At 39.3% G+C, this 125,835-nt stretch overlaps 5 protein-coding genes across 6 annotated transcripts; 2 read left to right on the top strand and 3 right to left on the bottom strand.

The window, feature by feature from the left end:
• Nucleotides 1–26,809: 26,809 nt before the first annotated feature.
• On the bottom strand, nt 26,810–62,230 carry gjd1b (gap junction protein delta 1b). Its single transcript, XM_084717059.1, has 2 exons — nt 61,133–62,230; nt 26,810–30,075 (listed from the first exon to the last, which is right to left on the bottom strand). The coding sequence occupies exons 1-2, from the start codon at nt 61,201–61,203 to the stop codon at nt 29,226–29,228; spliced, it is 921 nt and encodes a 306-aa protein (XP_084573185.1). The 5' UTR covers nt 61,204–62,230; the 3' UTR covers nt 26,810–29,225.
• A 6,918-nt stretch (nt 62,231–69,148) lies between these two features.
• nop53 (NOP53 ribosome biogenesis factor) lies at nt 69,149–78,454 on the bottom strand. Of its 2 annotated transcripts, none has more exons than XM_084717062.1 (12): nt 78,206–78,454; nt 76,855–76,931; nt 76,531–76,636; nt 74,952–75,154; nt 73,475–73,530; nt 72,854–72,949; nt 72,545–72,646; nt 72,283–72,450; nt 71,764–71,939; nt 70,580–70,646; nt 69,525–69,601; nt 69,149–69,392 (listed from the first exon to the last, which is right to left on the bottom strand). In XM_084717062.1, the coding sequence occupies exons 1-12, from the start codon at nt 78,409–78,411 to the stop codon at nt 69,332–69,334; spliced, it is 1,395 nt and encodes a 464-aa protein (XP_084573188.1). In that variant the 5' UTR covers nt 78,412–78,454; the 3' UTR covers nt 69,149–69,331. The 2 variants fall into 2 exon arrangements, with proteins under 2 accessions (XP_084573188.1, XP_084573187.1); XM_084717061.1 differs by having other exon boundaries at nt 76,531–76,633; nt 78,206–78,439.
• Nucleotides 78,455–78,958: 504 nt separating this feature from the next.
• LOC146328190 (histone H3.3A) lies at nt 78,959–82,460 on the top strand. The gene is made up of 4 exons (XM_084717060.1): nt 78,959–79,116; nt 80,187–80,330; nt 81,298–81,451; nt 81,537–82,460. Exons 2-4 carry the CDS (start codon nt 80,203–80,205, stop codon nt 81,663–81,665), a joined length of 411 nt encoding a protein of 136 aa, XP_084573186.1. The 5' UTR covers nt 78,959–79,116; nt 80,187–80,202; the 3' UTR covers nt 81,666–82,460.
• Nucleotides 82,461–83,446: 986 nt separating this feature from the next.
• Nucleotides 83,447–86,717, top strand: LOC146328191 (histone H3.3A). Its single transcript, XM_084717063.1, has 4 exons — nt 83,447–83,603; nt 84,854–84,997; nt 85,239–85,392; nt 85,560–86,717. The coding sequence occupies exons 2-4, from the start codon at nt 84,870–84,872 to the stop codon at nt 85,686–85,688; spliced, it is 411 nt and encodes a 136-aa protein (XP_084573189.1). The 5' UTR covers nt 83,447–83,603; nt 84,854–84,869; the 3' UTR covers nt 85,689–86,717.
• A 21,652-nt stretch (nt 86,718–108,369) lies between these two features.
• LOC146328192 (homeobox protein otx5-like) lies at nt 108,370–113,954 on the bottom strand. The gene is made up of 3 exons (XM_084717064.1): nt 113,438–113,954; nt 112,111–112,262; nt 108,370–110,951 (listed from the first exon to the last, which is right to left on the bottom strand). The coding sequence occupies exons 1-3, from the start codon at nt 113,535–113,537 to the stop codon at nt 110,313–110,315; spliced, it is 891 nt and encodes a 296-aa protein (XP_084573190.1). The 5' UTR covers nt 113,538–113,954; the 3' UTR covers nt 108,370–110,312.
• Between the last annotated feature and the right edge of the window lie 11,881 nt (nt 113,955–125,835).

The raw sequence follows: 125,835 nt of genomic DNA on the forward strand, positions 1-125,835 counted from the left end.
AAATGACAGTAATACTGATTATTGGTCATTTTTTTCTCTGTAAGAGGAGCTCTACAGCAACAAATATTAATAGATTAACAGTTAATTATTTATTTTTCCTAATTTTTTTTACACTGTAGCCTCCTTAAATCTGGGGTAATTGTTAATGGTTTGACATCAATTCTAATCAATGTCTTGCTGCATTCAACCTTACTATGTCAGCTTGTACAGTTGTAATTCCCAGTCAGAGATATCGAGAATCTCCCACTTGGGGAAAGGAATTACAGAAGTTGTCTGACTCACCGGATATATACTGAGTACAAGCCTGGCATTGGCCACCTACTTCAGACACCATCTGCGATCGAATCTACATGTTACAGTTTTCAAAGTCTCTGTCGCTACAGTACAACAACAACAGCCTCAGAGCGAGCAACAGACATGCTGAAGATAGCAATTTACCACCTGGCTCGCTAACAACAAATGTAAACAAGCTGTTTTCTTTTGCAGGGATCTAGCTATTTTAATGCCCTGGCTTGCCTCCTTTTTTCTCTACAGCAGAATGATAATCTGCAGCAAGGGTGACCTGGTGTCCCATTTTTTGTGGGACTGCACAGCATTTTTATTCCTTGTCCCATGTCCCATCTAGATATTGAGAAAATGTCCCCCATGTTGATTGGTTCTAGTTTTCAAAAGTTTAACACCTCAGGACGGACACTTTTCTAAAACCTGGCTTTTACCACAATGTGCAGCACTTTTAACTCATACCTAAATGTATGCACTTTGCATTTGCACTTTGCAAGTTAGACAGACTATCAGAATTTTAGGCCACTTCTCTGCACTGGAAACATGTTTGCACATTGTTTCACACAAACATATTCTTTGTCCTTCATTTGTCCTCCATCTCCACGGCACTGTGGATGTCTGGCTATGCAACACTACTACAGAAGTGCCAAATAACCTGTGGCAACATGAAATAAATAAAATCCCATATCCATCCCAATCCCCCAACAGTCATACAATTGCACAGTTTGTTTGAATCAGAATTTATTTTTTTTAGCCACTTGGGAGCAATGAAACAAGCTGTAAACACAACACTGACCAGATTATTGTCTTATACATCCAGCAGACACAGAGCAACATTAGCATTCATTTTAAGTTGTTTTTTTGGCCACCTGATCAATGTAATAATCACTCTCCTTTTAGCTCTCTTTTGGTTTCCACCAACTCCTGAAGGATCTGGCTCATTAGCTACAAAATATTCCCCTGTGTTCACCAGCTACTTGCTAACTTTGTCCATCTGCTGTTCAGTGCTGAACAGTATAGCGTGTCGAGGTGAATGAGAGTGGTGATCATGAACCAAACACTAAATTTGCGGAGTATAAAACCTAAACAATGTCTGGAAACATGATCAAATGCTGCATTTGGCTGAGGGGAACTGCAGCGTTGGGTGATAAATCTCTGTGGGTTTGTCAACAAGTGAGCTCTTTCACTTTACATGATGTAACTTTATCTATTTTTAATATAAAGGTATTGATTAGAGAAGCTGCATGAAATCTGATAAACTGCCTCAAGTGATGTCACTTGAGTTAGCATCAGTTGGTGCTGAAGTCGAAAATGAAAAAATCTGTTAGAGCTCTTAAATCATTTGATGTGTGCATTTTGAAGTGCACCTATTATTTAAAATGGCTGAACATGTACCAAAAGCATCACGAGACGTGTCAAACTGGCTTGACGCACCTACTATGACCGTGATTCGATTTTGGAAGATCTAATGACGACAAGACATAATTTATCTGTGGCCACAGTACCTGTTTGGAGAGAGCTAAATGGGTGTGAGAAGTAGGGGCTGTCCTACTCACAGCAGAGGGTATGAGCATGCAAATATGGACAGATATGTCAACATGATATAAAGACTTTGATTGTGAATCATGATGTTGCTGTACAGTTCATTATTTTAACAGAGTCAACAGTGACAAAGACAGATCTGTGTTATATATGATCATCTCTTATGAAACGTCTGTCACTGCACTGCATTATTATAAACTATGAGGAACTGCCCAGATGCAGCCTCTTCCTGTGGACCTCCTCAGTGTATGTTGGTGTTCAAGTTTGCTGTCTGCTGTAGTGTAAAACCTTCTCAGAATGTTGTATATTGTTGTTAAGAATGAAGTTATCCTGGCCCCCTAAATACAAAAAAAAGAATGTTGTACCACATTAAGTCATTAAATAGACTGACCTGAAAAAAGGTAAGCATTGTTCCCCTAAAGTTATACTATTTTATTAAAGAAATAAAATAGTACTATTAATAACAAGCAAATAAACATGTAAACATCTTTTCCCAGAATACTGCTGGTTCTGTATAAAAAAGGACAGAAGAAAGAATTAAGCTTACCAGACCTCTGTACCCTGCTCCTCATCTCTGGTGGATTCTAGCAGCTCCAGGCTACATTAACTGCTAATATAACATACCCAAATCTCCAACCAAACTGTTGGTGCATTATGGGTATTGTAGGAGGCAGACTTTGACAAGGATGAAGAATGCATAAAATGAAAAAAAAATCTCTATTTCTTTTGCATTGATTTTGATATTTACTCTAAACTTTTCATTGCGAATGCAATGCTAAGTTAAATGCTAAATTGGTGGAGGACTCTTTTAACAAGTCACTAAAAATATTAAACATGATGAAAAAAGGCTAGCCATGTATCTCGATGGTCTGTGAATGACAAATTATCTCCCAAAGTCCAGTTCACTATAAAGTGATTTTATATCTTCTGAACTTGGAAGTGATTTGAGACACACCATTGACTATATATGGAAACACAGCTGTTAGTTCCACCCTGGGGGTAGAGCAACCAACTGTTGAGGCTTAAAATAAGTAGTCTTATACTCATTTTCAATCATTCAAAGCAAAGCTAAGACGGCCTAACTCCACTGACCAGTACAACATGCTGCATCTTTGTGAACGGGTGAATCACAGCCAGATGAGGTCTCGTTTGATCCTTTACTGTAAAGGCTGTGAAATCAGTGAAAAGACCACTGCTTTGAGAAAATCCAGTAAGCTTCAACACTGTAGGTCATTTATAATTTATATCAGGTAATCAATAACCCTATTTGAGTGCATTGTGAAGCAAAGGGAAGCAGCTGTGTGTCTGTTTGTTGATGCAGAGAGACAAACGTGAGGAGGGAGGGAAAGTATTAGCCAAGAGGAGAACAATTTGTTATTTTTACTCTTCAAGAAGTGTTATATGTCATTTTATGATTCACTGATTCTTAATGTGACTGCTGGCTGAACTCCACATAAAACATAATACATCACATTAATGTTTTTAGATCATACAGTGTATCTCAAACATTGTGACATAAAAACAACTACCGCACCACAACATTTGTCCTAATGATGGTTGAATGATTTGATTTGAAAACAAAGTCAATCTTCATCTATGACACACATGTTCTGTCTTCTATTCCATTTCCCAGCGTGGTTATCTATCTGTCTGTCTTTGCCCTTCATTCGCAGTTTTATCATCGTATCATCGTCCTCTCCTCCTCTTCCTATTCTCATTTATTCCCTCTGACATGCCCATAATGTCTCTTCAATTTCCTCTGTCACCCTTCACCCGACCGTGCACCCATCCATCCCCACAGCTCAACCTTACTCATCTGCCTCACCCTCCTCTTCATCCCTCTCACTGCTTCTCATATCACTGGAGTGCAGGTTCATCAGAAATTCAGTTTTATTTTGAGTAATAGTGCAAAAATTGTCCTTGCAAACTCAAAATCACTTCTCTTTCTCTCTTTTTCCCCTAACCACGGCTCTCTTCATCCCACCCCTCGCATGTTCCATCCATGCGTGCCATCAGAGCCTATTTTATCATGTCGAAGCACCGAGGTTGAAGGCTAATTAATGAGGCTCATACTTAATACGTGCTCAGCCACAATCATACGAGTCTGACAACAGAATAGAGAGAGGAAAAGAGGAAGCACATATTGCAGCCGTCAGCCTTTCTACTCATCTTTCTCATCTTCCTCTACTGTACTTCATGACCCTCTCTGTCACCTCCATCTGTCCTTCTTCTTCTTCTCTCAGTCTTTAGAGGTTGGATTATTTGTGTTCTCTGGACTCTTTTCAGCTGAACAACCTTTTTATGATCATTTTAGAGCTAAGAAAAGTTTTTATTAGAAAATACAACATCTTTATTATTGTATGTTATTTGAAAATATGTTTTCTAAGGTAAAATACATTTCTTTTTTTTTTTTTTTTGAGCTTTAAATATCATTTACCCAACTCTCACCTGGGTTTTTTCCAACTTAAAGAACTGTTTTCCCAATCGAGCCTTGATTGATGTCCCTCTGAATATGGATCCTAACAGAGGAACAGCATTTCAATTGACCCTTGAGCCCCACTCTCCTTACTCACTGCTGCGCCGCCTGTCAAACTTTCCATTCTTGCCTTGCACATATGCAATTTACAGTGATAATAGGTGAAGATTTGTCATCGAAATTGTTAGTAACTGTTGACACACAAGGTCTTTGACAAGGTCTTTCTACAGAGGAGTAAAATGTGCCCATTTATGGACTAATTCAATGCAAAATTCTACATAGATTCCACTTCATTTATGTCGGACTGGCCAAAATAAATCCCAGTGTCAGTTATGGCTGTAGCCAGTGCAAACAAGCACATTTGTCTTGTCCCAAGTTAATAAATGAATACATTTCTGGTCAAACGTATTTGAAACTATAATATGGGCTTGTGGTCATTATCCCTAATGCTTTATCTGCCATCTTTGGCCCTCCACCTGATACTGGGCTCACTGTTGCCACATGCTGAGCCCCAGCTTTCACAAATGGAAGTGAATGGAAATGGAAGCATGTTTCTCCCCCTACACAAGTTCTGTGTTATATTAAACTCAGGAAATTTCCCTCATGGGCTCAATATTAAAATCCCAAGAACCCCAGAACCGTTTTTTGGAATATATTGACCTTATAAACATCTACATACATGGAGAAGGACTGAACAGCCTCGTCCGTCTCTAAACTCCACGTAATTCCTTTATTTCATTTTATTTTATTTTTGACTGGAGCTGGATGAGGGTTAGGATGTGAAGGTTTGTTATTGTTCAGGAAATGTCCTGTTTCACATCATACTGTGTTTGCTGTATTTACTTTTGAAAGATTAAAAAAGCAAAGACATTTAAATATAATTGATTTGGCCTTGTGATGGTCAGTGAAGGTCACTTTTTTATTTTATGATCGCATCATCTCCTTTCGTCACCACTCCCTCCTTATCATCCATCTCCTCTCTCCTGTCTCATCTCGTCCTCCCTCCCTCCTGCAGGGCAGAGCACACTGCGATGGGTTTGTTCGGACAGACACAATGACTTATTCTTTATCCAGTGTGTACTCCTCGTTTTGTGCTGAAGAAAAAACAGACATTTCTACAGAGCATACTGAACAACTTGAATCCTGTTGTGCGTGACTGGCTTTTATTCTTCTCTTCTCCTCTCTGATAAAAAACATGAAATGGTAAATTAAGTAACAGTAACACCATTGAGGCTGTCTTTATTTTGTTTTCTATGACTGTTATTTCCATTCATCATCCTTTGTCCTCTTCAAGGCTGAAATTTGCCACTGAAATGCAGAGTAAAAAGTACAACAACTAGACTTTTTTTTTTTTTTTACTGTATTTACTGCAATTTACTGAAAGAACACTCAACCTTTTTTCATTCATACAGTGAATACATTCAGCTCAAAAACAGTCTCCTGTGTTTGTATAGTGTGGAGTAGTGAGTAGTAGAGACTAAGCAGGAGAAACTAAGAGTAAAAGAGAAATGGTTTATTGGCACGTGCATGATATATGAAACATGAACAGTCTTTGGCGGTTAGACCCCATTGAGGTGAAACAATATATATATATATATATATATATATATATATATATATATATATATATATATACATAAATGGGGGTGATGAAGCTGTAGTGAAGAGAACCCCCGGGTCTAGACACTGGTGGTGGTGGTGAAGAGGTGCAAAGCAGAGACTGGTGAGGTGAAGTGGCTCTAGACTCCTGCTGCCTGGACCTGAAGGCTGGAGGAGAGGACGTCAGGGAGGATCGAGGTGAACATCTTGTGGCTACCTGGGTCCAATGACTGGAGGAGAGAGGGGTGGAGGAGGGTCACGCGAGTGACTGAATGACAACTGATGGAGCAAAGACAGAGGCGATTTAAAGTTTTGGCAGCAGCAAATTGACTGGCTATCTGATTGGATAGTAAAGACGAAGGTGAACGCCCACAAACAGCTGATTAGAGGGAATAGGAGGAGAGAGCTGGAGTAAAGGAAAGTTATGAATGAAGGCAGTGTAATAGAAGGTCTTCCTGATTGAACTTACGCTGAGCTTCATTAGTTACTTAACAGTGTTTACATGTCACTCCTCTTTTAGCTGACATTTATACATTTAATCAATGCAGGCAAACTTTTAGCAAATGCTGAATCAGTTGTCCCTGCTGCCCCTGGTGCCAGGTCTCACAAATGCAGATTCAGCTTCGGGCCCAGCAGCCTGAACGTGGGAAAATATGTGAAAAGACTGTGAACTTATGTAGTACTGAAGTGTGGAGTTCGACTGTTAAACAGTTTCTGTCTAACTGAGACAGTGAAAAAAGCCCCCAGTATTTCTGAACAGAGAAAACTTTCTCACAATTGGGAAATCTAATTATATGTACTTGTTGATTTTTTTTGTTTTTCAGATTGGTTTGGTGGTTAATAACATGTTTCTGTGGTGTGACAAACTCAAACTAATTTATTATTGCTTTACATGCCAGACTTTCATTTTCCCCTTAACACAACATGCATACAGTCTAAACAGGATAAAACAAAACATAAGCCAGGAGTTCGGTCTGCCCACTCTCACCACAGATGATTTACTCTCTCTCATCTGTATATCTTCTGGTGTCAAACAAGAGCACATTCAGTATACAGTGACTTCAAAATGAACCCAGCCGAATCCTGCGGACATCACTGGTCTTAATAATGCATGGAGAGGGGAAATTCAATGTCGAAATGTAATTTAAATGTATGAATGATGAACAACATGATGAAACAATATTATAATCATGTGGCAATAGTAGCACGCAGACAGATAGATGACGGCACATGTTTGTGTATGCACCCATGCATAGTGTATAAACAAACACCTCTAGCCCTTTAACCTCACTTACACACACACACACACACACACACACACACACACACACACACACACACACACACACACACACACACACACACACACACACACTCACATACACACACACACCATCTGCAGATTGAGCAGTCACAGGCTGAAGGTGTATTCTTGTGACTGACAGTAGACTGTGGTGCTGCATCGTCCTTGCTGATGGCCTGTAGAGTCCCGCTGATTCAGAGGAAGCTGGAAGGCCAACATATGCTGGGGCAGACTGCACTGTGAAAGACAATCATTTATTCTTTTTCCTTCTGATATTATTTGTTACACATTAAAGGGGAAATCTGTTATATATTGTATGTATTGATGTGTAATTTATCATAAAAATGACCATCATATGTCACCAGAGATTAAAGAAACATGTTAAGTTGAAATACCCACTTCTCTGACATCAACACTGCAGCCATGGTGTACTTCGAAATTTCTATTCTGGGCCAGAATAACTGTTTTTGTTTGCCTATTTCATGTTAATTAAAGTTCAAATTAAGTGTAAGAGTGTTCACCGAATGAGTTAGTGTGTGTTTATGAGTCATAATAAATCAATAATAATTGTGGAGGCCATAGATGTTCATATAAGGTTAAACTGAAAAATATGTTAATAGTATCTGGCAGGCAGTGAAACATGCAGCCACACTCCGACTACTGAGCGTGTATTTTCAGAGCAACGGGCCTTTGTTTTCAGGATAAGAGGTTGCGATTTACATTGACAACTTACAAATCAAAGAACAAATGGTCAACTAGCCAACTTACGATGCAGGACTCGTCCTCACTTGTTATTGTCAATTTATGATGTTGCTCACACCCTGCACTCCTGCAGAGCTCCTGCAGCCTGCAGACCTTCTCTGAGTCTGGGGAAGAAGGGAAACTGGTGAAAAACAACCATACATCAACTCACTATTTGGACTTCTGCACTCATTTTTGCACACACCATTGTTACATTTTGCTCCTTTAAACATATTTATACTGCATAGACTGGTCTGAAATAATGCAATATTTTTTGTATATGTTTGTCATTTTATTTATTTGTCTTCTTATTTGACAAACATTTGGACATGAATATGTATAAATGTATGTATGTGTGGACTGCATACTGACAGATTGAGTGTTGCCTGAGTAATCTACATGGACTCGTTTCACCTTCATCTCAGAGTTCAGGTCAACCCCTCATGACATTCAGTTTTTTCCTGTTGAAGAGGCAGCTGACTCATCTGTCCATCTGTCGGCCTATCCAGTCTTACTTCCATCACCCTGGAGGGGAAGAATTATTGATGGAGCTTTGGCTTATAGCTACATATAAAGTCAGATGACTAACTGCTGATGCAGACAGACTAACTGTGAAATTACAGAGAGAGAAAGTGACAGCTAGTGTCCTTATGGTTTGAAACATTTTCAGGAGAAAATATTTTGGGAAATATTTTAGAACAAAAATATCTGGATGGATAATGCACATCAGACATCACTGCTCTGAATGTGATGCATTTTGAATCTGTGCACTGATGATAAAAATATGCCCTCAGGGGCAGCTTGAGCACGTAATTGCAATGGCCTCACAACGTTTGACCTTTAATGTAATATTTCCATGTTATGCTACACTCTACTCCTGTTCTTCTACGTTATGGAGGGATATATTGTACTTTTATTCAGACATACTTCTAGTTAGTTGCCCCACACTTGTCCCATGTGAAACCAAAACATTAGTAAAAGCCTAACGTGACTTTTGTCGTGCAACTTTTGTAAGTCAATATGGACATTTATCAATATTGTGACAATATTGTAGAGATTACTGTCGGTGCTTTTCACAAAATATTAGCACACTGAGATTTTGATCTGTTGACAATGATTTCTTTTTTTTAAATAATCATCAATAATGTGGATATAATGACTAAGTAGGTAAAGGCAAATAACAGAACAGCTAGAACAGTCTGATAAATTCAGTACATCTCTTTACTTTAATGCAGCCTTAAAAAGGAGGAAATGAAAGTTATTCCAGATCTTGATATAAATGATATTCATGACTTTCAGCAAGTGACTTTTGTTTTGCGAGTCACTTCATGTGGTGAAAAGGCTCTGTGGCATCAGATACAGCCGCTTCATTATCTGACACAGAGGGGCGGTGGCAAATTGTTGTCAAAGAGTTGGGGTATAAATGCATTTTCAGATCAGAAAATGTTACATGTTGTGACAGAAAAAAGCAAAAATTCCAGTAAAACCCCATTTTGTCTGTACTCCATTATCTCTACTCTACTAACCTTCATATAAAGTTCTTAAAACTAGCTCCACCTTGACCAACTACAACAGTAAAATGTTGCATACACCGATGCATGAATGTTAACTATATAATTCAGTAATATAGAGCTTTATCTGTGAGTCACAGGGGACATTTCTCTACAGAACAAGTACTTTTGAAACTTTTAGCTGATACTACGTCTTTACTTCAGTACTTTATTAAATATGATTCTAAATTCTCATAATGGTGTACTTTTACATTGTTATATTTGGTATATTTACTTAAGTAAAGGTTCTGTATATGTCTTCCACTGCCGCTCCTTTTTCTCTCCACTTGTTTCCTGTCAGCTCTCCTCTTAGGAAGACAACAAATGCCACATAAATAAAACCATAGCCTGATTGGTCTGATGGGAAACTGCAGCTAAAAGGTCTGGTGGTGAGGGATTACCCTTCAGGTATTTGTATCTTTGTTCTTTCTCTGGGTTGCAATATAATAAACTGGACTGTGTGAGGAACATCATGGGAGCAACTTTCCTGGCACGGTCCGTAGAACCAGCTTCCAAAATTTTTTTTGCTGGTGCCCCATTGCTCAGCTTACCCTAAACAAAGTGGCAGGGGCTGGAGATTCTGTTAAAGTGACGGATTGGAGCTTTAAAGCCTCTGTAATGATCTCTAGTGGTGAGGATTATATAAGGAGAGTGTGTCATGTAGATGGATGGTGGATCTCTCTGGTTTGTGTATGCGTGGGGGGGACAGGGATGGGTGCATGCACGTGTAGTTTTGTGCAGATATATGTATGTGTGTATGTGTGTGTGTGCTTGTATATGTGTGCTTGTCAGTGTAAGTCACCGTGCCGCTGTCTGTCTCTGAATGCACTTAGTAGACACAGTCCAGTGGTCCTGCAAAGAGCTCCTGTCTAATGTCCACTGTCCCTCTGTTCCTGTGCATTATGTAAGGAAACACTGGGGCCTTATTTATAAAACATGCTCTTTGACTTCATCCTGGATTTCATCGTGCAATCATTTCAACAACAGTGATGACAAAAAATAAGATATCACTTGCAGACATGCAGTCCCGTACCTCGTGCAAGGCTGGACTTTGTTTTTTAGCTTTTGTTAGGAGGCTAAATTTGGAAAAGATAAGTCCTAAATATAGCTAAACAAGAATACAGTGTGAGCTCTTTGTAAGTACTCCCCTGGTAACAGTGAAGAAAGAAAAGAGATCAAACAGCACCGCAAAAGTCTATTAAAAAGCCCTCTCTTAATTTGGCAGTCATAGCTGAAATTTAAATTAGCTCCCTGCTTTAAATTGCTGTCACATTAAGAGTTTTTTAAATAATTAAGTCATAACCTTGGGACAGATTTAGATTGTAAGCATGAATTAGAACATCATATCAATGGCCCATTGTGTATAAATGACTACAGGGGAGAGATGGTACAATTTAAAGCCTAAATTGCAGTGACATCACAGCCAAAACAATGCACTGACTCCTTCGGAGATAGTTAAAAATTTATTGAATTACTTTTTATGATGGAGCGGGTGAAGATATTGGATTTTTATATCAGTTGAACGATGGTAATTATACCTGAAATCTCAAATATCCATTGTTTGGAAGCAGTAGGGTATAAGTTCTCCAAATAAGATCAGAAAAAAAGCTCATAAATCACAGGAATTTATTCATATTCATGACTTAACCATTATGTGGTGTAAGTGCCTGCATGCTAGAGAGCCAGGCTGCTTTAAAGGGCATGTCAGGTTGAATATGCCATATTTATGCAATGCATTCCAACCTGCCATTTGAAGTGTTATAACACCATGAAGGTCACATAAGAGGATTTAATAAGATAGGCAAGCAAAATGCCTTCTTTCATATTATACAGTGCAAATGTTATAATACAGTTTTAAATCTTTCTGTAAATTAAAAATTCAAAAGAATAAGCATGGAGGGAAATATGAGACAATGCAATCACGAGGCTTCCATGTGACAACAGAAGGTGCTGTATCTCTGGTGGCTTATGCGCTGTTTAAAAAGTGCTTTGGGTCCTTGGCACGTTGTTCTGTTTACATTTCAGTTCCTGGTCCATGATGAATGAACAGGTTATGTATTGCTGATCTTTACAACCGCATGTGGAAGTGGCTTTTTTTTCTCCGTTTCACCACAAATTATTACATTTTGCCACTGCCAACACAAACTTCCTTTAGTTTGTTCTTTGACCTCTAACAAATGCTTTGCTATCACATCCCCTCTTCATAATAAAATGCTGGTAACTGCCTTGCATTTTTTTCTGTGCATGACGTGATCCAACATTATTATGTATACATGAGATAAAATACCACAGTGCAGTGCGTACACCTTTGTTAACCTTTCAGATGATGTGGCGTGAGTCTGTGTCTCACAGATATACTCACTATCTTCATTTCTAAATCACTGATTCAAACAATGAATGTGAGGAAAGCGTAGAGGTAAGTGTAGTTATGCTTACTATTACAGGGCTGCAGCATGTATAATATAAATATAGAGGAAAATTCTCCTTACACACAATGGATTGCCACTTTAAATAACAGACTAATGCTATAGACACTGTTCATAGACTCTGGAAGAGCAATAAAATCCTTTTTAAATCAATGAAGCCACGTTTGAATTCTTATTTTGTGTCACTAAGTATCTATGAAATAGTAGGAATAGGTGAATAAAAGCCATTGAGGGATGATAATATGCCTTTAGACAGTCAGTGTAATGATTCATATCACTCAAACTTATTGGACATATAGCTCACACATATAGACCTTTTTCACAGCTGACATTTTGACTCGTCATAGCGAGAAAAGCAGGTGGAACTACTGAGATTAATGATGGCTCTGTTCCATTAAGTGTCCCAGGAAGCATCTCCAGTCAGCCAGCATGTACAACGACTAAGCCCAGATGTAAACCTGTCACACCATGCCATGTGTCTTAATCTATCAATGTAAGTAACATTTCTTTTGACCTTATGGAGTGTGTAAGATTCAACTGAAGGTTAATGATAATGATTGATTAATCTGATCAGTGTTAGTGTGATTGATTTAATCTCTTAAAAATTATATTTCAGTACATGTCCAGCTAATTATTATTTGACATTTATTGTAGTTTAATGTGAAACAATTTAAAGGCTAGATTTATGGTTTCATTATTTATTTTGCAAATATTATAACTGTTTTTCTCTCTTTGTTTAGAACCATGGCAAACATCATGACAAACATCAAATCCATCAGCATTCCTCATCATTCCTGACCAACAATAAATGACAGTTAAATGCAACAGTTGTTTCCTGGTGGTTTGGGGCTCCAGTTAGAACTTAAAATCCCCAAAATCAAGTGTTTCCAGTGATACTTATTAACGTCCCGTTTCATTCAGATCTGAGTCAGTGCTGCTATTGGACATGTTGGCTCACTGTACGGCCCCTCTACCCTATGTTGAATGGGATCCTCACCTGTGTTTACCCTGCTATTTCATATCAATATGGCTGCTGTGAAAAAGGTCTATTCTGGGGGCCTCTGCTAATTTGTTCTGACGGGTAACCGCTGACATTGAAAGGTAGTGCTAAATGATAATAATCAGGCCACATAAGCTGTTCCACATGCTGGTTTTGTTTTAAAAGAACAATTTAATGATTGAAATAAGAGGATGATGGTTCTTAGTGTGAGCGAACCACATCACCAAGTCATTTGATTCAGTCATTTAATTCAGGGTTCGCTGTTGCAACATTCTCCCATACACGAGTAACAACAATATATAACAAATAAATGCAGACATTACTAATAATTAAAAATACAAAAACACTTATCTCTTAATAGTCACACAAGCACTGACAATTAAACAGTCATAGTTTTAAATCTTTGTGTAATTTAATTGCAGACATACATTTTTCTTATTTTTATGACATTTCAGAGTCTGAAATAAGAAATTATAAACAAATAATAACACTCTAAAGCATGGTTAAATTCTGACTTATGAATATGATGGTTTCCCAATGATATCATGAAGTTAACGAATCTTTTCAACAATACATATGTGTAATAAAAACCAGTAACAGCATTCTTACATTAAATTTGAACCTGTGTCTTAGTTTTGCATAAATTTCTCCAAGTTTGTACGAAGCTTCATGGAATAATAGCATCTATAAAATAGGTGTACTAATGTTTCGGTATCATTATTCCAAAAACTGCATCTGGCATCTATCTCTGTGTATTTGGATAAAAGAAAATTGGAAGAATATATAAATTAATTCATTCATTTTCTGTCAATTTCATTTTCATTCATTCTGAACATGTTCTCTTATATTCTTGTTTTGACATTTAAGACTTTGTAATAATATTCCCTTGAGATATAATTTAAATTCTTCTCTGCAGCAATGTGGGTTTTCAAAACACTGAGACATTTTCAGATTAAAACATGGTGAAAGGATTTCAGTGTGTGTATCAGTACCTTTTCAACATTTTCAACACATTTAACAAAATCATGACAATACTGATTGTTTTGGCCCTTCATGATATAAAATTTCCATACCGTTTCATCTCTAATAATAACAAAATGCTGTAATGATCATTTGCCATCTTTACAAAAAGGACTTTAGTACTACTAAACTCTTCTTGTCTAAAACGTTACAATACTGCATGTACTGCACAGCAGTGTTGACTGTATGACGTATGAGGAACATATCAGTTTTAGCCTTAGTGTGTGATGTACACTTTACTTAAAGCTCTTATGTGATGTACATCTCACGTAATGGCTATATGATAGATTGTGTGTGTGAGTATGAGGTGACTGTGGCTCAGTGGAGCTTCATGAGCTCGCCAGACGTCGCCTGGATGTCATGTCATGCCACTGAGGGCCTGCCAACTGACCTGTTTGTGTGTTCATGTGTGTGCGTAGAGGCAAAGTGGTTCCAGGACGCCCCTTGATGCTTCATAATGTCTGCATGTGTGCACGTGCTTATAATGTATGTGCGTTTATGCTGGCGGTCAAGGAGGGCGCCTGGGAGGACTGGTGTTTGATTGGCGCGTGCTGCCGAGATCTGCTCCTTCCTGTTAACGTACGCATCACTTCCTCTCACCCTGCCCAGAGCTACTGCCTCCCCGTCTCACAATCACTCTGACACGATTCCCTCCCTTCCCCTTATTTTTTCTTCGTCTTTGTCCTCGACTTCTCGTGACTTTCTGTCCTTCTTACTTTGTCTTTTTGTTGCCTTTGTTTAAGTGCCTCCTGTGTCTCTTTCACTCTGTATCCTTTTTCCACTTATCCTTGTTTTTTCCATTGTAGTCCCACGATCATAGTGCTCCTTTCCCCCCAGTCTTTGTCCATTTGTCTCTTTCTGCTCTCCCTCTTAACTCTCAGAAGGCCGCTTTTGTTTTAACAACTTGAAAGCCAGTTCATTGTCCTCAGTGAAGCATTTCTTCGCCTATTTTCTCCTCTTCACACCCTCGCAACTCCTTTACATATCTGCTCTGTATTCAATCCTAAAGCAACCCCCTTCCTCCTCCTCCCCATCTTCCTCACCCCTCTTCGTCTCCTCCTCCTCCTCCTCAGCAGCTCTCCCTGAAGACAGAGCAGATGCAGCCAGGCAGAACAGCCAGCATGTTCCCATGTTCTCTTTACTCCAGCTCTGTGGCTGCAGCAGCCCTCTTAAACCTCTCCGTTCCTCTCTCCATCACCCACTTTTTTTCCCCCGTTACTTCATTTTCCACAGCACATATTATGTTTTTTTATGCTTTAGTTTTTTTCTGTCTTCTAATTTCCTCATTTTGCAGTCCCCTTCTCTCTCATTCTCCTTCCCTCCTTCCTAGCACTGTGCTCCTCCTTTACTTTCCTTGCCTCCAGGTTTTATCTGCATCCCTCCTCTATCCCCTTTTCCCTGCTGAACAATGCTCGAGGCCATTCTTGTTTCTTTCTACCTCAAGCTCTCTTCTTTACTATCATCCCCCCTGTGTTTTTACCACTAACAGTGCAGCTTCTCCCCGTCTTTGCTTCCTTTCTGCTCACCATCAAACTATCTCTCCTCGTCTTTGCTCTGCTCAGTATTTATTCACTCCTTGATTCTCATCATCTCCTCCTCTCCTTCTTGTGCTGTTTTTATCACTGTCACATATGGGTTCATGTTTATGCTAATGATTTTCTTGGCTCCTCACTTTGCCCACAGCCCTGTCACTTCATGTACAACAGCATTTTGAGGGGCAGTGGCTGAGTTAAAAAAAAATGAAAGGATGCTCATTTAAATAAAAGACACAGAGACAAAAACATTTATCAGAGTTAAGTGTGCTGGAAGTGACTGCTAGATGTTTCAGCTGTTTTCTGGCTGTGGATTTGAAACCAGCTCCTTTCAGTTGCCTGTCAGTTCTTTGTCTGTCTGCCTCTGTTCCCTCTCTTTAAGGTCACTGTCACTGTAAACAATGTGCAACACTGAGTGTGAAGCTTCATTTGTCTTATCTAACCACAGTCAACAATTAGCCAAGAACAGTGTTAAACAGCTGGGTGAGCTCAATGGAAATGTCATCTAATATCATTAATGTCAGTTTTTACACAATATGGGCATGAAAGGTTTTAAAGAAATTATAGGAGCATCGAAAATGTAGCCAAATATTAACACACTATAAAGGTTCAAGATAATGGAATAACCCCATCATAAAGGCACAGCAAAACTCTCCTGGTGTGTTGCTTGAAGCAAAGGTTTCAATTGCACTTCAGCAAGATATATGTCAGCTGCCTGATACTGTTTGATGAACTGTACCATAGTTAACCATTGTTGGCTTTGTCAAAGATGTTACATTGAAGCACGCGGCGCAGCGCGAACCTGTAAGTCAGTTACACGCTGTGAAGTTCACAGGAGGTACAGTATAACTTGCCATTGAGTTCTCAGCCCAAAATCATCCCAGTCCAATCAGTTTTGCCACAGTTACAATAGAAAAACAAATTCTTCACTTGGAAAGTAAAAAAAAAAAATACAAAATGGAGGTATTTTGTTTTATATTTATTTGTTTAAGACTGTAAAATCAGTATCATCTGTTAGACCAGAGACAAGGGAAGCATGAAAGTAACAATGTATTACTTTTCACTTGCTATTATACAGATAGATTTCTTTCTTCATTATACATTTTATTACTATTGTTTTATATAATAAAATATTTTTATTATATATATTTATAGGAAAAGCCCAGGGTTAGGGTGAGGAGGACCAACAGCAGTCTCACCAGTTCACATCTAGAGCATGTCAAACTTTTTATGTGAGGAACAGTCTGTAAGAGGTGATTATACACCAGTGTGACACAGAGAACTTTTTTATTTTATAGTAATATGGTCGGAGGTCTAACTGAAGCATTACTGAGCATTAAGCTATATGCCATGAATTTAAGTACTTACTTGTTTTGTGGTCTGTTTATCCAACCATTTCTTTCAGGTCTGATTCATTTCAGTTCAATTTAAAATTTATTTGTGTAGCATCATATCATACAAAAGCAGTGCTTTGCGTAAAACAAAATAAAACAGCAAAATGTGCAAATAAACAAGGACATCCATGCACAACTACACATACAAATATTTATACAGGGGGCCGCTGTTTAGGTCAGTTGGTAGAGCGTCCACTCCATGTATGGAGGCTGTCGGTCCTCTGCAGCGGCCGCTGGTTTGACTCCTGCCTGTGGCCCTTTGCTGCACGTCATCCCCTCTCTCTTCAGCCCCCTTTCCTGTCTACTCTCCAGCTAATAAAGGCAAGAAAAGCCCAAAAACATAACTTAAGAAAAAAAACTTATACAAACATACATACAAGCAGGTTAAACTGTATAAGTGTTCATTTACGAAAATGCTTTACTGAAAAGGAAAGTCTTTGGTTTCAAAACAAAAGCCAATGTTGCAGCATGTCTGACATAAGCAGGTAAACAGTTGCATTCTCTGGGTGCATTAATACTGAAAGTAATCTCACTGGACTTTGAGAGAGGCCGATGCACATCAAGGAGATTTCAACCTTAAGACGTATGTTGTTCGCAATGAAATATGGTTTTCTCACTATATGTACCTCTGTACTAAAAAACATATTTTCATCCCTGCTCTCCCCCACTAAACTCAAACTGAAAATACTAGACTGTAGCCCATTGCATGCATGTTTTATTATAGTCTACTGTATGCCCAATACGCAGTCATTCAGGCCCATCAGTCTAAGAAAACCTTTGATAGAGTCATAATATGCCTGTCAGTGCATATAAGTGTGTGTGTGTGTCAACTTGTTCATTCCTACATAATTTTTGACAGTGTGTTATGGAAGCAATCTGCCTGCTGCTTTGGATAAGTGGCCAACAGCCTGTACAAATGATGTCTGTGGTTGTCAGTGCATTTTTAGCAAACAAATGAATTTAAACGTGATTGAATACTGAAATTTGGCAGAGCATGACTGTATAAAATTGGATGCACCAAAATGGTTAATGAAATAGTTTGACAAGACAGTTTCCAATTGGTTGAACTTGTTTCATTAAGTTCAATTGATTTGTGATAATGATATCTGGAGCACATTGTTATCCCTCCATATCCCCTCTCATTGTTCTGTCCGTTGAGATGCTGCTTTTAGCTCAGACTTGGGTGGTGTGTGTGTTGATTACCTCGTCCATTAATTAATTTGAGTCAAAAATTATGTTAAAACTGCCTGTGTGGTGAGCCCTACAGATACAAAATACTGACCACATAATCAAACAGAGGTATAGCTGCACGCAGTGTGCTCTGTGCTAATTAACTGATTAGTGGAACTAATTAAGAAACAGTCAGTATGATCTTAGTTTCAGGCAACCACACAAACCAATTCTAATTACTGAATAACCTACTTAAAGTCCCCCACACTCAAAAATGTGCTTTGCTGTGCTGAATTTTATCACTTGGTTCTTTGAGCTCAAGTTTGACACAAAATTAACCAACTGCTAATTTGCATACACACAGGTTTGCTGATTTTCCAATGAGGGAGAAGGAGTAGATGCGCTTTAAGAATCTTTTTACTTGATAACTGGAAAGAACATTTTAAGACAGAAATTATTATTCCAAGCAAAATATTTTTAAACATCTGGAGGTGACAAAACATCTTGCCTCAGTGTCTACTTATTGGCTTTTTCCAGAGCGTTGAGCTGCAGCTCGTGGTCTTCATCAGTGGGTGGAGTTTTCTCAGTTGATGTTCATAAGGTACATGCTCAGGAGCTCTCCTGAGAGATTCAGGACGTCCTCTGTTACTGGTGCAGTGACGTAATTTAATGAACATTGTCGCTGACTGTCAAGGTTGATGATGACGATGATGATGATCTGATGCTGATGATGATGTTGTTGAATAAGACTGCGGTAATGCTGGTCTCCATGACAGTGTTAATACATATACTGCACTAGGAGTCTTATTGATGTTGTTGTTGATGGATGTTGCCTGCCTGTTGTCTGTCCTATGTACATGCTGACACTTAGTTTCCCTTCTGGGGGATTCATAAAGTATTTCTTGTTGTATCATCTGTCAATATCACAACACAGAACTCAGTCACTGTAGAAATGAATACTATTATTGAAGACATAGATTTAATTATTATCAAGCCAAGGGCACAGAACTCATTACAACTTGGGGGAAAGCAGAGCAGAGCTGGTGTCTCTATTTTGATTGCAGCTTGTGTTTATTACATTAACTGTTACTGTGAGCCAAGAGAAGTAGAAAACAGGCCAGTTTTAGCCCCACTTCCTTTGTTACTTTATGTTGTTTATATGCAGTGGTGGACTCCAGCTGTTCGAAGAGTTGTTTGTGTGCATGAGTGTGCCAAAAGTCGTAATACATTTCTGATGAAACAGTTCCATTTATAGTTTATGTTAAAACTGTTTAATTATGCAACCTAAAGTATAAAAACACACATGGTACTAGAAACTATCTAACCACTGAGAGGTATGTAAGCCATGTAGGGCAGCCTATATAACACTGCAGCACATTTTTTCCACTGGAAGGCACCGTTGATTTCTAATGGAAGGCAGCCTAGAGCCCAATTTACCACGTTTTCTTCACTGGAAGGGCACCCTAGAGGGCTCCGTATTATTTTTCATCTATCACAGCGGTATTCTAGAGAGCACTTGGATCCACCAATGTTTAAAAGGTTCATTATTAAAAGGTAGATCAGCTCAATTTATGTGAATTACTAAAGTTATAATACCCTTTGCTCCCAGTGGTCTTTCAAGTTGGCAGACTGTTAACCATTCTAAAAGCCGATGTTTTATAGTAGGGCCATATTATTTCACAGTAAAAACTTCAGTTACACCATCGCCAAGACTTGGTTTGATCCAGTGGCCCAATCAGCCCACGTGTTATTTGCTCAATAACATCATTAACTAACCTGTGATGGAGCCACAGATGCAGAGTACACATATTGACTTGCCCTGCACTACAGCGCTCATTTTTACCAGACAAAAGTGACGTATGCATAAACAAAGCCTTCAAAAACTCTAGTGTTTATTTGTGTATTTCAATAACATAATGTATTTGATACTAATTTATTCCCTGTATCTGTCTATCCATGTATCATCATAATTCTAGTAATATATAGGCTAGTTATAGTAATTCTAAAGATTAACATGAATCATAAATTTGGTCCAGGGGAGCACTTCAGCTAAAGGGCAGTTAGCCCACTTTTACTCTGCATGTGACTGTTGTGCAGCTCTGGTGGCGCTTGTTGCATTTTGTTACATCATACATACACTGTACTGTACTGTAGTGTAGGAAAACACTGGACCAATCACCTGCCGGCTTTATGAACGAACTTGTTAACCCTCAGACACTTGTGGAGTTCACAGAGAAACAATACACTCATGCAACAGTACAGCTACCTTAATTTCTCAGATCTGACTACAATCCTCCACAGGTTAAAGTTCACCTGCTGCTTTTAGCATTCAAGCTGCACCGTTCTCACCTCTGAGCTGACAGAAACTCTCCAGAAAGTAAATCAAAGAGTCTTTGTGCAGATTAGGTGCAGACCCCCTGGACCATGAACTGAGGTCCTGCTTCTATTATCATGAGGCCGTGCTGATAAATGGGAGGGCTGCATGCAGAGGCACACCGCTGCCTGCTGTATTGATCTACAAGATGAAGGTGGTTTTCAGTAATGACCATGGCGTTTCAGCTGATAGTGGGAGTAATGGATAAGATGATGAAGAAGAGAGAATCATTGCTGTAGTAGATGTGGAAGAGGAGGATGATGAGTAATGATGGCCACGATGAAGGCTGCTGCAGTAATGATAATGCTATGGCGTGGATGGCTTTGATAATGGTGATGGCGTGACGAAGATGATGATCTTTGCATGTGTGGGATTGCATGCCATGAGAAGTGAAGGTGGTGCCAATGTTAAAGGATAAGAAGACAATGATGATGAGGATGATGATGGTGAATATGAATCGTGTGTGTGTGTGTGTGTGTGTGTGTGTGTGTGTGTGTGTGTGTGTGTGTGTGTGTGTGTGTGTTTCAGGAAGTGACGCTGAGCAGCCAGCCATCTGTCGGCAGATTAATCCTGGCTGTGCTTAGAGATATTACCGGCTGGCTTATCGCCGTGGCAACAAGCCTTCAATCCCAGTCCAGCGCAGCCACCATGTGACCTTGCTGAGGAAGGTGGGTGGGGGTTGGACACACACATGTACACGGATGCATGCACACACACGCACACACCACCAGAACACAGGTTTGGTAATATAATGCATTATTTTGTTAGTGCTGAGCATTTAATGAGAGCAGGGGTTTAAGAGAAAATATGACTGTGCTCACACACAAACACACACACACAGTACATGCTTCCTCCCCTTTCATCAGTGCAATGGTCTAAAGGTTTTAATCCTGCTGAAAGGTTTCAGTGTCACCTATTGAGTTCAGAAATGTCATTACGCCAACCAGCTGGGCTGCACGCAGCTCTCTACAAATATTGTTTTCAGGCAGCTATATATAGACCTGTACCAATATGAAATGTAGCCACCTTTGTTCGGCTCCCTTCACACCACAGAATGCTTTTTTATTTCCTAAATCCCATCACTCCACATGCTCAAATATCCCACCCACTCACGTTTTCTATACACTCTGTACAGGAGACAACACACATATGAACACACACACTCTCAGGTCATAAATCAGCAGGCACGAGGCTCATTCAGGCTTGATGTAACATTCAAGGTTTTATTCAGTCTTTACATACAGTACACCAGTCAGAAATATACAGTGAACCTTCAATGAAGGTTCGTTAGGTACACAATGAAATCTGCAGTCAGATTTTTTTAAGATGAAGACTACAAAGCGTGAAGTGTGTGTTTGTTTCCTGTTTTCAGTCCATGCTTTTACATCCATACAGATGTCACAGTAGAAGCTATGCTCAAGAATGACACATTTCTAGGGTTGAGATTTTTAACTATTTTCCCTTTCTGATCCCTTAAATATCAATTACCACTATAGGATGCCAAATATTGGCTAAACTTGACATTGCTCCCCCGCTCCCCTAAAAAAAAAAAATCACCATTCAGGTTTGACCCCTCTCGCTGGGACATCTAACTTCTCACACAGTTCACAGACACACATCATGACATAAGGGTCATCTGGTGACTGACCATGAGGGGCTGGTCCTGGAGTACAAGTGGAAAGTTCAGAAGTGGACCTGCTCTTCCTCTGTCCCCCTTTTAGCTATCTCAAGTCTCACATCACTGCTACCAGTAGGTGGTTGCAGAGCTGAGATAGAGACAGAGATGCACGTGGGGGCTATTTGGTCACATCCGGATGGTGGTTTAAATTCCACTTTGCCTGTATCGGCTGCCACTCAGAGTAATTACATGAAGTAATCATGATTGATATCATGACGGATTAGTTAGAGGTTGAGAGGTCCTCTTTGAACCCTGAAATGTTCATAATCCAGCCCACAGGACAGCGGCACCAGTATCAGCCACGGCTGGGGGTGGAGGAGGGGAGGAGGGAGCATTTCATTTTTCAGAATGAAATGAAAATTGAAGCTGAACATCTGGATAATGGGAGATTTACAACTTAAATTTTTCTCATTCAATTAACGCAGTAAAAAGCTTTTCATTTGAAACAAGATGTCTAATTTTACATTTAAATCCAAAAAACGATGGCCTAATTGACTACATATGAATGTGATTAATCTTGGCCCATGAGTGCACATTGTACTCTTTCAAAGTAATGCACAAAGTCAAGTTCTAAATCTTTCTTTTTTTAATTTTATGGCTTTTAAATTTGAAATAAGTAAGAAGCCCTTGAATGTATAGGAAGGGCGCTTCCAAAACTTGCTTGAGGGCCACCACGCAGCCCTTAGGACTGGCTACATAATGTGATTACTGAGTTAATCTAAGGTCCTTTCGGCAGCAGTATAAAGAGTAATGTAGTAGTTCAGTGAGCTCAGTGTTGATGAATGAAACAGCTCAATTACATGCTGCATTCCTGAGGAGTCAAATTGTTTGCTACTGTTCTGCAGTACAAAGTGGAGAGTTTCATGAACATGATGTCATCACCTGCTGTGGGCTTTTGTGCCCATTTGTTATTAACAGTCACGAGTAACAGCTTGATTTTTAAGGAGACCTGCATTGCTACATGACCTATGGTACTGTATGTGGGGCAGTAGTGTGCTGAAGACAAGGGAATGTATCTGAATTCATGTTTTTGGTAAAAAAAAAAAAAAAAAAGTACAACCTCAATAGCACCAGCACGTAAATAAAAACAATAAATCCTTCCTAAGTCTTGCCCCCCTTTTTGCTCTGTGCTCCAATGACAGTTAAGCATAGTATAGTAGCATAGTATATCGATCAACTTTCTACTTTTTCTGTAAAAGCAGCATAAAGGGTCATATATATTGGTGCTTTTCTATTGTCACTGTTGCCCGCGCCTGCGCAAACCGTACGGCGCTGATCAGCATTTTCATTACAACTTTTAAAGTGCCAAGCTATGACAAGTCTGAGATGGATCTTCTCTAGAGCGGAGCCAAAGTGAGACAAGCGTTGGGAGACTTAACTCATGTGCAAGAGAACAAAGAGAAAGACATATTTAAAAGTCTGTGTGTTCAGCTCTCAGCACTTTTTGTAGCTTCTAACTGAAAAACTGGAAGCAAGGCTGGGTTAGGGTTAGGGAACCTAGGCTGAGCAGAATTGCTCTGCCTAGGTTCTATTGTAGATCTATAATATGGCCCTTGCACGTAACATGTGCAAACAGGAAAGGAGAAAGTTGTCTGAGGTACCAAGCTCGCTCAGCTGTCATTGGAGCACTGACATGAAAGGAGTGGGACTCAGGAAGGGTCTGTTTTCTTGGTTCGGGCTTTACAGTACAAAGTAAGATGGTAAATGGAAAGTATGCTGACATGTTGTAATACCATTTCTATAAAAGCATCTTTGTGTTAGAAAATACTGGCATAAAAGATCAGCATTGTTTTCTTTCCTGAGTCTGCTGTCGGTGTACTGTGCCCCAATAAGTTTCACTGAGGATTTAATTATATTTAACACAAAAGAGGCTGTAAATTGCAGGTTAATTACACATTGTGCTGGGGACTGAACCCTGGAATGTTGTGGCATCTTTAACCTGTATGTTTATATTCCTGTGTACCCTGTGTTTTACAGTAGATCATTTGACTGTTTGGCTTATAAATCATCTTCTGTGACAGATTATAAAGGTATATTCATGTGCAAATTTCTTAAAGTAAAAGATCTGCTCTACTGTATGTAGTCTTTTCATAATCTTTTGGGAGGTGACACTGAGTAATAGGAAGTTTTAGCATTACTGAGTTGGTATTGTCTGCCTGGCTCTGTATCGTCTGAAGAACTGGGTAATTAATATACACACTTGGCATCAAGACGTAATAGCTTTGCTCCATAGTTTGGACTAAAAAAAAGTCTTTCTTTAAAGATCTTGTTGAAGAAAACATAGAAACATGCTTATTCTAGCCATTACACATGCAGTTAAAAAATCTTTGAAAATGAATTAAATTTTGCATATCACTTTGGCAAGGGAGGAAATATATTTTTTTCTGCTAGTCTTATATTTCAACATTCTACCCTTGATTTTACACATTGAAAAAAAAAAAGTTTTTGTTCCTTTACATAGAAAAAACATCTTTCTTTTTTGATATGTCACTGCACAAAAAGAGCAACAGACAACAAAATGAATCCACAAGTCAAAAAGATAAGCAAATGAGAAAAAACAAAGTTGCATAATTCATTTCACATTGACAAAATAGAAAAGTAGACTGTGGAGAGTAGTGGACTGTTGGAAGAACTGTGGGCCTGTTTTTACTTTGGAAAGTAGTGCATCCACTGACTGTATAACTTAAGGAGTCGTGAGGCTATAATGATAGCTGGATAAATGTAAACCGAAGAAAACCAGGACACATTTATGGCCCTCTGTGTCCTCGCACTGTGTGTTTCTGACCTGAATGAAACCAGACATACCAACAGAATCCAAGAGGAAGAACTCAAACTGCTGTTTACAAAGTCAAATTTGCTTGTTTCCGGCAATGAATGTATGTTCAGCATGTTTGCATCTACACTCATAGAGATAATGGTGCTAACTAGAACCATAAAGAGTTTTTTGGCTCATCCCCATAAGGAAAACCCTTTTGGGTTACTGGTAGAACCATTTATAAAGGTTCCACTTTTTCAGATAATTCTACCTGAAACTCAACATAAAGAGTTATACATAGAACCATCTGTGAAAGGTTTTACAAAGCTCCTATGAGAGGTTATACAGAGAACCCTTCTATGGTGTAGTGGTTCCACCCAGAACCCTTCTTTCATCCAAAAAGGGTTCTTCATGAGCAAATGGTTCTGGATAGAACCTCAGCCTTTCAAGAAGAACCCTTGTTGAACCCTTATTGCACCTTTCTCTAAAAACAGGCCATGACCTGTGCTGTGTGAGATTAGATCAGTGCTGTACTGCGCAGTGACTGTCCAGCAGGAGCTGCGTATAGTACAGGACATTGGCTTGGCCTGTAAGCTCAAGGTCAGCATTTAAGCCTTCGCTAGAAGCACAAGGTCTCAGTAACTGAGGGAAGCCATGACTCAACCTCTATTATTAGGCATTCTGGCATGCCCTGTCAGTGTATTTGTCCTTCCTAGTGCATACAGTAGACTGCACCGATCCCATTGAGCCCCATACAGATCCTCAGAGGAGTCTAAATCTGGGGATAATCACCTGTAAGAGTCACAGAGATTATGGCAGTGGGAGTGAATGGAGAAACAGACAGTTGGGAAGGATTTCTTCTTCTACATCAGCTGTTGCTGTTGCTCCAAGACTTAGCTGTGGCTGACTGTATTTACGGTGCTTACACAGTATGACTTATTGTTGTGTCATGTCAAGGTAATTCCGAAACAGCTACAGAGGTATTTGAGGACACATTTTTCTTCTTAAAATAAAGAATGTAAATATCTAATATGCGCTTTATCTTGCGAATTGTTAAATTCTGCTCTTAAAGGTGCAGCAAGCCATTCTGGACGAAGACAGTTGATTGCTGAGTCTTATTTTAAATGTTCCAAAATTACTAATGCTTTGAATTGGTGGCTCTAAAATGGTTGATCATTGAGTCTCATTCCCAGGCTGTCAAATAGTGACGTTTTTGCAATGAGACTTAACAATCAACTATCTTACATATATGTGATTCGCCAAAGTCTCCTGTCACTGGCTAGATTTTCTAAAGCCTGAAAACAGAGCAGGGAAAACCAGAGCCAGAGAAACAGAGAATCGGGTGCATGTTATTTAGCTTAATACTTCTGAAGCTGAAGTTTTCCCTCAGCATGATGACCTACGAATTTTACAAGGCCATTGTGGGAAATGTAGCAAATCACTGAACAAAGTACAAGCAGATAACACAAGTAAAAGGGAAGATGACACAAAAAAGTTAAAGTGCAGGGTTTTTTATGTGTATTTTCTTAATTCAATGCTGCAATCCATCGGCAGAGGCTGAATAGGAAACAAAAAATATACAGTATCTGCAATTTGGTGTAACATGTCTGACATCTGGCTAACATGCTCATCCATAAATACTAGTGCATGGATGGCCCCTGTAAGAATCAAACCATAAGCTAATGCAGACAGACAAGGCCATTGAGTTTGCAGTGGGAGACAAGATTTCAGTTGACACACCTAAATTCCATGGCTAAAGCCCAGACCACTGATCTGCTACAGTATGTTGACACTGGGTTTAAAGATGCAATATGTGAAAACTGGCAACCTGTCGAATTCATGCTCCAAACAACGTGGGGGAAGCATCTCACCAGAGTTACCACACACTGCTGCTAACTGTTCGCTCAGTTAGCCATGCAGCTGGACTAGGTGCTCAGAGCACGAGGGGAGGATTGGTGTTTAGCACAGGAGCTTTTTACCACTTTTAACTGCTGCTAACTGCAGATACCATTAGTCTTTGGGTTCTGGACTGTGAGTTGGACAAAAGAAGAAATTTGATGATGTCACTTTGGGCTTTGGGATTTTTTTTTCACATTTTCTGATATTATATTTAGTAAAAAATTAAATTGGTGGATTAATAAATAATGAAAATAATAATTAGTTGTAGCCCTACACTCAAGCCTCCTCCACACAGAGGGTGACAGGATGACATCATGCTGTGTTTCCGTGTGTGTGTTTTTGTCAGTTTTCTTTTAAAAGACACCACATGCAGTCCACTGAACTGTTCTTATGTCTGGTTTCACAGGCTTGCAGTGCAATAGCTTCTTGTTTTAAATGATGCACTTGTGTATGTGTGAATGTGTCCAAAGACACAGCCTTCATCCCAACACGAGTTCCTTCAGTCTGCCACTCTCCCACTCGTCTGCATTAATCAAGGTGCAACACTCTCTGTCATCTTTATCTTTTTCTTTCCTGTCATTCTTTTTCTCTTACAAGGCATGCATGTTGAAATCCAGTCAGGAAAGAAATGCAAAATGAAAACCACTGAGATTCAAAAACACGACTGTCCCTAGAGAGTTACTACTCGTCGGCTACATAGCTTGATCATTCAAGAAACATTGCGTCATGTAAACATGCCTTTTCAAAATGGCTCACAGGCCTCAAGTGCCTGAAGCTGTGCAGCTGATTCTGAAGAAAACCAAGGCTCTCTGTAGAAAAACATGTGAAGATGTTACGTTTAACAGCCGCGTTTTTCTACAGTTTCAATGCAATTAAGCAACAATTGCACAGAAGGTTTTCTGAACAGGTGCACAGCTTCAATGCATTTCAAAACAAAGCTCACAAGCTTGTCCCTTCCCACCCCCATACATGTCATTAACCAGTTCTATCTGTGAGAAATCTTTAAACTAAACAAAAATGAAAAAAAAAAAAAAAAAGACAGACAGTTTATACATTTGAAAAAAACAGCAACATGATTTCCCAACCAACCCACCCACAAAGATAAATAAATCTATTTGGATATACTCTAAATGGATAAATAATATTACCATGATATACTCTATATAACTTTTCAACAAGAATTAATTATCTCAAGGATGGCACCATCGCTTTCTGAAAAAAAAAAAGAAAATTATAACTCATCATGATATATTTTATAAAATTTGTTTAAAGTTGTAATAAAGTGATCTGTTCCCCTCTTTTACGAGCTCCTGCTCCCTTCCTCTCCTCTCCTTCTGTCTCTCCTTCTTCTCTCAGCACGCTGGAATGCTGGAAGGAGGGACGTTTTATTTGTGCTTGAGGAGAGACTGACGTTTACACGCTGTTTGTCCATTTGTTCATTAGTTCCTCTCCAAAGTTTACTCAGAAGGAGAGCAGGGAGGGTCGTTACCGTCATCCGAAGCCCTCTGGGGTCTATATAGCTGCCAACTGTGGAGCAGAGAGAGAGTGTGAAATAGTGGGAGAGGAAAGAGAAAAAGTGTTTATGGTACGCGCTGTGTTTGTGTTAAAATTATCTTTTGCCAAGAGACAAAACATAAACATCGTCAGTCTTTTTCTCTTGGTTTTGGCGGGTGGTGACGTTCCAACAGAGGCGAAGCTGATACTGCTCAGAGGCAGCTCTTTTCTCTCTTGGCTTTGGTCTTCCTCGAAAGAAAAACGCTCCCTCTCTTCTCTTCTTCTCTCCCTCCTGGGCTGTTCTTCCAGAGCGTGATGTCTCCCACCTACTCTCTCTCAAACTCCTTCGTTCTCTAGAGTCCATCATGGCTTTGACAGTTCTTCCGTTCCTTTTTTAATGATGTTGCTGTTCATCCTCTGTGTTCCCATCCCCTATCCTGTCCTTCTGGTTTCATTGAGGCTGACACAGTCCAGAAGAAAAGCACCATGGGATGCATCAAACACCGTTGTCATCTCCCAATATCCCAAAAGAATACAAAACAGCCTCTCATCGGTTCTCCTCTCTCTTCCCCTCATCTGCTCATCTCCAGTCCTCCCCTCTCCAGCCCCATGAGGCTTTAATTCCTCACTTTAAAAGAAATGAGGAGCAGAGGAGAAGGTAATTAGTTAAAAAAAAAAAAAAGACAAAAGTATAAAATGGCAGTTGAAACGTCCCCTCATGAGACCAAAAATTTGTGCATCAAGTTCATTTGCAGAGCAGAACTTTCTGTCCTCTTTTACCCTCTCTATGGTTTTAAATTGTCTTCTTCCATGACTCTTTCTTGAGCCAGCGGTTTGGTCTTTTTACATTCTGTTTCATTCCATCATCACAGAGGAGGGCTCGTCTGGCCTGACCTCCGCGCCGTCTTCATTAAATTAAAATCATAATTAATTCATTTTCTCTCTTGCACATTCACATTCCCACTCCCCCGCTTTGTCTTATCTTCATCATCAGACGTAGGCCGATTCGCTGGACTGTGTGCGTCCGAGGTTGGGCGGCTGCGACAGATGCGCCATGTCCTTCTTCCTGATCTCGCAGATAGACTTTCTGCGGGCCTGGACACCCCTGATGGCAGCCTTGATCTTGCGCCAGCCTAGGTGGTTGAGCTCGGCCAGGTTGAGCACCACGCAGATGCCGCTCACAGCAAACATGAACACCAGGAAAACTGTTTTTTCTGTGGGGCGGGACACGTAGCACTCCACCTCTTTCAGACACGGGTAGCGGTCACACTCGAAAATCCCAGGCACACTAAAGCCGTAAAGGAAGTACTGGCCCGCCAAGAAGCCAATCTCCAGTGCATTTCTGAACACCACCTGAATGATGTAAAAGCGGGAGATCCCTTCTTGCCGGCGCACCTTGGAGCTCTTCCCATGGGTGAGGCCCCGTGGGGCATTAGGGATCTCCTTCACCTCCAGGCAGTCAGGTTCTTCCTTCCCTCCTCCGCCATCACCGCCATGTTGAACTAGAATACCATTAATGTTGCGGAGTTTTCGCGCCCCATCCCTTCCCCCGTAGTCCCTCTCCATTATGGGATAGAGAAAGGAGTAGCGCCGGTCTTTCTGCTTAGCCGACTGGTGGACGGAGTAGGTGATGAAGCAGAGGCTGGGTGTGCACACCAGTATGATCTGAAAGACCCAGTAGCGGATGTGGGAGATGGGGAATGCTTTGTCGTAGCAGGCCTGGTTGCAGCCCGGCTGCAGAGTGTTACAGATGAACATGGTCTGCTCGTCCTCATACACCGTCTCCCCAACGATTGCCACGATCAGGATACGGAAGATCACCACTACTGTTAGCAGGATCCTGGAGGAAAAGAGAAAGAGAGAGATAAATGGGGTTAATAGTCAGAGACATGCAGTGATTTATTGTGTCATGAGAGATGAAATGTCCTGAGATATCCTTCCCAGCCATGTGTAAGAGTATGAGAGGACAGTGCTAGAAAGCAGGAAAGACAAGACAAGACAAGACAAGACACAGATAACAGGGATAAGAGAGCTAGTAAAGGATGCCTGTAAATGCACAAAAGAAATTTACTCTCTAGACTTTTGTATAGTCAGCTTTTAAAAAAGATAAAATGGACAATAAAATAATACGCATTGTTAAAAATGTCAGTGTGCAAAAATACTCTCTGTACTATTAGTTTTAAAAGCAAAAGTCTTGAGGGCCGATCACACAATCATTTCAAACTAGGCCTGTGTATTGGTGATACAGGGGGGTTACAATTCAATACATTACGGAATATTGAGATACTGTTAGCAAGGTGATAGACTGCTATTGATTGAAATAACCCAGTACCAGCTGTATCGAAACTTCTCCAGTCAAACGATACCCACAATCAATCCTTCTTGTATTCAAAGCTAGAAAAAAATGACTATTTATATATATTGGTATCAGTATCGACTTTAAGAGTACTGGTATTGGTATTCATACTGATTTACACATTTTTGAGACAATACCTGGTCTTAAACACTAGTATCCACCAACACAAAATTAGCCACTGCCATGAATCTGTGCATGTATCACAATATCATGATAGGGCTTATATAGTGTTGGGGGAGCCGTGGATCTGGCATTTAACAGAACTCAACAATTTAGTGCTATACAATTCTCAGTCTTTTCACATGTTTTCAGCAACAATTTCCTAACAACATCTTTGTTGTTGTACAGAAGCATTCCAGTTCTGCTCTGTGATCTTCTCACCAGTGTGTGTGTGTGTTTCTGTTGCTGATATATGTAAATTTACTTAATAGACATGCCATGGAGGTAAAGATATAGCTACACATGAAAAAGAAATGATAAAACTCCATATATTCATTTGCATGCTTACGTAACTATGACTAACATGCAGCAGCTAGCGTGCTCATACCATAAAGGTGCCTGCTGGGCGGTAAGGTTCGATCAAAAATATAGTGATTTTCAAAAATATATGTAAAAGAGTGGTGCTAATACCACATATGGTGTTCATAAACCAACCTAAATAACTGCAGGGGACATTCTGTCACTGCGACAGCCCTGACATGAGCAGGTGTCAAGAATAAGTGTTTCAGCAACATTAGAAATATATCATAGTGAGAAACAAATTCCATCCACCAACTATTTTAGGAGTATGCATTACACCTTTCAAACAACTGACTAAAATACTGTATGGAGGAGTAGAAAAGAAGTAAAAGGAAATTGGACATCTCCACTTGTCTTAAGTCCTGTACATAAAAAGGCAAGACAATTAGGAGGGAAATACAGGAGACATCTGATAAAGGATACAAAGCACAAAGGAAGAAAGTCAGAATCAAGGTTGAGAGGCAGGATTTGAAATTGAAATCACAGCAGGGAGCTTCAGGAAGGACCTTGAACTCTAATCAGACATGAGAAATAAGAGAGAGCAGGCACTGCATGAGGCAGAGCAAAGTGAAGAATGCTGTTCAAGTGATGGAGAGGGACATTGTGCTGCTGTTAAGTCACTGTTCCCCCTGATAAAAAGCAGAGAAGAAGAATGCTCCAAGTCTCATTTATCAGCCAGAGTAAACACTACAGAAGAAGAACAGTTATGAGAGGAGCCTCGATATGTCGTCAGTGCTCATAACTCACAGCCTGTTATCTGTGATTCAAGACACAGTGTGTGTGTGTGTGTGTGTGTGTGTGTGTGTGCCTTTTGTGAGTGTTTTGTGAGGGTGTTTACAGGTAAAAAAGATGTGAGATGACACATCTCATCTAATTTTGGTGTCTTCTGCATCATTAGGGCCAGTCACCATAGAAACCCCAGATTAGACTCACTTAAATTTGTACTGTGAAGAATTTCTACACACATCCAAACACACACACAAACACACACACACACACACACACACACACACACACACACACACACACACACACACACACACACACACATACATGCAATCATACATAGCAACCTCTCTGCTGTTCACTCTCTTATAAAAAAAAAATACAGGTACTCTTTCTGTTTTCACTGCCATAGCAACAGGTGAGACTGAGCTAAACCTTAGATTAGGTGCTTTTTCTGTGTCGAGTATGGTGAGACAGAGATTATTGTTGCTTAAATTGGGTTTAAGCAATGAACTGCTGCGGACAGGGTCAGCAACAACAGGTATTTTAACTACTTATAAAAGGTCCATCTAAAATGACTGATTTTGCCTATGGAGTTTGGTTGGTGAGGAGAGATTTGGCTTATGTAACAGAAGTTTCTTGTTGGAAAAGGTTGTCTAGCAGCAAGGTAAAGCAGTGAAAATACTCTAAATATAGCATACACTAAAATGTGTTTTGCTGCTGACCCTGTCCACAGCAGTACATTGCTGGTACTCTTCTCTGTTTCTCCAAACTGGAGGCATGCCGACCACCATCTACTCTCGGTAATACACTAACTATGGATAAGTACCTCATACAACCCCGAAACAAATAATCTGAACTATCTCTTTAATGTGTATCTATGTATGCATATGCATAGATATGCTGACTTTGCATATCTGTACACTTAGTGTGACTGTGTGCTTCATACTGCTCGACACACACGCCCCTGTTCTGTTTCCTATCTTGCTGACATCTTTCTCTTTGTTCTTTTCTTACTTTATTCATCCCTCATTTATTTTTCAGATGTGAGACCAAGCAAGCACTTTAGATAGCAGGCTTTTTGCTTTCTGCAGTCTGTGAGAGCCTGTTGGCTGTCTCATGCTGTAATCAGTAACTAAACAAAGTCTGGAACCAGACTGCAGACTGCAGACAGGCCTGGATATTGCTGTTAATCTGTTGATTGATTGCTGCCTTGCGTTTCAGTCCCACACATATGAAGGAATTCAAACCAAGTCCTGCTTTAAGATCAACTCATACTAATCACCACCATTTATATTAACGATAATCCTATAAATAACGACATGATAAATCGCTGTCATTACTTCATATGAACCCAGGGTACACACCATTACAGTAGCCCATCAAAATCTGACCTCATTACATTTATCATGGATTTATGGGTTATTTTGCGCATACAAGTCAATAGATAGTGACATATAAAAATGGCTTTGGAGGCAGTGCTGGCGGGCAGTGCGATGCTGCTGAGAAAATGTCAATGTGCATAACACAGAGCGTTTACATTTGAATAGATAAAGCTTCACAACAAGCATAATGTAAGAGCCATTCAGACTTTAACAGTAAATCATAACTGTCCCACCAGTTTTACATGTTGCTGTCTGAAAAGGACCCTGAGTCACTTTTAAGTTTAAGTCACTGAGGCATTTCGCCCACTCAGTACCTTCTAACATTTTCGCCACAGCTCAAGTGTAAATAACGGCAATAACACTGCCAGCAAAGGCATGCATCTTTTGTGTGTATGAAGTACAAACAAATCACACAAGACAAGAAGGTGACACTTTAATTGCTGCCTCATTTTAAAGCGGTGGATTGACCCTAAAGTGAGATTACATACATAACTTTTTAAAAATTTTATCATCTAATGTGCCAGATGACAGATATATTACAAGAGCATTGCAGCTGTTGCCATAATGACCTGGCCTTGATTTAACAGATTTAAAGGGATAGTCCAGCTTACTTTAAGTGGTGTTGTGAAGTCCTGGTGTAGTAAAGTAAGCATTGTACTGTTGTGGACTGGGTCAGCAGCAGAATTAATTTTATCCACCAAAAAATATACACCTAAAAAAAATCCTATATCAGTGTCAGCATATGTTATATTTAGAATATGTTGAGTGCTTTTCCTTGCCAACAGACAGCCTTCTCAAAAGAGAAATTGCCGTTGTTGTAGCAAAAATGTTGCTTTCTCTAACTCATTTTTCCTTGCAGAAAACAGGAGTTGCTGGTTTACCGCTGTCTCAGTCTGTAAGATTGTTTGTCTTACTGTTACCAATCTAAAACTATAAACCAAACAGTTTTCCTGAAAGACTTAACAACAGTTATATGGGGACACTTTTTTATCTGACAGCAGCCTGAGTAGACAGCTTTCCATTTAAAATCCCACCTTAACCTCTTTTCTTCCCTCTTTTCACCTGCAACTCTGCCTCGAGACAAGTCTGGATTTATCTGATGAAATCGATAAGAAGCAGTAGCTGTCACTTGAATTTACCTCAGGTCAATCCATTGCTTTTCACAGAAAGAGTGTTATTTGTGTAGATGTATCAAATCAAACTCAGAAGGTCTGTTTGTCTGGACACCATTGTGACCGGACAGTGGATCCAGGGGGAGGCCCGTGCCACCACACCTTAGATGTTGCCAGATAATCATTAGATGGCATTTGGCTGTGGGAAGGGTAATCTACCAATCGCATAGTGGCTTTACTAGTCTTGTGTGGCACAGATGTGGAGTCGGAGGGCAGAGTTAATCCTTCGGTCTGACGGCGTGCAGTTCACATGTACCTCTCATCAAAAACATCAGGTCATCGGCGGTGACCTCCAGAATGAAAAATAAAAGACTTAATGCCAATCCGCCCACCTGTGATCAGCTGGCATGTGCAGGGGGGAGGGAAGGAAGAAGAGAGTAAAAAATACATGCAAAAAAAAATAAAAAAATGAAAATGCTTTTGCCCTTGTAGTGACTCCATTAAGGAGCTTAGTGAGCAGAGAATTCACAATACCAGAGCGGGAGGGTATTGCACTAAATGTACGCACATGCACACAAACACACACATATTCTGTATGGACACATACGTGCACGCTCGCAAACACATCTATGCAACAAAACGGCATCCAGACAGTGACCACAGACCGTTTTAAACCAACTGAGTACTGAAAGAAGACATCAAATTGCTGTTGAAGATGAATTAGTTCCAGACAGGGATAAAAAGATTATAAAGTCACCAAAAAAACAAGTGTGGCTCGGACATCTTCTCCTTAAATTAAAAGAGAAACCTGCCAGTGCTGGAACAGAGTGCGAGAGATAGAGGGGGGTAGTAAGGAAAACCAGCGATGGAGGAAAATCTCATCATAGAGAATGAATTATATAATAGCTTCCACACGCAAACCCACTGCTGTAATCTGTGGCTGGGCCAAGGGAGGATTCTTTTTTTTTTTTTTTTTGGTTAATGCCATCGAATAGCTTTAGATTATTATACGCCACACAGCAACCCCCCACCTGTTTTTTCTCTCCTTCTCCCTAGAGCTTCTTTTTTTTTTTTCTTTCTTTCATTTGCACTCCCATTGCTCCTGCTCTGGTCCGATCTCTTCCTGTGCCCCCTCCTCCCCTCTCTCTGTCAGGAATAATCTCCAGATTGTGTCTGTAGTTTTCTATGAAGAGCCTCCTTTCTCTGAGAAGAGTGAATTCTGGTGGTTTCCCACTAAAACGGAAAACACCACGCTTAAGTCCATCTAATGCACTCTCAACCTGTCTCATGCATGCACACTCTTGTTACATCAATTTATCTTTTTAAAAAAAGGAAAGAAATTAAACATTAATATCTATTTGCACCTGGGTGGAAAGGCAACTATTTGGCCATGCACACCCAGCCCCTCAGTTTAGCTATAAAGAGGGAAAACGTTTTAATAATAAAAGGCTGTAGTCGATGAATGTGCTAAGCAGTAAGAATATAGGACCTCCAGAAAATAACTGGCCACTGTTGGTTCAGTGATCCATTTGCATGGGTTAAGACTGACAGAATGTGACTACTAACTGATAAACCTTGATTTGTTATGGTATCATGAATGCTCAGGTTCAGGCAAGGTCACAAAATAATAATTAGACATCTCAATGAAACAAAGCTTTGCTTAACTCAACAAAAAATTCACATAAGCTTGTCAAACCTGTGGGGATCTTCAGTTTTCTATGTGGGACATGGCCACGACATTTTGGTGAAGTACTTATATGTGCTGTCTGATGTATAAAGTAAAAATCATTGGTTCAGCCCTGCATTGATGCACATACTGTATCCTGACACACTCACGGCCTCTGTTCTCGGCAGACAGTGTTTGTTGTTCCCATTGACTCATATGTTGTATCTGTTACCACACAGACGGTGGTGATTATGCAAAAACATTATGCCAACACAACTCCAAAACGCCTCTTCTCCTCCTGCAATTGTGTGTCCCCGACCCACTGTCTTTCTCTCTTTCTCTTCCTGATTGTCTGGTGGTGGATATCTTTGCACTGAGGGGCATTTGTCATAATCAAAGCTCTCATTATGGTCGTTGCATAGTTAATTGTCAGAAATTAAACGTGTACAGTAATGTGAAAAATAATCATAACTTCTGCTTCTGACAGGGGAATTCTAGTTACACCTGCCCCCTCTATATGCACGCTCATACATGCACATGCACTCATACGAGACATTGTTGCTGCCCCAGTGCTCTGCATTATTCAGCTGCCACAGAAATTGAAATGCCATTCACAGTGCAGCTCCTTTGGTATTACTGAAGATTTCCCTTTATGTTTAATGTCAGTCTTTTTTTAATGAAACCTTCAACGCGGTTGCAAAAAAAAAGCTTGAGCTGTGTGTGTGTGTGTGTGTGTGTGTGTGTGTGTGTGTGTGTGTGTGTCTGTGTGTGTGTGTGTGTGTAGCTCAGTATGTAGAGCTGGAGTTCAGTTCGAGGGGTTAAGGAGGAAAAGCATAATGAAAAATGTAAAAATGTACACAGTTGTGTTGTTGTCAAGGCACTTTGGAGTATCGTGTCCAATGAAAAGTAGTCTTAGAAATAAAGCTGCTAACTTCCTTGTCTTGTTCCCACAGGAGAACCCTTTTTGATTCCTGTTAGAACCTTTTATGAAGGTTCCTCTTGGAACCATTTCAGAGAGTTCTGCCTAGAACCCAACATAAAGGGTTATACCTAAAACCATCTGTGAAAGGTTCCACCTAGAGCCCCCTATGAGAGGCTCTACAGAGAACCCTTGTATGGTATAATGATTCCACCCAGAACCCTCTGTTAGGTTCTATCCAGAGCCTTTCCACCTTCTAAGGGTGCCAACAAGAACCCATTCATGGGGCTCTACCGAAAACCTTTTTAGATTTCAAGGGTTTTATCTAGAACATACACAGGGCATTCTACCAAGAACCTATTTATATTCCAAGGCATTGATCTAAACCCCACCACTGAGGTTCTACTGAGAACCCTCTTATATTCTTCAGAAGCAAATGGTTCTGGGTAGAATCTCAGGAAGAACCATTTTGGAATCCTTATTTCTAAGACTGTATTTTGCTCTCATTGAGATGTGTATAGAGACAGGACCAAAGGTTGGGATGTAGATAGAGTAACAAAGCACCATATTCAAGAATTGTGAACAAAGGCGATAACACAAGAAGAAAATAAATCAGTAAAAGGCAAAACTGAGGGAGCATGATAAGGAAGAGGAGCCAGAGAACAAGAAATAATTGGCCAGGGGTCGATAAGGAGCGCAAGGTTTTGGAGAGATTGGAAGATGCAGCGGCAGAGATAAAAAGAAGAAGAGCGGCTGTGGGTCCTTTACCCAGAAACCCGACACAACCCTCCTTTTCCTTCGCTCTCATCTCTCCTCCCTCCTTCTCTCCCTTCAATCTCCCCTGCACTCAACTTCCCTCTGCTAGTTACCACGGCAACAGGCGAGGGGCAGAAAACGAAGGGAGATGATGAGAGAGAGAAAAGTGTGCCGACTAGAAGCTAAGTCAACTAAAGAGCAGCGTGTTTGTGCTGAGGAAGGGAGCAGATTTGTTGCAGCAGTTAGAGAGTGTGGCTTAGGTGCCTCAAAGAGCTTCATGCTCGTTTATGCAAAAGCCTGAAGAGGAGTTCACTGAAACAACAAATTATGGCAGCGAGGCAAACCAAATTATGCTACTGTGTATAGAAGTTGTTTAGACGATAATACAGTAAGGGAAAACCAGAACATGTTGGCACCCTTTTAGAGCCAAAAAAAAAAAAGACTCAGCCTGTACTGTTGTTCAAAAGCTGCCAAGAAGAAAAGATGCTGAAAATAGGTTCCTCTCAAAATAGGACACAGAAACCATTTAAAAACATGGATACATAGTCTCAAAATAGTCTTTTTGAAATGTTGGATTTCATTTTTTTGTGATGGAGTTGTGAAGGATAATAAGAGCAGTAATATGAGCAGGTGTTAGCTCTCTCTCTGCAGGCTCAGGAGTCTGTCAGCTGATCTGCACTGAGATGTAAACAAGTCCAGTGTTGTGGCTGACCTGCTAATCCTTTTCAGAGCCTCACCTTTAACCTCCATCAATACCTGTTCCCTCGCTGTTTGGTTCTGCCTTTTCTCTGCTCTGCTCCCTTCCCCCTTTTCTGTGCTCCCATACCTGCTGCTGCAGCTCTGTGTCTGCTATTAATGTGTCGCTCTTCATTTTACCCTCCAGTTCCCGACTCTAAAATGGTGCCGTGCCATTGTTCCGGCAGACCATTGTTCCAAAACCCTGTTAAAACCCCATTATTCCAAGTCCCCTTGGCCCGAAAGCCCATTTTCCCATCAGTCCATATCCTGAAAAAAATTATGTCCGCTATTGCGAAGGACTATTGCTCCATAAACACAGCCTCCCTGCAGCTGCTAACCCTAACCCATCTTAAAGCTCAGGTGATGGGGTGTGTACTAACTGAGGTAAAATCGCTTGAAATGTTGTTTGGTTTACAGCCAGAAAGGTAGCCTATTAAGGGCAAATCCCCCATCGATTCGGCACCATGGAGAGGGCCTGCAGTCGCAGAACTAACAACTGCAGACTATTTATTTTCAGAGCAGTGGATGTTTGTTTTTTGAGATAATGGGCTGTTGAACAAATGGGATTTCAGTACAATGAGACATTAATCAGACTATTAGGGTTTTGTAATAATGGGCCATCAGAACAATTCACCATATTCACAAGACAACAGTTTCCCTCTGAGGGTGGGAAGCTCAAATGTACTGCTGTGTTCCAGTTGTATGGACAGAGAATCAGAGGAATCTGGATTTCAAGCTAAAACAACATATTTTAGAGCCCATTAGCTGCCGTTACACAACCACTAACATTAGTATTCAGCCACTTTCCAGTCAACATAACTGTTTGATAGTGTTATATGATATGATGGGGAAGATGTAAATTCATTCTGAAATACCCAAACACATCTTGATCACTGTTGTTTAAGCCTGGAGATAAAACACACTGCATGTAATTTGGTTTGTAATGTGACATTAATTGTCTTCCTAACTCTTGTCCAAGGATGTAAACTAAGCAGCTAAATCAGGGTTAGTGGTATATTAGGTTAGAACAAAATAACGGTGTAATTTTACAGTTTTTCTTACTATGCTTCACAATCACACTTTTGTGTTGGATGTAATCTGTATCAACGCTACACAGAAATGTGTGTTCCAGTGAGCCTTCATTAGCCTACATTGTAAGCTTGATTACATCCAGTGTGCTTTACATCCAGGTTTAAATAAATGTGTCAAAGATGTTGATATGGTGCCTGAATGGTACCCAATTTGTCAGATTGTCTGCATTTATATGACTTGTAACCTGGAACACAGCAGTATGACATTTAAGTGCCCCCAGTGTGACGTCAGAGGAAAATGGCATATGTCAGTCAAACCCTGAAATATTCACCAATCAGCATCTTATCTTGTCTCTCCTGTTTCCCAGCCTCTAATCTGTATGTTGTTCACTCAGCCCGATAACCAGACTGTACTGCCATTTCACTTTAAGTCAGAAGAACCAGGCCAGCATCTCGCCATGGTCACAGACCAAATGCAATTTCATGAAGTGAGCAATTCACCTCTTTTCAGAGGTCAGCACATCTAACCAAGCAAGCGCAGCACAATGGGACTGTGATGGCAGTGTGAGCAGTACATGCTGTGTAAAAAGTTGCTGCACATGCTAATGTTAGCTAATGTTAAGTAATTAAGCAGGATGGCTGCAGTCACACTGACTTTTAAGTTCAGATGAAACGGCACCTCAAGAGTATCTAGAGGTGCGAGAATGATGTATTTCTGAGGGAAAGAGGGTAGATAGACATAATGATGGGAGGGATTTTGATTTGAACATTAAAAAGTAGGCGTGTGCTTTCAGAGGTTCAGGTGGATCATTTTACACATTCAGTTTCAGTGTAGTTTTTCTTAAACCTAATTAAATTGTAACTTGGTTTTATCAAAGTCAGTGCAATAACAAAAAGACAAATTTGTTGTTAAAGAATGAGGGTTTCTTATATTATACTCAAACAGTCTAGGCATTTAATCCAAAAGTGTGTGTCAATTTTGCACAAATTGCAATGTAAATAAACTCAATTATTTTTGTGTCCTCACTGTGTTCTGAATAAGAGAAAAAAAAAGCCTTAAGGAATCATATGAAGGGAAAATCACCTAAATATGATGCTACCACAAATGCCTTTTTAATGCAGGCATTTTGTGAGAAAAAATATCTGAACCTCACACAAACTACAACAGAAAATCCGCTCTTTATTACTCATAAAAGTCTCCTTGATAACATATAAAGAGATCCAAGTGACGGTTCAAAGACGTTTCTTAAACATACACTTGCACCACTCACTTTTGCTTCCTAAAAGTAATAATATGGCACATTCACTACTCTGCATCCAATTCCATGTCACATGTAAAACATGGTTTCTGGTTAACTGTGGACAGCACCGAGCCCTTTGTGTGGACATCAGGCAATAAGACATGCATTACTCTTTTTTTTAACATGGGTGTAAGTGGGAATTTGTGGCGTCATGATTTCAGTTCTTTTCAGTACTTTATCTCATTCAGATTTCTTAGTTCTTTTGATATGTTATAAATTATATATTCACAACACTAGAACGGCTGAAAGAGTTTCTGTTGCAATTTATGTGGGTTCATGTTGTATAATACATGTACTAGAATACCTGTCAAATATACCCCAAACTAACAAAGAGTGACTTGGTGGTGTGAAGTAACAAAAATGTTTTGCCATCAGTGTCAGCAGTGATTTAGGAAAGTCCCTCTTCTATGTTTATCCAACCTTTATCCTGACTCTCCTCTTCTCTTTTCTTTTTGCTTCTTAATGTTTTAACTTTCGGTCTTTCTTGTGTGTCTTAAGGGTGCCAGGTGGTCACCCACATACAACAGATCAGCAGCTCCAACGAATCTAATCCTGTCACACATCAAATGTGGACGCAAACTCTCTCTCATTCTGTGAGTTCCTCTGCCAGGGTTTATCAATAGCCCGTAGTTCACACCAGGTCACCTGGCACCAGGCTGTATCCAGCCTCACAGAAGAGACACACACACCCACACACAAACACACGCACATAAATGCACACACACACACACATACACACAGAAGGGATGTTCCGGTGCCTCAGGCCAGTGACAGAAGGAGTGAGGGGGCTGCACTCTCCCCTGTTGTCAGACCTTTATCCTGCATGGCCACCCAGCTTCCAACATGTACACACACTGACACACACATGTGCACAGGCGCCGACGCAATGTAGCAAGTGGAGAAAATGCATCCCCATTATTCAATTAAGGGGAGCAAAGTTATAGTTTTGCCTGGTGTCATTTACGATGCTGGTGGGTGTGACATTTTGCCATCACCATTAACACACAACTAATGTGTTTATGATTAAATTGCTAACTAGAGCACAAAATCATTTACAAGATCGCAAAGTTCTTCATTGATAGCCTCTCAAGTGTGCTCTCAAAGTGCAACAGATTGATACATATTACATTAAAATATACAAAATCAAAGAGTTGGTTCTTTTAAGTGTGGATATTAGGCTAATACTTTGCATTAGCCCTGTTGATTTTTATTATTAGGGATGTAGAGGGGAGGAAACACACTGTAGGTTTTGATTTGATGCAAGAGATTAGTTGTGTAGACAAGTTTTCTCCCCATTTTAAAACATCACCAGACACCCACGCACACACAAACACATGGACACTCACCATGACTCGCAAATGCTAAGTCGAAAATATACAGCTTGTATCACATACCCAGACACAAAAAAAATTCTCCAAGGCCACCTCTCCATGCACATGTGCACACATAAACATTTAATCATACACACACACACACACACACACACACACACTCTTCCAGCTGTTGCAGGGCGTCACAAAGCCGATTGTGTCTGACATTGTCGGGTGTTAATGCCATCCTCTCAGGATAAGATGAAGATGAACCTTTATCATACCGACCAGTAATAATGGTTTTAGCACCGTTGTGGCTTTGATCTGCAGACAGGCGGCTACAGAGTCTGTCAGGTTCAGTTTGGCTCAGTTCAGGTAAATCACTCACACTGAAGCTTATTTGGATGAATATTCAACCAACATTATATGCAAAGCACCTTCAAAGAAATAATCCTTGTACTAATGTACATGATAAGATATGCAGAAATGTACTGTAAGTACATTTACTCCTGATGTACTTTCTTTTACTTTGCTTTTTTACTTTGTACTTTACTTATTTCCATTTTATGCTACTCAATACTGAACTCCACAACTCTACAGGAAAATTCATACATTTATTTACAGCTTTGGTTACTGTATACTTATAATATTCTTTTTTTTCCCCTTAAGAACATATGATAAGCTGAGATAAATTGCAGTGTCTGGTTGGGGCCATGTGTCATGTTTCATATGTCTTGAGCTGTCTGCAGTTCCACCCTTTAATCAGCTCATGACATGATAGATTTATCTTGTGACCCTTTGGAGGGGCCCTTTGACCTGACCCCTGTGCTGGGAAACACGGAACTTAACTTACACCATTAATAAAAGCCACGTTTCCACCACATACACTTTAGCCAGGGACTAGAAACCTTTGGAGAAACTCAATACATTTCCACTGCAAGGACCATGGTCGAAATTAATCTGCAGGTACATTTTACCTCCCAAAAAGCCCCTACTCAGGGAACAGTACGTTCCAGAAGTACGGGAACTTTGGAGAGGGGCTTGCAATACTGAACATTTCTAATTTGTCATGTAGTCCCAGCATTTTGTATCAGCCACCATTTAAAAAAATCTGCAGCCACAAACCAGTTTGTTCTTTGTTAATTTTGCTTCATCAAAATCCTGCAAGAATGAAGGAATTTTACTTGTAATTGAGTATTTTTACATTGTAAGTCAGTATTTTTATTTATTTATTTTTTTTTTGTGAAGTTAGAATATATTTGTTCCTGTGTTTTGAACAATGCAACTGTGTGAGGTTATACTGTGTTGTAATAAGTTAACAAAATGTTCAGTCTCCTTGCTGGTTCTTCAGACACATTCAAAATCATTATCGCTTTTGCTGTTAGCTGTGGCTCGCTTCATGCCCTAAAAAAATTATGTATATGTATATTGTTAACATTATAACGTATTTCATATTTAAATATCACATCTATCATCAATACTGGTGTATCGCGACATCCTTGATGGAACATGAAAAAAGTAGATTTTCATATTCCAGTAAACATGATTCTAACAGTATCCAGGTTTCTGGTGGTCTGCATACAGTTATCTTGATTTCTTACCATCCCAACCACTCTGTTCTGTACCAACACAGAACATTCAGAGACCAGAATGTGTTTACATGCCACAGTATCCTGGTTTCTATCTGAGTACGAAGGGTAGTAGGTTTCTGAAACCAGGATAAGCTGTTTATATGCGCAAAACATAACCAGGATACTCCAAAACCCCGCTGATAACCAGGATACTAGTGTGAATGTAATGGTTTCTCAATAATAAGGTAGCTGGTGACAGGACTTTTTATTATGGCATAGTCTCTGTGTGTAATCCTGAGATCTGTAAGCTGCTGAAATGGAAATCTAATAATAGCATTTTCTAATACTGTTCACTTATCTACCCATCTCTCTGTCCCCTTCCCTCCCTCCCCTTCTCTTTCATGCACACACACACATGCACACACACACACACACACACACACACACACACACACACACACACACACACACACACACACAAAGGTATTTAAGTGGTGTGTTGATGAATGTGAACTGACTAGGTCTGGCTCTGGAGATAAATTGGTGAAGATCAGAGCCCTACTGAGGCGGACAATAATTCAAATTTAACACAGTATCTCACACAGGCATGCACTCACACGAACGCACACACATGCAAACGCTCAGTTATGTAGTTTTACTCATCAGTTAAATTAAATTTGTTTAATGACTATAAAAGGATATTTTTTGTTTGCAGTTTCTAAATACTAATAATGAACAGATTGATCATGAGAGACAGTGTATCCCACTCTCCTACCGGTGCACTGCTATGTAAGTGCACTGTACGCAAGACTCTCCATGACGATAATAACTGTGCCAGTTACCTTGGCAACAGATTAGAGGATCCAGTAAGACATAAATAGGAGCACTAGCTTTAAAAATAGACTTTCTAAAAAATCTTCTCTGTGAGTGATCATTCAGAACAGATCAATGGCACGAATGAAAAGAAGTGACAGGAGTGAGTGGTCACCATGGCAACAGACCAACCAGTGTGGAGCATTGGTTTTTGGGTAGGCTGTATGAGGTTGTGATGGAGGGGTGAGGCATGAGCAGGAGAAAGAGCAGCGGGAGAGAGGAAGAGAGTGAATGCGTGGGCGGGAAAGGAGGGAGGAGGAGGTCAATGGAGGGAAATACAGAGAGCAAGTGAGAGAGCGAGAGAGAGAGAGAGAGAGAGAGAAAGAAATGATGGGCGTAATCCGGATTAAAATGGTGGGTTTTTGGACAATCCCGAGTTAGGGCCGCCGCGTCCATGCCAACTCCCCACCCACCGCGACTCTCCCGTGCCAAGCTCCAACCCAAATCAGCAGCTCTGGCACATGCAGGGAGCCTCCATGACACACAAGCAGACAGCACATGGCTGTGCAGGGAACAACCCAAGCGAACTCAGTCGACACAAAACACTCCTCATTTTATTCGGTGTTTCTGGTCTACCACAGTGGTTCCAACAGAAATAACTAACAAATACGACTGAATAAAAACGACACGGTTTACATTTGGCCTTATCTTAAATCCAGAGTGAGCAGTGGTGGAGTGTAAGTACATTTACTCTAATTACTGTACTGTACAATGGTACAAAGGTACCTGAGTATGTCAATGTTATGCTGCTTTATACTTACAGATAATGTACTATTTAGCTACACCATTACATTTATGTGGCATTATTTCCTAGTTATTTTGCAGATTCAGATGACTGAAAACACAACTTACCTAATTCCTTAATAAAATATGAACAAATTAATAGACCTCAATAAATAATTTCTTTTTTATTTCTTAGTTCTGTCTGTTTATTCATATATTACTGCATATTTCATGTAATGGATAATGCACATTGTGCAGGTCATTATTGCAAATTAAACCCCAACAGGGTGATGATCCCACTTATTACATGGTTTCTTACCAAAATAATAATAATAATTTGACACAAAATATTAAATTCAAAACAATTTTATGGATTTAAATTTTTTTTTTTTGCTTCTCCAGAGTCTGTGATCAAAACAGAGCCATGCATTAATGTAGTGTTAAAGCACTTTGTCAAACTGGTTTTTATAAGTGCTATACAAATAAACTAAACTAAACTAAACTAAACTAAACTAAAAATATCGTTATAATAACATAATATGGTAATTCATGATGCATTATTATGGATTAAACCACCCAGCAGTATATAAAGTAGTTGTGCTTTAGGCTTGGTACATAATGCTAGTGTCATATATGATTGCAGATGATTGGATCTTCAGTGGTGGTCTTCTGAGGTGTAATTCATGTGGATTAAAAGTGTTTTTTTTTACTGATCTGATTACATGTATGATGAGATGAGATTTAGAAGTACAATGAGATTGCAAGCAGTGTCCAAGCCCATGAATCAAAGAATATACATCAGCCGCCACTCCTGATCCTGATCAGTTGTTTTAAAATCCGATGCACCATTCAGCTCGTATGGGAATAACTGTACAGGAAATCTAACTGAATGTTCAATCAAATTATTTTATCTAACTGAATATTTTTTGCACACTCTGCTTGCTTATTATTTTTCTTTTTATACCTAAGAAGTGATAAATTTGAGTTAATCTGATATTGCAAACATACTGTATTTTTGTGAGCACTTTAAAGCAAGCCTGTAACTCTTGCTGAACGGTGGCCACTGTGGTTACAAGTAACAAGTATAAAATAATTTTAACTGCTAAAACAATGTTTAACAGTTGCACTACTAGATAAGAGGCTTTAAGTCAGCAAACTGACATCAACTGACTCAGTGATGTCAGTTTGCTAACATTAGCTAACATTAGCCACCACGCTGTTTATATTTGTATTAGTAAAATTGTAGCAGCAAAAACCATGAGTAAGAGTAGGTTTTATTGCATATGAATTTTACTTTTCATTTGTTTGAGGAAGAATGTTTTATTTCTTCTTTCAAAAGTTAGGGTCTCATTTGTTGGCTTCAAAGTTGAGATTGATAGTTTATGAACTCGGAAACAGCAGCTAGCAACAGTCTCACCACAAGGTCCACCCAGTAACTGTACTAACATCTACAACTTTGAATCTCAATATCTTTCCACCTGAAAGCTTGGGAATGGTTAGCTTAGCTTAGCACAAAGGCCGGTAGGGGGAATAGTTAGCCTGGTTTTGTTTATAGGTAACAGAATTCCTCTAAAGTTCAAGAGTGCTGCAGGAATGAGTCCTAAAACCAGTTAGCATGTTATCACTTCAGGTTTCCTCATCTCCAAGTCAAGGTTTTTTTTTTATGTGTTTTTGGTTTGGATGGTCTGTGGTAGGGATGGGCACGATTGATCGATGATCGATAATTGATCATTAAGAATTTTGTCGATCACGTAATTTTTTTTCGATTTTTCGACAGTGTTAAACAGAGTTCATGTAGTGTGCGTCGAGAAAGCAATGTAATGAATTTCACTATGTGGCGGTAGTAAAATATCCCACCAGCGGGGGGCGATATAGCTTAAGGACAGCAGAGAAAACCGCCTGCGAGCTGACTTCTGCCCTGCCGCCGTATCTGAAGGTAGTAAACATGAAGCGTGCACGGCGAACAAAAACAAGTAGGTTAAGTAAGCTATAGCCCAGGACAGTTACCACCGTAGCCTTCATGTAAACCTATAGGCCTATAATGTGTTATTGTTATGTGGGATCTCCCTCTCTCAGTCGTGCCTTTTGGCAAAAAAAAAAAAAAAAAAAAAAAGTCAGCTGCGAGTCTACTTTGTTCTTTGATTAAACGACTTTTAGTTAATAATATGATGTTTTATTTTTGTGTTTAAAACAGGCGAAATGTAGCCTATTTATTTTGTTTTAGAGAATATCCTACTGGCTCTTATTTTGTTAAGATCCCGAGTCCCGACGCCTCCGCGTAGGTCTATTTCTATTGTTTAACAGTTGCACATTTAAATTGTAAATCGCGCAAGACGTGGATTAAAGTTCTCCTTAAATTATTATTATTTATTATGATTTTTATTCTGCCTAAAAGAGGCAGAATTGTATTTTGTTTGAGAAAATAGTATTGTGCTGGCTTTTATTTTGTGAAGAGTTTCAGCCCGATGCCTCGCGGTGTTTTGTTTAACAGTTGCACATTTAAACTGTAGCCTAAATTGTGCAAGAGGATTGTTGGATTAAAGGTTCTTCTTGAAATAAATACTTAATTGAGAAAAATTAGACTGCCTGTGGTATTTTTAATCATTTTTTCTATCAGACATTTCTTAATGATTAAATCGATAATTGATCGTTAATTCTCATGATTATCGATCAAAAAGTTTGTCGAAAATGCCCATCCCTAGTCTGTGGTTAACACAAGCTTAAGAGACTTTCATGTTTTGCTCTACAACATAAAATAACTCAGTAAATACCCTGCTGGTGAATTTTGAAGGTTTTACATATCTTGAAAAAGGCGATAGCTATTAAGTGGCTAAATTAGACTACACAGGTTATCAGGGGCATTGGACATCATCATGCTGAATACAAGTCACTTAGTGGTGGTGACCTGAAGTTATAAAACTACTACTAATACAATGTTAGTTAGCAATCATATATATAAAAAAATTCTAAAAGTGCCGTTCACTTGTGAAGATTATTTTGCTGAACAAATGTGTCAGTATCATAAATTTGCCACAGAGCATATTTTCTGCAATAATCCAAAATCCAGTGGGAAAATCCCATTGTTTTTTGTTAAGGGCACCAAAGCCATGCTAACTACTGGGTTGGCCTAAAAAAATATTCACCCCTGCAGCACTCCATAAATATGTTATATGTTGTTTCTTTGTTCTGTGATGGCAGGAAAAAAAAAGTATCATACATTTGCATCTAGATGAATATCTTTTTATCATGATTATGTTTAATGACATTCAGGCCCTCTTCAAGATCAAACATCACAGTAAAAACAAAGGCACTGGTATACTATGTAGGCCTCACTCTGCTTTCAGCAAATCACTTCTTCCATACACAGCCAGTGACAGGAGCCACATCCACTCAGATTATTACACAATGACAGGAACAACCAACACTTAAAGTCATAATCTATATTTAATCTATGAAGTGACAGTGTTTTCAGACAGTGAATCCAACAGTACTCCCTTCTGGACAGTAATACCTCCAAATCACCTCCTCTTGTGAGAAGGGATACCTTCTCACTCTTAGAGAGGAAATTAGGTGATTGAATTCAACAAAATGTGTTTATTCAATAAAATAAGTTTTTTTATTCTGCTCCCAAATTGTAGTTTAAAAATAATAAGTTAACATTTTATGAGAGGTTATGTGTCCAACTATTATACAGACAAGTGCTGTAACTTGGGAAGGGCCACGCTAGCTGTTTCTCCCTGTTGCTTTATGCAAGGTGCTAAATTAAGCAGCTTTTTCCTGGCTTCATCTTCCTATTTAACAGACAGATATAAAGTCTGTGCAAAATGGAGGAAGGGGACAGTATTTTTATGTGAGGCTACATCAGTGGTATTCACCATCTATCCGATAGGAGATGAATGCAGCATCAAAATTTAAAACTGGTGTCTGTTAAGAGGCGCTGCTAAGCTGCTGTCATTCTACAGGTTGTGAAGGCTAAATTTATCTGTTTCACCTCACAGCGCTGTCTACCAAGTAGCCTTTTCATAATTGGCTAGATGAGCGGTGTGAATGTAGCATATTGCCGAGAGTCAAACACGCTCCCTGCAGCTTCATTTGACTGCTTAATTGAAGAATCTGCGAATGGGATCATGTGTGTGTGTGCGTGGTGAGGTGTGAATACATTGTCACACTCTATCTGGATGCTCATATGCAAAGACGTCGACTGTGACAGTTCTTTCAGCATGTGTGTGCATGTGTGAGGAAGCTATGTGCATGTTCCCGCCCCACAGTAATGAGTATATTAACCACGATGCAAGTTCGCTTACGCACGTGTTTATATATTTGGATGACCATCTGGTTATGAGTGTGTGTGGGGGGCAGTGAATCAGATGCCTCTATACAGTTTGCTGGCCCAGGCAGAGATGGTGTGTGTGTTTTAGCAAGGTGTTCATGATATTTTATTCATGTTGAGTCAATCACAGAAGATGATACCGCCTCAGAGGAACAGTTGTTACAAACACACACTCATACATGCTCAAAGAGATGAATGTGCTGTGGTCTAAGTGACTCTTACACTCTCAGCTTGTTCATTAGAGCCCAGTAAAGTGTGAAGATGCAGCCAGTGATGGGAGTTAGAGCGGGTGGGGATGAGGAGGATAAATCAATGGCAGAAGAGCGTCCTTTTGATCTTCAAAAAGCCAGATTGAGTGAGATAAAGTGCAGAGGCAGAGAGGAAAAAAAAAAACGAGAGAGATGCGTGGAGGAGCAGTTTTATCTGAACATCAGCTGAAGAAGCATAATGATCAATCAAACAAAATGAGAATGTCAACTTTATGAGCGCTACATAGACATACTCTTAATCATGTGTATGAAAAAAAGGATATTTCATAAATAAGAAAATGATCTCACAGTTGTGAGCTCACACAAATAGACCCAGCTGAGAAAACTTCAGAAGCCACAACACTGCTTTGTACAAAAGAGCAAAGTTGGCTGTTTTAATTTTATCCCTTGTATTTTATATAGTTTTGTCTATCTGACTGCAAAGAGAGTCAGATCTTTAAAACTGACATTCCTGACTTTGTGATCTGTTAACATTAGCTGCACGTAGTCAGTCGTTTAAGATCTTCTGTCATAGCAAGAAGGTCAGTTAACTCGTCCTACTCAGCCAGTGAAAACAGTTGGATAATATCTTCTGCAGCTCCGTATAAGCCAAATATTGCTCTCTGCATACTAACCAAACTCCATGGGCGAAATCAGTCACATGGCAGGTGATGGTCTGCCACTGCCTCAGTCATATTGGTAAAACCAAATCTAAAATATCTTTTGCTGCTGACCCTGTCCATAACAGTTCAGTGCTTAGCTTCCTACGCTGGTACTCCTGCTTCTTCTCCAAACTGGAGGCATGCTGATTACCATCTACTGTAGGTAAATACACTGACTATGGATAAGTACCTCATACAACCCCACTTCAAATAATCCAAACTATCCCCTTAAGGAAGTGCAATACTAACTCACAGGAGTACCACTTTTATTATTGCAATTAAATTATATATTGTGGTATAACTATTATGATTAATCTGTGTGTACCCATTATGTCACCTGTTCAAAATTTACCTCAAAGTAATTTTGGCTCTAACTCACTGTAGTTTTAGGAAGAGTAGAGCTGGATATTTTACTGTCTCTGTCATGTTGGTGTTGATTAAAAAAAAATTGTTCAAAGAGAAACTGTATTACCCACAGCACAGAGTGACAACACTAGCCCATTAAAAATTCATGGTTGTAATACTTGTTATTAAATTACCTGCCATATAAGGCTGTATAAGGACTCACAACAGTCTAATAACATTTCATTAACATATTCATATATGCACTGGTGTAACGTAACATGCAACAAGTAACATATTTACTCTGACTAGTTTGCCCACCTTGCTTACAGCTCATGTCAACAAGCTATGGAAATGTGGTATGTAAAATGCCAGAGATAAATAATTCATCACATCATCGTGTGGTAATGCAGATGAGAACAGGCACAGCTTTTCATTTAAGCCTGTCCAAGTATTGATTTTCTGACAGTATACTGTGGATCTTTATGGGTGATTCTCAATCGCTGGATGTCACCAGGAGGGAAGAGTTTCCAAACTGGATCTTGCTTTCAACTCCACTTCTACATCACAGAAATGTAACTTTTACCAAAAAAGTACAGCCAAGAGAGCGGTGACAGAGATGGATTATTAATCCATGATTGTCATCATCAATCCATCTAAAAAAGATTCGAGTGTAGTGTAAAAGAAAACCCCCTAAAAATCATTCCTGCCTGGAAAGTTGACAGCAGTTATCAGTTTAAAAATCTATGGACCAAAAACCACTAAGAGTATCACAAGAGTTAAATGATAATGAAAATAATTATTAGTTTGCAGCCCTAAGGAAAACGCGATTTCAGGTGATTATACACTAATGAAAACATACATGAATATTATATCCCATTTCTGGCATATTTTGCCAATAGATCCCCATAAATCTTACACACTTGGCCTTTAGTGTTCCAGTCTTGTAAGCCCACAGCTGACATTGAGCAAGAGGCGGGGTACACCCTGGGCAGGTCGGCAGTTCATCACAGGGCTATAGTGATTCTTTAAAATTAAAATTTTTCAGATGAACATATGACAAAATGAGTGACTCAGGTGGCTATTTTTGCTCTCCTGTGTTTATGTGCGTGAGGTGATGTACGGGTTAAACTAACCTCGGGTATCATTCTAACACTGACCTGCTCTGTCCTCCAGCGAGGTACTAACACTAAACCTATAAGCCTTACTGAGTCACCCTGACAGAGACTGTTTCTCCCCGAGGCCCTGCAAGGTGAAATCTGTCTCAACTCTGACCCCTTCGCCTGCTCTAAGCTCTCTGTCTTTATCCATTCATCGCTCCCTCTCTCCTCTATCTGATCCACGCTGTTGTATTCTGGTCTCGCCTGAGTTTCTTCATCCACCAGTGTTTCCCTCAGTGTGTACCATGATACACCTTATTATGCACAATAAAGATGTTAAACTGATGTAAGCTTGGCATTAACACACAAAGCTTAAGGATGAAGATGGAGGTTTATCATCTAATACTCACACACACTCACTTGCAATAGAAGCTTAATCGATTAATCCATCAGCATAAAGACGGCATGTCAACCCTGACCTTAGCTTATGTGACCTCATGTGGACTGTGAGGATCAGGAGAGAGAATAAGCAGATGAGAACTAGAGAGAGGATGGGGGAAGTGGATATGAGGTACAAGCAGGAAGAAATGAGAACACAAGCTGCATAATTATGTGCAGTTGCTCTGCTCTTTTTCTCCCAGCTACAACTCTGCATCTCCAACAGTCCCTATGGAGGCTGGTTGTAGCACTCCAGTCATGAAAGGCTGCGAGCAGCTACAGAGCAGCTCTCTCCTGCTCTTGGGGCACATTTCCACAATATTTGTATCATTCATAGAAAACTGTAACGGATCTATTCAATTATCACTGAAATACATGCTAATGCACTCTTGAGGACTATCTTCAATAGTTGTGTTTTGCATCATGATTATTTCTAGAAATGTACCAATCCACTTGTTTTTTAGTGCTGCGACAAAGCACTTACCGGTCAGTCTTTGAGTTTTATTTCTGCAGCATCCTTGCTACACTGCATGTAAAACTTCTAAATAAAATACTTTTTGAAGTAAAGCACTACATTTAGCTGTTCCTGCCCAGCAAACTGGTGGTATAAGAATAATAAATAAGATTTTATAGAAGAGATTTTAGGCCAAAATGAAGAGAGCTCCTGAAAACTGCACACAGAAAAAATGTGAGTTTTCACCCTTTGAGGTTGCTGTAGCTGGTCAGTGTGGAGTGTTGAAGTCAGAGAAATGGATTGAGATGGCAATGTGAAGTAGTACTAGCAGTAGTAGTAAAATTACATGAGGCTGAAACTTAACGAAAGTCTGGAAAGCTTGTGTAGTTTGCATAATGTAATTTGTGTAATGTCATGCATTGTGGGGTGCTGTAGGATTCGGGCTTGTGACATTCAAATGTGCAGCTTATTTGCATAATTTCCCATGTAGGTGACTTTTTTGTTGTTTTTCGAAAGAACTATGCAGTGTCACAGTTACTTTATAAATGACGCGACCAAGAAGATATTGTTTTTCAACACCATTTGCTCACTCTCAACATTTAGTTCTTTGTGGTTCTAAGTTGTTTTTGAATACTGTGGCTCCACAAAAAAATGTTGACACCTACATCAAACTATATTTTGTTAGAATTGTAACACACTGCACATATTCAATCATTTATTCATGTACTCATTCACTCTGCTGCTACCTGCTGACCTGCAATCAAGTCAACAGAGCAAGTAAGTGGCACAAACAGTTGCATGTAAGTAAGTATTGTTTGGAAACATGCTGAGGCAAGCCCATCTATAGGTATCTTTTAGGTTTAACTCTAAAGCTGTGACATCCCATGATGCATTGCAGAAAATTTAAGTGGGCCATTTTATGTTTTAAAATGGAAATGTTATTGTTTGTAATGTGTTTGTTTAGAACAGGGTGGCTTATGCTTGTAATTGTCATCTTTGTGCTGGTCTACTGTTATGAGCTGGGTAGCACATTTCTTCACTCCAGCTGTATCATTACCCAGGAATTTGGAATGCAGTTCCTGTATATTAAATGCAAAATCAGCGTAGACGTGATAATCAGTGCCCTGCTGGGTGTAGTATATACAAATAGAAAACATGACGAATATGTGGCCTTATGGAATTTAATTTGGAATGAAGATCTGTGCCGCAAATCTAATGTTTAATGAATGTGTTACATCAATATTGGCCCCTGATATGTTACTGGATCAGATTATACCCATCTTGATTTATTTCGCCAGAAGCTGTTCATAAATTCAGGTTTTATCAGCAGGTGGATGCTGTATATTTGTTCAAAAAGTCTGAGATGCAGCAGGAATCACATTGATCTTCCTTCCACCAGGGATTCATAATCTCTCTATGGAACATGTGAGGTCATTTTAATAACCAGTTCCTTATGGCAGCACAAATGAAGGCACTTCCACTACAGCCAAGAGCATCCCCGGGGGTCATTACGTATGGATGGAGACGTGTGAAAGCAGAGACAGGGGAGGGATAGAGAGAATAGATGTCGGAGATCTCTGTAAGCGTCTCTTTTTAAAAATCTCTCAGGGGACTCTGCCGTGATCGAGGCGGTATCACAGCCTCCTTCTCATATTCTTCTTTTCTGCAATATAGCATACATTTAAGCTTCATTCTGTACAAACAAAGTCATCCATCACCTCTGTAGGGGCTGTGAGCACTCCACAGGGATTTGCTAAATAAAAGCGCAATGATCTAAAGGTCATGTGACGACAACGCCGTAACCTGTCAGCAAACACAAGCACACTGAGTTGCATGTACACAATGCTCTCCATTAAATATTGGTTTTGGTTTGGTGTATGCATTGTGTGTGCTGGAAGAGCACACATGGCATGCACACCCACACATATACACACACTCTTTCCGAAACGGATGAGCAGAAGGCTCCTGAGTGACAACACTCATTTGACTCAGGGGAGCCGTGCTGAGGAGTCATGCTGAGCGAGTTGGCCTATGTCAAGAATGAGGCATAGAGCTTCTATAGGAACACTCCCACACACACTCTTGATCACCTCCTGTAAAGCGCGCATGTGCAGCGGCATGCTGAGATACAAGCAAACCTTCAACCATTTCTTCTTCAGCGATTCTATCTAGTGTTTAGAATGAACTACAGCTGCAAGGACTGGATTGTAAAATGCGCATTTTGTGCTTCAAAACAGTTTTAAAGCCTCAGTATGCTTCAAACAAAGTGCTTGTGGGATCACGTAACAGCGTCTGAAACCACATTTCCAGTGGAAACAGAACGGGCTGCATCCGACATACAATCAAACAATGATACCCACTTTATGCAGTGGTTTGTCAGACATGAGGAGGTAGGAAAATAGTTATTTGTCCTTAACCAATTTGAGGTTCTAAGGACAGAGCATGTCATATGCTGTATAGATTATAAAGCCCCCTGAAGCAAATTTAGGGCTATATGTGTGTGTCATACCAGAAATGCTTTCAAACATTTGAAAGTGGGTCCTTTATACAATTCAGCTTTGGAGAGAAGTCGGCTTTTCGCTCAAATTTCAACATGTGTTCACCATTCAGGAACAAACTTATCTGTCGAGAGGCCAAAAGTCATCAGTGTCACATAATATCATGGTGAGGACAAAATGTCAAAAAGTCTGGAAAAAAAACCCTGAAACAGTCAGAGAAAAACATTCTGACTCCTCCAAGAGCCAAACCAAAGAGTGTGTGAGTGTGTGACTGAGAAGCAACACAAATGTGGGATTTATGTTCTGCTTTTCTGAAGAAAAAATCTTATCATTGGACCAATAGTATTTTGGGGGTAACTTTTTAACTTTCCTAACAGGACATTTCTGGAAGTGTCTTGTATTGTCAAAAGACTTTTTCTGAATGTCAGTTTTAGAAAAGAAAGGCATCTTATAATCAGAGTCATTTTATATGCAGGGCCATTGATATTTAAAGGGACAGTTCACCCCAAAATTAAAATTGAGTCATTATCTACTCACTCTCATGTGGATCAAAGTTCGGGTTTAGCGTTTTTAGTCCACAAAATACTGCTGGAGTTTCACAAGAAAACTCCCAAACAATGGAAGTAAATGGTAACCAGTTTTTAAACATAAAAAAGCAACAGAATAAAAAACTTAAAATGCCTCCATGCTTGTCTGGTGTAATTCATGTCTCCTAAAGCCCCACGCAGCATGAGAGTGAGTAGAGTGAGTTTTGAAAGATTAAGTTTCATTTTTGGGTGAATTATCCCTTTAAGGAGGTGAGGGTAGTGAGAGTTATCCAGTTTATGGTTCTTACTAAGTAGTAACACTGATTCTCAAGCATCACATTAACTTTTATCTGTCCTTTTCAGGGTGTTTAACCAAGGCTCTCTTGTCAAGAAAGGTATATTTGCTCAGCTAATTACTGTCATGGTTTATTTTAAGAGGCAAAAAAGTCAATGAGGTACTTACAGCCTAATCACTCACTTAACATTCCAGCCGCTGCAACTCATGAGTCCATTTGTATTGCAAATGGACAGGCCTAAAGACTGTTTCATTAAGTGCCCTGTCTTCTATCAAGCTCCACTTCCTATTCCATTATTGGAGATCAATATCATGGTGGTGGGAGGATGGACTTGCATGTTTAGTGGTCCCACTCGGACCAATGGCAGCTCACAAGTGGGACTGTGGCCTATGGGAGCTGTACCACGGAGACAGCATGAGCGATGTGTTGACAGTAGTTAGGTAGAGAGTGCTTCATCACGGTTTCTCCTTAGAGGATGTGTGTACCAACAGGCGACGGAGTCCCACAGTCCATCAGATGGTCCTGGGGAAGCCGATTTATACCTGCCCCACTGCCCGTAATGGCAGGAATTAATCACAGGTAGCAGGTGAACACACAAACACACTCGCAGATAGGACTGAGATGTGTCCAAGCACATGTGATATGCCCAGAGAGTACACCAAGGCTCACGTTTCACACACAGTCTGAGTGTATGCGCACACACACACAAACCGTGACCGTAGAAGGGAATCTCTGGAGCTGTTTGTAATCTTACACAAACAACGTGCGTTATACTCCTCCTAATGTGTGTGTGACTCATGCATGACGAATTGAGTCAGGCCTGCGGGCTGTTGTCACGGTGGGCTCATGAGAACACACACTGGCATCGCCTCAGGGACAGCAACCTGTCCAACGTTTTCTCGGGCAGGACGGCACCTGCGCTGACCAATGAGATGCACGAAACCGCAGCTGAGGAGACCAATAGGTTTTAGGATTGAGGGAGTATTAGAGTGCGTTTATAAAAATTCATGTCAGCAGTGATGTCCCAGATTAGATGGTTCTGAGCTGCAGAAAAGCCAGATGCAGGGAAGGCATTTTACTGTGGGAACATACAGGCTGTCACAGAGAACCTGGCTCTGTTCATATTATCAGTGATAGCACTAAGTGATTAGGAGTGCAAATTTAAGAGATTAATGAACACCATGAATGACATCCACCCTTTTATATCCATTTTTTTTCTGACTGGAATAGGTGAAATGCCTGCTAGTGAGTGAAACAAGCAGCAAGGATGCAGAACATTAACGACTCAGAATGAGCCATGATTGCTTTAAAACCGAAGCTCAAGAATTGACTGATGCTAGGGATACACAATTTCAATTAAAATTCAAAAATAGATTGAAATAGACTTTAATAATCTGTGACTGCTACTGTGACTTTAAAATCGTAAATCAAATCTAATTGTGGATCTGGAGAATTGTAACATCCTTCATCAATACTGACTTAAAACTTGGAACACATATGTTTTGCCATTTTATGTTACTTAACAGTTTATTTTGCACTGTTGTCTGTTGAACTTGGTGTTGACAGCTAATGTAGGTAACATTAACGTCAGTTGTACATATGGTGGACCGTTTTTGGAGTATTTAATATTTAGGGACAGCCAAGAGAAATTGTGTGAATGTTACACTTTATTCAAGGGCAGTTAAATTACCAGAATTGGTTGGATGTGGAACATTTCACTTTTTGTGGACATGCAATGCAAGCTCAGAGGTGTTGTGACACAAATTAGCACTGGTTCATGGAAGTCTCCAGTCTACAGAGTCTGGGAAATACTGTAGATTTCCAATAAACCATAGACCAGTGTGTACCCTCAGCTGTGTTGCAAAATCAACAAACAACAATACAATAAATAACTAGTTTACCATGGACACCACAGAAATAATTCTCTTAGTACTTAGTAAGACTTTCTTCTCATGGAAAGGACAGCCCATAGTCAATCAGTTGGCCAACTGGACAGAGAGTCAATATGTCAGTGGTGTTAGTTTACAGCTATGGATTTGATATTGACACCAACCTTTTCACTAAATACTAACTGAAAATGCACTTTTTAAACAACAAGTGTTATTGCATATTGCATACGCATTGACTTTGATAAGACAACAAGGCACAGTGGTGGTTTGAGCTGAATGCTGTTACTATTGTAGTTAATCTTATTAACATTTGCTAATAAGATCTAACCACAAAATACCCTGGGATTATGACTTTTACATGCCCCAAAGTACTGAACAAAGCAGATAGTAAATTAATGGTCACCAAGAACAATTTCATGACAGTCCGTCCACATGTCAACCTCGTGGTAGCACTAGAGGGAAAATTAGGGGAAGACTAAAGTCAGTAGGCTTCATCGTCTGGGGATTATGAATATCTGAATCAAAAGACAACAGACCAACATTGCCATGCTTAGGTAGAGCCATGCCAAAATACCATTAAATTTGAACATCAGCAACTTATGAAATTTCTACAACTTATAACATGTCAATCTGAGGTCAAGCCATCCATATCCGTCCTGCTGTAGTCTCGCTGAGCAAACCACTAAATAGTTTCCAATTAACTGAATAGACACTGTTCATATAATTCTGATCTCTGAACTTCCTTTGTTGTGAGAATTTTTCACAAATTTTGGACATTTTTTAACCTAAACACTAACTAAACAATTAATCGTGAAAATATCATACAGAATAATCAGTTATGAAAATAATTGTATTTGCAATCGTAAACTGGTTTATATTGTCTGAGAAATTTCTGTATGTTAAGTGGTTCTGGAAATGGAAACCAAACAACAAACAAATGCAAGTGAATATGAACAGGACTGCTGGAAGTCCTGCGTGTTAATTTTGAAATTTTGAAAAAGTTTTTTGGTTGGCTTCTCCCGCCAACCAAACATTTCAACTGTCTGGACAACAGAAATAATCTGCATAAAGATGATCTGAGGCTTTTTGCCGCCGGGTGTCCTGGTTGCCCTGCTTAGGTCGTGACATGCAGCACCATCTCGTGACGAGACAGTCCTCTTGGCTTCCCACCAATGCCCTGCAGACTTAGGCCATGTGTCTACTAGCTTGTCTGTGAATAACTGCTCCTCACTGCCTTCACTCGGTCTTTTCACTCTTTCTCCGTCATCTGCTTCCTGTCTCTCATATCTCGCACTCTGACTGTGGATTTTGCTTGTCTATTGTCAACTTTACCACCAAACTCTCTTGCTGTTTTTCTCTTTTTCCTTGGTTGGCTTTGTGGCCTTCACTTCTCTTTAGTGCCCTTCTTCTTTTACAACCATCTCCTTTACTGTCTTCTCTTTCTCGCTCTTGCAGAAACCCTGCAGCCAGGATGACTAGTCCAGTTGATGATGACACTGCGCTCCCAGTGTCTCATGAATGAGGGGAAGCAAATGCTGACCGATCATTCATCATAACACCAAAGGAAACAACTCTAACTAACCCATTCAACCAGCAGAGTGCTCTCCGAACAAGACTCAAAATCACTTTGGTTTCTATAACTCAACACGACAAAATTCACACTCAGAGCTTTGTCAGCAGAGGACGACTCATGTTGTGCCAAAAAAAAATCATATTTCTCCACATCATTTACTTCATAAACTGGCTGACATTTATTCACTCAATAATTCAAGAATACCATAAGCCAGACTGAGTCAGTAGCTTCCTTCAGGGAATTGGTTTAAACTGCTAATTCAGTCTCTAATGAACCCATGCAGAACCTGTGGTTTTGAAAGATGTCCCAAGAAAACCCCAAACTGAGGAATATGTCCTTTACTAGATGTATAATCATGTTTAATATCGTCCATAGAGCTGATGTGCCTCTGTGGCTAAAACGCTCATCAATAATTGCTCAGTCTGTGGCCAAGGAGAATGAGTTATTCAAACTAAAATACAAGACATCATGTAGAGTGATGCATAAATCATAACTGCCCTGACCCTGCACTAGTGACTAGTTTTTTTAGGTTGTGAAATGACTTCATACTTGACAGAGAGCGAAAAGATAAAAGGGGAGAGGAAAGGAGGCACGCTCGTGTAACATGATGGCCTCTGAAGCAAACTTGACATGAAAACGGGAGCTGAAGAGAGGGAGAGTGAAGACAGCGCTGAGAGGGACAGTAAAAAACTGTGAATGAAGCCAGTGTGGACTTTTAAGGTGAGACTAGATCCTCCGATGTGCAAAGCCTCTGGACACTCAAAGCCCCCCTCCCATCATGTCATTCAGAGGGATTAAAAGAGCTAAAGCCTCCCTGCCATCAGCCACGTTGGACCAGGAACCATTGACTGGAGGCAGAGAAGGATTCATATCTTGCACACATGCATTGATATATTTGTAATTTTAAAACTGTACAGTGTGTATTATCTTGGTTTTACGTTTTAGTTTACTTGTTTCCTGTTTTTTAAGGTTGTCCATCTGCTTGTTTCTGCTGTTTTACTTTCCGTGTTTTTCCCTCTTTTTTGATTCCGAATGTTTTCACCCATGTCTCGTTATTCCCACCCTCACGAGTTGGTCTCATGTCTTTCCTTCTTTAGTTGCCAGTTTGTCTTCATCCATTTGGTTAAGCATCCTAGCCTTTGGTGGTGTTTTTCTTTGTATTTGGTTTCCTTGTGCTTCCAAACTTTCTGCGGGATTTACATGGACTCTGGATTTTACCTGCTCCCTTAGATTTGGTTGCCTTTCTTGGACTGCTTCTTTTATATTGACCTGTGCTGCCAGACCATCCCATAAGCCTTTACACTGAAAATCATTTAATCATAAGTCATTTGAAATGCTGTCTGCCTCTAGTCTGTATTTTGGGTCCATTTCCTTGTTTTTTTTTCTTAATGTGTGCAATTTACCCATAGACATATACACGAAAAATGCACAGATGAAGACATGCACATTACAGAAGAGAGCAAGAATATGTTGCTTTTAGGACTCCATTTCAACTCCCTGTGTCAAAGCATCAAACTGAAGACCACAATCACACACTGCACTCCAGTAACTCACCTCCCGATCATAGTAGAGTGCTGCTGCACGGCGGCCTCCAGGAGGCGCTCTAGGATGGTCCATTCTCCCATGGTTGGAGTTTGGAGGCATCCACTGGTCACAGGAAATCAGGTGGGGGCTTCCCAGTCAGCAGGGCACCAAGTGGTGGTGGTGTTAAAGTCCCTTTTTTTCTGAGTATTCAAGTCCACTTGTTGGGTTGAGATGAGGTAGGGAGTGGCGTCAGGAGGTTTGTAACCTTGAATAAGCTCAGTGGCGCCACATTGTTTCTGCTGTCATCTGCCTTTTGCCTTTTGTAGGTGCTTCTGATCTGTACCTGAGATGGTTGAACTGAAGCTCGTCTATGCGCTCGCTGCACACACCAACTCTCATGTGCGTCTGTGTGTGTAATTCTGCGTCCATGCACTCGCTCAGGTGAGTGCGTCTTGCCACTTCCCTCCTTATTTTTCCCACTTATGGGTGCACGTGACCCTGTTTACTGCCAAAACAGCTGGTCTGTCATATGTTCTCACACACACTCACACCTGATCCAGCACACAGAGCTACCAGCACTCATCTACTTCTACTCAGCTTCGAGGAGCAAGCTGTAGTTTGTGCAAACAGACATCCATCACTCACAGGCTAACACTCCACCCTCACACACTTCTTCTTTGACAGCATCTTGTAGTAACTCTGGGCAGGCTCAGGTCCATACACTCATGTGAGCCTGAGAAACCAGGGATCTGTCGTACCTCTGCTCGTCCAAGGCTTCTCCATCCTCTTTGCTTCTTCCTCTTTCTCTGTCCTCTCTTCTTCCAGCTATTATTCAATGGATTCCTTCTCTCTCCCCTCTGTTGCTCCTCTCCTTCCCTCCTGGTTTGGTTCAAGCAGCACTGGACTGAAGCATCGCACTCCTCCTCCTCCTGCTCCGTCTACTTCCCTCTGCTCAAAAAACGAGCGCTGCTTCCCTTCTCGCTGCCTCTTCCTCTCCCTGTGTTTTTCTCAGCGTGGTTTACGAGAGGCAGCTCTCATTTCTTCTCTTCCCTTCATCTTGTTTTTTCCCTTCCCACTTGGTTTCTCTCTCTGTCTCTCTGCTTTGCGCCCTCCACCTGCCTCCGTCTCTCTCTCTCTCTCTCTGAGCCAGTAGGCAGCCAGACCAAGCGTGTGTCTAGAGGATTACAGAGAGGAATCATCTCTCTGCTCCTCCCCCCTCTCGCTCCCTCTCACTCACTCTCCATCACTGTGTTTATCCCCCCTCCTCCTCCTCCTCCTCCTCCTCCTCCTCATCTCTTACTGCTCCACCACCAACAGTACCACACAAACCCTATTCCACTCTTCTCTCTCATTGCACACTGCTCATGATTTTGTCTTCCATCTGTTTTTCACCATCCTATGTCCTCTTGTCTGCATCCACTGATACCTACTGTAACAAGCATGATCTTTGCTGTCACAAACACGTGTATGTCTGGATTTGTGTGTGTGTGTGTGTGTGTGTGTGTGTGTGTGTGTGTGAGTGTGAGAGAGAGAGAGAGAGAGAGAGAGAGAGAGAGAGATGGAAATGGAATTAGCGACAGTCATCAAGATTTAGTAATTTGCTCGCAGGATTCTCTCTGTCTCTCTCTCTCTTCCTCTCCCTCACACACACAAACACACAGTCTGTAGTCATGAAAGATCTTTTTTTTAGAAAATGGGAAAATTTTGATTGTCTATTAATCTGTTGAATAGTGAAAAATGCTCATTAGAGCCCATGTTGGCAGAACCGCACAGCTACCATTTCAAGTCATATCATGAGTTTTAAACAACCTATAGAAAGTTTACATGGAGACTCTGGACCCTTAAGGCTCCTTGATGCTCTATATTAGATTCATATATGGATACGGTTAGAACCTTCTGTCTGTACTCTACATTCATTTTGCACATTGTCTAAAAGCTAACATGCTGCTCCACATGGAGCAGTACCTTCTGTAGTTCAGTTGTTCAAGCAAGACGTGACAAAAATCCAACAGTTTTGTTCGTCATCAAATAAGCAGTGACAAAAATTCTGTCCACATGTCGTGATGTATTTAATAGCATACCAACCACCTCCATCTACAATCCTGCCTTCCTGCCTTTCTCAAGAGATATGTTATTACAGCCTCCAGTGTTGCCATGTTTGCTCTTGTCAGAAACTTGTGACTTTTCTTCTTCTTCAGGGCAACTTTTGAGTTTTCTTCTGGGTCGACTCTGTGCAATGTATTGCTTAAAATTTATGCCAACATAGCACATCTGGCAGTATGTGACGGTTATATCGTTTAATACACACGTCTATTTTTGTACATTTTCGTGAGGGAGCATAAATGAGCCTTTAGGCCACATCAACACTAATACTAGTACTACTAGTACTACTCCTTGTTTCAACGATCAGCATTTTAGCACTGTGTCAGAACCACCCATACTAACATGCTTGAAAACGCATACTGCATGACCATTCACATACACTGGGCATATGCATGCTGGTGTAGACAGGAAGCAGTCAGGACAAAAATGATGAGGCATGCAAATATGACTGATCTTCACATAATCCTCTTGCTATTTGCTAATGCTATTTTTATTAAAACATTGTCAATGGCATTGTGTTTTTTGTCTTTTGTTCCCATTGTTATATTTTCAATATCCATTTGTATTTAAAGTCTATGTAAAGGAAAATGGGAGTTTTTCTTAAAAACACATCACACATGTTAGAATATAGTTCCTGAAAACGTGTGAAAAACTATAGAGTCCTGAACTGTAGAGTGACACAGGTAAACTGTTGTTAACCTTTTCTGTGTTCAGGATTTTTTAGGCAGATCTGAAACATGGCTCAGTGACGTGCTGCCAACATTAAGTCCCCTGAACGAACACACAAATGACACCACTTCTGCCTCCTTTCACCGCTCACCACCCAAGAAAAGAAAAAAACAGCCTGTCACCGTCCTGTGGCTCCAGTGGCTCAAACATTGTCCAAATATATCCAATAAATCTGAGAGAAGGAGAATCCACGTTTCACACACACACACACACGACTGAAACAACTTGTCAGGATAGTTCATGCAATGAGCATGCTAACATTGTAAGTAGCAGATAACGCCGTTAGTCGTGTTGTGGTGTCTACATGGCAGCTGTCAGCTGCTCACAACTGCCAGAGTCAGACCCAGTAAGTCCAAAATGGGTTGTTGGTCAGTTGTTCACATATAAAACAGAATGGATGGCCCAGTTACTGTTATCCGGATATCTGCCGGCTACACCAGCAGCTCCAAAACATTGGCTGTTGCCCCTACAGGCTAAATTGTCATCAGATGATAGCCGATGGGGTCTGAAATTCCCCAGCTACTCAAATTTATGGTGGCATCAATGCAGCATTATCAGGTGGACACCAACACCACTCCAGATTAATGAAACTTTGTGTCTGCTGAATGTGTAAATAAGCAACAATTTGCTAACAAGTTCACCACAATAATGTAATATGAAACACATTGTTTTTTAAATGGCCCTGAAATGGCAAAAAAATCAGTTATATAATATGATTACATATGAATCATTTCAGCACTGATTCCATAGCTTGAGGCCTCAGTGTGGCCACATGCACAAAACTATCTGTGAGCCCAGCACAGTGAAGAGGTGAGACAGGCAGTGGGACACTGAGCCGCCACACTGTCCCTTTGCAGCAGACAAACATGGGATCACATGACTGTATTTACTCACACATTCATATACACAACTGCAGCATCTCCATGCAGGATAGCTGAGTGTTCTAGTGGCTTCCTCTGTCACTCCCCGGATCCCCAGAACACAGGAGTAGTAATCTATTCTTAAGGAGGTAATGAGTGACTGCACACACACACACACATGTAATCCATCCAACCCCATGCCAAGACAATCTGGCAGCACCATGTCTAACACGTGAAGGGAGTAAGGCAAAAGGGAGAAAAAAAAAAAAAGAAAAACACAAACAATTCAGCTGCAATCTGCTTCTGTCTGGCGGGAGCCTTCAAGATAACACTAAAATATTTACCTAAACTCAAACTTACATCCTTATAAGCTGATTTGTAGACTGTTTCTTCTTTTGAGCACCCCTAATATATATACACATGTATTATTTCTGAATTATTTGTGTTCTTATAGAATTTTTAGCAACGCTAGCAGAATGGCTCTAAGCATGTCAGTGATGATCAGTTGTTGAAATAGTTTTGGACTAAAATATTTCAACAACTATTGTCTACTTGAACAATGTAGTGTGTTACTTCACTTTTCACAGGAAGCTGGGTACATATTGTTAATATTTCTTACTGTTCATTGTGTAGAGTGTTTTTGAGCATTTTGATTATCACCCCAGTGTCTTAGATAAGCACTGACATTAGCTAGTCACTCAGTATAGCACCAGCATTTTGGTAATTCGATCACTGTCATCATCATCTTCATTCATACTTAACAGAAACAAAATAAAACTCACCCGTCTTTCCACTGCTCCAACAAAAACCAACTATGCTTTGAATTAAATAAGCCCTTAATTCATGTCAGCTGTTAAAGTATCACAGAGGGAGGTCGAACTTCAGAGAAGCAGCAGCGTGTACAACCAGGATGTTTTCACATGTGAAGTTAACTCAGCAAGTTAACAATTTATTTCAACCTAACAGCCAGATCTGATTACTGGAGCAGTGAAAATACAAGCCAAGAAGGTCCGTGAGTTTTATTTTGTTTCTGTCAAGCTTGAACGAAGTGTGTTTTAACATGATGTTTCTACTTAAACAAAAAGGATCTTAGGCCGGAGATCCATACACATCATGGCTGCCCCACGTATCCTGCGTCAGTTTGGACCGATGGTCAGGGGCACCTTCAGGGATTCTGGGCTTCAGGAAAAGATATCACACTGGGCGCCACCGCCACAAGTCCCGCCAGCCCTGTGCTACTGCTGTAACCAAATCTCCAGAATCCAATCAACCAATTCAAAGCTTTACATAACTCGACCTTTTCTGGCTTGTAACTCTCTTGTAGTCCAATACTTACTGTAAAATATTTACTGACAGTGAAAGTGAAACAGTTCACAGTTCAAACAGAATCAAAAAAAATATTTGTCACTTTCCATAGACTGCAGTTCATATTTTTTGGGTCCCATGGAGAACACCAGAAGAAGCATGACTTTGGCAACCAGCAAACACCATGCCCGCTTGGTTTTGGGGCAGGACTGAACCATTTCATGTAAATTAGTTAGCCAGTTGTAAATAAAATACTATAAAATAAAATATTTATGATAGGATAACAATTCAATATTGAAAAATGTTTTGTTTTAGTATTTTTTTAGGGCCCATGTCAGTCATGATCTGTCCTTTCAAGGGATCCTTTCTGTGTCAGACGCTTAGTAAAGCAATCTGAGCCTGTCTGTGATAAAAAAGCACTTTTAGTGGACATACTTTGACAGAGTCCTCAAGGACTATTGTTAGATTCCAGCCCATTTCAGCAGCTGGAGTCCTCATCTTCATTCAAACTCGACAGAAACAAAACAGTACAATACATAATATGTATGCATTGTGCATGGTAGGATATAGTTATTTATATTAACTATATACACCTTTTTTTTTTATCTGTAACTGTTATGGAATATGGTTACCGTTCATGTAATCCATAACTCTCTAAACCTGCAGATAGTTTAATAGCATTGCAGCGGTGGTAACTGTTGAAGAGGACTACATTAGCCTCACGGACAACAGCGTCAGCCGTGTATCAAAGTGTATTCCACGCTAAATCCTATAAGTAGAAAAGTAATGAGTGTGGCTCCTCTGGGACTAACTGTGGCTTTATGAGTCGGCAGGTTAATTTATCAGCAGGTAGTTGGCATTAAAACGTTGATAAGCCGCTGTAATGGGAGGCAGTCCAGGGTTCACTACACACTTTGTCTTCCGAGGGGGAGGGAGATCAACTGATTTAGGCAGCTAGGTGGGTGGGGGGGTTTCTGAGGACTCTGAAGGTAAAAGATTACATTTTCACACTGATTAACAGATAAGAAGCTTTGGCACAGCTCCAAGCAACATGGAACATAGTGTATGTGTGTGTGTGTGTGTGTGTGTGTAGTCGTTCACACCAGCAGGGCACTGAAGGCAATTGTGGTTTTAAGCCAGCGGGATGGAATCAATTATCACATGCCAACTTCCTCAAACCCATCTGTCTTTTTTTCACCCAAGATAGAGACAATCCACTTCAATTTAACTCCATTTAATCAAGTAATCTCAATGACGAGGATTAAGAAAATGCATATATTTTTAATTTGTGTTGCCTCTTTTATTAACCTTTTAATCACTGTCCAGTAGCTTTTGGTCTTTGTTAATCTGGTCATGTTAATTGTGTCATGACATCTGAAGCATGCACTGAAACTCTATAGATATGAGAAAAAACTGAAGATTTCAGTTCCTTTGAGCAACCTCGAGGATAAATCATGGTGAAATACTGATGACGTGTCTGACAAAGCAGAATGTTTTATGACGCATCACCTACTGATGTGACATTTTGATGCAAACCCAAGAACTGTAGGATACATTACAATGTATGAAGTTGCAGTAATGTTGAGCTGTGGAGTTACATAGTTCGATCACTGACATACAGTGACATTGCATTAGCCTTACAATTAAATGTGGGAGCTGCAATTTTTCTGGATGAAAAGCACTATAACGTTTACATTTCTCAACCGATTTGAATGAGTCAATTGGTGACAATGACTTGACAGCTGTGAGATTAGCTGGTTGGTTAGCTGGCTGAACATGAAGTGTTCTTAATGTTAAAATGCATTTTAAAATTATAAACCTGCTAAATAATCCACATTTTTACTAAATATAACTGTAATCTGACTTTTATTTTCTGTAATGTGTAATGGATCACAGTTACATTTATCCTAATTACATAATCCCATTACATGTAATCGGTTACTCCCCAAGAGTATTTTATGCATATTCAAACATGTAGTACTTAATGAGTGATCAAGAATGTACAACAGTATGTCACACATGAATTAATGCAATAACTAAAGCATTTCAATCATGATTTCTGAGTTATTAATAATGGTCCTGTTTTCTTCATTGGTAGGTCTGCAGTTAAATAGACAGGGCAGAAATCTAACCAATTACAGGAATGTTGTAATTATGATTAATTACTTCTATTACTTCATGACTTCACCATGTTTGTAGCCCTTCAAATAAAGTTCACCCTTAAGTGTAACTGGGCATTATAATTTGCAAAAATACAAATTCAAATTAGATTATAATATTGGACCAATATTGGAAAGAGCCAATAGAAATATCCTTCAGAGGGTTTTATACTATACTACAATTCAAAGCCTGTACTTTTTCATATTTTACTAGAGTAAAGCAGTTGAATCAGTATTTCTACTACTATCAGTTTTTTTTTTTTTTACACAGGTATTTGTACTTTGATGCGAGTACAGAATTTGTGTACTTTTCGCCACCTCTGGCTATGAGTCTATTTTCTCCCACAACCACTTAACAGAGACCTGAAACTGGAAGACATCAGCATGCATATTACTCACAGATCATGACTGCATATCTGTATATAAAAAAAAAATCCCACTGAAATTCTTTTGCATTTTTTAGTTTATAGTTTATGTAGAAAATAAATGAAAGCCATGATGTGCATTTCTGAAGTGACAATCTGGCCTATTCTCCACCCAAGTGACCGTTGAAGGGCCTGCTCTACAAGATCAGTCTATATTTAGGTTCGCAATCTTGAGAAATATCAGGCGCACTGATAGCTGACATGAACCTGACCAATAACCCTGCAGCAGATACTAACACTTCATGTGGCTGACACTGATATTAACCTAAGCTGTAGGTCTTTAGTCATGTATAAGCAGAGTGGTGACACACTGACACTTGGCCTGAGCAGACCCGGCTGTGGACTATAAAGCCTCAGAAAACCACCTCCTGATTGGGGTGTTATATTACATAACACACATTAAAATGTCAATATCAGACTTCAAGTGTGAAAAGTGATATTAAACATGCAAGACTCACACACGCGCTCCTTTCATTTCAGATTTATGTAACTGATGTGACATATTAATTTGTTAGCGGTTGTAATTGTCTGACAGGGTCAAAGAGGTCTTCAACAGTCATTACATTGTATATACACAGTTCCATCACGTTGTGGCTTTAAATGCTGCCCAGCTTCTCGTGTGCAGCTCCCGTGGCCTGTGGGTCGGCACTAAGTGATCTCTCTAAAAGCTCTCTTCTCCACATACTTCAGCTTGTGTCTCCTCTTGAACCTAGGAGACAGGGGAGGGTGGTAAAAGAGAGGAACAAACGCACATTTTAAAATCAATACACACCACATGAGCCTGTATATCACAGTGAGCCTGTGAGGAGATGTTACATAACAGCGAGGCAGAGGTCCTTACTTGGCTCTTTCTCTTGGTTCGATCAGGTTCCTCTTCTGCAGACTCTTGAAGCGGTCCTTGAGGACGCTGCCCTCTGGCTGTAGAGTGACAGCATTGCAAGAGGTGAGACAGGAGACAAGTCCAGACAAAGCCATGGGAGACAAATGTCACTCTGCTCCAATTCAGTGTGCAATTCCCTCCCAAATGATACAATACCATTCACACCACAAAGGCTGATTTAAGTATTATTCTCAGACATAATGGCAGGAGATAAGAGAGAAGAGCAGGAATTTTCCACTGGCAATTAGATCATACGAAACTAATGATCCCTGTGGGGAAACGATGGGTGCTGCAGTATGGACAAAAGGATAAAGCCTTAATTAAGACAGTAGAGAGAGCTGAAAACAATACACCAACTAAATGAACCAAAACTCATTATAGATAAAGGGTCTGTGTCCTCACTTGCAAAGGTCAAAGTGGATAAAAAAGTGAACATAATTTAAGTTAATACTGTTTTTTCACCAAAATCAGGACGTGCATCCAGTTTTTTCAAAGGTGACTAAACTTGCTAAAAATAGGTGATTGACTCCCTTCCTATTGCCAGTAGACATGTTTGCCTTTCTGTTTTTGTCTGATGTGCAGCAGACAGCTGATACTCAGCTTGTGTTTGCCAGAAAGCAGCATTTTTTTTTTTTTTTATGTCTGTAGCCATTTCCACATATGGACATATGGATGCCATTTCTGACAGTTATTTTGAATTTAGGACAAGCTCTATGACATCCTAACTTGGGAAATTATGTAATAGCTAAATATCTATCCTAAGATAAGATAGGATGTTTTCCTTAATGCAGTTAGGAAACAGGTGCCTGTAACATCAAAAATCCTGAATTCATCCTAAACTGAGGTAAGATAGGATTTCAGCCTTAGGAAGTTTTTGTAGTGAGGCCCCAGGTTCAGAAATAATCCAAATGAACCCTTTCACACACGCATCAGGAGACTGTCTACATCATAGATGTTAACACATTGTTGAAAACTTTTTTGTCCAGTACAAGTACAAGTACAAGGGGCTTTAGTACCTTGAGTTGTCGCAGGGAGCCGGCCAGCTCATGGCTCAGCTGAACCTCCAGGTCCTCAGCCTTAAACCTGCAAATAATGACCATAATGTTAACAACCTTTTCACCGTCAACCTACTATATATAGTGCCCTCTGTACAGGTAAACATAAACAATACTTCATAAACCTAAGATGGCACAAGGAAAAGCAGAGACAATAAAAGCACTTTGCAGCAATAAATCACATTTACAAATAAATCACAAGAAACATTTGTGGTTATTGAAACAAGTATTATAATATTTTGCAACATAAAGTTGCTTAAACAAAACTTTGTACCATCAGTTTAACTTGTAAACATTCTTGGATTCCTCAAGAATTAACTGTCTGGCTGTAAAAAGTGCTCATTTTTTTTATTAATATCTGTGGTTACTTATAATTATTATTAACAAATACTTATGGGGGCTGGTGCTCTGTCACTTAGCATCTGATTAGCTGCAGTTTAAAACAAGTTCAACTTAACCAGAAATTGCAGGGGTCTGCTCTCTGTCCAGAAAAAGTCTCATTTTCATTTGTTACATTTTGTGCTTTACATCATTTCCATGGTTTGGCTTTGGTTACTGCTTGTGATATTTTTATTCAGCCCCTCAGGTCTTGCAACCAAATGCTATAAAAAGTTCTGCGTTCAGACAGATTTTATTTCTCAAACTGTTTTATGTTGATGGTTCTAAATAAAAAACAGTCAAGTGCTTCACTTTGATTATTTTTAGGTTAGACAGATTTCGGATATATTAAATATTGGACTCACATTTACTGCTATTCTAACACAGTTAAGATCACAGTAATGTACAACTTCCTCTCTTAAAACCTCTCAAAACTGAGGGTGTAATTTTAAGTTAAGCCTCAGTGACCTCTAGTGGTGAATAAGCGATTTCAGCACAACAACAGCAGCTAAGTGTAGACTGAAGCACATGTGCAGTTTTAATTTTTCTCTCTTTTTGTCATGTTATGTTTCTTTCTCATTTATCTAAGAAAATGATCCTGGACATTTTTAACAATCAGATGAGGGCCTTAAATCACAAAAGGTTGACATTTTTAATGTGTCTCTCACGAGTCCTCCAACTTCAAGAAAGTGCAACACTAAACCACCAGAGTAACCCTTTACAACACGTGGAAGAAGGCTGGAGGAGAGTGTTTTAGAGGAGTTTACTTGAGTTTGCCGAGGCGTCTGGGTTGAGCTTTCTGAGCCTCCTGTTTGGCCTTGCGTAGTTTCTGTCTGTCCTTTGTTTTCTGGTCCTGCTGTTTGATGGAGGTCTTTATGGAGCGGAGCTGGAAGAGCTGCTGCCGCTGGTCAATCTGCCGTCTGTCAGCCAGCCGCTGCTGCTCCTGAGATAGAGGAGGAGAAGAAACCATCAGGCAGATTGTCATGGACTGAATGAAGCATCAAAAGTAGGGAAACTCGTTGAGCACACTTGCTGGAAGCCAACACAACTGATAGTGGTAAGATGCAACACAGTTTCATTTTTAATGGTTTATTGGTTGTGGGACCAAAGTGAAAATGAAGACTATCCTGTTTTATCTACAAATTAAAATGGTACCAGCTTTGCTTTGTAAGACTTATATAAGGCATGTCGTGTTTTGATAGACAAAGCAGCTGTAGAACCAAATCACTGAACTAAAACATTTCTGAACATGTTTAAAATTAGTCAAGTGTGAAGTGTGTATATACCTTAATTTTGTCTTCCTTCTCTCTCTTCCTCTGTCTCTCAGTCTTCTTTTCTGCCTGTGCGATTGCTCCCACTGCCACATCCTCCTCTTCCTCATTAGGAGCTGCTGCTTCTTCTTCTTCATTGTCTTCTTCAACCAGGCCTTCCACCTGCTCTCTTAAGTTTGTCTCCTGCGAACACACAAATATGCGTTAGATAAAATCAAAGATTCAAACTTTAACAACATTAAAAACACGATGGATGACCTGGAATAATCCTTTTCACCTCTGTTGCTGTGTCTTCTCTGTTGACAGCCAGCTGTCGCTCTATTTTGTCTTCCTCCTTTTGTTTCTTCACCTCCACATCATGGGCCTCCTGCAGCAAGGTCTGGGTTCACAGAGCGAAGGGGGGAGAGTCAGTTGATGCAGATCATTACAACACGGTAACCGATGAATAACATTTTTATTTTTCTCGAAAACTCAACGTCATAAAAATAACTGTTAAAACATAAATAAGACCTCTAACAATGAAGCCATACGCAGATTGTACGAGCTTTAACGTCATTTGTTTTGTCGCGTTAGCTGCGGGACTTACCTGATGAGAGATGAAGTCTGGGTTGTAGGATCCTCCTGGAGCGATCACCTCCACAGCAGGAAGCACAGATGGCTTCTCATTCAACCTCTCTGGACGCTGAGAGGACAGTGACACAACCACATAAATCAAACTCAAACTACCTCATATACATCATCATGAGTCTTTTGCTGACAGCTCATTAGATTAAAAAAAAAACAAAAAACTACAAGGAACGCATGAGTAAAAACAGTAGTTCTACTCTTCATTGTATATTTTTGGCCCAGTAATCTAGTTTGACTTCACAGCATTTGATATTTACTCCTGTGTCAGTCATTATCGTCTCTAAATGTGGGCTAATGTTCAGTCTGTTATATGGTCTGCTGGGCTTTTAAACTGGTGTGCTTTAGAAAGAAATTAACACAACGTAATGCACAACATTAACGTTATTTTCATAAGTGCACTACACTCTAAAAAAAAGAAAACTAAAATGGAAAGTAATTCATACTTGGAGTAATCTATTAACCAGATACTTTTTTTTCCATCTACTTGAGTAGGTTTCTCAAATGATAACATGAGAGTAACTGTATTGTTACTTGAGTACAAAGTTTCAGTACTTTACCCACCACTGCTTTTAATTCTCACCTTGACAAGCTTCTTGCGAGTCTGTTGAAGGTACCAGGGGTCAGCTGCGTCTTTGGCTACATTCAAAAAGAAAGACATTTTTTAAAAATATGAGCATTTCTGTGTGACAGGTGATCAGGACCCGACAGCAAGCACTAGTTCAAAATCCACATTTTCAAAATAATGTATCTCCAAATGACCAATTCTACAATGGTACATTTGAGCCATTGCAGATTTTTTTTTAATCTGAGCTGGGCAAAAGGGGAAATACTGCTTGACAAAAAAAGAACTGTTTCTCATAAATTTCTCAAACTTAAATCTGTGCATATTAATAGCTATATAATCTTGGAAAATATATATTGTTTGTGTATTGCTTTAATTTCACAATTTCATTTTTTTTTTCAATTTTATGACTAATCTCAGAACATTCAAGATTTTTCTTCATAAATTAGCACTCATATCTCAGAGTATTCCATTTTTATCTTGTGGATTTCTTGTGGGTTTTTTTAATCACACATTTGACTAATTTCAGAATATTTAAGGTTTTTTTCTCATATATGTTTTTTTTTCTAGCAAATCTACCACCTGAATCTCAGAATATGCTAGGTTTTTTACATAAATTTCTGCCTTTAAACTCAGTTTTTTTTCTTGCATATTTATGATTTTATCATCTCAGACAGTATGCAGGTTTTTTTTGTAAATTCACTGCATTAATCTCATCATTTGTTTTTTTTTTTCCACAAATGTATGACTAATCTCAGAATATGACTTTTTTTTTTTTTTTTTTAATCAGAATATTACCCCACATTCATCTGCAATTTCTTAATTGACTCACAATGGCCCTAATACGTTGTTATACAATTCAGAAAACTGCATGTTAGGTTTGTAGCTGGTCCAGCTGCCAGAGGGTTTGGGCTTCAAAAAGAATGAGTGCCCCTTAAACTTCAACATGTAGCTGTGGTGACCTAAACTAACATTTCACATGGACATGTGCATCAAGCCTCGTGTATTACAAATTTAAAGTAGGCCAGCATGCACCGATCCACCCTGCTGGGTTCCTCTTTTGGATCCCTCTGATCATCAGCAGCTGGCAGGAACAAGAGGTTTACTCGCTGAAGAAATGTTTAAATATGCATTGACTAGGGCTGCGCCCACATCTCAGTCTCTGATCACCTTTATCTGTGGAAAATATTGTTTCCTAACTGTATGGAAAATACAGCTTAGGTTAAGCAAAGGGAAATGCACATTTTAAGTTAATGTGTTCTTATCGATCAGTTTTTAAGGATCTATTTATTGGTAATATCTCCATTTTGATATTTGGATATTAACATTAACTCTGTACTTTTACTTTTACATGTGTATCCTCAGATCCCAGATGACTGTTCACACAACAATCATCTGAGCTCCTGTGTGTTGTCTTCACATTCCCATGAAGGAAATGCTGGGAGCGCAAGGATGGGATCATCACTGGACGGACAGACAAACAGACAGCACTCACACTCTTGTCCCCATATGTCGTAGTATTCTCTGTCTGGGTTGTTGTTGGCCTCCGTCACTGCCCTCTTAGCCGCCCTGACGACTGGCCGTCTGTTCAGCAGCTGTTTCTGCCTCCGTGGCACCACGCCTTTGGCTGCCAGCTGCTCGGCCTTCTCGGCAATGCGACGGAGCTTCTTGGCATTGGGTTGCTGATAGGCCAGCACGCTGGGGGCAGAAGACAGATGAGATGATTAGACTGATGATGACGATGATGATGACAGTCAGGAGGAGGTGAAGCAAACAGTTAACAGGAGATATGATAAAACCAGCAACTAGCACACTAGATGTTTTGTTCTGTTTGACATGTCTACTTCTTGATGTGTGTTTTTATATCCTCAGATCCCAGGTCACCGTTCACACAACAGTCTCCTGAGCTCCTGTGTGTGGTCTTCACATTCCCATGAAGGAAATACTGGGAGCGCAAGGATGAGATCATCACGGGACACACTCAAACATTACTATAAACAAAAGCAAGGCTGATTTTTCAATATATTTTTTAAAAAAAAAACATCTGCTTCAACAGATCAACATACATGAACAACATGATTCTTTAGCTTCTTCCCCCAGTCAGGTGAGACATACACAGCCTAGTTAAGAACTGAATCCAAAACTGAAAATAACGTTTGAGAGAAAACCAGTCTCTGTGTCTCCTGACAAGGTGCTTAGACTTAAAGTACTTATGCACAGTCAGTGTATTACAAACAATAGATTCTGTTTAACATGTAGTTGACAGTTGGGAAAAACACAGAGGACTACCAGCACAGAAGCTTAGCAATATGCTGCACTTGCAGGAAAACCCATACATTATCAGTTTAAGTGTACAATATATTGAGAATATTTTCACCACTTTACATTGCCATCAGACAGCCTTTTCTGTTGTGGACTGTCGTTCTAGAAGCCAAATAATGCTCTCTCAGTAAACTTTTGGCAAAAAACGACATTTTACCTCACAGGACAGAGGAATTGCTGGTATACCGATGCCTTGATTGGTTAGTTTGCTTATGCTAATGTGTGACTTTGGTGAATCCAAACTAACATTTTAAAACAAAGAAGTCACACAATAACACAAACAAACTAAAAGGCCAAGGCAGCGGTAGACCAGCAACTCTTGTGGTCTGAAAGGTAAACTTGTTGATTTTTCCAATGGAGTTTTATTGGCTTGGACAAAACCATATTTGGCTTATACAACTATGGTTTCACATGAGAGAGCTGTCTGATGGCAAGGTAAACTGGTGAAACCATCCTAAATATGGCATACAACTAAGCTGACTTTTTAAAAGTCTGCTTTTTTTAAAGTGGCTAAAATACATTTTCCTGCTGACTCTGTCTACAGCAGTACATTGCTTAGCTTCTTACATTGTTACTCCTGCTGTTTCTCCAAACTGGGGATGAGCCAACTCCCATCTACTGTAGCAAATACAATGACAGTGGATAAGTATATCGTACATCCCCACTTCAAATAATCCTACTTATCCCTTTAAAGACGCTGACTCTAGCCATAGGAGAGGAGTAAATCACGAAGGGCCATGACTGATACTGACTCTTTAGGCGGTTGAACGAGGGAGTCATGCTGCAGGATCAGGTCTATCCTCAGAGGACGTTGCGCCTTCCCTTTCCTCTTCTTCCCCTCGACAGGTTCTGCTGCTTCTTCTTAGAGAAATACAGGCAAGTTTGATTCAGCATCAGGCACATATTCACATGCACATGTAATTATATCAGGATAGAAAACTGGTTACGTGCTCAGATATATTTAATTTACATGTGTCAAAGTCTGCGAAATGCAGGACTACGCATATGTTTTTACTGATAAACAACTTTTTCTCACTAGAGGAAGTTTCTAGTCAAGCATCTAAGTATATATTTACCCTTCTGTTCAGCTTTCTTTGGTTGTCCAACATCCAAAAAGAACAAACTGTCATCTGGCTTCTCAGACAGCAGACCTCTGAAATACATAAAGAGCAAATTATATCACATTTAGACTCAAAATTGAAGAAAAGAAAGTGCTTTTTCAAGTATTATTTCCAACGTACAATTATTTTCATGATCAATTAATCTGCTGAGCAACTTTAAATTAAATAATTAACCATTTAATGTATAAAATGTCAGACAATAGTAAAAAAAAAAAAATCCCATAACAAGTTCAAACTGATCAAGGTGACATCTTCAAATAGCTATTTTTTTTTCAGTCAACAGTCCAAACCACAAGATATTCAATTTGCAATGATAGAAAAGAACTGAACAGCAGAAAATCCTCATATTAGGGATCTGGAATCAGCAAAATTTAAATTTCATTTTGCTCAATAAAAGGTTTGAATGGTTAATGGTCAACATTGCTGTAGCGGCCTCATCAGTCTTCTACAGGCAAGTAAGATATTACAGGACACTGAACCTTAGCTCCAGCATTAGTTGACTAGACTTGTTTAGCAAAGCAACTCTAATTTCTTGAGTTTTGCCAAACTTGATTTTGTGACAGTCCATCGACAGCAAAGACATGTTTTGAGAATAACAACAAGATGTCTTAACAAACAGGAGTGACCAAACTAACTGTTATAAAAAATAATATATTTGGACCATCCCTGACAGAGATGTAGTGGTGGTTACTCGGGAAAACAGCCCGCTTTCTGCTTTATTACAATTAATTTTCCAGCTAATCCAAGAGACATTTAAAATAGTTTATTTAACTTAAGAATTAGGTGAATTTTATCAACACATCAAGGAACACTACATTCTTCAGTTTATCAAACCTTTCAACATCAATCTGGAGATACACGTTTTTCACAGGAAAGGCAGTGAATGAATAATTAATCTAAAAAGTAACTAGTAACTACAGCTGTTAGACATACAGTGGAATTCAAAGTTTAACTGAGATGTAGGCGAGTAAAACTATAAAGGTGCAAAATATGAATACTTAAGCATAGTACCTCAACTCTGAACTCAAGTACTGTAATTTAGGAAATGTAATTCATCATATTCCACCACTGGTATTTCCAAAGTTTTGGTTCTTTTTACATAAATAGTGCATCCATGATCTGAATACTGGTATCACCATTGCAGGGATACCCGTGTGTGAGAAACACGACGACAGTTAACAGGACATAAACGATAAAACATCCAACAAATGACCTGCGTCGTTTTTTAAGCTTTAAAATAAAGTTAATCAATGTTTCACCGGTATTACACTGTTAGTCTTGCCCACGTATGGCTTTCCAAACTCACCCTGTGGTCCTCTCCTGGTGTCGGACGTCTTCTAAAAACTCGTCTACATCGTTTATGTCGCTGTATTTGTTCCAGTTCTTCTTTTTATTCTTGTTCACACGCTTTCTCCGACTGCTGATTGAGTCTGTCGTGTCTGAACTGGACTTTAAATTTATAAAACCTGGCTGTGAAGCCACCACGCGTTTCAACCTCCTGGCCGCCGCCATCTTGGAGGACTGAAGAGAAACACGTTTCTTCTTCTTTTGTGCTTTAGTGACGGTGGTGGCGACACCTACAGGGCGGACAGAGTAAATGTTATAACAGCTGATTGCATGCAAATAAAAGTTATAACTTGTTTTCCCACCAGTGTATCATATTTTATAAGGCTGCGGTTGTTATTTTTATTTACAGCACCGCGTGTATATTAACGTAAATTTGCGTGATATATCAGAACAGAGAAAATATTCTCATATCGGTTTTAAATCATAAATGTTTGATTAATTACAAAATAACATTAATTATGTGAATATATTTTTGAAAGTCTGAAAGATTGAATTTGTCATGTCATAGTCTGTCTCGAATATTGATAGTGCTTTACTTGCATTTTTTATTTCCAAGAAAAAAAAATACATTTGACAAAAAAAAACAAAAAAAAACACTGACGATAACTTAAACTAACAAAACTGTCAATAAACAAGGTTGAGAAAAACTTAAGTGCGTGTTTTGGTGTGAAGTCATGCAACTGCTTATCATGTTGCAGCATGTGTGTAATATGTTTGTCCCAAATGCATCATGGGAAACGTGTCTCCTGTTGCTTTCCTATGTTCTTTTTCCTTTTTTTCCTCCCTTCATTTTATTGCGAGAACAACGCTTTCGAGACAGAAGCATAAATTCCCATTTTTGAGCTGCAATCTTTCACTAAGTTTTCAGAGGTAAGTGTCACCATTTCAATAAAACTCCAATCTATCATTTAATGTCATATAAGTTCTCGGATGGACATGTTTTTTCGTTTATTTTCGTTGAAAAAGAAAACGCAGAGCAGTCGAGCTATTATCTGCCTGCTCGGGGAGTCGGGGACCTAAAAGGCATTTGTGATCTGGTCGAATTTGACTCGGAAATGCGCCTAAAGTGAGGGGTCATCTGACAAAATATTGTTCATCAATTGATCCTTTGACATGTCTACTGTCGATTTCTAAAAGTATATTCCACTTTGCTGTCGCGGTTTTTCTATTCTTCCGTCGTTTTTATCGTCACCCTCATCGTTTGCTACAACGATTTTTCCTTCCCGTTTACATTCTTCGAGCCAGCAGCCAGCCATCATCTTTGAGTGTGTTAGTTTTCCTACACGGGACAGCCGGCGTGGGCGGGGTCGCCTTGTTTCCTTCAAAATAGCTCATTCTGAATAAAAAATCAAGTATTGCGCGCAACCGGGGAGCACACTGTAAAGAAACGAACGAACCCACGTTCAATGCGCAAGGGGCGGGGATTTTTGGGCAGTCATGGCGCAACGATTGGTCGAAACGTTCACAACATCCCGCCCTAGAGGGTCGTATACAGGATGTGATTGGTTTTTATGATAAAGAGCTCTGCTATGATTCGATGCCTTCACTGTCCTTTTTACTACAGTCATTGCATAAGCTGCCTTGATGTAATTTGAAAAAAAAAGAGGCTCTTGATGCTGATATATTTTTTTATAAGTCACCCTGACTTAACAGTAGAGTCTGTCATATTAATGATTAGTCTTAAATAAAATAAAATACAACTGGAAAACACATCCTTCACATCTGGTATACTGAAGCTGAACTGAACTGAACTGACATTTTTCTCATTTTCACTTTTTCTCTTTTTCATTTTATGTCTACATTTAAAATTCTTTGTTCAACAAATGCCCTCGCCCAACAAAAATGACTATCAATTAATGCATTTCTAATTGATTAATAATTAGTAAATGATGACTCATCAAAGTCAAAGTACCAAAGCAAACTTTGTCATGTGTCCTCAGGTGATCTTTAGTAGCCATGGCCCGTACCAAGCAGACTGCCCGTAAGTCCACTGGAGGCAAAGCCCCACGTAAACAGCTGGCCACAAAGGCTGCTCGCAAGAGCGCCCCGTCCACTGGTGGTGTCAAGAAGCCCCATCGCTACAGGTGAGAGCTCACATAGTTCTTCTGTTTGTATTGTAAAAATAAAAAAACACAAGAGACACTACAGTTTTCTACTCTTTTTTTGTGCACGAGTGAATGTAAACTCAGACTCAACTGACTTCACATGAATTCAGCAGTTTTCCTCCAACCCCCAAGAAAAACAGTGGGGAACATTTTAATTCTCTTTTCACAGTTCACTCTATCAACAAACTTTGTCAAAAACACAGCAGACTATGTAATGTATATTATCTGTTTTGACATTTGTGGTGAGTATATTGTGGAAAACATCTGAGTAGAACAGATAATCTCTCTCAGACACAAATATCAAGGCAGATATGTTGTTGGGTGATAATGGTAAAATAAATTATTTATTATTTTGATAATGAAATTACAGCTGACAAATATTGGTCATAATATTCATTGACAGATTGTGTCAGAACATTCAATTTGAATTTGTAGAGAAAATGCTTTATAAAAGCCAAAGTATATTTATTAAGTTTTTTACGTACTTTACTAGACAAAATAAAAGAACATTTGAAGAGTCAGAACTGATTGTTTTTGTTGTACTAGTGATGTCAGTTAGAGTTTGTTCAGTCAGATCTATGGAATATTAAATCTGACATCATTGCCTACTACATCATAGCTATTCTTATCCTCAGGTATGCATAAACTAGAGTTATAGTAACTTTTTTCCTTAAAACAAAAACATGAAATTATCAGTTATCATATGGGTGTTGGTCATGAGAAGCAGGTCATTTTGGTTATCCATATTGGCTGAAGTTTAAGCATTCAATCGCCCCATCACTATGCAGAGGGGTGAGGTGAAAATAAAAATAGGTGTCCAAGATGAAGATTGACTTGTTCTTTTAAAATCCATTAAGCAGAACACATGTCTGTGCAAAAGCAGGTAAATTCAGCTGCTCCCACCTTATTTGTTGCACGTGTTCATATTTTTGCCCCTCCTCTTCAGGCCTGGTACTGTGGCTCTGCGTGAGATCCGTCGTTACCAGAAGTCCACTGAGCTGCTGATCCGCAAGCTGCCCTTCCAGCGCCTGGTGAGAGAAATCGCCCAGGACTTCAAGACTGATCTGCGTTTCCAGAGTGCAGCCATTGGAGCTCTGCAGGTCAGCAGCACTCGCTGTAGAAAATGATTTAACCAATGCCACGTTTCAACATTGCAACTAAAAGCCAGTGTTTTGCCATTTGCAGGAGGCCAGTGAGGCCTACCTGGTGGGTCTGTTTGAGGACACCAATCTGTGCGCCATCCACGCCAAGCGTGTCACCATCATGCCCAAAGACATCCAGCTGGCACGTCGTATCCGCGGGGAGCGTGCTTAAAATGTTTTCTGATTTGTTATATGCTGTCCTCTTATCCCTTCACCACTCTTTCTATCCCTTTCCTTCCTCTATACTTAGTTAGTCGTTTGGTTTGAGGTTCTCTATATATCATATGGTTGTGATAACCGTAAAATGTGTGATTATGTCTTCTTTGGTGCTACTAGTAGCAGAGTTTCTTTAGAAATACCTTCATGTATGTTTGAAACTTTGAATCACAGTTACGCTCCTCACTTCTAACTAGCTAGCTCAAAGGAATGCCTTGTTATCTCAATGAATAAGGTGTTTTTGCAAGCCAAGAATAGTGTGTGATCTGAATTCAGCATAGGATATAGCATTAAGGTTGAGACATTTTCACCTTCAGACGGACATCTACATTGGTATAATGGGTCTCCTGATTTTGTTTTTCTTTTTTAAATAGAATTTGTTGTACAAGTAGTGATTTTTCTTTTCTTTCTTTTCTTTTTTTTTTACAACAATGGTGTATTTCTACTGTTACTGTTTAATGTATCAGAAAGCCTAAGTTTGATTCTGGTTGTCAATTAGAAACGTCATTGTGTTATGATGACACACTGCATTTTTGGCAGATTACAAGCGGCATATATGTAGCAGACCTATGTTGATCATATTTTGATTTTCAGCCACGTAATGTATTGACTTTTTGTTCCTCTCTCAGGTTGATATGATGACCTATTTTTTTTCTACTGTGTTTTTGATTTATGTTTTCAGTCATTTTTAAAAGCAGAATATTTGTACTCCAGAATTCACATACAAAATAAACAGATTCTTGTGGTTAAATGATTTGTATGAGTGAGTATCAATGCTAAATCACTATACATGTGCGCTTGAAAGAATACGTTGGATGGCAAATTAATTTGTAACTACTGTCATTTTTTTAAGCAAATGTGCAGCATTCCCTCATCCCAGCTACTCAGTTTTGATGATTTTCTGCTTTTCTTTGTCTAATGTGCTCATTAACTGAATTTCTGTGAGTTTTGGGCTGTTGGTCATACAAATCAAGAACTGCCCAAAAGAAGGAAACTGTCTTTAAAAAATTCTGTCATTTTATACACAAAATTATGAATCAAGACAGTAAAACGGATGACTAACTAGAATGATAGTAAATTAGGATCCTGGCTGGAATTCTCATGCATACCTTTAGTAAATTTCTAGTTGTGTACTCATCCAAGAATAAATGCTACATATTTGTCAAAAATAATCAATTACGTAATGTAAATGAGGTATTAATGGGTATTTAGGCTGATTGTGATATTGTAATAAAATGCAGAATCATACTTTCACTTAAACCATTTTATTGTAATATATCAAGGTAAACTCAAAACAACTGAACTTTTCTTTAAACAAATTTACAATAATAAATAATAAACAATAGCTATTTAAAAAAAAAAAAAAAAACGTAAATCAGCTGTGAATATAAGTCCTTCCCCTGTATTTTTCTGATTTCTTCGGTGAAAAGTCACTTCCACGCAAACGTCTAGCAGTTGTCACATGACTGCTAGATAACAACACGTTCAAACCACCTTTTAACAACCACTTAAAAGTACGACAAATTTGACAGCGCTAAATGCCGAACTTTCGGTTTGACCTGAATGTTCATATTCATACTGGGCGTAGAAAAATACGCCATACTCCAAACAGCGGCAGCGCATCTGTATTTGCCATCTACTGGTCTAAATTGTAAGCACCGAAGTGTTGTATAACGTTAATAAAACGCAGTAAAAGTGATTATCAGTCGTTAACCAGGTGTGTCGAACTGATAACAGTTGCCACAGAAATGTTGTGAACACTGTTGCATTGTGGGACAGATGATTGACGCGGCGGCCATTTTCCCGCTGGACGCTGCTTCCCATTGTGGATACGAAGAAGAAAATAGAGACAAGCGAAACATTTCTCACGACTTCTACTCACTTTTCCCCCTAGGTAAGCCTCTCAAAATGTGTCACTGTGCTTGTGAATTAACTTTGTATTTTTTAGTTATATTTTCTTTCATTTGTAGGCATATTTAGCAGTGAAAAACATCTAATTTTGTCGTGTGAGAAAATAACAAACACGGCTGTCGAAACGACAGTGAAATGCAGTCTTTACTGCAGCCGTTGAGATGAGGGGAAATCTTGTTTCAAATTATGCGCCGGTTCAGCTCGGTTCTACGCCGCCGTTAGGGACCGTTCGGCTTTCCAATGCCTATGTATGAGTTCCTTGAAATGTCTCCTGTATAGTTCTCGCATTTTCCGATACGCTGGAACAGCGATTATTAGTAAAATCGAAGTTGTTTAGGTGCTACTCCTTTGCTCTTCTGCCCTGGGTCTTTATCCCGTTTGCGCATCAAACCGCCGCCATCATCAGAGCGCGGTAGGCGGTCCTAGCAACAGTGGAAGGCAGTTGTAGAGCCCACCTACTTTGAAGACTTTGCATGCTGATTGGTTCACACGTTATATTTTTAGATACGTGTGGAGCTACTAGCCAATAGTATCGTCGTTCGTCTTTGATTGATGCTTGTCGGGCTGATCGTGATAGGGAATGTCTTGTATGTTTACTCACCAAAAAAAGTTAACTTAATTCAAGTTTCCCGTTCCAATTTAAAAGCTAGTCTATAACATGTATCTTTATTGTTAACAAAATACGGACGTTTGAGGGGGTTAATACTTATTTAGGAGGAAAACAAATACAGTAATAATCATAATATTATACTATGTTACAATGTTTGCATTGTTGGTGCCATTAAGCATTTTTATAAGCAAACCGGGTGACCAAAATACAAGAAATCAGAAGAAGACTTGATGCTTCATCACTGAATGTGTTGTGTATCAGTGTTGTCACAATACTGGAATTTCTAACCTCGATAACAATACCATGAAAAATACTAATATTCAATACCACATGGAAACCTCACCAAAGCATTAAGGGCATACATTTTTTATTTTATTAAATTAAAATATAAATATAACAAGGCTGTCAAATGACAACAAGGAACCTAACTGTCAACAAAATATTTTTTTTTCTTGTCAGATCAGGTCTTTGAAAACAACTAAGTAACTAAGCAAGGGCAGCTGATACATGTGTAGCAGTACTGCGGAAACGGCGTATTAAAACCATTTCAAATATTTAATATTTATTGATTAATTTGATATTTTTGTCAAAGTACCAAAGCAAACTTTGTCATGTGCCCTCAGGTGATCTTTAGTAGCCATGGCCCGTACCAAGCAGACTGCCCGTAAGTCCACTGGAGGCAAAGCCCCACGTAAACAGCTGGCCACAAAGGCTGCTCGCAAGAGCGCCCCGTCCACTGGTGGTGTCAAGAAGCCCCATCGCTACAGGTGAGACAAGAAAAAAAGAGTGTTGTTCCAGAGTGTTTCATCTCTGTTTTAGGCCAGTCAGACATCCTAAACCATAAGTTACTGATATTTTTACAGTAGTAGAAATAAACGTACTAAACCATCTGTCAGTGTCCTGCTTGTTGTAGTTTTGTTGGACTTAAATGTGGTTGATTATAAAAAAAAAGACATTCTTCCTATATCCTCCACACTTGCTTAATTTTTATATATTTATGTTGTGAAGGCCTGGTACTGTGGCTCTGCGTGAGATCCGTCGTTACCAGAAGTCCACTGAGCTGCTGATCCGCAAACTGCCCTTCCAGCGCCTGGTGAGAGAAATCGCCCAGGACTTCAAGACTGATCTGCGTTTCCAGAGTGCAGCCATTGGAGCTCTGCAGGTCTGTATTATAATCAAAGCTACACTATCAACTCAAAGTTGGCTAATGATTGTTAATTAGTGTAAATGTGTATGATACTGTAAAGGCTGGAAAATTCTAAAGTGGTGATGTGAGCACATTTTAGCTCTACTGACAACTGTTGCATTTCCTGTTTGCCTCCTCTGCAGGAGGCCAGTGAGGCCTACCTGGTGGGTCTGTTTGAGGACACCAACCTGTGCGCCATCCACGCCAAGCGTGTCACCATCATGCCCAAAGACATCCAGCTGGCACGCCGTATTCGCGGAGAGCGTGCTTAAATGCTCCCCTCAGTCTTTCTCCTTTTCACCTCTTCCTGCCCTTCCTTCACTGGTCTGTCTCTCCGTCCCTCCATCCCTCACCTGCCCCCTACCCCCTCTCTTCCTCCCTGTGTTAGTAGTGTGTAGAGGAAAACTGATTATATTATGGATAAAGTGTATAGTCGTGTTTTTCTTAGTGCTCTCGGCAGCAGACTTCTAGGGTACTCTCTTTTTGTGCATGTACCAACTCTTTGGTGATGAGATCTCCTCAAGCACATGTCTCCTAGTTTGCACTGTTTCTAATCTGACTCTGTGGGGCGAAAGGACGTTTTGTGCATCAAATAAGGAAAAAAACATAGACTAGAACAATGCAAATTTGGGAGGGACAGACAGGAGGAGAGGATGGGTATTTGTCTGCTGGGGGACTGTCGTCTCTTTTCTGCAGCAGGGTGCTAGAAGAACTTACCTGGGCCTCTTCTCCTGCTTTCTATCCTCTGCCAGCCTCAGTCCGAAGTGTGCAGAGACGACAGAGTGTCTCCTCTCATGACAGCCGGGGCTGGACTTTCTGTCCCTGTATGTGTCTGCATGAGTGTTGGTTCTGATCACCACAGCAAATTGTATACAATCCATCAGCATCTTTGGAAAAGTTGATTTATGATTACCATATTGACCATGGCTGTCATTTTAGTTTTTCTTTCCTTCCAAGTAAGTCTCATGCACAGGATTTGTGTTTTTCACTTCCAACTATTAGTGGATGACATGGAGATGGGGGGATAAATCAGATTAAACACCTACAGAGAACAAAAACAACAAAAAAACAGATTTGAACAGATTTTTTCTACTGAAATGTGAAGCTACTGACTCGTTTTGGCACCAAAGTTGGATCCTCTTGTAGACACGCTTTTCCTAACTAACAGAAGAGTTAACCTCACCTGTTTTTGTGGTGTTCAAATTGGTTTCATCTAATTTATTTAAAGCCAAAGCTTGAGAGCTCAAGTACGGTGTCAGAAGTAACTTTTCTAGCAGTGGCTCAGTTTTTTGTTTTTTTTTTTAAAAGAAAGGACCTTTTTATGACAAAGGTTCATCTAGGTTTGTAATATTCTCCGAAAAACCAAGAGCTCTCAAAATGTGGAAATTATTTTTTGAAAACAAAATAACTGATTAAAATGTGAAAAATGTATTGTAAATCAGTGTTACATGACAAATAATACTGGTCATGTTTTCTGTATACGTCCCCCCTTTGCTTCCGTTTTTTTTTTTCTCCTCCAGATCAGTTGATCGTCTGTATACCGTTTCTCAGGTTGACTCGTCACCCTTTTTAACTTAATTTTTATTTTTTTGCTCAATTTGATTTTCTTTTTTTTCTTTTTGAAATGTTGAGGATAATGTTTCAATTAAACAATGTTTGTAATTTCCAGATTTGTCATATAAGGTGGTAATAAATGGATGTTACACACACTTCCCTGTCTTAGTGGTAGTGTAGTTTTTTTTTTTTCATTACAGCTTATAAACTTCCCACTTTTGTTATTAAATAACATCCCATTATAATAAAGATTCTTTTGAAATTTACAGTAAATAAAAAAAGTAACAAGGGTGTGTGATAGTTTTGACCGAAAATAAAGGCTATGTATCAACATTCATTTATCAGTATTCTTGTAAAACGGTTGGTTTTAGTAATAGATCACCTTTGTTCCCACATACATAGAAAACAGTTCCTCATACAAAGTGAAGTCGAAATGATAAAAAAAAGCTGAAACATTTGGCACCAAGTCATAGGTCTGACTCAAATCAAAATGAACTAGATTTCCAATGTAAAATCAGCTCAGAAAAAATGCTGAATCTCCAGTTGACGGTTAAAAAAGCTGAAAGATACTTTGAGGTTTAAAAGAAATGTTACAAGTCTGTACACGTTCACTCGTGAGGAACAACCACTCCCAGACCAATAAACCATGCAATGAAAACACATTATTGCCTTGAGGATCGTTTAGCATAAGATAACATTACCTATAACTATGAATCAATAAATCCTTTATTACTCAATGCAGTCTGCATACTATAGACTAGAGCAAAGATCCCTAATCTAAATCTGATTCCAGTTGCACCACTAGATGGCAGTAAAACACCGTGTTTGTATTCAAAATTGTCATCATGAAGAACAGAATGACTTCCTGAGGAAGGAAGGAAACTGCACAGTTTCAAATTAATTTCTCTAATATTTGCATGTGACAATTCAGTCAAAGAGATAAGAACAATTAAACATTAATAGTTATAGTATAGTATACTACATACTTGATAAACTATAAGACCTATAAATAAACTAGAAAAAAACAATTCAATAAAATGAATAACATCTTATTTTCTGTGGTATTTTTGTCATATACATGTGGGTAAAATGGATGCTGATGCTGTCAAATCTATTTGATCATGTGACAAGACGAGACAATGTAGGGTTACTAGTTTAGGCGAAGAATCTGTCAGATTTAAACAAGCTGTCAGCAGCAAGGACACACAACTGTGTAGGGACTGTAGGGACATGTCTTTGCAATTATTTTGATCAGAAACTTAAAATATAACCAGTGTTGTGTTGTCAGTGTCTGGTCAGTTGTTAGTGAGGTTGAGTATTGTGACACATGACCTGTGCTAATTAATTTGCTCTTAAGTTGTGAAAGATTGTGTCCACCCCTCGTACGCCTCACATTGGTTTGGACCGCTGCCTACCTTGAGCCGTCAGTCTCTTTTTAATGCAAAATATTTTATATATTAATGTAATTTAGTTATTTCATTTTAATGTGGCAAACCCACTTGTGACAGCATTTCAGTCAAATCCTCACAGGAGTTCTACTCTTTACACATTTCTGTTTGATGATACAGTCCAGTCTTAGAAATACAAGTTCTAAAAGGGTTCTTCCTGAGGGGCTGAGGTTCTAGTCAGATCCATTTGCTTCTGTTCTGTACAACCTTTTTTTTTTTAAGAAAGAGTTTCTCAAGGGTTCTTTGTAAGCATAAGGGTTTCACTGAAAACCATTTTCATCCAGTTAACCCTTTTTGGAAAAAAGAGTTATTTGAGGATTATCGAAATCTTTGAAGAACCAGTTAGCACTTTTATTTCTAAGAGCCAATAAAACCTCTTTGAATTGAATTGAATTGAACTGAATGTACCACTTAGAAGTGACTTGTTTACCTGGGTTTCTCTTCTTTCTGGATAATTTGTTATGTGACCATCTTTCACACACTCAGACACACATAAACACAAACATACACGCAGACGTGAGACTCCTGCATTACAATTAATATCCTTTTCTAGGTTGACATCATTCCCCTCATCAGTGTTTCATTTTATCCTTCTACTTCCTTGATTAAAAGGGATAAAGCCATGCCCTCAGCCATATTCATTACAATGAAATACACACACACACTCGCCCATGTCACTGTGGCCTCGATTATACTCATTACAATGAAACACACATAGACAAACAAACATCTAATCAAACACCAGCCTTTAATCCTGTTGTTTTGAATGGGCACCACTGCAGCTACAGTGGTATGCACACACACATGCACACTTATGTACACTCACAAACCCACAGTCAAGCAGTCACTCACTCAGGCTGAGGGTCAGACCTGTCTACAGCCAGTTAAGTGTTTCAGGAATCACAATTCACTTCTGATTGATAGTTCAAATGAATTTAATGAGCCACCAAAGAACCAGTAGTACCAATGACCACCATTTCTGGTGCGTTTACGAACAGTTCGGACAAATCCTACTAATTCTGCCTCTACGGTATTTCAACTGGGTCAGGATGGTCTCACTTTCACTTGGTGGGTATTTCACCATTATCTAGTGTCAACATCAAATTTAAAGAAACTTTTATAGGTACCAACTGTTAACATTGGCTACAAAGATCAACCACAACCATTACCTACACAGAACAACTGCTAATGTTGATAATCAGAGTGATCAATTTCCATTACTTTAATATCGTGATACATGGATTAGGTTAGTGACTACTTTTCAACAGGTAATTTGAAATCATATCCGAATACAACAGTTTGTCACAAATCTAGTACAAGCCAACCAGGAAACTTAACTGGACTTTGCAAATACCAATATGTGAAATAAACAGAATTTGAATTTATTTAGGCCTATGCCACAGATAGTTACACAGTAAGCAATACAATACAATGTTTATTGTTCCCCTGGATTTAAATTCATTGTTTAATTTGATAGCCTTGCTGCCCTGGCATTCAGCATTTGTGCCCTAAAAACCTGACCAATATGTTAAAATGAAAGATTTTGATGCTTAAAGGTGTGGGATTATGACAGCATACTATTTCTTCAGAGAATTTGGGAGATTCTTTTGAAGATGTATTGCTTTCATTTATTTTCTTTCTTTCTTTCTTTTTTTTTTTTTTTTTTGTATTGTTGTCTGTGATTGTCTTTAACTCCCCTCTCATCTTCTTATCCTCCTCTTTGTCTTTCTCTTTTCATCTTTTCTCTTCCCTCCAGAAACATACATTATCCCAGATTACAGTGAAAACTGGGTTCACACAGTTAACCAGATAATTATGCATGAAATAATTTCATTCTTTGGATTAAAATTAAAAAACAGCTAAACTCTGAGCTAATCTAACTGCAGGATTACATGGCAGCATATCAAAGAACCGTTTCTTTCAGGATTTGGACCTCAACACTGTGAGAAAAGCCTGGTATGTAGGACTAGCAGAGTCAGGCTTTTATTGTTCTAAATAAGCCGTGATTATTATGAATTATTCTGATTATATTATCTTGCGTAGTGTGGACAATATCTTTTCTGCAGATTTCTCATTTTGTAGATGAAGGGTTAACTCAAAACAGGCCTATAGAAACTGAGGATGAAGAGTGGGATGACAGGAAGCTTAACCTGTTCAACTGTTTAACTACTAACAAGTGCAAAGCAAAATAACTTCAAGTTAAGATAAATAATAGACTACATAATATCCCAGTTAGACACAATAAAATGAACCTAGATCTATCGAAGTTGTGTAATAAGTTCAAGAATACATTATAGAGGGCGCATACCTTCAGTGTTTATTAGAACCTGTATATATCCACACTTATGGAAAGCTGTTCTTAAAGAAATCAGTGATATACTTGGTTAAACAGTAATATTTTTCCTTTCTTATGCATTCTTGGTACAGATATTCCCCCAAATATTCCTCCAAATCCACTAAAGCTCCTGAAAATCCTTCTTTTCTGTGCTAGGAGATGCATTTTATTAAAGTGGGTGTTGGAGGAACCTCTTAGCATCACACAGAGTAGTGAGTTCGTATTCATGCCTTGAAGCACTCAGCTTTTACTTAAGAAAATAACCTGTTCAGTTTTATAAAGTCTTTCATAACTCACATGGGACCTGACTGTTTGCAAACGATAACTGCAGAGCACCGTGGTCTGGCATGGGGACAGTAGATGTATTACTCTAATGCACTGTGTCTGTCCTGTTTTGTTTTTTTTTTTTTTCAAATTGTCACTGGCTTACTCATCTGTCAGATCTGTGACTAAATGTAAACCTGTCAACGTTAATTAAAAAAATAAACACATACTGCAGTTGGGGACATGAGTAAAATGAAAAACTCTGGTTACTCTGTTACATCTGTCATTACTGCCAGCCAGAGATCAAAACGTCCTATTTTAATTGTGTCTTTAAATAACACTTGTGCACAATGTAGCTTTATTCATCAAGGACAGAGTGCATCATGAGGAGCATCATGATGTGACAACTCATTAGCAGAATTGCTACTCTCATATAATGCACTGTGCATGTTCATACATCTAAATAAAGTATGTGCATAGTTATTTTTTCTGATTGTATGTCTTTGTCCATGTGTGTTTGAGTGTGTATGTGTTTGTGTGTGTATGTTTGTGTGTGTGTAAAACTGTACGTTCGCCTTCCCCAAGGTCTGCGTACTGGTGCTCCATCTGTGGCACTCAGGGGATTAAAGCCAATCTGTCTGTCTGCTGCTCAAAGTGCTGACCGTCAGACCAGCACCAGATTAACACAGTGCTGGGATTGGTAGGGGGGGTGGGGGTGCAGCGGGTGGAGCGAGGGTGAGGAGAGATGGGGTGTGGGTGGAAGAGAGAGGTGGATGGATGTTGAGGAAGAGAGAGACGTGTGTGTATGTGTGTGTGTGTGTGTGTGTGTGTGTGTGTGTGTGTGTATGTGTGCATGTGTGTGTGTGTGTGTCTGTGTGTGTGTGTTGGAGGAAGGTGGGTGGGAGTGGGTAGGGGCAGGGTGAGAGGTCGACCCCAGATTAGTACACAACTGGTGCAGCGTGTGTGTGTGTGTGTGTGTGTGTGTGTGTGTGTGTGTGAGTTTTGGATTGGGGGGGGGGGGTTATATATGCAGAACAGAGAGAGACAGAAGGTGAAGAAGGAAGAGGGGCAGATGTACAGTATTGGTGGGTGGGTCAGTGGGTGGATGGGGGGTTAACTCAGAACTCAGTGGAATGAGGAGTTGATGAAGTAACATAGGCCGTATATTAAATATGGAGTGGGGTGTGCTGGTGGTTCAGTCGGTGGAGCGTGCACCCCATGTGCTGGGCCTGGGTCCTCTACAGCAGCTGTGGTTTGACTCCAGCCTGCACGCCATGCCCCCGCTCTCTCTCTCCCTCTTTCCTGTATTCACTTCAGCTGTACTATCAATTAAAGGGACACTCCAAAAAGAGCCCTATTAGAGGGAACCCAAATATTCTTAAATATATTCAAATTGTTTTAATCTGCCAGTTTTGTTTGGCTAGAATTCTTAAATCAAGCTTATAAATTTAGTCACTTAAAGATCATAATGAGCCTTAAAAATAGAAAAAAAAAAAAGTCAAATATTTCTTTTATTTAAGAAATAATTACAAAATAATAATATAATTTACTAAAATGAGAAATTTGTTCTCTTCATTGACCTGATTTAAAGAATTTCAAACTTAATTTAAAATTTACAGTTGGCAAAGAAAGTTTATAATAAAACACATTTTCTTGAAACAGAATATATTGGTTTCTTGATTTAGCTGAATTTGAATTTTGGAATCTGTACTAGATACTTCAACTGGGATTAATAATTAGCAAAAATGAAAAAAAAAAAAACTTACAATGAGACACTATTTCTTCACCAAACATGATAAAACAAGTGACTTTGTCTTAATTAAGGCACCAGATGCATTCTTATTTTTAGCATTTTAGTATTAAAACAGAAAAATGAGCTGCTTCAGTAAAAAATACCGACAACACTGAGTCCATCAGTCAAGGAGGGAGCGAGTGTGTGAGCAACAGAGTTTAGCACTCACTCAAACTGAAACTTGGTGCCATATAGTTGGTGGGCACACACAGTCTTTCATATTTTCTTATCTCATAATGAAGATGCTTGCAGAATCTGGCTGCATCACTGAGCCAAATGCATTGCTGCGCTCTGACTCATTAGTTTGTATTAGATCTGAAAATGTCATTTAAAGCTACTATGAGTTCTGCTGTCAGCCATGCATTTTTCAAATGAGTTGTGTTAATGTGTTAATGAGCCACACAGTCTTTGTCCAGCACGGCCATATTGTGTTGTATGTGTGTTGTGTAGACAAGATCATGGTTCTATTAATAATGTGAAATATGAAGCAGCAGGTTCTGTTCTTCATCGAGTCTGATGCACTCACAGTGAACTTGCAATGAATAAAGATAGACTCCATCAAACTTTAATTGGTGTCATTTCATAAGATTCTCAAATTGAGAAACCGTGGAAATTATTTTACTCTCAGAATAAGTAAAACAAACTCATTCCTCTGCTGAGCTTTTACACAAACCATTGTTATGCATTTTATTGGTTTAATATAGATCAAAGGTAGTATCTTATTAAGACAAAGTTGGAAAATTAGATTACTTTTCTAATGTAAAACATGCTTGACGAGATTACTTTTCCTTTTAGACAAAAATGTAGATTCCAGATTTATTTCCCAGAAATAAGGCTAGAAGCAGAATTTACCGGATCAGTGTGTAGGATTTTGTGGCATCTAGTGGTGAGGTTGGAGAAACGCTCACCTCATCCTCTTCTTCCAAGTGTGTGTAAGAATTTAGGGTGGCCGTGAAACTCCTGAAAAAGACATAAAAGTAGGCTTCACTATGAACAAGGTAATGTGCGGAAGGCAGAATAAAAAACAAAATAATGGGGTAGTTAACATCAGCAGTGAGTGAGATTAGGGTGATTTACACTCACCTGTCCCTGTGGACTAAAGACGAAGACTCCAGGATGGATGATTTAAGTGGGAAAGACATGGGGGTGTTTATTTTGTACATGTGGAGAGGTTGTAGTCATTGGGTAGTGGCCGGAGCAGGAGGGTGAGTGGGTTCAGACTAGATGAGTGCACCACTGAGATTAATGTAGTGTACGAGAGACACGGCGAGTCGGGGGGGACCCAAGGGTGGGGGTGTGGGGGGAGTTTGGCATTGCTCACAGGGATTAACCATGTTTGGCCATTAGCACAACCTGGTAGTCAACTAGCAACACCACAGGGGTCAGAGGAGCCACACACACTGTTCAGCAAGAACCATAGGTATGTGGTGTTTTGTGACATACACTGTTAGAAATAAAGGTCCTAACTAGAAACATAAAGGGTTATTTGGCTTGACCCCATGGGAGATCACTTTTTGGTTCCTGGTAGAACCGTTTATGAAGTTTCTATGTGGAACCCTCTCAGAGAGTTCTACCTAGAAGCCAACACAAAGGATAATACCTTCCACCCTCTAAGTGTGCTAACAAGAACCCATCTAGGAGGTTCTACTTAGTACCCTTTTATATTCCAACAGTTTTATCAAGGGGTTCTGCCTAGAATCTTTTTATATTATGGTACAAACCCTTTGACAACAGAATTCTTCTAGGATTTCAGCAGGCCTCGAAGAACTCCCTTTCCATCTGCATAGAACCTCAACCCCCTCAAGAAGAACCATTTTGGAACCCTTATTTTTAAGAATGTGTGTTCCAGTTATTCCTAAACTCTGATCCACAGGTGAGTCACAGGAGGTTTTATTTGGGTCCCCAGATAAATAAAAGACTTTGGAAGAAACTCTGTAAAATTAAGATTTATATTTGCAGAATACCTTTTATCATCATTAAAAATGTATAAATTGTTTTAGTGATGAAAGGGCTGCTAATTCTGTCTAAGTGCAGTTATTTTGTCTCATTTATGAAGGAGGCAAAAATGTCCTACGTTGTTCTCCTGATAAGAGGAAATAAAAACAATTAAATAGCCTGTTAACCCAGCCTAAATGAATGTATTTCTCTTTTATTAAAGTTTTAACATATGCATCAAGAAAGCATCAAGATAATATAAGATGATGTGGAAATGGCAGTAAAAATGGTTAGGAATGCTCATTCTCTGAGTTTATTGATGAAGTTTACTGCAACTTCTGCTGTGACAGTTTGTCATTTTTGAAAAGTGAGTCCCCAGGAAAAATGTTCTGGTATATTCTATACAAAATATGGGTAATAATGGGTTTTAAAGAATATCTGTTAATGTAAGTTTATGTTTCTGAAACAGTCTATACAGAGTTTATACAGTATGTGATTCTACTGGCTATAAATCCAGTAAAAAAGGTGAAAGTTTAGATTATTTTTCACGTTAGATTTTGTGGTTATGGCAGTGAAAACACTACCACTTTTGTCCACAGGGGGCCTCAAAATCAACAAAATATGCAAGTTCCTTGTCATAGCTTTAACTTAAATTAAAATTACAACTGCTCCTTCTCCTTCATTGAAAAAATCAGAATCTATTTTCAAATTGTTGTGTTGTTAATTTGAAAACTCTAAAACGTGACTTCCTTAACAAGTCCATTCTCAGTGTATACGTTCACAGTGGGTTCAAGTTAACACATCCCCCTTGTGCAAGATGCATACTGGGCCACGACTGGCTATTAAACTAGCTGTGATGTCATAAAATATCCTTGTACTTTGCTCCCTCAGTAATTAAATGTGAAAACAGCCTTCTGCAAATACATCATTCTGCACTGTGGACCTTGACTGGACTCATTTGATTATTTATACGTCAGTCTCACTTTCTGTTCATGATTTTGAGGCATGTTACTGTGTTGTACCAGTGTGTGTGTGTGTGTGTGTGTGTGTGTGTGTGTGTGTGTGCTGGCATGTGTCTGGCAGGCCATGTGCTTCTCTAGTCACACTGCTACCGTAAACAAGAGGGGAGGGAGCAGAGAACACACACACATTGGAGTCTCACACACTATGCTGTGTTGTCTCTCTACAGCTCCCCCTAATGACCAGTCAGAGCACTGCATAAGACACACAGTCCAGGCAAATACATATAATATAATATATGTTATATAATATATAATACTGAACACATTTAAACATGTTCTGAAATTCTGGTTGTACTTGTTTTCATTTTTGCCCCGATTGTTCACAAAATATTCTGTTTTTTTAAATGGCAAACAAACATTCCTTTAAATGAATAACACTTTATATACTGTAATAGGAGAAGATACCCTTTAAAATGGAGAAAATTCACCCCTCTAAAAAGATGCTAAACTATTATAACATATTGTTTTTGTCTGAAAGGTTTTAATACAAAAACTCAAAATATATTTGCAAGTGGGAGAAGACAAGAAGAAAATCTTGTTATTTTAACCCAAACCATGTTTTTTTTCCCCTAAACCTACTCAAGAAGGGCTTTCTCCCAGAAAGCCTGGATTTCAGCTGAAATATGCCAAACTAGACATATCTGTGACTTTGTTTCTTTGTTTATTTTTCTGTAACCGAGATTTTATGGAAGCTCATCCACTTAAAAAAAAAGAAAAGAAAGAAATAAAATAACTATTTGTTTTAACTTAAAAAATAGTTAGTGTCCAGGCTGTAAGGCTGCAAGACAGGTTGAGGTAATTTTGTAATGAGAAAATATGTTCAATAAGTTTAAGATAATAAGTTGAACCAACAACTGTTCAGTGACACTGAAATGCATTTACAACATTTATCACAATGTATTACAATTTAAGTGTTAGGGGGTAGGGACTGAAGTCAATACTAACCTTCATTATGGCTCACAGTCTTTTCATTATGTGATATCAAGCATATTGTTCCTGTCAAATAAATTAAAAAAAACAAGTTTTAGTTATAACTCATGTTTTAGAATACACAGCGAAGGTTGTTATCGAGTTTCATGACATTTAGACAATCATTCATGTGGCCACTGTGTTTTGAGCACCTGTTTATGTAAATCTATAGGGATTATAGAATAATATATACAGTATATGATGGGACACAGTAAATATTTGTGCGTGTGTGAGGCAGCGGGTCAGTCACAAACAGACAGGTTTATGTGTCTGTTGTTGGCAGGACACAGACAAACCAGCATGTAAATAGCCACTGAGTCACAGAGATGAAACAAACATGTTGACTTGTTGTTTCCAGAAGGGGTGTGTATGTGTGTGTGTATGTTCTGGTATGTGTGAGTGTGTGTGAGTGCGTCTTTGTGTGTCTGACTAATATTTTGTAAGTTAATGGAGGCACCCCCTGACCTCCCCACCCCATCAGTTTGCGATTGGTCTCTGGCTCCAGCATCGAGGATTAGACCATGTTTCCCCACTTTACGTCCCCTGTTCCTCTCCTCTCTTCTCTTTTCTATTCCTCTCCCTCTTTCTCCCCACATCACATGATCCGTTACATCACGGGATTGAGGTCAGAGCTGGATTAGGCCGAGCTACGCCAGCGAGCGAGAGAGAGGCAATGCTGGAATTACTGAAAGTGAGGGAGGAGAAAGGGGGGGGGTGATCAGATGGGCTGCAGGATGAAGAGAGGAAGAAAAAGAGAGAGAAGAAAAGAGGAGAGATGGTGAGAGATTGAGACAAAGAAACAGTGGCATAGGGAGGCAGAGGAGGGTAGGATGAAGATACGCAGGGGTTTACGCTAAAAGCGGGATTGAACAATGCAGAGGTCTTGTTGTCGTGGCTGATGCACTAAATGGAGCTCTGCAAAAATATCTGTAAAAACAGAATTGCAACCTTGCAGTTGTACGTCTCCACCAACCAGTCAAGTTTCAGCTTACATCCATGTCAGTCCACACTCATGTGATACATGTAGAGAAGACTTTAAAGGAATTAATAAACAGTTTTAGGTGTAATATTTTTTGGGAAAAATGGAAGTCATGCATATAAATATATGACTTAAGTGGATCATTTCCAGTGAGAAACATGCTGTCTTCACATAGAGACTATTTTTGTACAGAGGACTGATTTCACTGTGACATACATGTGTGAAATTTAGTCATAATTAACATTTAAAATGCTGACTTATGGCCAAAAACATAATTTGTTAAGTCTCAGTGACCTTGACATTTCTGGCCACGACCGACGCTGGTGTGGAGAAATAATCAATTAGCAGGAGATGAAAACTGTATTCACCATGCAGCACGTCAGATAAAGAAACAGGGAGAAAATGTGTTGAAAAGATGGGGTCAAAGTTCAAAAGCTCACAGTCTGACTGTCATCAACCACTGACAGGGGGGAAGTCCTGCAGCAGCATGTTCAGTATAGATTACTATTTAGTTCTATTCATAAATGTAAATGCAGAGAGTAAATTTTCTGTCTTTATTCCTCTGTTACTGGCAGCAGCCGTGGCCGGGTGTGTTGTGTTTTCAGGTTCTCCATATGTGCGTATGTACGTGTCGACCTGGACTCAAGGATGAATTGATTAGATTTTGGAGGTCAAAAGTCAAAGGTCAAGGTCACTGTGATGTCACATTCATGCTATTCTGTCAGGGTCTTCGGGTTTATCTGGTCATTTCATGTTTTCATTTTCTAGCCGTGGTCCTCCTTCATGTGTCTTGTCTTTACTTTCTGTCTTTATCCCTTTCCTGCTCATTTTGATTAGTATTCACCTGTCACTTCTGTCTGTCATCGCCTGTGTTTCAGACCTTTGTTGCATTTGTTTAACTTTGGTTTTGTTTCTTTTTGACTTTTCTTCCTAATGTGCTCTTGTTGAATTTGTTTGCTTTGACCTGCCAGCCTTTCGAGTAAGCTTTTTGTATGTTGTGTCTTTATTAAAACACACTTCGATCTGTTTCTGCCTTGCCCCATCTGCATTTTTGGGTCCAGCATCTTGTTTGGTTTCAAACATTTTGACACATTCTCGTGAATGTGATATTCTTGGGGACACCTGGAGGAAATTTCTTCACATTTGCTACAACTGTCCACTTGCATTCAAGGATGAGCTGACTTGATTTAGGTGGTCAAAGGTTATTTTTGGACATAGCTCAAGAATTCATACAATCATTTTGACACAATTTCACATGAATAGGAAAAAAATATGAAGTGATGATATTTTATATTCAAAAGGTCAAAAGTCAACTTCACCGGATGTCATAATGTTCAACTCTCTATCAGTCCTCTGTCCTCCTGTATGAAAATAGTCTCTAAGTGAACAAAGCATGTTTCTCACTGGAAATTATTTACTGGAATCACACATGTATAATGACAACTTCCATTTTGCCAAAACACCCTTTATTTTTCTAAATCCCTTCAAAGTTCCAGGTCAATATAGTGGTTCTTACATACCATGTATGAGTCTGGATAGGCATGGATATAAACTGCAACTTGACTGGTTGGTGGAGGCATACGACTGTGACGCAGTAATTCTATCTTGTTAAAGCTCGGGAGAACATACGTTTGTGAGGGTCATGTTAATGTTGGCAGAACTGGGTAAATCTCTGTTGGTTGCATCTGGCACGTGTGGTGGCATGGCAGTAGGTGCTTCACCATCTGTTTCCTGGCAGGATCTGCACTCTACTGAGGGCACCCTTCTAGTTAATACTTTTTTTTCGCAGAAGTAACAACAAGTCAGCTTGTTGAGTTATTGCATTTAGCTGTATTTTCATCAGATTTAGTAAAGTGAGGCCACACTTTGAATATTTTGCTAAGTTAGCTGTTTGTGTATTGTTATATAAATATCAGTAGCTTTAGGTTTCGTCATCTAGGAGCTTACTGATATTTCGGTACTGACCAGTCAGGAACAGTATTTCTACACGTCACATTGTTATTGTCCTGGTGAACACGGGGGATCCTAAGTTGACCCTGTACTGGCACAGCAGAGATCAGGGTGAACCTGTGAGAGCCAGACTACGGATTACACTACATCACACTGGCATGAAACTGGAACTGGAAGGCCTGACTGGGCCTGCGGTTCCACCAGCCTGCTGCCCAACCAAGGACATGTATTCCTCCGTAACTGTAGAAACAACATGGAGACATGGCTCCGACACCGGTCTTTTCAGTGGAAAGTGGAGAGCACTCACTTTGGTGTTATGTTTTACTTTGAGACTAGAAAGTAGAAAGAAATAGAGCAGTGAGAGATAGCAGCATCATTATTTCTCCCTGTACTGGCTGTACGTGCTGATGTTTGGTGGACTTCATCTGTGTTATGTCAGGGTTTTTTTCTATTTTTATTTGCAAGAGGTCAAAGTTTAATTAACGATACTTTATGTCCCATGATGCTCTGGGCCTGCGAGAGCATCTGTCACCGGGGGAACATTGGAACCAATTTGTCATCTGGAGAGGGAGAAGGCTTTAATCCTGCCGATGAAAAGAGAGATGTCCAGAGAAAGATGGACATACAAGTGGAGAGATAGGGGAAATGGGATGATGAGGAGAGAGTGACAGCGCAGAGAAGATGAAGAAGAGGAGGACGAGGAAGAGGAGGAGGACGAGGAGGAGGAAGAGGGAGACGGTAATCCTGTCTAATTCACTTAGTGTTGCGCTGAGGGAGCAGGACACTAAGAGGATTTGGGACATTCTCTAAATTAGATCAGCAAGAATAACAAACTGGAAGGAGAGGTAGAGTGGAGGGAACAAGGGGGCACACTGGGAGAGGTGGCACGGCGGAAGGGGCAGATGAGGGAAGGTGGCATGAAGGAGGAGGGAACATGTGAAGCTGATGCTGGGACAGGAGAAATAGATATCATGCATCAGGAAAATGGCAACAAATCTGAGGAAACTGCGGAGGAAGATCAGTAAAAAGTTTGCCGCACTTGAATAAATGAGGATGAAGCAGGAAAAGACTCACTGGGGCAAAGTTGCAAAGATCAGAAACGTGATCAGAGAAACTCAGTGTCTCTGATCATGTTTGTGTTTGATATTCTAGCACCAAACGCTAAATGCTCTCATAATCCAGACCACTGTTTGAGTCCAGCATATCATTAATCTGTGGCTCTAAACTCTGACTTTTACTATTAGTGATATTAACTAGGTGTTAAGTTGTAATCTGCAGTAAAGCCCTGAGCAGAAGTGTATGCTGAGGTTGACAGTGGCTGGTTGATCCATTCATACTGTAATACTGATCCTGTTACCACTACTAGCTGCAGATCACTCACACCTACTTACACTGCAGCACTATGTGATTTAGCAGCATTACTGCACGTTTACAAATCTTACTTAACCACTTATGCAAATGATTACATCATTTTTTAAGATTTATTTAGCCAAAGTCAGTTTTGATAATTCATTTGACTGGTTTTACTGCATCCGAGGTATAAATGTTTCTACTTGTTACTATATTACATATTTGCTTCTGCGTTTGATTATGATTGGCTTAAGTAATAACTTAAACAGACATTCAAATGCACAAATATTATACAATTTATTTTAAAAATGAAATTTGAATAAATAATAAAGTCAAAATAACAAGTCAGCTTGTTTTAGTTTGTCCAGCTTACAAGCAAGGTTTCAAATCCAAAATTTATATTAAATTAAATATAATGTGAATTGCATGGCATTGTTACAAGAAGACATAACAGCTTGTCTCCATTAAGCACAAACATCAAGGCTATTTGCCTTACCATCCTCATTAAATTGTTTTCCCTCTGTGTCAGCTTTTCTTTTCTTGGATATTTGTTGATGTTTCATCTGGGACATGGGTTTGTTTTTTGAGGGGGGCATTTTATGCCTTTAATGACAAGACAACTGAAGACATGACAGGAAATGGGGAGAGAGAGCGGGGGAATGACAAATGGCAAAGGACCATGGGTGGGAGTCGAACCCACGGCCGCTGCAAAGGACTCACAGCCTCCACACATGGGGCGCATGCTCTACAGCGCCCCTGAACTCTGTTTTAATACAGAAATTTTAAAGCAATACTGCAGACTACTAAAATATGAAGATAGTTTTCCAAACATCCAAAGGCCAAGCTTAGGCTGTGCAAATAATAATCAGAAAGGAAAAACCTTAACTTTTAGTTTTCCCCTTTTATTTCCTATTTGGTAGCTTTAAGTTTGAACAAAATCATCTTATTACACTCTGACTGACAGTGTCGCATTTTTTCTGTGTAAGCTTGTTCCAACTATTTGTTGTTATGTGATGTGACACTGACTTCTTGTATATCCTTGTATATACATCACACACACACACAAACACAAAATCAAGCTTGATATATTTGATATTTTTTAGACATCCCCCTTCTTTTGCATTGACAGGGGTCAGGCTACAACAAGATTTTTTTTTGTGGAAAAGATATTTTTGAAAAGTTATATATATATATATATATATATATATCATTATAACATGATATTGATGTTCATAGTATAACAAGATCTGTAGTGCTTTTATAATAATATTTTTACATGAAATGCTTGTATGTCATAATAATGTGAGAATGTCTTGTTAAAAATTGAAGTCGACCTTGTAAAATAAAACAAACTACCAATAAACTTTATGCATTATGATGTGATACTGATACTGATACTGATTCTTCTTTTTCTGGCGTGGCAGCAATACGCCTCCATACTTCATCCCCAAACAACGCTGACTCAAGTCACTTGAGTCAAGTGACATCACATGAAGACATTTACCAGATTTCGCCCAACTTTCTCTGCGCAGCCACAGAAGGCTTGATCAAACTCTCTAACATATGCAGTGGTACTCCAAACACCTGTAAAGAGACCTTACGTGTAAAATCAGTGCGGTTAAAACTCTTGATGTATATAGTACATAAAACTGACCATCAACACTTTCTTAAACCTCCCAGCAGTCTTTTTGTTGTCATGTTCATGTGATGAACCACACCTATAACTCCAGAGACAGAACTGGACTGAACTGTGATCAATGATAACAGCAGAGTGTTACACCCTCTGGCTTTACATCCATTATGAAATTATAAAAAACTGTAAAACTATGAAGAAAACTCAGTATAACACAATATAAATGTAAATGCCACCAATAGGTATAATCAACTTTTTTTGTCAGTGAATACTGTATAGTATAGTAAGTATAGTATAGTAAGTTCCCTAATTGTAGCAGACAAACTAGTGTTTTCAGCTGCTGATTTGACTTCGGTCTGACTTTGTTTTGTTCCCACACAACAGTACAAAATGTTCCCCACTCCACTCTGAAATTATCTCAATTCAACTCTGTCTCATCATGGATTTCTTTTTCATTTTATGTTAGTCCAACCCAAGTAAAAAAAAAAAAAAAACTGTTTATGATTTTGTGAGTGTGTGTGTGTGCGTGTGTGCCATTGTCTGTGTGCTATTATCTGTGCAAGCGTGTTCTGTGTGTCTATCTGTTTTTTGTAGCCGTGTTTGATAATGACTGTGTTTGCATGTGTATGCACGCATCTGTATGTAAGTCTGTGTTCATGTATGTGTTTGATGATTGTGAATGTGTCTTCACATGTATATGTGTGTGTTTGGGCATGTGCTCAGCGCGTGTATGCTTGGCGGCGTTGGGATTAGGAATCGATTAAGAGGAAAATGGACTGCAAGTAGGAGGGAGGGGGGAGGGAGAGATGATGTGGAGGCTGGTCAGCTCTGGCAGCAGCAGCAGCCTGTGGCATGATTACAGTGTGCCTCCAGAGCAGAGCAGGCTGGCCACCAGCTTGTTTGTTGGGGATTAGAGAGAGGAAAGAAATGAATCATATTTCTAAGTCCTGAGTGTATCTGTGTCTGTGTCTCTGTGCCTCAGAGTCCTTATGCTGCTGCTGAGGGATTACAGGAGCACGTACTGCCTGTAGTGCACAGAAAGGGGGGGGGGTCTGTCTGTGTATCTGTCTGTCTGTCTATATCTACACAGCAAAATCAGCATACCCAAATGAACACCATCAGAACTACTTTTGAAGTGTATATATGGGCCCGTAGAGTGTTAGTTTAACTATTTTAATGTACTTATTGACTCTTTCTGGATTTAAGATTTCACAGTTTTTCTCAACACTGGTATGTTGAGTAGTATTACTCTCTCGTGGGATCAGTTGTTAAGTATACAACTGTTACCCCCATATTAACACTAACATGTAAATAAAGCTTTTCTGAATGACTAAAAATAACATGGAAAAAAAAAAAAAAAAAAACACTTTTTAAAACAGTCAACAATGCTCTCTCATGCTCATTAGAGTATTGCTAAGGGTCTAAAATAAGTGAGCTGGTCAATGCAAATACAGCATATCTATCTATCTATCTATCTATCTATCTATCTATCTATCTATCTAGATAGATCTAAATTAACTGCTTGCAATATTATTGATGTCATAAAAGTATAAAACTCAGTTGTCAGAGCAGTAATGCATTAGGTTTTCTACCTGTAACTTGGTAAATGAACACGCATTACTGTAAAGGCCAAGCCCATTAGTGACCTTAGTCTACTGCACTCTGTAATGAGCTTTTGGCCTGCAGGGCCAGTGTTATGCTGTGTCACCATGAGGCTGAACCCAGCTCTGTGTTCTCAGGCTAAATCCCAGTCAGAAGGTAGAGTCTCACTGTTACTGGGCAAGTCTGGCAAGAGGGAGCGACAACCAACCAACACGAGTATTACTGGTTATAGTGTAGTGTGACAATGATCGGAAAAAGTCCCATTAAAGACACGGCAGGTAAGAAACGGCAACCTGTCAAATTCACACTCCAAACAAATAGGGGGCAGCAGCAGCATATCACCAGAGTAACCACTAACAATTGCTGCTAACAACTGTAGCTGCTGTTTTCTAGCTGCACAGCTAATTAGCAGTCCTATTATTCAAATTCAATTTGTTTTATTGGCATGATGTACTTCTGTATATATTGCCAAAGCACATGTTTAGACCTTGAATGCTAAACATACCATGAAAACAGCATTAGCTAACTCTGCCCATACCGGGAACTTGGAGCACTGGGTGAGTGTTGACTGGCACAGGAGCTCTGGGCTGCCAGGAGGAAGAGGTTTATAGGCTCGCAGTGAATGCTGGACATGGCCAGACCAAGACAAACATAGCCTCTGAGACTGGTGGAGGCCTTATGACAGGACTACAGTACTGAGGTATTTTCCAATGGATCCAAAAACGACTCTGGGGATGACAAAAACATCACAGGTGGGCACAGAAGAGGTGCAAGAGGGAGGTCAGGCAGCAGTAAACAGCATGTAGAGAGGTCCGATGGTATTACAAGACAGTCAAGAGCTAGCTTGTTAGCATGTTTCAGTAGATATCCCTGCAAAACAATACACAGACTTCTTTGACAAAATGTCCAAACTGTTATTTCCTCACATTCTGGTGATCATTTCAGTTAATTGTATAAAAGTTGTTAACTATATGCTAATTATTATTATTACATATTGTATCTTTAAGCATTTCACAGTTTGCAGTGTGAAGGACATGGTCAAGTGAAACACCCTTACAAGACCTGCAGGTTCAACAGCAACTGAGATCAGCTCACATCAACTTAATATTTTTACTCAAGTTATGTTGAAATATCTTCTGGAAGTTTTCTGAGATGGTTTGTGTAGGACATTCATGTCCTGATTTCACATGATCAATAGTAGCAGTGTTGACCTCAGTCCAAACAAAAGCCACACTCGTCACAGGAAACAAAAGAAAAAGCTAGCAGCTGTGCAAGACTTTAGATGCTAAATGCTAATGTCAGCATGCAGACTGACCACAATTACAATGCAACTGCAACATGAAGATGCTAAGTAGGTATAACATGTATTACATTCTTAGTTCACCATATTAGCATGCTAACATTTGATAATTAGTGCTAAACACAAAATAGGCTACAGCTGAAGCTGATGGGAATATCATTAGTTTTTCAGACTGTATCAATACAGGATGGACATGGTCTGAAAAGTGAAATCAATGCAGAAGTGCCTTAAACCTATTTTCTTTTTACTAGGCAGCAGGGGGAGACTCCACTGGTTGCAAAAAGAAGTCTGATTGTACATAAGCTTATGAGAAAATGACCCCACCTCTCGCTTTATCTATGATCTCAGCAAATAGTTACTTAATGAGTTTAATCACGAGGTTCAAGTCTTAATCAAAATAGCATGATGTTCACTTTGTAAGTTATGGTCCTATTTAGAGTAAAATAGACTCGGCTGTCTTTGACAAGTTGTTACCACAGTGATCTCCCCATGCACACTCTCTCGTCCAAATATTGTCACTTCTGGCTCCATTGAAAAAAAGGCGACAGCTTGAGCCTTCAAAACTGGTAGACTAGTCCACAAACCAATGGGTGATGTCATGATATGTCTTCTTTAGCACTGAACACAAAGTACAGCTGAGGTTGATGGGAATAGCCCATCATTAGTTTTGCAGGTATTTAGTCATAATTCAAAGTAATTTGCAAATTAAATTTCTGATCATGGTGCTAAAGGAAAAGTTAAGAGATCACCAAAGGTATTGGCTATAATTCATCCTGTGGTATTTCACTCAAAGCCACAAATTTTGACCTCATGGTTGCACTAGGAGAACTCAGGGGATCACCGAAATTCGTGATTGTGAAAATATGTCAGTCTGGACCAAAATGGTGGACTAACAGACTGATATTACCATCCCAAGAGCCATGGCACCAGCCTGGCTAAGAATAGCCCCACTTGGAGTGTGTATTACATATTGGATTGGACCAGTCATCATGAGCAAAACAGTGTTTTTTTCAAGACACACAGCCTGGTTTCAAGATATCAAGTATCTCAACACATCATGAGCTTTCATCCAGTGCACTTTTCATAACCCCTGTGGTGGTGGTGACCCCTGGCCTACTGATGGGTGCAACACACAGAAACACTGCAATCCAAAGTAATCTGCCCTTCTCTCATACTTCAGTTTGACGTTGCATGGCGGGAGCGGTGAGACCCAGTATTATTGTTTCTTCTAATCTGTTTTCTGTCCTCTCTGCCCTGTTCCCTCTCATCTCTGCCTTATACCCACTCAGCCTCGTGTATGGATTACTGGAACGCTCACAGAAAACTGACTCCAATATCCCCTCTCTGGATGTCCGACACTCCCTTTTTTCACCTATTGTAGCCACAAAGGGCAGAAATGTAGAAGAATAACACATGTCCAGGACGGGGAGTAACAGATTATGTGTAATGTGATTACATAATTCGGATACAAAAAAGGTAACTGTATTTCATTACAGTTACAGAAAAAAGACATAATCAGTTTACAGTCATATTTATTAGTCGGATGACAATTTAAAAATGCATTTTAAAATAAAGAAATATATAAAGAAATATATATTTCCCACAATTCTTACAACACCACTCTGGTCTCAGTGAAACCAGCTAATCTGACAGTCAGTTTATTACTATGACCTTTTAGAGGAAAAAAATACTTCACTTGGTGGAAATTAAATATTATTTTGTGTTTAAAACAGTGAAAATTGTGAAAAATGCTGTCATCATCCAAGAACTCAGCATATAATTTAAAGTAACATTTACAGGTAAGATCAACTGCTAACGTTAGCTACACAGATGCATTGCTTTTTCCCAAGACTATTCTGCTACAGTCCATCTTAGGAGGACTTTCACCCAGGACTTTCACCCAGGAGACTGGTCTCTGTGTCCCGTGTGAAGCTAAATGTCATTTTTTACTTTTTTTTTAGACTCAGTTGGCTTATTATTTTCATCACAGTTTGGGTAGGTTTAGGAACAAAACTAGTTGGGTACATTTATGAAAAAATCAGGGGTTATGAAAGGAATAATCAATGAGTGGGTGTGTGTTAAATAGTTTGAAGGTACGACGTGGTGACAAAGAACCACCCAATGCAAAGTGACTTCAAGTTGATCATTCTGCTTATACCATGGTCATTTGAAAACAATATTAAAAGCATTGGTGAACCTTTTGTACTCAAAATTGAAAGTTGTGAAGCAAGCGCTTACTATTGTAACTTTAGCTACACAGAACAACCACTAACGTTAGCCACATAGAAATCCAGTCATCCGAGTGTAAACTCATCTGTCAATATTACTGGTAATACTGAAAAATATTTTGTGATTGTAAGTGGTGACACCAGAGACGAGGAGGTGTGAGGGTAACAATACTTGAACATTTTTTTGTGTGTGAAGCATCAGTGACTTAATATTACTTCACTTCTTCAAGTACATTTGAATGTGAATATTTACTGCTATTAATCTAAATGTGCATTGGTGCATAACATTGGAAGGAAGAACTGGACAAATTAATAAAACAACAAAAAAAGAACCAACATAAAACATAATGTTTTATGTTTTTTAGGCTAAACAATTTCACCATATTTGATATTGCGATAATCCAGAAGTAATGGAATGCTATCAAGTTACATTACTTTAATATTGTGTTACTTAGGTTACTGACTACTTTTTTTCATTGTATCAGATTACCCTCCAAACCCTGCACACACCACAGGTATAGCCCTGCCTAGACTCCACACATACAGCCAATATTCAGTGATTATTAAACACTCCAATGACTTACAGAAACAATGAGTTTTAATGAAGTTGTTTAATGTCTCAGAAACATCATAGCTATCTAGCATGGTAGTGGTGAGACTGGTCGAAACACAGGAGACAAATGAAATATACAAAATAATTCATGTCAGAAAAATAAGCAGAGAAGATTATAGTAATGCAAAAGATAAAAGTACAGTAAATGATTAAGAAGCATGAACAGCATTGTATCCTATTACTGCTACTTTTACTGGATAAACCCCTGAGTTTGAAAAAAAGAGAAGAAGAAGCAGAAACCAGAAAAATATAAACAGAAAAAATAAAAAGTTGGCAGTTTTCTAGAAATTAAGAAAGAAAAAGAAATTCTGTTGGGTGGAGCGCCTGCGTAACAACTCATTGCTGATACCAGACATGATTGCATTTTCAAGTTTTAATATTTACAAAAGCACAACAAAAAAGTATATTAGCAATGTCCATGTCAGCTGAAGACATAATATTAATGATAGTAATAATACTGATAATAACTTCAAAACAAATTACCACAATTTTTACTTCAACGAATTCACAATTTTTTTTAAAAGAAACATAATATTGTTTAACTCTAATACAAAAAAAAAATCAAACGATACATCAAACACATAAAGTGGTACCCATCACATCTTTACAGGTTGGAGTTTGAGAGAGGCACCAAACTCTCTGTGCAAAGGGGGGCTGCATGGCAGCCCAGTCCCCTCCCTTTCTCTGGTGCGGTCATCTCTCCCATCATCAAATACATCTCAGTGGAGCAGTTTATCAGCTAAAAAGTTTATAATAAAAGTCATTCGTAGATTTGAGAACTGCTTTAACAATCCGCTAACCTCATGCAAACACTGCGAGATGGAGTGGGGGGGAAAGTACTCGGCTGCCAATAGCCACAATGAGACCATTGTTGCCCAAATTGTCTGGAAGTGATCCTATTAAACTAACAATGTACGAGCCATTCTGCTAATGATTTCAACCATGCTCAAAGGCAACAGGTTTGTACTGCAGTCACTTCAGTGACCAAGTCTACCCCCTCCGCTCCCGTCACACACAGGCTGCAGAGGGTCAGAATCATACAAGGCTACTGGGAATCATCAGCTTCTGTCTGCGTCTACGTGTTTTTCACATAAATGAGTGGCCACCCTGTAAAGATACCTCCTCACAGTAAGATGGCAGTTTGGGTGGGTTGAGTTGTTTGGCTCAAAGCTTTTTGAGTCAGCTTGCTGATGAAAAGCAGCTTTTATAAAAAGAAATACATCACAGAAAATACAAGACAAAGTCTAGAAGGAAGAAATAAACATGAGCTCGGGCTCTCGTCGGTTCTTGTGCTTCAACGCGTCGATTTCAAGGCTGTCTATGCAGTAAACTTGTAGATCATTGAACTGTTGTGCTGTGGCATTTTAAAAAAATAAGCTCTGCTTTAAATGTGGTCTAAGTCAAGGCCAGTCAAACAATTCTGAAAATTTCTATAAGCCAAAACTAATGAGTCATGAGTCAAAAAGATTAATTCAGCATGTGACAGGAGGCCTCCTTTGTTTATGACATTCATGTTAAATTCTCTTGTCATCAGTAATGAAGTTATACTGTATTTAAATCACAAAAAAATCCTCTAATCCACTGAGCTGGAAAATTAAAGCTGCTGTTCTTTCTCACTAATTTGATTTTATTGTACAGATATTCCTTGATTTCAAGGCTGATTCTATGTTGCTTAACATAAACATTACTGTCTCTTTGTTACAATCATAGAGCCGAGCATCAACAGATCAGTTTACTTCTGCACATATTGTTTTGAACAAAAAATGAAGACATTATTTCAGCTGATTAGTTCTTCAACTGATGTGATTGATTGATTTCTGTGTCCCGTGGTCTCTTCCTTCCTCTAAAATACACCAAAAGTAATCTTGGGTTGTTCACCCTGCTTCAATCCCCGTCCCTCCCCACCTCCCACTTCTTGTTATTTACAAGACCTGGAACTTCCAGGAGTTCTGGTCTTTGTAGTCCAGACAGTCAGTGGCATTGAAATTGAGCTTCCAGGCAGCTTGGTCCTTGTAGTCTAGACAGTCGACTGCTCCAAAGCCCAGCGAGGCGGCTGTGTAGCCCTGCGAGGAGAGCGAGGCGGGGGACTGGCTGAGGGGCCCACCCATCGAGGAGGCCGTGATGGGGCTCAGGGCACCGCCAGTGCCCGACAGCTGCGGGTGCATGGGGGACAGGTAGGAGCTACAGTCCAGGCCGGTGAAGTAGGATGAGGAGCCGGCGTAGCTCTGGCTGTAGGCTGGGGCCTGGGTGTAGGTCATGGGGTAGGTGCTGGTGCGCTGCATGCAGGGGGTGGTGGAGGCAGACAGGGGGTCTGGCAGTGGGGAGATGGAGGCTGGGCTCCAGATGGACACGGTGGCACTGGCAGAGCTGGAGCTGGGGGTGATGGCGGTGCCTGGAGGAGGGGGTGGAGGGCTGTAGGGACCGTTGGTGGGGTTGGCACTGGCTTCAGTGTTGGCCTCACGAGCGGGGGATGCCTTCTTCTTAGGGGGCCGTGGTTTGGACTGGCCTGTGCTCTGCTGCTGCTGCTGGCGGCACTTGGCACGACGGTTCTTGAACCACACCTGGAGGATGACAGGGGGCAGAGAAAGGTTGTCAAAAATATCAAAGCATTAATAAAAGAGAATTCTTTAATATATTTGATGTTGCAAATCATAAAATGACCATGATGTCATCAGAGATTAAGGATACTGGCTTCTCTGACAACAATGTTACAGCAGCGGCATCCTCTTTTCAAATTTCTATTTTGGCCAGTAAACTTGTGTTTTTGTTTGCCCTTTTTGTGTTAGCTAGAGTTCAAATTCAGGCTGAGTGTTCACTGAATGAACAAGGTGTTTGTTTATGATTCGTACGAAATCATTAATAATCTATCATTAACAATCTTTTAGAAAGAGTAGATGTTTATAATGGTATATAATTGAGCAATATATTAAAGGAGTCTGGCAGAGGGAACTGGCACTCTGGCAGAGTATGTATTTTCAAAGCAGTGGGCTTCTGTTTTCAGGATAACAGACTTAACTTTAAAGTTAGAGACAACTGACAATTATAAACTGCTGATCAACTTACAGTGTAGGATTGGTTGTCACCTGCCTGAGCTTCCCCAAGTATAGGGGGAAACAACTCACTTCATAAATATTCTATCAAATAGGATTTCAATCTATTTAATATAAAGTCCGTGGCTCAAACTGTGAACTCAGAACTGTGTGCAGTTTGTATATTTAAAAAAATAAAAAAAAAATAAATCTAATTTTGTGTGCCGAGGGCATTTTATTGTATCCAGTGATCTTTTTAATACTGGTTGAAAATTATTGTATTTTGAAAACTCTCTTGCAAACAGAGGTTAATTATACTTCATTATCAAAAACCTCTCTGCTTTAAATGCATAATATATGTAGACTCATATAAACATAATCCCTTTCAGTCATCACTTATGACCCTCCAGAAGTGAGTATTTCTCATTATTTTTACTGCACTCTGCACACTCAATCAAACCAAAACTAGGTATCTGATGTCCTGGGAATGAGACACAACAATAAATTTATAAATGTCTTTATAAACAACCCTGAACAAATCCTGCTGATTCTACCGTGAAGATGTAAATATTTAAACTGTTAAAGCTGCTATTGTAGGGAGACCTGTGTTTTTTTTTCCTTTCTCTCAAATTTTATACTAAAATTCCTAATACTTAAACTATATTCTTTACACTGTTGTGTAATGTGTTACCTGTACTCGGGACTCGGGCAGGTTGATCTTGAGGGCCACCTCCTCCCTCATAAAGATGTCTGGGTAGCGAGTTTTGGCAAACAGAGCCTCCAGGATGTCCAGCTGTGCGCGTGTGAAGGTGGTGCGCTCCCGACGCTGTTTACGCGGGGTGCCTGCAAGAAAAAATAAAAACGACATTATTATTATTATTATTATTATTATTATTATTATTATTATTATTATTATCAGCTTGCTGTTTTTATTATGTTTAAAAGATTCTACACCAAAATGACGTTACCAAAAGGCCTGTAAAGACGAGGTATCTGTATTAGTTAGAACATTAAACCTTCAGAATTTTAGCACAATTCAAAAGGCCAGGATTGGAAACCGTCAGTATATTTTGGGGTATTAAAGTCCCTTATTGCATTATTAAAGTCGGCTTTTTTGATTAAGAACTCCTCAAAAAAATGAATCGAGTAAAAGAGTTCTTTCGCTTGTTTTCGCAAACCATAAACCCGAAACTGCATGCCTGAGAATGTCGATATATTTATCGATATTATTTTACAAAACATGTTTTACAAAATGCCTGATGCAGTTTAATAAATTTTAGTCGATTATTTTCCGACCATAGCAGAGGAAATGTGGGGTTTCTATAGTAATTGGATCGGATAAAATGCTCCTCTGGTTTTATCTTTCATAACTGAGACCGTTTGAATCGAAATATAGAGAGTGAAGAAACGAAAGTCACTGCGAAGCACTGATTCTGAATTTAACATTGAGTTAAAAACTCAAACTCTAATCTGCGCTGAGAAGGCCAAGCAGTAACACGCCTTCTGTCATCGATGCCAAACCTCGGCATCATTTCATTCAAACTCTCCTCTTAAGGATGGCAGATGCTGCTCAGACCATCAGAACAATGTAAGAAGTGTTCATTCATGAAAAAGAAAACATGGCTCTAAATAAAACACAAAGAGCATCCCTTTTGAAAATAGGTTAGACGATAAGAGCAACAGATTGGAGTCTGTTTTGATGTTAAGTCTGTGTGAGAACAGGCTGCGCTTCTATTCACACACATTTTATTGTTTTTTGACTCTATAATCCGCTGAACTTATAGGTCAAGTGAACACATGTTGTGAAGGCTGTAGAATCAGAGACATCTAAATCATAACCTAAAAAATGTCACACAAGTGAACTGGTACGTTTTACTGACCATTTTACGCACAAAATATAATGATATTTTCAGTGGATTATTTCAGCTTTTGCATTTCTAAATATGCTTCTTTCACATGAAACGACAGGTGTAAATTATAAAAGCACACAATCATAAGTCACAGCTGCAATTACTTACTGGGGTATCCAACGGCAGCGGAGTGGAGCAGATCCATGCCCGGGCCGGACAGCGTTAACCCGTTCACGGCGTAATGGGGTTGCTTAATGTAGGACATCATGCCTCCTGCCGGCTTTAAAACACTCCCTCACTCCCTCACTCTCTCTCTCCTTCTCTCAGACCGGGGGCCGGGTCTCCGAGCTAGTCTCCAGGGGGTGTGTGCGTCTCTATCTCTCTTTGTCTCTCTCGTTTTTTTTCTCTGTCACTCCCTCCCTCTGTTTTTCTTTTAGCTTACAGGGTTGTTTGTCACTTAGTTGTTGTTTTTGATTTTCCCTTCCTTGCTGATCTTGTCCTTCAGACTATTACCTTTGTAGACTGCCCTCGAATGTCCTGACACCTGTGTTAACCAGACGCGTAAAAGCGCACCTGATTTAGTGCCCGTTCTATATTCTACCCTTCTTCTATCCAAATAAAAAGGACGACATCAACTAAAATCAACCCAATGTTACAAAGTAAGACCCTTCATTAAAACACAGATAAATACTATCTAGGAAAGACAAGTGCTATGACGCAGTTTCTCCATCCAAGTCTTGCGTAATTGCGTTGCGCACCGACGTCGCCAGGTGAAAGGTACCAAAAAGCGGCAGTTCCGCCACAGTTGGTGCCGATTGCGGTCTGATGGGCGTTGAATAAAAAGGTGCAGCAGTTAGGGGCCCCTCCTGACGGCAGGTACCTGGTTCCTGAGCAGGAGAGGATCTGGATCTGCAGAGTGGACAAGTGAGGCGAGCAAGAAGAGGCTGGCTAATTAGAAGTAACTTCTTACCCAAGTAGACACCCAGAGCCCTCCCTCTCTCTCTCTCTCTCTCTCTCTCTCTCTCTCTCTCTCTCTCTCTCTCTCTCTCTCTCTCTCTCTCTCTGGGTCGCGCTCAAGCAAACACGCGCGCAAAGAAACAGGCCTATACTGTCGTTAAGTTTTCATGTTGGGCCTAAAGGGCTGAATACATTTCATTACAGTGCGATGGTTTATGACACAATAATATGCTTCTTATAGTAGTAAGGAGTTTTAAAGGCACAGTATGCAACATTTTCCTTGTATTTGACGTAAACATTAAAGTTGGTTTTACGTCAGAAAACCTGCCATTTTGACACAAAAAAGAAAAAAGTGCTATATAAATAAAGTTTATTATTAGTAGAAGTCGCACTGATTCTGCCTTCGATCTTTGTTTATGTCTATTTAAATCTGTTGAAACGTTTATGGTCCAACTTTTTGTCATTACAATAGCAGCAAAGTTGAAACACCTGTTGATATAGCCTGATTAATAACGACTGATTTAATAGATACAATTATTAAAAAAAGAAAGAAATTAATACAATTAAAGTCTGATCGAATTCGTATGAGGTTATACTGAATGGCCGTCATCTGGTCTGGTTTGAGAGAACCCCAATAACCGTTTAGACTTTTCTAATCTTTTACCGGTTTTATTGTTATAAACTAAACTTTACGAAATTGCACAAAGTTTCAGAAGGCATGCACATCCAAAGGCGATAAAGACCAGATGCTTGTCGAATGGTTGTCTTGTATTAATAATTCGTGAAAGTATTATCCAGTGTGCGGACTTAATTTTTCCATTTTCTAAATTGGCCTCCTGAAATAATTGGGCGACCCTGGCTGAGTGTGGAGGCAGAGGTAGAGCCACTGAGAGGCGGGGAGAGAAGGGGGTACAGGCCGGATTAAAAGCAGCACAAAGAGCGCGTTGTTCTGTTATTAAATCCCCTTCTGATCCCCAACATGCTCCCTCCGGCCCATTCATCCATTCATTCACTACAGTCAATAACAATAATAATAATTACAATTATAGTATTATTATAACATCCCGCCTTGCATCATGTGGATTTGCATAATTTATTAGTAGATTTACATAAATATTCTTGAATGTGTAGTGTTCATGATAGATAGCTGACATTAACTCAGTTATAGTGAAACAACGTATTCTGTATTTTAATACGGAGAACAAAAAAAAAAGACCACTTCGCACATGTTTTGATGAGAAGAATGAGACGACCAACAAGCTGCAAAAGAACTCCCGCACACTGTCTAAATTGCAATACTACATTTATTCCAGACGTTTCGCTGCTAGACATTGAAATGTCGAAAAGAGTTGCATATTCCAAGTTAGACGCTGTGCGGGAGTTCCTTTGCAACAAGGTTCTAATACGGAAAAATATAGCGTTTTGTTATTCAAATGAAACAGACAACAGGTAGCCCAATAGTCCATTAAAATAAAGCAAAATGTTTAAAAAAAAAATCTACGGGAATAAATAAACGTTAGGTCTTTTTTATTATACGCTTTCTATAAAACTTTAGCCAATAAAAATATTTTGCGGGCTGTCTCAGCTCTATGATACTGTATAATATGGCCTTCATATTTAGAAAATTAAATCTTGGTCCCGGCGACTGAGTTGTAATTAAAGGTCATTTTGTTTGATCGTCTTTTTAATTACTAGAAATTATTTTCAAAGACGCCTCCGAGTCTTTTTTCTCGTTCTTGTCAGACATCGGTGTGTGTTTTCAGATACCGAGTCGTCTGGCCTGTGCTGTGCCATCCTCTGCTGCGAGACAATTTCACAGTGTCCAAAGCCGATTCTCTGCGCTTGTTAATTGAATCGGATTTCTTATAGTTTAAAATCCACACACACACACACGCACACACACACACACAGACCCATGTAGCTACAGCCCAAACTGTATAAGGGGTTTATCTAGCTGTGTAAAGCCAAAGCGGAGATATAAAGACACACACAGAGCGACAGAGAGACTTTACCGGCGTGTTTGAACGTTTCTGAATAAAATGTCTTCACCTGCTGCTCAGGTGAGTGTGTGTGTGGAGCTGTTTGAGAGGAGGAGGCCTGTGTGCGTGTGTGTGTGCGTGTGTGTGTGTATGTGTGTGTGTGTGTGTGTTTGGATACATCCTGTCTGTCTCCAGTGGACGCTTTACCTGCTCAAACTCAGGTACGGTTTGTTTGTTTGTTTGTTTGTTTGTTGTTTTGTTGCTGTAGTTCAGTTTGAACTAAACAAACAGCAGGACAGATACTAGAGATAAAAAAAAAAAAATGACGACAAGAATGTCTCGAGACCTCCAACTGACAGGGGAAAAAAAGGTGGGAAGTGCGAGAGACCTCAAAGCGCGTGACATTGCGCGTGACACTGCTGTGCACGCGCACATTTCAGACACCTGCTTCCCTCAGACTCCTCTGTTGCATTTTTTATCGTAGCCTACTTTATTTAATCTTCAAATTTAGACATTTATACCGCTTTATTAGTTGAGTTTTAATATGATGTAAAGGCTGAGACGAGTGAAAAGACTGGCATGAAATGGCAGAGAACATATGTCTCTTTTTGTTTAGTTTTTCTGTTGCTGTTGTTGTTTGCTTGTTTGTTTGTTTTTTCAACAGTCTGTTCATGCTTAATTTAACAATAGCCAATAATAAACAATAATAGTCTACAAGAGCCAGACAGATATATGGGTCAGCCGATACAGCTATATCAGTATCATGTACATGTTGTCCGACATTTTTTGCAGAACATAATGCAAATAGTTTTAATACTTCTTTAGTGTTTAAAAACAGTATTTTAAATTAAATTACATTTCACTCAATTACAAAACGAATTACAAAAAAAAGTAATAGTATCCCTGTCAAAAGGTACTACAACTGCTGATTATACTGTTTAAGGCATTATCAATAGCAGACATTCAGTGGAAGGAGGTTTCTCTTTGTCCAAATCTTTTGTCTAAATTTACTCCAACTCCTGTGCTTTTCTGGTGAGTGGTCACAGTCACACGTTTCCTTCGAATGCCCTCAAGATTTGTCTTTTTCCATTTGTATTTCAGGGTTTTTCATGGGCCTGTTTGCAATTGCACAGCCTCATGATTTTAAAAGTAACTTAGATTACATAGTGAAATCTATACTCGAGTACAAGTTAACTTAGAGACTTGTAAAACCGCTCATGCAAGTACAAGTGTTCAAAAAACAACTTAATTACAGTAATTTGAGTAGTTGTAATTATTATTTTCACCCATTTGATTTTTTAAAATCTAGTTATTTACAATTATTAAAAATACCAGTGAAAGCTTTCAGTTCATTTCCCTGATTTCTAATTTTGATATCACCATCGCCCCCAAAGTCCAGAATCAGTAGGGCTTGACAGCCAACAATATGACCAAAAAAAGCTGTAATAAGTCAACTGTACTAATTTCAGTAGTTTTCAAACTGTGGTAAGGGTAACAAGTGGGTTGGGTTGCAGGTAGTCCATAAGGAGGAACAGTATATTTTAACTTTTACTGCATTTTTTGAAAGTGGAACAAAGGTAGAAATAGTGTTGGTCATTTTGATTGATTTTAGTGATCATAATTTGATAATTTGTCAACTATGAACAATTTATCCTCAAACCTGAAGACAAAATTGTTTTACCAAAATCATGTTAAATTTGGTGTCTGTAGTCTAATGTACATCTATTGTGGGTCTTGACATGAAAAAAAATGCTCTGGTCACTGAAGTAAAACAGATTGGGAATGGAAAATTCCACCTCATTAAGTTTGACTAAATACAGTACAAGAGGCCTGTTAGTGTGTTCTGCGAATAAACATAACACATTTATCTCTGGCTCTTTTGTTTCCTCTAAAATTATAAATATTAAAAAAAAAACATAAGACACAAATGTGGCTTCTGAGTAACTGCCCAATCCATTACAATCAAAATGATTAATAAGAGATTTTTGGATAGTTCCACTGTCCAAAGATCACTGTAAATTACACACTGAATTTTTATAAAGATATAATAATTACACTATACCCAGTACAATGAACACTTCACAGTCACATACCGTAACTTTAATATCACCTGCAATAAATGATCAAAATTACTCTGCTTGCATGGCTTTTCATAAGGCAGCAGTTTGTACAACAGATTAGTGAAGCTGGTTTGTCTGATTTGTTTAGTTTTATTAATTTCAGTCATTCTTTTCCCTTACAAGTAATTTAGTTTGAAACTTTTAATCTTTTGGGGTTTTTATATGGTCATATGCATAACTATAAAGATATGACATAAGTATTATATATTAATGCTCTTCAAGAACAAGACTATGCATTTATCGTTGCATGACATGATGTTTTGTGTTGTTTGTGAGGAAATTGCTCTGTGCTGGTAGTTTGGACGCACTAGGACCCAGAGCAGACACAAATTAAGGACAACCAGCACATAAGAGGCTTAGTACATCTAATCTATACTGCTACACACACACACACACACATACACACACAAATACACACTCACGGCATTTCATAAACATCCCATTTTGAAACAAGCACGCATACACGTCCCAAAGGCAAACACAGCCATTGTATTTTCATTTAGTTTTCATTTTCTCCAAACTCTTTTATTCCCCTTGTTGACCTTAACTTCCATCCCACTTTGTTGGAGAACATTTGCCCATATGCTCCTCTGTTTGTCTCATCCCATTTCATTAGCAAACGCATATAGTTGTATGCGTCCTTCAGAGGCAGACAGCAAACTCATTCATTCTAGACAATTATAGTTAAAAAAAAATGCTCACACAATCTTCCTCAGTCAGATCTGTGTGATGCTGAATATTTCATCAGCCTGTTTTACTCTTCAATCAATCCTTCCAAACCACTTCAACAAATCAAAAATGAAAAAGGATTTCAAACTGAAATTGAAATGAAGTTTGACTCAGACGCTTTAATACAATCGTCATGGTGATGAATCTGTCTCCCAGCTATCATGTAATGTTCCCATATTTGGCAGTCCTCCCACATTGTTATAAGAATATTGTGCAGCATAACATCCCCAAAACGTTCTAATAACTACATATACTTAAAGTTTTGTGGGGGATAATTTTGATAACGTTCCCCTGAGGTTCCCTGTTGGTAGCCTGTTAAGTAACCCTCTGACAATGTTGTAAGAATGTTCTGCAAATGTTCAACTTCACGTTCCCAACGGTCTAATAACCACATGGTAACGTAACCACAACATTACTTTTACGTTGGAAAAACTCTCCTTTTAAGATCCAGGAAGCTTTAAGAGTGAATGTTTTATTCCTGAACATTCAACTAATCTTCCCAGAACGTTCTGAAAATGTTGCAAAAAGATTAGTTTCATGTCATGTTAAACTTCTGATTATAAGTTTGTTAAGAGGAAACATTCAAATAACCCTCTGGGAACATTAAGCTAACTGTCAAGAATTTTTTTATAACATAAAAACAACAGCGGTTTCATGTTATAAAAACTTCCTGTTCCTTTTTTTGTCAGTAAAACATTCACTTTTTAATATCTATAGAAGATTAAGATAAATGTTCAAGTAATCGTCATAGAACATTCAACAAACCTTCACAGAATATTCAGGGAACATAACAATAATGTTGGTTTTATATCAGAAAAAACATTTTAACATCTAGAAAACATCTAGAACGTTCAAGTGACCTTCCTGAACATTCATCTAACACAATTTAGTTCCCAAAATATTCCCAGTATCTATTTGTTTTATTTTATTTTTTTGCTTCTTTTATTAACAGAAACTACAGACCTAGCTTTTTCTGTCTGTTTTGTTTTACACAGAGCTGAGAATAATGAGGCAAAATTTTCCCAGAATCCTTTTTGGCATACCAGCCTTTGTTGTGTGTAATTGATCCCAATCCACCGTTTGTCTGTATGATGATGAAGAAAACCGAACATAATATACCGTAAATCAAAAAAGAACATCACATCCCAAAAGACCCAAAACGGGCACACACACACACACACACACACACACACACACACACACACACACACACACACACATTATATAACACACAAACACTTTTCCAGCTGTTAAGCACCTCTGACATCATTTTGTTCGATACACACATTGTATTTTTGTATGTCTGTGTGTGTACACTGTGTGCTTATAGTGAGTGTGTGTGTGTGTGTGTGTGTGTGTGTGTGTGTGTGTGTGTGTGTGTGTGTGTGTGTGAGACAGTTACACACTCACACATACACACACACGCACAGAGTTCAGCCGATTTATCATAATATGCTTTATCTGAAAAGTAAGTATCTTACCTCGGGATAAAGGGAGGAAAGAGGGGTTTGTGGCCAGATTGACAGAGGAAGGGTGGATGGAGAGAGCCGAGCGCTCGCTGCACAGGGACAGAGAGCAGGACCTTCAGCTCCGGGGCTCGATTGATCACTATTGATAAGGTAACTGAACTAAAAGGGACGGGAAGGAGCTGACAGAGAGGGCCACAGTGGTGTGTGTGGGAGTGTGTGTGTGTGTGATGGAGTCTGAGTGGGAGTCAGATCAGGAGGGATGCATGTGGTGCTTATTGTGAGGGACTGGTGGAGATGAGAACTGTTACTGGAAGAAACTGGGTGGAAAGTTACAGATGGGGTGGGGTGGAAGGAAGGAAGAGTAGAAGAGCACGATGATAAAACAAGGCAGAAATAAGTGGGAGATCAGAGAGAGAGAGAGAGGGAGGCAGATGGGGAAGGGGGGGGTATGGGAGGGGCGTTGAGATAGACTGAGTTGTCTGAGGGTCTCGCTGTGAATTTTGTTTTGTTTTTGTTGTTTTAGATTTAAAAACAAATCATTTGCTGTCATTTTGCAGTTGAAATTGTTTTTATTTTGCGTTTTAAAAAAATATTTATCATATTACTACAACTGTCGTCATGCTCATGTAGTTAAAAAGTGTGTGTGTGTGTGTGTGTGTGTGTGTGTGTGTGTGTGTGTGTGTGTGCGTGTGTGTGTGTGTGTGTGTGTGTGTGTATTGAGGTCAGTGTGTGTTAACTCCTCATTAAAGTGATGTGAGGATTATGCTGTGTGAGTCCAGGACAGACCATGTGTCTCTCTGCACAGTAACACAAAAGACCAGATGAAATGAAACACTGAATGCAGGCTATATTAAATGGTCCTGCTGTCAGCCTGCCATTACATGCCATTAGTGTATGTGTAAGTGTATATATGTGCAGGAACATGTGCATATGTGTGTATGTTTGTGCGTGTGTCCTTTTAGCACGACTTTGGTCCACCATGGGTCGAGGCTAAAGATAAACTCAGGCTGTGGTCACTTATATAATGATAAACTACATGAGGGTACAAGGGTACATAGTATATACCTTAAAGATATATATATCCTGCAAGGTTTACAGTATATATATAGACATAGGACAGTGATGTCTGTTCATGTTTACTAGCACTTAACAATCATTAAAACCTTAATTATATAAGTTTATGGGTTTTAACAATATATTAAATATTGCAATATCGCAATAAAAAGTGTCTCAATACCGTATGGCACTTTGATATCACATGGTTAGTGATTATATTTTATAAAAAGACTGCTGCATTGTTTTTGTTTTGCATTTGTGCATACATAAATCAAGCCTTCACTACCAAAGACATTTAATACCAATTTTTGAACATGCTTAAGTCATGTCTGGCTACTTTTAGTCTAATCAAGTAAAGAAGGAGAGCAGAAACACTTTATGTTAAAAGGAAAAAATGAATTTTTCTCTTTTCTCAAATATTGTGATATATATTGTGTCATGGACTTTTTATCGGGCATTTTTGTACTTTGGTATCATTAAATCCATATTCAATATGTGCAATTTCACATTGATTGTGTACTGTACATTAAACACCTAAAATCTGGGTAGAATTCTAATTTCACACTTAAATATGCACTAAAAACACTCACCCAGCTCCACTGCCAAGACCTGTACAAATTACTGCAGATAACTTTCTACCAGTTGCCCACCATATATGGAATATATGGAGGTTAGTTGTAATGACTGGAACAAGGTTTTGGACATTAAGGTATGTTAGGTTATGTTATGGTTTCAAATAAAATTTAAAATAATCCCCCAAAATGTAAATATAAATATAGTATTTCTTCATGAATTTATGCAGGAAAAAAAGTCATACCCAGTGTTCACTTCATTCATCTTTTACTTATTATTTTTGTTTCACAAACAATTCCAGTTTTTGCCAGCTCAGAGAAAACACAGTCTTAAGGTTTGCAGCAGGATGTTACAGGTTTGTAACTGTTTGTAGCAAATAATCAAAGCATAATCAGAAAACTGGCCACAAGTAGTGGTACGTCCCTCGTATGTTCAGACCGAGAGACATGGCTCCCATGGGGGCAAGTCTTTATTTTAGTGACTGTACTATATTGTACTATATTCATGTTACTGCCACCATGTCCATTTTTTTTTTAAATGTTTTTAATGTTTTTTATTAGACTAATGGTCTTACTGTCTTGTCTGTCTTACCCCTATACTACAGGAACTTATTCTTCCTCATTCATTCCTCATTCTTATTGAAACCCACATTGAAATTTTACTAACAACTTGATTTTATTGCATATAATGTACATGTTATTTAATTCATCTTTCAGTATTTATTTGTTCATTTCATTCTTTCTAATTATCTTCAATATCATAATTGTGTTTTGGCAATACATATCAAATGAAATCTCAATAAATCTTATTGAAATTGAAAAAAAAAAGTCAGTTAAAGTGAAGAATAGCCTTTGGCTTGTAGTTATTTCCCTGGCTGAGGCGTGTAACTACCTGAAAACTGGATATTTGTTGAAGACACTTCAGAAAGCAAATTTGTCTTTGCCAATAATCTATTTTTTCTGTTACTGGAACACATTTTCACAGGCTTTTTTAAAAAATAACTACTGCATGTTATGATGATTATGTGTCTTCACCCTGAGCAGCCTCGGCAGAGTCGTAGGTGACAGAAGAGTCTGTCCATGACTAAATCATCAGTAAATAATGTCTGGCCAGCATCTTGATCAATTTCACAGACTGTAGACCTCCTGCTGTGTGGATGTGTGTGTCCTGCTGTCTTCTGAGGGTAGACAGATCGCTAATCCACCGCAGACAGCAGCAGGTGGGGTGTGTGTGTGTGTGTGTGTGTGTGTGTGTGTGTGTGTGTGTGTTCACTGTCATCATTTAGCCCCCTCCATGACCACTGTCTGGGGTTTTAGCAAGTTAACACCTGTTCATGTCCTCATACTCATACACTTGTAATAAGATTTAAGTTTCAGATACATTTGCAGAGACAGTTATATCCAGACGGTTATAAAACCATATGAAAATGTTTTACTCTAATACTTGAAGTGCATAATTTTTTATGTACATGAAACATCTGTCATAAAGCTTGCACCAATTATTTACTGCCACAAAAAGCAGCATTTTTAACACTAAACAAATTATATATGACAGCAACGATGTGCATATTCTTTACATGTTAACTGTGTATTCATGAGAAGACATTTCTTTATGATTTATTTAAAGGAAAACACCAAATATACATCTATGGCTTTATCTAACAATTATTTTTCTTATTGGTTAATCATTAATTCCATAAAATGTCAAAACATTGTGAAAAATGCTCATCACATTTTCCCAGAAAGAAATCTGCCACACTGATGCAAATCTTCAAATTTCTTCTTTTTTCAAACTAACAGTCCAAAACCCAAAAATGAAATGATGACAAAAAGCAGCAGATTCTTACATGTAAGAAGCTTGAAGCAGCAGATTGACATGTTTGCTTGAAAAACAATAGTAGTAATAGTAATAATCAACTTTGGCTGCAGCTAATAATTATTTTCATTGTTGACCAAATTGTTTATTATGTCCTCAATTAATCATTTAGCTGTTTAGTTTATAAAATATCATAAAATGCTTAAAAAAAAAAAAAAAAAGAATGTGTTCTTCCCAAAACCCAGAGTGACGTGCTCAAATGTCTTGTTTTGTCCACAATCCAAAGATACTCAGTTTAGTGTCACAGAGAAGTAAAGAACCAGAAAATATTAACATTTTAGAAACTGAAATGAGAGAATTTTGACCTTATTTTCTTAAAAAATTACTATTAAATTTTTATTAATATTAAAAGACAGATTAATCACTCTTCAAAATAGTTGTTGATTAATTTATGAATTGATTCATGATTGATTAATTGTTGCAACTCTATTGGGATCTAATTTATTTCGATTGACTAATCAATTAATTGATTAAGTTTTGCAGCTCCAGTATAGTAAGTTGTTTGGCGTTAAGGCAGGGCAGGTTTATATGGAAGGTGCAAGTCTTCAACTTGTTAAAACAAAACTCATATGTGCATTCATGTGTGATTTCATATGTGCTGCCTTATGAAGTACTCTGTGTGTGTGTGTGTGTGTGTGTGTGTGTGTGTGTGTGTGTGTGTGTGTGTGTGTGTGTGTCCCTCAGAGCATGTGTTCTGGGAGCATGTGTGTGCTGGTGGTGAGGAAGGGGGGCATTATAGGGTGTGGGTGGAGGTGGGTGGGGTGGGTTTGAGTCTCTGTGTGTGTGTTATAGCGTGGTACAGTAGCTTGCAGCCCCCACCACCACCACCCGCCCCCACCTGCACCCCCACCACCCCATATGGCAGTAGACAGCAGTAGTAATCATGGAAGTGGAGCAACAGGCCCTGAGCCTCACTAATCCTCTGCCACACTCCGACACGTGCCACACTGATGCATATACCCACCCCACACACACAGACACACACAGATACACAAGCAGGGTTACTGAAGACACCATTTATGTACACATTTATGAACATGCAACATGCACTGCAACACACAAATGCACACACCAACTGCATCTGTGGTAGAGTAAAATAGAAGATGAAGTTTACTGTATTGTTTGCATAACAATGTAAATGTGTAACGGCCAGGTGGACTCACTACTGTTGCATGAATACACCAAAGATTAACTTGCATCATTAAGAGGACTGCGTGTCAAACACATGCATACATCTTGTGACCTGCAGCTACTATCTGGCATGCAGCACCCATAATGCACCATCTCTGACTGTATCCACAACATAAGTTTGTGTTAAATTGCTCACAATTTGAATGTCACATTTTTTTATGAATTTATTGCATGCATGTTAGTTTAAATCCACAGAGTGCAACATGCTGGTAGGAAATCACAAAGAGGGCTTTCTGAATGACTAAAAGCACTTTGCACACACAAAAGCACATGCCCTCAGCTCACACACAGAAATAGAGTCACACACACATGCACACACTGTGACACGTACACACACACACACACACACACACACACACACACACACACACACACACACACAAAACCTTTTAACTGTGACGCACAAGGAGACAGGGCCACAATGGCTCTCTTATTGTTAATTGGCTGTTTAATCCTGAGGAATGCGTCTGATTAGTACCCGCCGGTGGGTCAGGATCTTGCTCAACACTCTCCTTCACAATGGACGGGCTGTAACAGAGATCTGGGAGCAGGCACACACACCGGTGCACACACAAACACACACTCACTTACACATTGACAAAGGTGTGTGCATAAAC

The sequence above is a fragment of the Lutjanus erythropterus genome, chromosome 4, assembly GCF_056507025.1.
Source record: "Lutjanus erythropterus isolate fLutEry1 chromosome 4, fLutEry1.hap2, whole genome shotgun sequence".
NCBI classification, from domain to species: Eukaryota; Metazoa; Chordata; class Actinopteri; order Lutjaniformes; family Lutjanidae; genus Lutjanus; species Lutjanus erythropterus.

Excerpts from the sequence above, each read along its gene's own strand:
- gjd1b (XM_084717059.1), bottom strand. The coding sequence starts at position 61,203 with ATGGGAGAATGGACCATCCTAGAGCGCCTCCTGGAGGCCGCCGTGCAG. Across the intron at positions 30,076-61,132 it reads CACTCTACTATGATCGGGAG|GATCCTGCTAACAGTAGTGG; the intron begins GTGAGTTACTGG and ends CTTTTCCTCCAG.
- LOC146328190 (XM_084717060.1), top strand. The coding sequence starts at position 80,203 with ATGGCCCGTACCAAGCAGACTGCCCGTAAGTCCACTGGAGGCAAAGCC. Across the intron at positions 80,331-81,297 it reads AAGAAGCCCCATCGCTACAG|GCCTGGTACTGTGGCTCTGC; the intron begins GTGAGAGCTCAC and ends CCTCCTCTTCAG. Across the intron at positions 81,452-81,536 it reads CAGCCATTGGAGCTCTGCAG|GAGGCCAGTGAGGCCTACCT; the intron begins GTCAGCAGCACT and ends TGCCATTTGCAG.
- nop53 (XM_084717062.1), bottom strand. The coding sequence starts at position 78,411 with ATGGCGGCGGCCAGGAGGTTGAAACGCGTGGTGGCTTCACAGCCAGGT. Across the intron at positions 72,950-73,474 it reads CTCGCAAGAAGCTTGTCAAG|CGTCCAGAGAGGTTGAATGA; the intron begins GTGAGAATTAAA and ends CTGTCCTCTCAG. Across the intron at positions 72,647-72,853 it reads CAGACTTCATCTCTCATCAG|ACCTTGCTGCAGGAGGCCCA; the intron begins GTAAGTCCCGCA and ends CTGTGAACCCAG.
- LOC146328191 (XM_084717063.1), top strand. The coding sequence starts at position 84,870 with ATGGCCCGTACCAAGCAGACTGCCCGTAAGTCCACTGGAGGCAAAGCC. Across the intron at positions 84,998-85,238 it reads AAGAAGCCCCATCGCTACAG|GCCTGGTACTGTGGCTCTGC; the intron begins GTGAGACAAGAA and ends TATGTTGTGAAG. Across the intron at positions 85,393-85,559 it reads CAGCCATTGGAGCTCTGCAG|GAGGCCAGTGAGGCCTACCT; the intron begins GTCTGTATTATA and ends CCTCCTCTGCAG.
- LOC146328192 (XM_084717064.1), bottom strand. The coding sequence starts at position 113,537 with ATGATGTCCTACATTAAGCAACCCCATTACGCCGTGAACGGGTTAACG. Across the intron at positions 112,263-113,437 it reads CGCTGCCGTTGGATACCCCA|GCACCCCGCGTAAACAGCGT; the intron begins GTAAGTAATTGC and ends TTTTTCTTGCAG. Across the intron at positions 110,952-112,110 it reads TGCCCGAGTCCCGAGTACAG|GTGTGGTTCAAGAACCGTCG; the intron begins GTAACACATTAC and ends GTCATCCTCCAG.